The 144179-nt window shown below is 33.5% G+C and overlaps 6 protein-coding genes, 1 long non-coding RNA gene and 1 pseudogene across 11 annotated transcripts; 6 read left to right on the top strand and 2 right to left on the bottom strand.

Annotated features, from left to right (window-relative positions):
* The first annotated feature begins 2426 nt into the window (after window positions 1-2426).
* On the top strand, window positions 2427-5815 carry LOC144561678 (OTU-like cysteine protease family protein). Of its 2 annotated transcripts, none has more exons than XM_078310708.1 (9): window positions 2427-2707; window positions 2866-2948; window positions 3039-3084; window positions 3979-4087; window positions 4285-4376; window positions 4594-4656; window positions 4874-4992; window positions 5221-5296; window positions 5575-5815. In XM_078310708.1, the coding sequence occupies exons 2-9, from the start codon at window positions 2884-2886 to the stop codon at window positions 5629-5631; spliced, it is 627 nt and encodes a 208-aa protein (XP_078166834.1). In that variant the 5' UTR covers window positions 2427-2707; window positions 2866-2883; the 3' UTR covers window positions 5632-5815. The 2 variants fall into 2 exon arrangements, with proteins under 2 accessions (XP_078166834.1, XP_078166835.1); XM_078310709.1 differs by having other exon boundaries at window positions 2436-2619.
* Window positions 5816-24979: 19164 nt separating this feature from the next.
* On the bottom strand, window positions 24980-31288 carry LOC144561608 (heat shock 70 kDa protein 16-like). Its single transcript, XM_078310620.1, has 9 exons — window positions 30092-31288; window positions 29546-29758; window positions 29024-29116; window positions 28576-28689; window positions 27718-27909; window positions 27082-27228; window positions 25993-26121; window positions 25498-25628; window positions 24980-25405 (listed from the first exon to the last, which is right to left on the bottom strand). The coding sequence occupies exons 1-9, from the start codon at window positions 31184-31186 to the stop codon at window positions 25354-25356; spliced, it is 2166 nt and encodes a 721-aa protein (XP_078166746.1). The 5' UTR covers window positions 31187-31288; the 3' UTR covers window positions 24980-25353.
* Window positions 31289-42814: 11526 nt separating this feature from the next.
* On the top strand, window positions 42815-45029 carry LOC144561931 (uncharacterized protein At4g15970-like). Its single transcript, XM_078311038.1, has 3 exons — window positions 42815-42958; window positions 44004-44438; window positions 44544-45029. The coding sequence occupies exons 1-3, from the start codon at window positions 42815-42817 to the stop codon at window positions 45027-45029; spliced, it is 1065 nt and encodes a 354-aa protein (XP_078167164.1).
* Window positions 45030-59374: 14345 nt separating this feature from the next.
* Window positions 59375-61866, bottom strand: LOC144561677 (uncharacterized). Its single transcript, XR_013513912.1, has 3 exons — window positions 61677-61866; window positions 61006-61049; window positions 59375-59914 (listed from the first exon to the last, which is right to left on the bottom strand). It is a non-coding gene; the product is annotated as an uncharacterized LOC144561677 (long non-coding RNA).
* Window positions 61867-72567: 10701 nt separating this feature from the next.
* On the top strand, window positions 72568-142948 carry LOC144562236 (glutamate receptor 3.5-like). 3 transcript variants are annotated; one of them, XM_078311428.1, is made up of 8 exons: window positions 72568-72947; window positions 75104-76491; window positions 77003-77280; window positions 77496-77527; window positions 77884-78055; window positions 78712-78946; window positions 79671-79976; window positions 142891-142948. In XM_078311428.1, exons 1-7 carry the CDS (start codon window positions 72680-72682, stop codon window positions 79965-79967), a joined length of 2670 nt encoding a protein of 889 aa, XP_078167554.1. In that variant the 5' UTR covers window positions 72568-72679; the 3' UTR covers window positions 79968-79976; window positions 142891-142948. The 3 variants fall into 3 exon arrangements, with proteins under 3 accessions (XP_078167554.1, XP_078167553.1, XP_078167552.1); XM_078311427.1 differs by lacking the exon at window positions 142891-142948 and adding an exon at window positions 132155-132471; XM_078311426.1 differs by lacking the exon at window positions 142891-142948 and having other exon boundaries at window positions 79671-80244.
* On the top strand, window positions 99320-112767 carry LOC144562238 (glutamate receptor 3.5-like). Its single transcript, XM_078311429.1, has 7 exons — window positions 99320-99644; window positions 107372-108759; window positions 109287-109564; window positions 109800-109831; window positions 110188-110359; window positions 111056-111290; window positions 112310-112767. Exons 1-7 carry the CDS (start codon window positions 99377-99379, stop codon window positions 112592-112594), a joined length of 2658 nt encoding a protein of 885 aa, XP_078167555.1. The 5' UTR covers window positions 99320-99376; the 3' UTR covers window positions 112595-112767.
* Window positions 122670-132471, top strand: LOC144562234 (glutamate receptor 3.5-like). Its single transcript, XM_078311422.1, has 7 exons — window positions 122670-122990; window positions 127495-128882; window positions 129287-129564; window positions 129791-129822; window positions 130177-130348; window positions 130992-131226; window positions 131823-132471. Exons 1-7 carry the CDS (start codon window positions 122723-122725, stop codon window positions 132216-132218), a joined length of 2769 nt encoding a protein of 922 aa, XP_078167548.1. The 5' UTR covers window positions 122670-122722; the 3' UTR covers window positions 132219-132471.
* Window positions 136405-143234, top strand: LOC144561930 (glutamate receptor 3.5-like; annotated as a pseudogene). The gene is made up of 7 exons (XR_013513940.1): window positions 136405-136672; window positions 137997-139383; window positions 139866-140143; window positions 140401-140432; window positions 140783-140954; window positions 141671-141905; window positions 142556-143234. The product of XR_013513940.1 is annotated as a glutamate receptor 3.5-like (transcript).
* Window positions 143235-144179: the final 945 nt, after the last annotated feature.

The following is a 144179-nucleotide window of genomic DNA, read 5'->3' as shown; positions in this document are numbered from 1 at the left end:
CTCTGGTTAGTCCTGGTGGATAACCTATAGAGGCATCAGACGTCTGATGCTCCGAGTAGAATCATTCTCGTGATGTAGCTCTACTCGCTCGGTTTGCATTCCAACTGTGATTTGGAAACAAGGTATAAATATGTTATATTAATCTATTTAATTGGTAAGTAGATTAAAGTTTTAGAAATCAATCATGGAGTAGATCTGTAAAAGGATTAAATTGGGTTTTGATGCCAAAGGAATATTGAAGGTGGACCACCTTGGAAAGTTTCCTGACATGCCCCGTTTAATCCTTGGCTTAAGTTAGAAGTAAAAATTTTTGTTTTACGTTCTTTCCGCAGCTTAAGTCTAAACGGGTTTTGGTTACCCCGAAACCCAACAAAGTCAAGCTGTAAAAAAAGAGTTTATAAGTTATTTTAATATGTTCATTTTTCAACGATTTGGATGAACTCATTTGGATAGGGTTTGAAGTTAAGCTCATTAAAGAGATTTGTGAGCTTAAAATAACCCTACTTCAAAGTAAAGCTAGTGTGTGCTATGCTCATCAAATAACTTGGTGAGCATAACTTCGAAACCAGATTGGTTTCAAATGACGAATCCAAACTTTTGAAATCGACATACTTCACAAGGGATGTGTGTAGATGCAAAATTTTCAATTTCTCAAACTTATTTAGTACAAAGTCAATATGTAAGCAAATGATGAAAATTGAGTTTTATAAGTTATTTTGATACATTTGTTTTTAATCAATTTTGACCGCTTGACTTTATACTAATTGAATTCGAATATTTCAACAGTTTGAATTTGTCATTTGAAACAAATCCGACAAATTTTGAAGCTTATGCTCATCAACTCCTCTTGATGAGCATAGTACACGCTAGGTTTAATTGGCTTGACTTCAATCGATAAATCCAAAATGTTAAAACCGATTTACATCATGAGTAATGTGCTTACATGCAAAATTTATCAATTTTTGAATTAATTTAGTACGATAAAAAAATAAAGATTTATAAGTTAATTTGATTTATTCATTTGTGAGTTGTGACAATTTTTGATCAATTGATTTTATACTTGAATAATTTATAAATTTTGCATGTAAGTGCATTAATTGTGAAGTAGATTGGTTTAATCGGTTTGGATTTGTCGTTTAAAGTCAATCTAATAGATTTTAAAGTTAAACTTATCAGATTGGTTTAATCGGTTTGGATTTATCATTTAAAGTCAATCTACTAAATTTTAAAGTTAAGATTATCATAAGACTTGGTAAGCTTAAAAACACCATAATTCTATATAGGCAACGGAAGATATAAAAAAGGATTTAATGATATTGATAGCTAATAGATAAGTAAACATTTTAGCATGCATCTGTGGTAATGATGAATTTTGTATGTAACAAACAATTTAGATTAAATTTTAGCCAATAATATCTATGAGACATTCTATATAGTTCTTTGCATTTATATTAGGTAGATATGTATTAGGAAGCTAACTACATACAAACATATGATTAGATGATAACTTCAACAAAAAACAAATTATAACGGAGGAGGGTTTTATATATTACATAAATCAATTACGAGCATGATGTATTTTTTTTCCATTTAGACCTTTTGTATTATGTACTTCAAATTAGGGGTTATGAAAAAAAATAAGAACATTTTAACTATATGACTAAATATTTATGGTTCTTCATTGTTAATTTATGCAATTTCTCTATCAAACATTTCCCTTTTATTCCATATTGTGGATATTATGAATATAAGGTCAGTGATATTAATGATACGTTGTTAACAATAATTTTGTATATCCAATATCCTTTAAGAAGCAATAAATATAATGGTTTATTCATTTTTTTTTCAATGAAAAGCTATCATGATAAATGAACTTTTTAGCCATTTAATTTAATTCTCAACAGTTTTGGGATTATTATTTGTAGATAATTCTAATAAATTTAGTATAATATAAATATTTTTACTTATAATAATCTCAAGTATTTACTTTCAAAAATATTTATCTCAACCATGTTAATTGCAAAATTTAATCTATTTAAATAAATAAATTAACAGATTTTAAAATTAAACGTCTTTTTAAAAAATTCTAAACATAGTAATTTTATTTAAAAAATTAAAAGTACATTCAAATTTGTAAAAGTCAATAATTGAATGGTGTGTTCAGTCCTTATTTTGTATTAAGTGGCTACAGAAAGTACCACACATTACGAGATCCATTAGATCAAAGTTACACGTTACGAGTATAGATCCACTTCAGTAACTCAAATTTAGAGTTTGCATTTGGACCGTCCGATCATAATTTGGAGCAATTCTCTATCAGATGGGATGCACAGATCCGCTTTAGATTTGTGTCAAAAAAGATCTGATGGTCCATATCTAAACACAACATTTGAGGTACCTTAGTTAATATGAATTCCAGTTTATTCTCATCCGCCGCTGTTACCTGGATTCTCTCTCTTTCCTCTCAAGTCTCCCCTCAACTAATTGGTTTCCTTTTTATATGCTTTAAAATTTGCAAATTTCGAGCAGGAGGAGATTGCATTCTTCCCCTGTTATCTTCGTTTTCTTATCCTTCAAGCTAGAGCATTCTGGTCGTTTTAACAAACTTTTGCTTCTCTTGTGAGCATCTCTCTCTCTCTCTCTCTCTCTCTGCGGTGGTTGCACGCAACTATAGATCTCAGGGTTCGTTGGTTACCTTCCAAATCGGGTCTGGAATTTACATCATGTTTCATTCAAGAAGTCCTCTAAACTTTTAATTTTTTTCTATTTAGGTGCTGGTTCAGCTGGGTTCTGGTAATTCTCCAAAGATAAATTCTTGTCAACTCCAAATTGACCTTTTTCTTTTCCCGTTTCGTTGATTTGCAGATTTTAAATTGAAGTGTCATGGAAGGTGTTGTTGTAAGGAGAGTTATCCCATCTGACAATAGTTGTCTCTTTAATGCTGTTGGGTTAGTTTTGATTTTAATTTTGCTACTTTCGTTTAATTCCCGTTATTTGTGAATTTCTTGAACAATATTGTTTCTGAATAATTTGCTTAGGTATGTTATGGAGCACAATAAGAATAAGGCTCCTGAGCTTAGACAGGTTTGTACATTGTAATTACGTCTTCCTCTATATTACCGTTTCCATTTTTTTAATTATTTACATTGTTATTTCACTGAGTTTTATTTTTATCTTCGATTCAGTTAGTCTAGTTCAACTCTGGATCAAACATATTCAGTTTCTGCCTTACAAAAGTTGGAAATAAGTTATCACTTATCACACTTGAGACAATGAAGTTTGGAATATTCTAGTTTTATGTTTTCTTCATGCCATAATTGTGTGATGATTTAAGAAATTGATGTGAAATTTTGTGATTATTATATGATTATGGTCATGAGCTGAGTGTCCCAGCCAGTAACATACCATGTGGTTCATCTCAGTAGAGGTGATGTATTCTGGTTCCTAGCCTCTAGTATTGTTCCTGGTTCAGCACACTGGTTTTAACTGCCACCGGGACCTTATTCTTGGCTTATGGCACTGTAGCAGTTCATGTTGGCATAGGTTATCAGTATGCCTTTATGAGAGCTACACAAAAAAAAATACTATTATGTCATTAGGTTTTTTATTTTTCCTCTCTCGTACATTGATAATTTGCTGTTTTTGCAATTATTCCAAATTATTTTCTGAATTTTCCAATGAGAGCCAACATTCCTCGTACTTCTTTATGAGCCAGCAATCAATCCTTCAATTTTATTTATGTATTTTGATTTCAGTAACCCAACAGAAAGGAAAGGTTGGTAACTTGTCAGTATTCATGGAATAAGAAATACCTTTTCCATACAGAATTTAATGGTGGTATGTTATTTTCTGATACCAAAATTTTTAGTTGTTAGTGACAGATTGGAGAAATGTTGGGTCTCTTTTGTAGGTAGGTGTCTATAGTATTTGGTCTACTGAAAGATAAGTTTATAAATCATTATTTCTTTGGTGTTGTAGGTTATAGCAGCTGCAGTGGCAAGTGATCCAGTAAAGTACAACGAAGCATTTCTTGGCAAAAATAATGAGGAATATTGTTCTTGGATCATGGACCCTGAAAAATGGGGAGGTAGATATTTATTCTGACTTTGCATTTTGTTACAACAACCCTAGCTCTATTTTTCTATCACTAACCAATGACCATACTAGTCAATAAGAAGAAACAAGAATTAGTAAACATTAAGGTCTCTTTTGTGCTTTGATGTTTTGTATATGAGCTATAACTTCAACCATTGCTGACATAGTTTTGTTTGGTTTTACTACCAGGAGCAATTGAACTTTCCATACTATCAGAATATTACAGTCGTGAAATTGCTGCTTATGATATCCAAACTATGCGTTGCGACTTGTATGGCCAGGTCTCTCTCTCTCTCTCTTTAAAAATCTTGACTGAGGCTGTCAAGTTCTCTCTCTCTCTTTTTGGGAATCTTCTAAGGCTTGGACTTAAAAAGGCCACTGTAGATGTTTTTTACATCTTATTGGGTCATACGTGAAAGTTCTGTCTTGTAGGGAACATACCTGGATTTTTTCTGGATTTTTTTAATTTATAGTTTACTGAAATAATTATTAAAACAGGAGAAGAACTATCACGAGAGGGTTATGCTTATCTATGACGGATTACATTACGATGCCTTAGCGGTACGTTTCTCTTAATATTCCTGGTTGTGTACTTGGTTCGGCAAGTACTGGACTGAATCAGCTTATTTTGGTTTGTTAATTTTCTTTCAGCGCATATTCTTGATCCCCAATTGAACTGCAATTCATAACCAAGAAAATAAGTTGCAAAAAAAAAAAAGATTTAAGTGTCATTATGTCATCATCCTGTTTCCTTGAACTTGCAATACAAAAATGACAGCTGACGCCGTCTGATTCGGCATCTGAGGAGTTTGACCAGACGATATTTCCAGTTGACTATAAACGGTCCATTGGTCCTCCTGAAAATCTTGCTCTAAACCTGGTGAAGGATGCACATAGGTACCTCCTCATTGTTTTTTTATTTTTTGTTTGTTTGGTCTAAAGTCTAAACCTTTGCTACTTTTAAAGTCCTATTTGCCCTGAAAAAAGAAACCATGAAGTTGCAAACTGGGTCAGGATATGTTGAGTAGCCTGGTTCAATTACCAGTAGCTGGTGGACAAGTAGTTTTATGAAGACCTAAGACTATTTTTTTCTGCTCAATATCCCTGTTAATGGTTCATTTTCAGGAAAAGAAGCTTCACAGATACATCAAACTTCACCTTGCGGTGCGGTGTTTGTCAAATTGGTGTTATTGGTCAGAAGGTAATTAGCGCTCTATTTTCATGTTATTTTAGTTTGCTTAATTGTACTTGCTATCAAACAAAGTTCATGGATACTCAAATCTCTGTGAAGTTTGTATACCCCTCATATATGAGATAATTTCTGCATTTTCGTAATACGCTGTCTTATGTCTCCATAATACAAGGACTTGGTACCTGATGAATTTTTTACACTTCCAGTATATATTTAATGCTTTATCAAGGGAATGCACAAAATTCTAGTCTCTCAGAAGTTATATTTTTCTTGTATTAACTTAACAGGAGGCTGCGGAGCATGCACAAGCTACCGGTCATATTAATTTTCAAGAATATAGATAGTTTATAGCAATTTAACATTGAAATGTTATTGTGACATGTAATTTTCAATTTCTTGTGATTCCACCTTCATGATTGCCCCCACTTTGGAATATTTTTTCTACACATCCTCATTCAATTTAGAAACATCAAAATTTATTGGAGTGTGTAATAATTGAATTGTGTTGAATTTTGTAATAATAGAATATTTTCATAATGTTATTTAATGTCATTAGCACCCATTTCTAGGGAGACATAGTATAATATATATGTATATAAAAAAGGGAAATTACAATGCTCTACATTTATACAATATATTAAAGAGAAATGATGGTAATGATCAAGCAACAAGTACTTTTTGAAATTTTCCCTGTGCTAGTTGTTTCAGGTCTTCAGGTATATTTACAGCGGGAAGTTAAAAATATAATCAAAACAGCTCTGTTTCTCATTTAGTGTGTAAAATTATATTTGTACATAAGAATAAGTTTGAATTTTTTTTTTGTTTTATTAGTGAGTAATGAAAGAAAATAGTCGCTCCTGCTCTTCTAATTTTCAAATGAAAAACGCTGAGCAAAATAAACAACATTTGAGGGTTCAAATGCCTCCATTTTTTAAAACTTTAATAACTCAAAATTTAAAACTTAAAAGTCAAAATAAAACTGTTAGATGTGATTTATGTTATTTTCTCTATGTGCTCATAAAAAATTATCACATTTTAATTTTGTTTTTATAGGAATCAATAAGTTCAAAAATCAACGTCTAGAAATCATCCATATTAATGTATTTTTTACAAACTCTTGATGACAATCAAAATAAAATTGAAATGTCATAATTTTTTACAAGTGCATAAATAAAATGACGTAGATCATATCCAACGGTTTTATTTTTACTTTTAAGTTTCAAATTTTGAGTTATTAAAGTTTTAAAAAATGGAGGCATGGTGGAGGCACAAAAAATGGAGGCATGGTGGAGGCACAAAAAATGGAGGCATTTGAACCCTCCTCAATAAACAATTACATTCCTTATTTGAAAATTAATAAAAACAGAGGGTTTCTTTAGAATTTGGCGGAGAGGAAACTTACCGACCCTTCTGCAATTTCATGGGAGCATCTGCATTTCGGATTTCACTTTGATTTCTAAAGGATGCTGATTTGATTTTTAAAAGCATGTTGACACTTCTATTATAATTTTTGAGATGTAATGTAATTTCTAATTATTTTAAAAATTTATTTTCTAACTGAAGTATTGGCTCTTGTTTTTATCTAACTGTTTTTATTAATATTTGTTGACTTGGCTACTAAATATAATTACAAATTAATTGTACGAGTGTAGAGATTTAAAAATTAAAATTAACTTAATTTCTATTTGATGTTTGACAACTGCTTTTAATTTTTTGGGGGAATTTCACGTATACCCCTCAAAAACTTCAAAATTACGTATTTCCCCCTCTAAAGTTCAAAAACTCACATATTTACTCATTTCATTGTCTTTTATATTAAAACTCATTCTAAATATATAAAATACCTATTTTACCCTTCATTAAAAGTATAAAATGCCCCATCGAACTCAAATTTGAATCTGAAGGGTTTCTCTACCGTCCGATCCGCACGTATTGCAATAAGATTATTGCGTGTTCGCTTCAAGATTCGTACTAATCTAGCCCGCACGAATCTCAAAGAAATTTTGATCTGTGTGCATCGCATTAAGATCTATGTACATTGCATCAATTTCAGTGTTTATTCGCTTCAAGATTTGTGCTGATCTAGCGCGCACAGATCTCAAAGCAATTCAGACGGTAGAGGAACCTTTAGATTCAAATTTGAGTCAGATGAGTGTTTTATGCTTTTTAATAAAAGGGTAAAATAGGTATTTTATAAATTTAGAATGTGTTTTAATAGAAAAGATAATAAAATGAGTAAATATGTGAGTTTTTGAAGTTTAGAGGGGGAAATATGTAATTTCAAATTTTAGAGGGGGAAATACGTAATTTCGAAGTTTTTGAGGGGTATACGTGAAATTCCCCCTAATTTTTTTTTCTTAATTTTAGTGCTGTGAATGATGCAACGCACAACATACACTATTAAGATCAAATTGGTTTAGGTCTACCAATAATGACATTAGGCGTAGCCACGTGGGGACTACTAATTGCACACTAAACGCTCTTTATATTTTTTTAATTTAATAATAAAAATAAAAATACGAGTCTAGTCTTTTCTTTCGTTGTGATTAAAAGTATACTTGTGTGAGTGTGATAAGCGTACTAAATCATTTCTGAATTCAATACATAAGTTCACTGTTCACACAACTCCAATAAAATCGATAACTACGGCCAATGAGGGTTCCAACATGGGAATCAAAATGCAACAAAATGTACCGAGTTGCGTTGAAAGTCAATATTTCTACATAGAAATTGACCCGCTACACGAGCAGTCAAACTCAAAGAAACTGAATATGTAACTGTAGCAGACTATGAAGAGGGTAACGTGCCTATATCATTACATGAAAAGTTGAAAACATCTGGCAGCCTCTGCCCAATTTCAAAAAAAAAAACATGAAAAGTTGAAAACCAAGGTTTACAATGAGCAGATATAAATTCAAACCTTATTAATTTTCTTTTTGTATATCTCATTTTGTACAAATCCCCATTTTCTGTGAATCTTACATTCTCTCCTTCTCTGACATATTTTGATGAGTTCGTTTAAGTATGATTGCAAAAATCCATTTTTCTCTTATTCATGAAAAAATAGTTTTGAGTTATTTTCAAGTTATTTTTTTTAAAGTTAATCTGTAGTAATTTTCGGAGGGAATATTTTAAACCATTTAAACCTCTGATGTCTATCATTTAAATTACTATGTTCAACTGTTTAAATATCAAATTTAAATTAAAATATTATATATATAGATGAGCTACGCCACTCCATGAAGTAAATTCAAACGACCGATCCGATCCGATCCGAACCGATCTCCATATTGAAATGTGCTTGGAGACCAAATTTTACATTTTTTGGAATTTTTTTACTATTTATTAACCAATTTTGAAAATTGCTGATCCGATGGTCCAGAAATTTGTACTGTTTTTACTGTTCATAGCAAAATAGCAATTTTCAAAATTGCTTAATAAATAGTAAAAAAATTCCAAAAAATATAAAATTTGGTCTCCAAGCACATTTCAATATGGAGATCATATCTAACGGTTCGGATCGATCGTTTGAACTTTCAAAATGAAAATATGGCATGGAGTACAATCGCGTTTTACTCCATGGAGTAGCGTAGCTAATCTCATATATATATAACCTAAGTTATAACGAGTCAGTTTTTGAGATTTCAAAGTCCGAATAACCAATCCGAACCGCTCCACACAATCTCCATATTAATATGTGCTTAGAGACCAAATTTTACATTTTTTGAGATTTTTTTACTATTTATTAAGCCACTTTAAAAATCAATGATCCAACGATGCCTTTTGGGGGAGATCTTAACCGAAGAAGCCAATAGTCGAATCCACAAAAGTATACATGAGAGTCTCGGCATTCGCATACGAATGTCGCATTGTCTTACCTTACCATGGGGACACCCTATAGGATCAGCCGAGGGCCCTAGTCAAGTGAAGGTTGTGACTTTGGGCTAATCACAGATTCCCTTGCACTTCTCAAGTCAAGCTTTAATGGGAAGAATTGATTAGTAGCGTGGCTGAACCGTGAAAGCGCCAATCACTGGGATAGGATTAGAAACCCTCTTACAACAACTAAAAACTAACATCAATCCAAAATAAGAATCAAAGTGGATTGAAGTAACAATGGTGTGCCGAAACCCTAGAAATTAATTAACATCTCCTTTTTTACTACTCTATTTTATCTTTTGATCCAGAAATACAAAGTTGCATCTTTGATTCACCAACAACTCTCAATATCTAATTTTATCTAGCTCTTCAACGGGTTGCGATTTGATTGCTCAAGACGGATAACCTTATTCCTTGCGGATCGATACTCAATTATACTACTCGATAGGATCATACGCTTGTGATCTGATCAGAAGTATAAACGAGTTTATAAATTTAAAAGCGTGACATGAAAAACTCCATCAGGACGCGCTCGGGTATGATGACTTGGGGCCAGAACATTTCTCCTTTTAAATAACAACCATGATTTTGTTTTGTAATCAATAGCAAAAACTGTTTTCTTCAAATACATGCTAAGAAACCGTAGCAAAAGCAAAAATCCTTTAAAATTTATCCATTATTATAATTACAAAAATCTGAAAAATAAAAGAAGCTGTATAGTAACATAGCTCTTTAAGGTATACTAATTCTCTCACTATATTATTCCTTCACCTCTAGTTATTAATTTTTTGGTGGTAAGGACTGGTATATATCATTATGATGGTTCCTTTAATTTTCTATTTTTATTTTCTGGAGCAGTTGTAATATTGACTGCAAACTAATGAGACAAAACTTTCAAACGAACCGTAACAATGAGTGAGTCTATGGTACTATGCATATCACGGGTTGTTACCGTGCTACGGCTCTATATTTGAGTTTTCAAATCCTAATGGTCGATCCGAACCGTTCATCTTGTTCTCCATATTAATATGTGTTTGGAGACCAAATTTTACATTTTTTGAAAATATTTTACTATTTTTTTAGATATTTAGAAAATCACTTGATCTGAAAATTCTGGACCATCCAAAAACAGTGATTTTCAATAAATCTAAAAAAATAGTAAAAAAATTTCAAAAAATATAAAATTTGGTCTCCAAACACATATTAATATGAAAAACAAGATGAACGGTTCGGATCGACCGTTAGGATTTGAAAACTCGAATATAGAGCCGTAGCACGGTAACAAATCGTAATATGCATAGTACCATAGACTCACTCCCGTAACAATTATATAGTTCCCACTAGTAGATCGACTAAATAAAAAACCCTTATAATAAATATAGAGTGAGTCTATGGTACTATGCATATCACGGGTTGTTACCGTGTTACGGCTCTATATTTGAGTTTTCAAATCCTAGCGGTCTATCCAAAACCGTTCATCTTGTTCTCCATATTAATATGTGTTTGGAGACCAAATTTTACATTTTTTGAAAATTTTTTACTATTTTTTTAGATATTGAGAAAATCGCTTGATCTGAAAATTCTGGACCATCCAAAAACAGTGATTTTCAATAAATCTAAAAAAATAGTAAAATTTTTTTCAAAAAATGTAAAATTTGGTCTCCAAACACATATTAATATGGAGAACAAGATAAACGGTTCGGATCGACCGTTAGGATTTGAAAACTCAAATATAGAGCCGTATTACAGTAACAAATCGTAATATGCATAATATCATAGACTCACTCATAAATATATATTCAAATTATTAAAATAAAAATATCTGTTTGCTAAGCATTTCTTCCATGTGTCCTTTGTCCGGTACTTTTCACAAACCACCTGGTATAGACTATAGAGTATAGACAGATTCTTACATGGACTGCTGATCTGGCATTTCCCCCTTTTCAAATAATCCTTACCCGCAACAACCAACAACTACCAGAATTTTTGAATATATTTCTCCCTAGACCCGTTCTTGCTGGTTCCGGAGCAGTGGTAAGTATATTATTAAATATGTTCTTTTGTAGAACATGTTCATGTCAAATATTTTCTCTATGCATTATTTCTCGATTTCAACGTGCGTAAACTCTGACCCGTCATGTGACCATATTTCTTTCCATGCGCTCATGTCTCTATTTCTATATTAATTCTACTCTAGCATATATTATATGCATACGTTGCATATACCCTCTCTCTCTCTCTCTCTCCCCCCTGCTATATATATACTTTCCTACTAATACATTTATCTCTAAACATATAAAGTGATTACTTACCTTGCTTTAAGTGACAAGGAGAAGAACAAGAGAGAACACTGCAAACAAGATCCAAAGAGAGGAGAAAAGAAAGAAAGAAATGGGAAATAATTGCCTTAAACCAAGAGCTGTAACATGGATGGATGACGAAGAAGAGGAATTTGAGCAAGAAGTTGTGCAAATAAATGAAGAAAAGAGAGAGTTCAAGGAGGTATCCTCATCAAGTAGTAATATAGTAAAGATTAAGATCACAAAAAGGCAACTAGAGGAGATATTGAGATTATCAAGCAAGAAAAAATTGCCTATGTTGATTTTGAGCAGCCTTATAAATTCAAACAATACTGTACTGGTTTCTGATCAGACAAGTAAATGGCGACCGAGATTACAAACAATAGCAGAACAAGATGAAATGAATATACTTCATAGATAATTAATAATTAGTAGTTGGTTTTCCAAATTAATTTATATGTTAATGTAAATAAATTCTTTATATATTCCATTTTCTTGACAGTGCTCTTGGTAGTCTTTTAATTTTTAAATATTAATATACAGATGTAGTGTGCTGATTCATGTAAAAAAATGAGGTGGTTTTGAATCAATTTAAGCTATATTCTGAGTTATGCTGACATAATAAATTCACTAACTCAACAGAGATAATCATCTATTTGGATAATTGTATCGGTTCTCATTAAAGAAATTCTTTCTAACTGTTTCTATTGGCTCTAGTTCTCGTTACTCTCAACTATTTTTAATAATAATTGCTGATGTGACCACTACAAGTAACAAAAAGTTAATTGTAGGAGTTTAGATGTTTAGAAATTAAAATTAACTTAATTTTTATTTGGTGCTTGACAGTTATTTTTAATTTTACTAATCTAGATGCATGTCATTATTGGTGATCCATAAATCGTCGACGTTATGTTCAATCTCAATTCTCAGATATATTAACATCTGATATTGTGTTTAAGACAGTGTTTTACTGTGAACTGTGCCCATATATATGATGTGCACGTGCTCTTTCACCAGTGCAGCAAACACTCTGAGATCGTGTATTTATTCTCTGAGAGTTATATAGGAAAAATGTAAGCCATATAATTATGGGGCACTTATTGCTAGATATAGCACAGTACATAAAAACTGCACAATTACACACACACACACACACGTACGTACGTACACCACCTAAAATTTTTGCACAACAAGAAATTAATATGTCATATCATATCATGGCATTTCAAGCATGCCACTTCTTGAGCTCATGTGACATGGAGGCAGGACAAGACCCACAACACGCCACGCATGATGAGATGTTCCATGAATCTAATTAAATACGCTAAAAAAACGGAGTCAGAAAATTAAGTGTGATAGATGGAATATAATTTTCATAGTGGAGGCATAATTTTACAATTTTTTTTAACACATGCATATTTTTGTAATTGTTTCTAAAAATCATATTAAAAGAAGCATATTCTTATAATTAATAATTATAATTACTTCACCATTGTATACACTCATCCACACTAATCTAAATGCTATTTGAACGGACGGAATCAGACATCGACTTAAACTTGATATAATGTGGATGAGTACATGATATCATTCAAACATGTCACGTTTCATGCTCATAATATTTTAGAAGGTTAGACGGAGTCACAATGTTAATAGCTGGGGGCTTTCTCAGACACTCGTGGTCTAATCTTATATAACAGCTTGTTTATAACTCTTTTAGTTCAATAAAATTTATCTACGGGTTTCAACCAAAAAAAAGAAGACATGTCAGATGCATGTGTGATGCGTGTAATAATAATGATTTTTTTTATTTTGTTTCTTATATATAAAAATTGAAAATGAGCAATATATATATATTTTTTTGTTTTGAATATTAGCTCTAGAAAGTTTTTATGATTTTTTGTTTGTTCCAATTTTATGTTTTATTTAGTCCAATTTGTGACCCCAATCTAGACCAATATATTTTGAGACTTTTTTTTATTCTCAATGTTCGTTTAAATATGCATGGACCTCGAAATACGTTAGATTGTCTTGAATTTTTGGTAATATTAATCTAAAACTTGTTCTTCTTCTGACACGAGATATTTTGAAATTTTGGTAATTAATTAAGCTAATTAATGAAATTTGTTCTTCTTCTGACGCGAGATTTTGAATTTTTGGTAATCAAGCTAGAACTTTTGTTCTCTTTTATATTAAAAAAAGAAATTATTCTAGTCTGACACGAGGCGGTAGCTTGAATTTTTTTGTAATTAAGCGAGATAAAACTTGTTCAGTGACACAAGCGTGCAAGAATACAAGACCATTTAGATAAGTTTTCTGGTCTCCTATCAAATATGGTGTGCATCCTGGTCTAAACATCCAAATCTCATCACTTTTTTCTACATCTTAATTAGACCGTTTTCATTTTCATGACTTGGTCAAACTGTTAATTAAGGTCACATTCAAAAAACTTCTTCAGCTAGTTTCTGTTTAATATTTATTATTTAACTTGTCAAGTGCCTACGCATTGCAGTAACTAAATCAATTTTGCACGTGTGAGTGCTAAACGGGATCTTTCCTAGATAGGAGGTTTGTTAATTAAATATCAACATCTAAGATATTTTATTCATTAATTGTTATCAAAAGAGCTCATGTTTTTTATTTTATTGGATCATGTTATATATCTAAGATATTTTATGCACTAACAATATTTCCTTAAGATAATAAAAAGGGGAGCAGAATTTAGGATACAAATAAATAGGAGAATTTTTATTCACTGAAAATATTATAAAATAAGAAAGAAAAAATACTTTGATTTTTTTCATACATAGAAAAATCAGTACAAATTATACTGATCCAATATTTTTTTTTTTTGGGTTTGACACAGCTTAATTTCAAGGTGGAATTTTTACGGTCAACTAGGGCCGCAAACGAATCGAACCAAATAGAACTTAATTACCTCAATTTGAGTTTGGTCTGAATTAATTTCGAATCTTTTACGAACTTTTTTACGACAAGGAAGAGTGATCGTAGTCGCCGAAAGCGAGAGGTGAAAGTCAACTAGGGTTTTAGAACTGAGAGCAAGGGTTACGACTTACGAGTTATGATTTATGGCTGGACGGCCTTATGTTTTAACTTGTAAGTCATCAGCGAACCTATTTCGAATGAACCAGGTCAAGTTTGAATTTGGTTTGAATTAATTTCGAATCGAATTTTTTACAAACTTTTTCGAATCAAACTGGAATCGAATCACAAACTATGATTTTTTTGTGCAGCCCTACGGTCAACTAATGAAAATTCCAAAGTGTAAATTTTTTATTGTAATTTTGTTTTGCTTGACACGGCTTCCAAAATAAAATTTTGACCATTCATCTGTGAATTGTTTTAATACATAAAAAATTAAGATAGATTTTCTTTCTCTTTCTTATTTTATAATATTTATTATAAAAAAAAAATTTCTGAACAGATAGTAGTAAAGTAACCGCCATAACAGTATATGTCGATCACAACTTCAGAATAATATATTAGTTCTAAAATTGACCATTGTTCGGTTACTCAATAACAGGACCAAAACCGGTTATTGAGTAACCGGAAATTTTGTTTCTTTTCGCTTATTGGGTAACCGGAAACTTTTTGAAAATTTGGGTATTGGATCACCGGAAAGTAATTCTAAATCCGGTTATTTAGTAAGCGGAATGAGCATAAATCGAAATCCAACCAAAAAATGGGTAGATCCCGTAATTTGTTTTTTTTTTTGGGTATTTATAAAATTTTTGGAATATATTCAAGTGTTTATTAATACATGGGCAAATCATATTTTCAAACGGATTCACAGTAATATTAAAATGATTAAATTACCAAAAATGACAGTTATGCTTTAAACAATATATAAAAACTTGCACAAATTAATATTAGAACAATTTCGAAGGATACTTTATGCAAAAAGTACTAGCGAATTGCATATATTATATATAGTCTGGGGTAGAGTATTAATTATACCCGTTAAGGGTATACCCTACCCTACCCGCCCGTGCCCGAGCCCGGGTATGGGTCGGGTACTCGGGTACGCGGGTACGGGCAAAAAACGGACCGAACCGGTTTTTTTGGATAAATACCCGACCATACCCGTACCCGACTATATCCGTATCCGAGTACCCGACTACCCCTACCCGATACCCGTCTACTGTTCACTTTAATTCAAAATTCAAAAAACCCAAGTTCCCTCCCACCCGGTGCTGCCATCCCATCCGGACCCGACCGGCCGGACCCACCCGGACCGGACCGGACCGACCGGATGGGATGTTTTTTTTTTTGTTATTCTTTAAAAATTTAAAAATTTAAATTTTATCCCTCCAATCAAAATTTCTTTAAATACCCCTCTTCCTCCCTTCATTTTCACATCTCCATCTCAATTCTCATTCTCTTAATTTAAATTTCTATTATTCTCAAATTTTAAATTTATTGTTAAAAAAATATATAGTTGTACATTTAATTCCTTTTACAAATACGCAAACGGAATTACGAAGGTATCGAAATTACGAAGTTCGGGACCTTCCGCAAGATTTTTCCGCGAGATTTAAACGTTATATTTATTTCATGTTAGATTAATTTATTTTTGTAGAGTAAATTTAGTTTATGTAGATTTATTGGATGTTAAGTAATTAGATATTTAGATTTGTTAGATTTATTTTATGTTAGATTTGTTAGATTTGTTAAGTAATTAGATTTGTTGGATTTATTGAATATGTTAGATTTATTTAGTTTATGTTAGATTTGTTAGATGTAAAGTAATTAAATTTGTTTTGATGCTAGATTTTATTTTTGAAATTCAGATTTATTTTTCATAGGTTTAAAAAATAGGTTATATTTATTTTTGAAAATATGTGAAGTAATTAGATTTGTTTTGAATAAGTTAGATTCTTTTTTTTAAATATTAGATTTATTTTGAATAGGTTAGATTTATTTTCAGTTTTTAAAATTTTGTTTTTAAAATTCTGTTTTTTTTATTTTTGTTTTTTAATTTCTGTTTTTTAGATTTATTCTTGAAAATGTTAGATTTACTTTTAAATATGTTAGATTTATTTTCTGTTTTTTAGATTTATTTTTGTAAATGTTAGATTTATTTTGAATAGGTTAGATTTATTTTTAAAAATGTTAGATTTATTTTGAATATGTTAGATTTATTTTTGTAAATGTTAGATTTATTTTGAACAGGTTAGATTTATTTTTAAAAATGTTAGATTTATTTTGAATAGGTTAGATTTATTTTTGAAAATGTTAGATTTATTTTGAATAGGTTAGATTTAATTTCTGTTTTTTTATTTCTGTTTTTTAATTTCTGTTTTTTAATTTCTGTTTTTTAATTTCTGTTTTTTAATTTCTGTTTTTTTTATTTCTGTGTTTTAATTTCTGTTTTTTTGGTTCTGTTTTTTAATTTCTGTTTTTTTTTGTTTCTGTTTTTTATTTCTGTTTTTGTTATTTCTGTTTTTGTTATTTCTGTTTTTTAATTTCTGTTTTTAAAATTCTGTTTTTTAATTTCTGTTTTTTAATTTCTTTTTTTTTAGATTTATTTTTGTAAATGTTAGATTTATTTTGAATAGGTTAGATTTATTTTTAAAAATGTTAGATTTATTTTGAATAGGTTAGATTTATTTTTGAAAATGTTAGATTTATTTTGAATAGGTTAGATTTAATTTCTGTTTTTTAATTTCTGTTTTTTTTATTTCTGTTTTTTAATTTCTGTTTTTTTGTTTCTGTTTTTTTGATTTCTGTGTTTTAATTTCTGTTTTTTTGTTTCTGTTTTTTAATTTCTATTTTTTTGTTTCTGTTTTTTTTATGTCTGTTTTTTTATTTCTGTTTTTTTATTTCTGTTTTTTAATTTCTGTTTTTTAATTTCTTTTTTTAAATTTCTGTTTTTTTTTATTTCTGTTTTTAATTTCTGTTTTTTTTGTTTCTGTTTTTTAATTTCTTTTTTTTGTTTCTGTTTTTTTATTTCTGTTTTTTTTTATTTCTGTTTTTTTATTTCTTTTTTTTGTTTCTGTTTTTTTATTTCTGTTTTTTTTTATTTCTGTTTTTTTATTTCTTTTTTTTTAATAGGTTTAAAATATGACAACTCCTCCTCGCGACGGGGATGAAGATTTTGCCTCGAGATTGTCGGCCTCACTTTTTGGCCCCGATATGCCACGATCTCATTATCCACAAAATTATCCGCCTAATTATCTTGATAGTTCTTCCTCCCAAATGCCACCACCTAATTATCCACTAAATTATCCACTAAATTATTCACAAAATTATCCACAAAATTATCAAAGAAGGGACCAAATGCTCCAAACAAATTATCAACAACCCCCACAAATGAGTGCACCGCCACCGTATTATACTTCAAACGATCCAAACGTATTCATTCCACAAGAATCACTTCAACCGACACCACCGTATACATATGGAGGCATGGGCTCTTCTGTAGCATCGAGTCAATTCACTGACACTGCCCCTACAGGAGGTACTCCTTCGACAGCTAAACCTGAAATTCAAGAAGAAGTTGTCGCTCCTTCGACAAGTAGACCCCCAGAAGCACCAGCAGAAAAGAAGACTAAAAGAGAAAGAGCTCCTCCCGAATACAATCAACCGTGGGCGAGATTTTATGACATTACCAAAAATAACAAAGGTATTGTGCAATTTCTAGATTGTAAGGTGTAACATCGTGAAAAAAAAAAAAAAAAAAAAAAAAATTTCCTAAAACGTTATAACGTTTTAAAACGTTATGTAACGTTTTTCGCTGTAAAACTTGATGAAAAACGACGATTTTATGAAGGCTGGATTCAATTAAAACGTCATAACGTTTTCAGAAAACGTTATAACGTTTTATACACCAAATTATGCGTTTTATACACTATTTCCTGCGTTTTTCACTAGCTGAATCGTTATAACGATTTAACAAAACGTTATAACGTTTTATCCGATAAAGTGAGGGTTTATTTAGCAAAAATTCCTGTTCTCTCTCCTTCTTTCTCTTCCTCCTTTCCCCTTTTTCTCTTTGGCCGCCCCAACAGAGAGACACGAGAGAGAGATAGAGAGTGAGAGAGAGAGTCTGATTTCCCGCGGAATTGACCGAAACTTGAGAAAATCGTAGAGGAGCTCAAATCTCGCCCCTTCCTCCACTTGGTTTGGTAATCCCTCTTCTCGTTTGCTCTATTTTCTCGTCTCTTGATTTTCTAGGGTTTCGGTGAAACCCGACCAAATTGAACCAAACTCGAGAATCAATGTCTTTGTTGCTTCTTGAGCGTTATTTGATTGATTTCATGTCTCAATTCCAACTAAAACCCGAATGGTGAGATTATCCCAAATTGATTAGGGTTTTGAACCAACTTTCGAATGAATTGAATTGTAAATGACCGTGATTACGAGTTTGAGTGAATTGAGACTTCCTTATTGCTATCTATTTGATATAAACCCCAATTGAGAAGAAATGTGACTTAAACCCTAAAAAAAAGGGTGAATTGCAAGGGTAAGATGGTAAAACGTCCGAATTTGTTGAATTGACCGTTTACGAGTATTAGAATGCGATTGGGTATAGGAATTATGAAATATATTGAAATTGACTTGCTATGCCATGTAATTTAGGCCTAGACCCGATTGACCGAGGATTAGCGGATTAGACGAGGTCGTCGAGTTTAGCGATACCGGATCCTACCCAAGTGCCCTACTTGATCAGGTGCGGGGGTTCACGGGATCTGTTTTGGATTCTATTACTTAGAATTAAATAACGGTACATGTATATATATATATATATATATGTGCTTATATATATATACCGATTGAATTGTTAATTGACTTATTGTGCATGACCTCATGTTGGATCTCTATTGTTAGCATTATTTGCAGCATTGCATGAAAATAAGTAATGATATAATTGAATTGATATGATATTGTTGATCTAGCATGTTGGTATTGTTATTCGATTGATTGTTCTATCGTTTTGATAATTGAATGGAACCACAGTACTGAAATGTGAAGAGGGCAGAGGATAAGTTAATTGTGAATGAAATGAGTGAATTGTAGGGACAATGTCTAGCTAGCTACTAGACTTTGTCTCAGGGCCCATATGCGCATACGGTGAATAACCCTAATGGTGGAGGGTATCGGTAACCAAGGAGAAAGGCAGAGCTAGGTTAACTGATACCAAAAAGGTAGAGTATAGCAGGAGGATTGAAACTGTGGATAATTGATTGTTATTGGTCTCTCTTTGGAAGAGTGACAACCCGTTGCATGATCGAGAGATATGAAATCCTAAATTGGAAATTGACGAATTGATATGGATGTTTGACTATAAACCAGACCAGAGAAATGTTAAGCCAAATGAGATGGATAGTCGATATCTATCAATTGTAACCGGACTTAGCAATTGTATCTGTTATACCAAACCATTCTATGAATTCTTCGATTTCATTTGATTGTGATATGAGTTAGATTTCAATTGCTTCTATATATGTTGCATATGCATTTCTTTTATCGAATTGTTGAATTGAAACTCGTTGCGGGTTTATTTAGTTCCGGTAATGGATTTCTTACAAATCCAGTAGCCCTGACTAAATTCCGCACTGAGAAAACGGTTGACAAGTTTTCTCACCCCCTATCCCCTCGGGGAACTTTATTCTTTCGTATGTGTTTGCAGGTAAACGCGAATAGAAGGGATTCGAGTGCTCGACCAGTGAGGTTTAAGCCGCATAGCGATAGGGTATGCCTCACATTGAGTCCATTTTGATGTCGATAGGGTTTTGGTATGGTATTTGTGTATAACCTTGTTATCGGACCGTGTCGAGTGGTTTTGTAAACCTAATTGTATATTAAACGTTTACTGTGATTTAATATGAATTTTCTTTTATGTTTTAAACTGTGTATAAAATGTTAATGGGAATGGTTTATATTGATTTGGAAATATGGGGATCGATCGAGTTGAAATCGGGGAAGAGAAATGGTATAAAATGGGAATTGATTTGGGATTGTTTAATCTTTCGATTATATAGTTATTGCACGAATTTATACATATACTATTGAGTATAGTTTGATAATCTATAAATGTATTTGTATAAACATGATTTTAAATCGGATTAAATGATAAGTGGTGATGTTGTAAACCGATATTATGTTAGGTTTACACCGTAATTGCCTTGTGAATGTATAGTCATCTATATATTCACGGCGTAACTGCACGACCCCTAGTTCCGGGGTGTGACATAAGGTAAAAAATTGCAATAGACATTTTGAGTATAAACAAGGTAGTGGTATGAGCAGCTTTAAAAGACATGCCGAAATGCATGAAAAAAGCGTGAGGAACCAAGTGAAGATGCTGAACCGAAAATAATCCAAACCCTTATTAACACGGATGGTACCAGAACCAACCCAAAATTCGATGAATAAAAAATGCTTAGTGAATTGGCTCGATACATTACCCACAAAGAACAACCAATAAGTATGGGTAGTTGCATGAGTTTTTCCCGGTTATGTATTCGGGGGTTAGGCCAACCAATGTACAAGAGGATGCATCATAAAAAGATGGTTGGTGAAATAAAAAACAGTTTCTCTCTAAAAAAGATGACCTTAAAGCTCTATTTGCATACCAAGACAATAAGGTCTCAATTACATCCGATATATGGACTGCCGGTAAACATGGACTTGGGTACTCTTGTGTTACCGGGCATTGGATCGATGATCATTGGTTATTACAAAAAAAGATATTAAGTTTTGGAGTGTTAGATTCCCCGCACACTGCAAATGTAATTTTCAAATACATTATTTCAGTTTTAGAAGAATATAACCTTAAGAGGGATATGACTAACAAGGTTTTTTCTATCTCATTCGATAATGCGAGCAACAACATAGCTTCCATTGAGATTTTTAAACGGTCACTAAACCCGATCATGAATGGTGAAATGTTTCACCAAAAGTGTGCTTGCCACATACTTAACCTCGTCGTGAAGGCGGGTCTTAAAACAGAAGCCGTAAAACTATTGATAATTAAATTTAAAAATGCTTTCAACCACGTTGTTTCAAACCAAGAAAAAAAACAACGGTTTGGGTCTTTGTGTGTCAAATATGGATTGGACAAGTTGAAAGTACCTTGGGATATAGATACCCGTTGGAACTCTACCTATAGGTTGTTGAAGCGATGCATTCCTTACAAAGCTGTCGTAGGGGAGTTTTTGAGAAGCTCCACCCCCGAGGCACTACAGTTGGAACTCACCGACGGAGAATGGGAGCAACTACAAAGGCTATGCAATTTCCTTCAAACCTTTTTTACAGCAACCGTACAACTATCCTGCTCGTACTCACCGACGTCATTTCAGTTGCTCAGACATCTCTATGACATCTCCAAGGTGTATTGTCATTTGGAACAAGCTGAAATCCACGATAAATCTCTCACGCCAATCGTAGATGCCATGAAACAAAAGTTTCTCAAATATTGGGAAGATGTACCGCTAGTCGCGATTATCGCGAACTGCCTCAACCCGGCATACAAGAAGTTTTACACGATCAAAGTAGTTCAAAGGTACAAAGATAATCTACGTTTAGACAATACCAGGGTGGAGGCATACGTGGATTCGAAATTCGAAGAGATGTTTAACATATACAACTCAAGAATGAGTGCCAACCAAAACCCGTCTTCGTCCCATGCCACACCTAGGTATGAATATAAATATACATGTGTTTTTTAATATTTATTATTTATAATATATACATTATTTGTGCACTAACTTTTTTAAATTTTTTAATAGTTTCACTTCCAGGAGCACTAGCAGTGGTGGTTTGTTAGCAGATTTTCAGTCGGAGATCGAACCACAAACAACAAGCGAGCTAGTGACCTATGTATCGATGATGAACGAAAATGAACATGGACTTGACGTCATGGCATGGTGGAGGAGGCATCAAAGGGCCTTTCCAACACTGGCGATGATGGCTCGCGATGTATTTGCCGTGCCCGTGTCAACCGTCTCTTCCGAAAGTTGTTTCAGTTCGGCGAACAGGATCCTCTCCGATAAACGCAGTAAGTTGGGTCCACATGTTTTTGAAAGACTTGTGTACTTGAAAGATTGGATTCAAGCTGAAGAGCGCAGGCAACATGTGCCTGAAGCATCATCATCCGAAGTCGACACTGAAGAAAGCGGTACCGAGGCGCGGCACCAGGCTAATTCGGATTCAAACGGTACGAAAGAGAGCGAAGAATGGTATAGGAATGAGAACTTCTAGATAGGTAGTGTCGGTATAAATTTCTAACCTCTTTTAGTCTTTATCGTTATTTTTTAAATTATAAATTTCTAAATATTTCAATTAGTTTTTAAATTATTCATTTTAAAGAAGAATTACTAAAAAAAAAAAAGTTAGAACTCCGCCTATGTTATTTTACATAGCCGGTCCCAAGCCCGGAATAAATGAGAAGGGTAACTTCTATTGTTTTAAAAATTTCGAGATATAAATAAATTATGAAACTATATAATTAGAATGAGAATTTAAAAATAAAATAAAATGACTCGTGTAAAGAAATAAATAAATACATTTGTACTTAGCCGACTAAACATACAAATTTTGGCAAGAATAATTTATATATATATGTTACAAATTTTAATTATTTAGGAATTATAAAGATGTGACTTGATAATTTTATGTATATATATACACACTATTTGATATTGAATTATTCATATTTTAAAAGTCGAATTATAAACACGTAATAACATTTATATGACACTGTTAAAAAAAAACCAACAAAAAAACATAAACAAAAAAACCAGAAAAAAAACCAGCAAAAAAAAACCAACAAAAAAACCAGAAATAAAAAACAGCAAAAAAAAAAAAATACCCGTACCCGCCCTACCCGTCAAGGGTACACGGGTGCGGGTATAGGACGGGTAGGGTATGGTTTTTGAAAAAAATACCCGACATACCCGTACCCGTATACCCTAGTACCCGTCATACCCATACCCGAGACGTACCCGTACCCGCCCGCCCATTAAACCACTAGTCTGGGGTAATTTCAAGTGATTAAACCATCAAAATTAGAGCTATACCTGAAATATTATCTAATATTAGCACAAATTATCGTTAGAGCAATTTCATAAGAATACACCATTTTTTATACAAACAAAATCTATAGTAAATCTTTTACAACAAATTACATACATATTTGAAGTGATAGATAATAAAAAATGACAATGATGGTTCAAAAAAAAAAAAAAAATCTAAAATTCGCACAAATTATTTTTAGAGCAATTTTTCGTATACATCAATTTTTATCCCAAAAGCAAGTGTTGTATAGCATTACTACAAATTGCATAAATTGCATGCATAATAGATGTTTATATTAATAACAGAGGCATTTCAAGTGATTAAACCATCTAAATTGACTGTTATATCTCAAATATTACACAAACAAAATTTTGTAAGATTCGTCAATTTTTACACAAACAAAATTGATATTTACTGCAAATTAAAGGAGTAGAACTAAGGTGTTCTTAAGCTCATGAAGTGTCTTAGTGAGTTTAACTCTAAAATTAAACTGTTGAAATCGATTAACTTCACAAGTGAGACATTTACATGCACAAATTATAAATTTTCGAACTTTATTATTTTGTTTTGTTGGACAAAAATGGATTGTACCCATCAGCTTCATTAGGAAACATAATAGTTCATTTACAAAATTTGACACTAAGCATAGGACTCATACAAATAAAAAGGGAGATGCACAGCTAACAAAAGACTAAATCTACAAAATACAAGTAACATAAAAGATAGCATAGCAGAACCAAATAGTAAAACTAAAGTTATTACAGAACAGAGTTGCTATGAATACGACTAGTAACTAATGCATCATCATCAAAAGAGCTGGAAGTAGAGTCGAGGGGAGAAACAGAAGCTGGAGGAAGCAACCCAACAACTCGATCAATCTCATCATAGACAACCCGGTCAGCTAGGTAGTTCTTTACATCAGACTCTTCTAATCCATATCCGGGATCCAATTTCAGAGAGCTTTTTCGTTCCAAGGTATCAGAGTCTGAAATTTCTATTATGGTGACTGGCTGATGCAAAGGACCAACATCAAAAGACAATAATATCTTTAGTTTATATTTGCGAATTAATTTAGTATAAAATCAAGTGATAAAAAAAGAAGGTTTACAAATTAATTTTAAAACATTTTTTTTATCATTATTGACCACTTTGACTTTATAATACTAGATAAAAAATTTATAAATTTTGCATGTAAATGCATCACTCATGTAGTCAATTTTAACAATTTAAATTTGTCATTTGAAACCAATCCAATAAATTTTGAAATTAAACTCATCAATGACATCAAAACGGTTTAAATTTGTCATTTGAAACCAATCCAATAGATTTTGGAATTTAACTCATCAATGAATTCAATGACGTAGTTAACTTAAGAACACTAATTCTACTCAAATTAAAACATATTAGATATTTTCTATTAATTTTGGACACATTGCAATTGATTAAATCAACAATATCCAATGAACAAAGCTTTGGCGGAAAGACCAGTAGAGGAGCCATTGTCCCCTCTAAAATATAGATTACTTACATTTTTGCATAGTCGACGACCAAAAATTTATAATTAGAAAAGTTTCTACAAACCCGATAGAAAAACACGTCTATCAAAAATAGAGAAGGTAAACGAACAACCGAGAAAAGGCAATGGTTGAACATGATTTTGATGTTTCTCCTGTTCCTTTTTTCTTTTTCTTTTTTTGCAATAAGCTACAGAAAAATCATTAAACCTGGTGTTCAAAGCCCAGTCAATGGTTTTGCTTAGTTTATATACTTATACTGTATAATTACTAACTAAAATATTCCCAAAAATGTTATTTTTTTTTAATTTTGTTATGTTAATCTTGTCGGTTATTCTCTGTCCTCACTGGAACCACAGGTCCTCATTATATTTTTGCACATCCTGGAAAGAAATAAAACAAATGTTAGAGCATTTTATTTAAATCTTCAGAAATAAGTCAAGTAGGAAAATTTAGAGAAAACAGGAAAAATTACAAGTCTAATTCTTCGGTCTTTTTAACAACTTCATGAGACCACAAAACAGGGTCCACATTGCGGGGCAAGGCCTCCTGTTGTTGAGACCTATCTCTTAGCCACTGCTCAGCTTTGCTGCATTCACTCAAAACCTGGAAAAAAAGACCAGAAGCTTTAAGGGAATGTCTCCATTTATACATATGGAAAGGAAACATATTCATCCGTGCCCTTGCAAATCCTCAAAAATATTACCTGACACAGATGTGATAAACAAGAAATATCAATTGTACACAAGGCCTATTAAGTTCAACATTGTCTAAACTTAATAGAAGTTCTAAAACCAATCCCCAGCTAACCTTTACATGAAATAGCAGCAGTTGAAGGGTGGTTTGAGATATGCAGAAAATGAATAAAGTGCAAGGGTACATAATACCAATTTCAACATTGTCTACAGGTTTAGGATACCAAGCAATGAAAGGATGAGAAGTACATCTCTCTTTTGCAATTTAAACTTACAGCATCTCTTTCATAGCTAGTCAAAGAATCAACAGCCATCCGATGGCCGACAATGCAGTTAAGAAGCTCTCTCGCGGCCACAGCTCTTGCTTCTTCCTCTTTACACCGGTTTTCTAACGGATCCACCAGCTAATTTCAGAAAACAAGTACATTTTCAGCAAATATGATAGAATATGAAATCTAAACATAAAAAATGGACATTTAAGCAATTATTGGATTAGGTATAGATTGCTCAGTGATAATGCCAAATTTCATCAAAATAAAATCCAAATAGCACATATAAGAGACTTAAACTCTATAATAAACCAGAATGTTATCACCCATGAACCATTTTATAAATAAAAGACAGATGAAATTAACTTGATCATTGACTGCATTTATTGAAGTAAATAAATAACATCGAATACCTTGTGTATGTGTTTCATTTCTAGCCTACCCCAACATGTTTGAGACTTAAGGCTTGGTTGTTGTTGTTGAATACCTCATGTATGCAATTTACATGAATACATAAACATAATTAAATACTTCATCCTGATTAACCTTCCATGCTTTGATATTTTGCTAGCAAACATAAATTTGTTTTTCATTTCATTAATTTACTTTATTGCTCCAGTTTCTGGTTATTGAGTACTCGGGTTTCTTGCACCTGAGGATGTTTGAACTATATTGAGCATACAAAAGACTTATTGTGCTCAGTTGGAATTAATTTGAGTAAAATTCCAAGATCAAAGAAACCGCTACCTCGTGTAAAGGTACAGATATATCATCACTGCATGTGCAAACTTTAACAAGTTTAACATTAATTTTCACTTTTAAATTTGTCCTTATCTTAGCATACCACCAGCAGATTTAGCTCTGTTAAAATCTCTTTCGGATGAGGTAAATTCAAGGCTAAATCATGTAAATAAGTCTACTAGAGGACTTCAACAGAAAATGATGGCATATTTCAAGGTTAATCGAGTTAAATCAGGATGTTTTGAAACTTCGAATAATTGAGATCTTTTGGGAGCTAATCAGGGCAAAATGCAAAAAACTACTAAAAACTTGTGATGAACAGATTACAGGTTAACTAAAGTTAAGCATAATTACCTTCTTTAGTTCCTCAATTTTGCCAGCATAAACCTTTTCAGTCTCATTGTCTCCATCTTCATAAAGCCATTCTTCAGTTTGTTGCAAACTTGTAGAAATTCCCTCCTTTTCTGATTCACTTGCAAAGCTCCGGTACGTCTCAAACAACTATTCACACATAAGCTTTGTACCATTAGTACTAGTATACAGAAACTGAGAGTTCTGCAGCAAACAGGGGTCTATACCGCCATTCCATTCTGTTGGATTTGCTAATATCCATTCATTGAATCCCCATAATAGTTCAAAGGAAAAAACAAAAGAACAAAAATACGAAACCATTTTGCAACTGACCTATAGATATGGTACGCTTCTGCATGACCACTGCAGAGTTATAATGGTACTAGTACATTGCAGTACCTTTGTTCTAAGAACAAAACTGTACACCCTTGAATCAAGCCACATTATAATGGTAATAGCACATTGCAGTACCTTTCTTCTAAGAATATCATCCATTTAAGTGTCAACTCACCTCCCCTATCCCCAGTTGAACAATTAAGCTAAGATACAAGGGGAGTAAAGGCAATAGTTTTGCAATAAGTCGGTACCTATCAAAATTGAATTGCTTTAAAAGGGAGAGAAAACATAAATTAAACTTACTTTGTTGCGAATATCATATACATAGGACTCGAGCTGGTTCTTCCGATCTCTAGTTTGTTCCATGAGCAAGTCATGCTGCTGCAACTGCTTTTCGATCTCCTGTGCTTTCCCAAACAACTCTCTGCCTATTCCCCCATGTACAATCTCCTTCACTGGTAAGTCTTGTTTTCTTAACCTTCTGTCATTCTTTCCCTGAACATTTGAGAGAAAATGTTGTGTTTTTTGTTATTATTATCTATTGGGCTAGTACTGATTAGACAACAGCCAGCAAAATCAAAGTGTATAGATGAAATTAGTGTAACATAGCCACTGGTATTAACCGGAAGCACTTTTAAACCACAAATGGCATTTCTGTCCACATTGACTGCAAGTTCTTAACTATATAAACCAGGTATTTTACAAAAGAAGACACGTTTAATCCTTATTTGCATAGTGTAATACAACCATTGGTGGTTTTTGCATTTAAAAAAAAATAGAACACATTTTATAATGGACAACCAATATTCATCAAGTGTCTTTCTCCTTTTTTCTTCTTAATAGTCACATCATCATTTTATGAGGACAATTGCTTCTATTAACTTTTACTTAGGGTGTGTCAATTGAAGCAGCACAAATTTATGAGGAAAAGAAAGAACAAAAGGTCCCTTTTAATTATGTTTAGTGCAAATGCTAGTTATTAAAGGTAGCTTCTTATGTTTTATTGCAAACACTGAAGTGCAATTTCTTTTTCCATAGCAAATGTTGATCGATATGGTGCTTTTTGGAAATTACCTACAAAAACTATACAATTAGGAAAAGAGAATATAGAATTTTGCTTAACAGTAAATTTAATTGACTTGGCACTTAGAGAGAACTCACTGCAGCTTCAGTGTTATCAGGTTGGGACCTGAATTCATCATCAATATCCATATCCTCGACCTTGCAACTTCCATCTCTCATTGACGAATCAGTTATTTCATCCTCTTCAATCAACTGACATATAAATAACACACTTCATAATCAGATTGTTTTAATAGGTAATAGTATAAAAAGTATCATATTTACAATATTTCATTCTGGACTAACTATCTTCAAAATTAAGCAAAATTGCTGCCAATCATACCCACGGAGTTTTGAAATTAGTTTATTTATTTTTATTTGCAGAACTATGGTCAACTTTTGATTCAATTACTTCTAACAGTTATCATTACCAACAACAAAATCAAACATAGTTGGATGTATGAGGAATTTTTCCGTCATTTACAATAAAAAAACAACAACAATAATTTGCACAATAGAGTTATAAATAATAAATAATAATCCTTACAGTAGCAGATTCAACATAAACAATTCCATGGAGATTCAACCTGACTTTGACTTTGACTCGAGATTTCTCACTGTGTGACTCAAATGGCCCAATCTACAAAAAGTTTAACAGATATTCAAATAGTCAGAAAAAATATCATTGGGAACTTTGCACCAACACCAACAACAACGAGAAGAATGTAAAAATAGGTGGATCTGCTAGTGTAATCTATTTCCCTAGAAAGTTCCATCACTGTGCCAGGTTCGGTATGTATAAGCCAAATAAAACAACTCCAGTTTATTCCACCTAAACCTAGCTTTCCAAAAATTGCATTTGATTTGTGTTGCTATTGCACACTTAAGAGTCATCCAGTACTAATAATACCAAATAAACCAGAAGAACCATCCTCAAATTACTATCTTACCAGCTTCGTATGATTTTAAAAAATGTCAATCCATTTCCTAGAACTTCGGGACAAATCAAATATTCCAGAGCTTAGTGGATGTGTATGAAATTCAGAACACCTAACTGAATAGTTCTTACCTCAAATTTGCTAATATTAGTGGAAGCTCCAGTCGGCAATTCAGCTGGGTCAGTGTAGAATGCCTCCAAGCTGAAAGTATTCCTTTTATGGATAGTGAGAATTTTAACACTTGGAAATGGTTGGCCTCGTCTGAAAATGGCATTAGATGAAGATGTTGAAATAGGGCCTTCTTCTGTGGCCAATCCAATTGAGAAAGGATATGAATCTTGCACCTAAAAGTTATAAGAGAATTTAGGGCGCTTTGCCAGATTAAGGTACTGATTTCTATGTACCAGAATGATAACTCAGCCAGTCTTTTCATCAAATTTGCTGCTTTTTTATGCCCAACCTTGAACTACATCATCAACCCCCCACCCCGAGCCCCCCTAGGTTCAACTGTTAAGGTGTTTGATGAGACACCCTTTTCATTGCCGGCAATACTAGAAAACACGAATTTCTAGTGTCCAAAGGATCAGTTAATCCAGTTATCTGCCTTATATACAAATTTAACTAGGGAAAACAATACCTACCTATAATTAAAAAAGTTATAAGAATGAGAGACCAACCTCATAATCTCTAACTTTAAAAACTGGGCTCAGCATGGCACAATGCAAAGCACAACCCCTTGCCACACACTCACTGGCATTAATGGTGCGGCTCGTTTCTCGACCAAAGAACCCAGCCAAGACCCGTGAAATGGCTGGCACCCGGGAACCAGACCCAACAAGCTCCACTGCACTCATCCTATCCACATCCTGCAACCCAGACCACGCAAGGGCCTTTCTACATGGATCAAGCACCCGCTCTATCAACCCAGCACACATTTTCTCGAACTCCTCCCGCTTAATCAACCCTTTAACATCCTTCTCCTCCATCAAGCATTCAATACTGAGTGGTGCCTCAGCATTAGCGCTCAGCATTTTTTTCACCTTCTCACAAGCCATTAGTAACCGAACACTAGCTTTCCTATTACTCCGCACATCGATCTTATACTCAGTTTTGAATTTCTCTGCAAAATGGTCATACAACACCTGATCAAAATCCCTTCCCCCCAAAGTCGGGTCAGATGCATGCGAAAGAACCCGCATCCCACCTGAATCGAAAGCCAGGACCGAGACCTGAGTGTCACATTCCCCCACATCGATCACAGCCACATGATTCACCGATCCGAAATCGGATTTGTAAATCCCGTATCCCAAACCCGTCGCGGTTAGGTCGTGCATCAGCCTTAGCGGTTTCAAACCTGCAATCTCGGCTGCGTCTAAATACGCGCGGCGCTCGAGATCGGTGAAGTAGGAAGGGATCCCGATTACGCACGCATTGACGGCGGTTTGGAGGTTCGTCTCAGCGATAGATTTTAGGTGCGCAAGGAGCATGGCGAAGAGCTGGACTGGGTAGAAGCCGGTGTTCTCGTGGCTGGGCCGGGTATAGATGTGGTGTTTGAGGGAGGTAAAGAAGGAAGAAGGGGAGAGAGTGTGGGAAGCGACAGCGGCAGAGCCAAAGAGACGATGGTTGGAGGACGTGGAGAAGGAGAGACACGAAGGGGTCTCGCGAGAGGATTCTTCGTTTAATAACACGTCGACACCACGACCCCGCGCGGCGGCGATTACTGATGTGGCATTTCCGGCGTCGATTCCCACGGCGGAGCTCATTGTCGACATTAAATGTGGGTGGCGGAAAGGTAGAGGAGGAGAATGACGATTTTCCAACACAGCGAAGGAGAGGAGGGTGCTGGTAAGAGAGAAGAGGAAAGAGGAGGAGATTTTCTGCGTCAGTTCAGAAATGTTTAGAATTGTTGCGGGTTTATATTGATACTATGGTTATGGTCAGGTGCTATTGTGGTAGGTGAATGCTTGGTACAGCAAGTGTAGTGCAGATATTAGTGTAGGAGAACCGGTAGGGAGGACAGGTGAGGCGGGTTGTACCTTGAGTGTGTATCCTCTAAGATATCTCAACTTTTGCGTGACCGACGTGTCCGGTGCCTATTCGGTGATAGCGCAGGGGCCTGTATTATTTTTGCTTTGAGATTCGTGCAGAACTTATTTAAACAGTTCAAATGTTCCGTAAAGTCATGCAAAGTTTGAGATATCTCAGAGGATACGAATTCTTGTACTTGTGGTCCTTTCCGGAGGCAGTATGTTGAATTCATATCAAGTAAGGTAACTCAAATTTTGAGTTGATCCGGACCGTAGCGATCTGCTTAGACACGAATATTAAAGAAATCTAGTGCATTTTAGGGTGGTGATTTTAACATCAATTTTTATATTATTAACACAATATTTTCAAATATTTGATTTGAATAGACAATTTTGTCCCCTCATAAATGTTTGTCACGTACCTGTCTTTTTTCTTTTCTTTTTTCTAATGTAATTATATGCTATGATTAATTGATTATTACTTGATTGATTTCCATAATTGTCGAATTTTCTCTTTTTATTTTCTAAACCTTTCAAAAGAAGGGAAAACAATTCTAGAAGATCATAAAACTTAAACTAACTGTTGGGATTACAAACAAAATCAAATTATTTCATTTTATAAACCAATCTATTATCTTGCTATTTATTTTTTTATATAAGTTCAATAAATAACATGGTATATGTATTTTATTGATCCAGAATATCACAATTATAATGCTTGAAGTTTTTAATTATTCTTCTAGTTATGTAATTTTAAATCTACATGTGTATTTAAATATAATTGAAAGAAACATTATAATTTCTGTTTTGCAATAATTTGAATTAAATAGATGAAGAAGATAATATAATTGATTGGACGCGATTGAAGTTCAGTAATTCATGAAGAATTGAGACAATTGCTTTTGGAAAGAAAAATAAAATAAAATGGTCACATACAAAACATAAAATAGTTGTATAATTATTTTAGTTTTTAATTTTTCACTTTTGCTATGATCCTGCCATATATTATATATTAATATATCAAGATTTTCACAAAAGAAAAATAAACAGAAAAGAAAATCACAGTGGACATTAATATAAGAGAAATATTTAATTATAGAAGAAAATAATTAATGAAGGATAAATTTGTTTAAACAATTAATATATTTGAAGGTGTTGTGTTAATAAAAAAGTTAGTGTTGTTAATATCATTATTCTGCATTTTATCTATGAGTCTGACTAAATTAACTAAATTAGTTTGTGTTCTCATCGACCGATTCGAATCTAAACTCAAAATTTGAATTACCTCAGAGGATCTGAGTCAGGACTCGACCGTATGCTGGGTTGGACACGCTTTCGGAAATGGACCGTGCCATCTCGACTTCACTTCCACTGTCAAAATCCAAAGGAGGCTGTTCGGCAACATATGAGAGATTAAATATTAATCCACACTAAGGAGAAGCTATTCGGTAAGCTAAAGGAAGGGGCATGGAATTAAGATAACTAAAGAAAGTTAAAGAACAAGAAAAGATGCCTTAAAAAAGAAGTAGGGATTAAAATCGGACAAAAGAAGACTAAAAGAGATTGTTTTAATCCGCACTAATAAACCGATGTTCAGCAGAATTAAGCAACTAAAAAAGCTATAGAAAATTCTTTTAGTCTTAAGGAGACTTCCTTACCGAACAGCATCCAAGGTGATGTTATTATTATCTGATCAGAGCCCATTGTTTAATATTAGACAGGTTAGAATATAAAGAAACGAATCAGATAGCGTGATTAAAAGATAATGTCAACTTGCAACATGACACAATTTATTTAGGGAAGTTTAGAGTGCGTACGTTTGAATCGTCAAATTAAACAGAAGTATAAAAATAATATTATTTCAAGTAAGTGTATGAAAATATTTTTTATTTATAAAATGAGCAATGTATTCACGTCACCTAAATTTTTTTATTTCAATATTTGTAACAAAAAAATTTTCCAACTGAGTTTCTAACCAATGACCTATCACATAAAAAACATATGTCCTTACCATCAAACTAAAAACCAGTTCTTATTTAAAAAAAAAAATTCAAATAATATTAAAATGACAAAATTTGAGTAGAAATAGAGTGTTTTTAAGCTCACCATCAAATTTATTGTGAGCTTAACTTCAAAACGTAACGGATTAACTTTAAATGACGAATTCAAATCGTTTAAATCAATTTACTTGATAAGTAATGTGTTTATATACAATTTTTTTTAATTAATTTATTGTAAAGTCAAGCAATTAATAATAATAAAAAAAATGAATGTATTTTGATTTATCATTCAAACACACACAATATCGGTAAAGCTAACCTAATCTTTTTTGTTCATTTACCATCAATGCTTTCTTTTCCATGTGTGTTTGACCTCAAATGTATATTTGATTTCATAATTCGAAATTCTGATTCTACCTCTGAGGGAGATTAGAGATGGCAGAGACTCCTCCGATTTTTTCTTTTATTTGTAGCATTTAACAAAAATGAAATAAATATATAGCACAGTTTTTGGAGAAATTTGCTGCTAGCGTTTCAAACCGATTTTTTTAAAAATACCCATTTAATAAATAAATTAAATTAAAATATCCAAGTTTCAACAAAATTTATAAAAATACCCAAACCGCGGATTTTTTCCGCGGCCCGGAATTTTTATTCCAGGGCGCGGAAAAAATTCGCGCCCGGAAAAAAAAAAAAAAAAAAAAAAAAAAAAAATTTTTGGTCCCGACCGCGGATAATATCCGCGGGCCGAATTTAAAAATAATTTTTTTTTTTTTTTTTTCTTTTTTAAGTCTGGAGAAAATTTTTTTTTTTTTTTGTCAAACTTTGTACCTCTGGTTAACATAGCAAAACACCTTCAAATATCATGAAAATTTACCGACATTCATTCTTGACTTCATAGAATAAGACTGTAAAGTTTCATACAAAATCTCAAAACAGATCGTGAGATATCGGCTCTCAAAAATTGCCCGAACTGCTGAAGGAGTGCTTCTGACCCCAACTTTGCACCCCTGATTAACATACCAAAACACCTTCAAAAATCATGAAAATTTACCGACATGTATTCTTGACTTCATAAAATAACACTGTGAAGTTTCATACAAAAGTTCAAAACAGATCGTGAGATATCGACTCTCAAAAATTGCCCGAACTGCTGAAGAAGTGCTTCTGACCCCAACTTTGCACCCCTGATTAACATATCAAAGCACCTTCAAAAATCATGAAAATTTACCAACATGTATTCTTGATTTCATAGAACAAGACTGTGAAATTTCATACAAAATCTCAAAACAGATCGTGAGATATCGGCTCTCAAAAATTGCCCGAACTGCTGAAGGAGTGCTTCTGACCCCAACTTTGCACCCCTGATTAACATACCAAAACACCTTCAAAAATCATGAAAATTTACCGACATGTATTCTTGACTTCATAAAATAACACTGTGAAGTTTCATACAAAAGTTCAAAACAGATCGTGAGATATCGACTCTCAAAAATTGCCCGAACTGCTGAAGAAGTGCTTCTGACCCCAACTTTGCACCCCTGATTAACATATCAAAGCACCTTCAAAAATCATGAAAATTTACCAACATGTATTCTTGATTTCATAGAACAAGACTGTGAAATTTCATACAAAATCTCAAAACAGATCGTGAGATAATGAAACATAACAAAACTGAAAACTGAAACATAATAAAACATATACTAAGAAAATAATAAAACTGAACATAACAAATCAAAACTCAAACATAACAAAACTGAACTCTCTCTGAAGGAGTGCTTCTAAACCCAAATTTGCATATCTGATTAACATATCAAAACACCTTCAATCATGAAGCACTCCTTCAGCAATTTGGGCAATTTTCGAGAGCCGATATCTCACAGTCTGTTTTGAGATTTTGTATGAAACTTCACAATATTGTTCTATGAAATCAAGAATACATGTCGATAAATTTTCATGATTTTTGAAGGTGCTTTGATATGTTAATCAGGGGTGCAAAGTTGGGGTCAGAAGCACTCCTTCAGCAGTTCGGGCAATTTTTGAGAGCCGATATCTCACAATCTGTTTTGAGATTTTGTATGAAACTTTACATTCTTATTCTATGAAGTCAAGAATGCATGTCGGTAAATTTTCATGATTTTTGAAGGTGTTTTGGTATGTTAATCAGAGGTGCAAAGTTGGGGTCAGAAGCACTCCTTCAGCAGTTCGGGCAATTTTTGAGAGCCGATATCTCACGATCTGTTTTGAGATTTTGTATGAAACTTTACAGTCTTATTCTATGAAGTCAAGAATGCATGTCGGTAAATTTTCATGATATTTGAAGGTGTTTTGCTATGTTAACCAGAGGTACAAAGTTTGACAAAAAAAATAAATTTTTTTCTCCAGACTTAAAAAAAAAAAAAAAAAAAAAATTATTTTTAAATTCGGCCAGCGGATATTATCCCCGGTCGGGACCAAATATTTTTTTTTTTTTTTTTTTTTTTTTTTTTTTCGGGCGCGAATTTTTTCCGCGCCCCGGAATAAAAATTCCGGGCCGCGGAAAAAATCCGCGGTTGGGGTATTTTTATAAATTTTGTTGAAACTTGGATATTTTAATTTAATTTATTTATTAAGTGGGTATTTTTAAAAAAATCGGCGTTTCAAAACAGAGACAAAACAAGGCGAAATATTATCATTTCGAACCAGACAAAATACTAGCAATGTTAGCGTTTTGTGCATTGCCTGTGAAAATACTGATGAAATTCTATTTTAAAATTTCTAATATGAGAAATGCTTGTAGTTTTTTTTTTTAAATGCTACATATAAAAAGAGGAGGGTTCAAATGCCTCCATTTTTTGTGTCTCCACCATGCCTTCATTTTTTAAAACATTAATAACTCAAAATTTAAAACTTAAAAGTTAAAATAAAACCGTTAGATGTGATCTATGTGCTCATAAAAAATTATGACATTTTAATTTTATTTTTATTTGAATCAATAAGTTCAAAAATCAACATCTAGAAATGATTCACATTAGTAAGTTTTTAAAAAATTAAGACATAATGAAAACACAAAAAATAAAGACATTTGAATTATCCTCGTAAAACAAAGGGAAAGTCTTTCCTAGATCAGTTAATGGACTTTTGTAGCATCAAATGAATTGCTTAAATGGTTTCACTCAATGGCCCCCTCGGCCCAACAGCCCAACGGCCCAACATAACCTCTCTTGCTTTTGTAAATCCTCCACTACCAAACTTACAGATCACAATCGAAACAATTGAAATCTCAATCCATAGTGTACCTTTTACATGGAAAATAACATAGAACCACATAAAGAAAAAGTGTCAAAGAGTTAACAAAATCCATCTCATATCTTTTATGGGTACTTGTATACATGGAACCCCTGTTAATTAAACTTTTATTTTTTATATAATTTATTGCTCCTTGGTTAAATTGAAAGCAATTAATTGATATTCTAACATAGGATAACCATGCTCTGTTTTCCTACAAGTTTAGTTCGCACTGAGAAGACAAAAATTATATTCACCAATTTGAACTTCTTCTGTTTTTGCAATTTTTTGAGTTGGTTATAAAACAAATATCAATTTTAGGGAAGTATTTTATATTGGTGATTGTATCCAATGGTACTTGAATATATCTTGCGGTTAAATCCATTTCAAGCTAGGATTATAATGCTATGAAATGGATTTATCTGTAATTTTCCTATCATTTATTCCTCATAACTAAAATATAAATAATGCATTATAATCCTAGTATATATTTTGATCATCTCAGGAGTTTTAGCTTCCTTAGATAGACTTCAACCACAATTAGAGAAAAAAGATAAGTCCCTGTTGGAGGTTAGCCGAAAATTCCGACTTCATCACCGTATATGATTTTGAGAGGATTATGTTATTTTAGGGGGCTTAAATATACAATGATGATTGTTTGCAATAGGAACTTATGGGCTTTAATACAATTTCACTTAGAAATATTGTTCAAGATAACTCATTATAAAATACACTGGTGCAAGAACTAGTGGTTTGACAAAACCCGCCTAGGGCAGCCCGTGCCCACTGCCCAGGTACCGGCGGATAAACGGGTACACGAGTACGGGTATCAAACGGGCCGGACCCGGTCTTTCGGGAAAAAACCCGTGCATACCGGACCGAACTACACCCGTGCCCGTTATACCCGTGATGCTACAGTAATTTCAAATTTTTTTGAAAAAAATTGAACCCGGTTTCCCCCCCACCCTTTGTGTCCGTGCCATAACAGATTTGAGTTGACAATTTATTTTTTTTAAATTCAAATTTCATTCCCCCCAAATTTTAATTATTTGTTAATCATTTCTAGGATTACAAGTATAAGAAATAATAGGAAGCCCCAGATATTGGTTATAACAACCTGTAATGAAGCAAATTATATAATATTGAATTAATCTATATATTTGATGCATAAAAAGAGATAAAATGTGAGCAAATTCAACTTTGACCTGGAAATTGAGAAGTTTTATGAAAAGATCAATTTTCACATGGTTACAGACTTACAGAAGTAAAAGAGACATTTGAGCCAGAATAAAGTAGAGGTAACAGCTCAACTACTTCAAATAAAAAAAAAAAAAAAAAAAAAAAAAAAAAAAAAAACAGACAGACAGCGGACAAATTAGCTAAAATATCAAGTTGTTTTCAACAAAAGAGAAAATTACAAATGGTTACCATCAAAACTCTTTTAACACCAACAGAAGGGGTTTAAATAAATTGTATAGTGTGAATATGATGAAATTTTCTTACAGTTATTCAATTTTACAGACAATATGAAAGATAAATATATTTACATTTATTAGCAAATTTTGTATTAAGTTTTCATTTCTTGTCTTAATTTCATGTAATTACTTTTAATATATTTCAAAAGTAATGCATGTACAATGAATAATAACGAATAATGTGAAAAAAATTTCCAAATTGATATTTCGATATGATATTTGAAGAGAAGTTTACAAGTTATGATATATTTACAAGTCATGGTAATTGAGAGAGTAAAAAGTGAAATTAATGTCACTTGTATATTTAAAAAATAAATTGTTAGGGATGTGTAACTATTTGAGAATAAAAAATTATGCATTGTGTATATTTTGTAAGATATTTAATAATTAAGTTTATTTGTTGAAATTGAATTTATAGATGTAATAAGTATTTGTGAAAATATTTAGTGAAATTTAGTCAATTAAAATTAAAATTCGACTTTAATTTTAGAAAATATTTTGCTAAGAAAATTATATTAATGAAAGTTATGCAATAATTAATGTTGTGATTTTGTGTTATTCAAATTATACATGTCTAATATAATATATGTATATATATGTATATTATATGTATATATAATATGAGGAGGGATCAAGTTACAACATTTTTTAAGTTACAACAAGTTACAACAAGCATTATTTACATTTTCAAAGTCCAAATCGTCGATCCAAACCGTTAGATGTGATCTCTACAATAAAATGTGCTTGGAGACCAAATTTTACATTTTTTTGAATTTTTTTACTATTTATTAAGATGGGTACAAAATTCAATGGTATGAATTTGACTAGTTTTTGTACCCACCTTAATAAATAGTAAAAAAATTTCAAAAAATGTAAAATTTGGTCTCCAAGCACATTTTATTGTAGAGATCACATCTAACGGTTTGGATCAACGATTTGGACTTTGAAAATATAAATAATGCTTGTTGTAACTTGTTGTAACTCAAAAAATGTTGTAACTTGATCCCTCCTCATATAATATATGTATATATATGTATATATAATGAGGAGGGATCAAGTTACAACAAGTTACAACAAGCATTTTCTACATTTTGAAAGTCCAAATCGTCGATCCAAACCGTTAGATGTGATCTCTACAATAAAATATGCTTGGAGACCAAATTTTACATTTTTTGGAATTTTTTTACTATTTATTAAGATGGGTACAAAATTCAATGGTATGAATTTGACTAGTTTTTGTACCCATCTTAATAAATAGTAAAAAAATTCCAAGAAATGTAAAATTTAGTCTTCAAGCATATTTTATTGTAGAGATCACATCTAACAGTTTGGATCGACGATTTGGACTTTCAAAATGTAGAAAATACTTGTTGTAACTCAAAAAATGTTGTAACTTGATCCCTCCTCATATATAATATATGTGTGTGTGTGTGTGTGTGTATATATATATATATATATATATAGATGGGCTATGGTGCATTGCAATGCATGGATGGATTTGTGCATTGGACCATAAATCTAAAATTCAAAATCCAAATGGCCGATCCAAACCGTTCATCTTGTTCTCCATATTAATATGTGCTTGGAGACCAAATTTTACATTTTTCTAAATTTTTTTACTATTTATTAAGTATTTTACAAAATTGTTGATCCAACGGTGGCTGCTGATTTTATTGTTTTGTTAAGCTACCGTTGGATCAACAATTTTGTAAAATACTTAATAAATAGTAAAAAAAATTCAGAAAAATATAAAATTTGGTCTCCAAGCACATATTAATATGGAGAACAAGATGAACGGTTTGGATCGGCCATTTGGATTTTGAATTTTAGATTTATGGTCCAATGCACAAACCCCTTCATGCATTGCAATGCACCATAACCCATCTCTCTCTCTCTCTCTCTCTCTATATATATATATATATAATATAATATATGTATAATATATGTATATGTATATCAAATTTGACCGATGTTGGAAATCAGCAAGTCTGGATTGATACAGGGATCAAACTGTAAAAGTGATTACAGTAGCATGTAGAGCATTAAAAAATATACAGAATTGATACAAATTTCAATTTATTTGAATTTTTCTACAGTTAGTTATGAATTTTCAAAGTTCAGCTTTCGAAAAAACTTTAAACAGTCATAACTTTGGCTAGGAAAGTCGGATTTGCGAGTATGACCACTTTTCGGAAGGGGGTGGGGACGAGACGGATCCGAATATCACCCAGAGAATGTCCCCGGGTATCGGAAGCATCAGAATTTCAAAAAACATCATTTAGTGCCTCAAAAATTCAGTTTAATTTTTCGTTCAACGGTAGACGTTGGATTAGCAATTTTCAAAGTGGCTTAAGAAATAGTAAAAAAAAATCAGAAAAATATAAAATTTGGTCTCCAAGTACATTTCAATATAGAGATCACATCTAACGGTTCAGATTGACTTTTTGGATTTTGAAAACGAAAAAAAAGACTTATAAGCATATACCCTCATATGCTTATGTAAGTAGAGTAGCCAACCTCTATATTATATATACATATACATATACGTATGTATATTTGAATAATGCTGTAAATCTTTTTGCTGCATATAGAAATAATACTATTTGAGTATGTTAGAAATGTTATCACGTAAAATTAATTTATTGTTGGTAAATCTTTTTGCTAGTAACTAGCAAGAGAATGCGAGAGAATGCTGGTTCTAACAATATGATGAGACTTTTAACCTATTAAAAATAAATAAACGTTTAGAAAATATATTATCAATTTAAAATGTAAACTAAAAATTTCGAGATATAAATAAATTATGAAACTATATAATTAGAATGATAATTTGAAAATAAAATAAAATGACTCGTGTAAATAAATAAATAAATACATTTGTACTTAGCCGAATAAATATACAAATTTTAGCATTAATAATTTTTATATATAAGTTACAAATTTTATTTATTTATATACACTATTTGATATTGAACTATTCAGATTTTAAAAGTCGAATTATAAACACGTAATAATATTCATACGACACTGTAAAAAATAAAAAAAGAACAAAAAAAACAGAAAAAAAAATACCTGGACCGCCCTGCCCCCAAGGGTACAACGGACACAGGTATTAAACGGGCACAGGTATTAAACGGACAGGGCAGAGTTTTTGAAAAAAAAATCCGTGATGCCCAGCCCGTGATACCCGTATACCCGTGTTGCCCGTGCCCTTGCCCACCCGTGCCCGTGCCCGAGTTTGCCCGGACCGCCCGACCCGTGCCCGTGAGCAAACCACTAGTCCAGACTATGAAAATTCACTAACATGAATCATAGTTTCAATTTCCAAACATGTACCTACGTTCCTTTATCTCTTTTTACCTCAAAAGCAGCCCCAGTGACTACTAGCTGTACCAATTCTCTCCTCTTTTGTACCACTCAAGTGCTCTATTACTTTTCTTTGCTTAACCCCATCCTCTTATCTCAGCATTTTCATATTGAAATCTTCTTAAGCAATTCGGATTGACTATTTGAACTTTAAAAACGAAGATATAAATTAATAACCCAAAACGTTCTGCATTTTACAAGGTACTGTAACCTCACTCATTTATAATTAAATATTTATTTCAATATTGCGTAAAAAAATCATGAATTTTTTTTTTGGAATATGGAGTTCATAAAAATAATTACAATGGCCTTTTCTATCTAGTAGATATAGAGAATATATAACATGTTATGTTCCTATTGCCTCAAATTCTTCCATGGGCTCTCAATATCCCAACTTCCCCGGCTATACATGTTTTCAAATTTAAGGCTTACACACCCAAACTAGTTCGAAATAGCTTGCTAACCCAAACACATCCAAATAAATTTCAGTAGATTTGTTTGCTTAATATTCAATGTATCCTTCTTTAATTAACACAGATATATTTAGACTTTTTTCAATGTATCCCATGCTTCCTTGCAATCTCAAATTAACACAGATATATTTAGCCATCGGCTTTGATACCAATTTGATAACTAAGATATATATTTCGGTGAAAGGAAGAGAGACAAAGTTCTCAAATCTCTTTTATTATTCAAACTATCTTTTTTTATTTCTCTCTTCTGCCTTCTTACAAGTTAATATAACTCTATTTATAACCCTAAACAAGACTCTTAAAATTCGTATTTAAAACAGAATTAAAAAACAACTCAAAACCATAATACAAAACAGAACAGTAAATTCTGACTCTTCGTTACTAAAATTGCTATAACTTTCTCTAGATAACTCCAATCGACTTGAAATTTGTTGCATCTGAAAATAGACTTCAATAGCTTTAATTTGGGAGGTTATACGCCCATAATGGTTAACGTTTTCCCCTTCAAATTGTCATTTAAAAACAGCCTTAAGTGCAGTTACGAATTTAATAGCAAATTAAGTTTATTCATCAACATATCAAAAGCTACTGTCGCAGAGGTAATTGCCACATTAAAGATAAATTGATGTTTCATGGACCCTTTAATTAAAATGTATCAGAGTATATACACAATTGACAGGGCCCACTAACGATGTGTAGTACACCATCTATAAATGCACCTCTCATATATAGTGTATGTGTTTCTGATTTCTGAAGAACCTACATGCAAGGAAAAAAAAAAACTACTTACAAATGAGTACTGGTATCCTGCACCAAATAGAGAGCCTTCTTGTTGGGATCCTTCTCACCGTACTCTTGCTCGTTTACCTCAGGATATTAACTTCTGTGCATCTCTCCCCGTCTGACGGGAATGACATTACTGAAACCCATAATGAAGTAAGCAGCAAGCTGTGATATTAATTTTATTCTACTGATACTTAATTAGCACCCATACAATGAAATTGTTTTAACATGATTTTGATATCAGGGAATATATCATTTTCATTTTCTTCAAATATAATATATTAACACCATGGATGTCATGCATGACATTAATTTGATAAGTGCCGAGATATGATGCATTCAGCCGTACGAGAAGGCCGGTACACATTTTTGACAGAGCAGTTTTTGATTAATGTAGCACTGTTTTGACTCTATTGTTTGTACAAGAACTTCAATTTTATTTTTTTGAACATTTTAGCGTGATATGAAAAAAGTTTGAAATATTACCGTTGTGCATGCATTATATCCAAATTTGGAAGTAATTATAGTTCTCAGTTACTTCTAATTAGAATGGAAATATTATCAAGTAAACACAAATTTCTTATAACAAGATCAGAGTCTTGACCAATTAGACAAGAAGTGCAAGTCGAGCGAGCCAGCTCAAACCCACCTCCATGAGATCATTTTTTTTTTTTTTAGAAAATTAAGCCAGTGCCAACATACTTTTTTTTTTTTAAAGTCCAATGTATGTTGGCACTGGCTTAATTTTCTCAGGAAAAAAAAAAAACCCCTCGATTAATCCATAGGTCTACTAAACTAACTACAATAGGCTCGCATAATTTCCAACTCAGCTTGATTTATAGCAATTTTTACATATATAATTGCTGCAGTTGTGAGCTTTTAATTAAGAATTTAAGATTGTCCACGCCTTGTGATCAGCTCAGGCCAAAGGCAGTTGTAATATAAGAACTTAATTGGAATTAGTATTTACATTTATGATTATTGAAAGTTTGAAACTGATTAGTAATAAGCTTAAAAGAAATAGAAACTTTAATTATACTTGAGGGTTCAAGTGGCTCAAATAACTAAGTTCTCGAGCAACTTAAGTATCTCTTCATTTCCATAGCTACACTACCAGTATCAGCAAAACACGCCATTTTTTATCTGTACAATATCATTTTGATCTAACATACCAATCATAATCCAATACACCGTGCAGACAGAATTGGATGCTTCCGATGAACTACTAGGCAAAGCAGTTGAATGGAAAACAATGATGGATTGGAACATTAGAGAATTTGAAGATTTACGTGAGGTACTAGAAAAGGCAGCAATGGATGGAAAAACAATCATACTCACCGAGGTTAGCGAAGCATGGACAGCTCCAGATTCCATCATGGATACCTTTCTCGAGAGCTTTCATGCCGGTGATAAAATAGAGCATCTCCTCCAGAACCTGGTCATTGTAGCAATGGATCAGATTGCGTTCAACAAGTGCAAATCCGTACACCCTCACTGCTACCATTTTAAGATGGAAGGAGTCAATTTTACAACAGAGAAGGTGTTCATGACAAATGACTTCATTGAACTTGTCTGGACCAAGATCATGCTTCAGCAGTATATTCTACAGTTTGGATACAACTTCCTTTTCACGGTACATTTATACTTCATCAATTCCTCTTTTGTTTTCTTGAAAATATAACATGTGGGCTTCACCATTACTCTGCCACTAACTCATCCAATTTTTGTAAAATGTTAGGATATGGATGTTTTGTGGTTTCGAAATCCATTCCTGCATATAAATGTTTACTCCGACATAACACTATCAACTGATCATTTTGTCGGAGATCCAGAAGATTTCAGAAATGAACCAAATACTGGTTTTTTCTACGTCAAAGCCAGTAATAAGACTGCTGAGATACTCAAGTACTGGTATGAGGCAAGGAAAAGATTTCCACAGCTTAATGAGCAGAGAACGCTTTATGCCATAAAAGGAGAAATAATGGATAAATTTGCACCAAAAGTGAAATACATTGACACAAAATATTTTGGTGCGTTTTGTAGCTATGGGAGAGACTTGAATGAGATCTACACGATGCATTCAACCTGTTGTGAGACTATGGCCAGAAAAGTTTCTGATTTGAGAAGTTTACTCGTTGACTGGAAGAACTATACAACATTGTCTATCGAGGAGAGGAATAAAGGATTAGTTTCCTGGAGAGTGCCGGGACAATGCATCCGTTGAGAAGAACAAGATATTCTCATTTTCTAATAAACTGGAATAATTTCAAACTTCAAAGCAAAGTTTCTTGTCTATGCAGTGTATGGTTGCTTAGATGTTCTAGTGATTCTTTATGCCTTAATCTAATATAACTTTTGTTAAGTTATTTAAATATAGTAAGTTAATTAGTTAATATTGTAAGGACTTATTTGTAAAAGTGTATTAATATAAAAGAGAACCTCTTCATAAGAGAAGGTTATCTCTAATTTTAATTCAAAAAATATCATGGTATCAGAGCCTTAGCGGCTGCGATTATAATGACTAGTACTCCCGTAAATTCTTGGTATTTCGCTCCGCTTCCGATCGTGAGTAGCTCCGCTTCTGATCGTTTTTTTCTTTCTTTCCAGCGACTTCATTTCATATATCGCTCAAGTTCTCATCATTTTTTTTGATTTGGCGATTTCGCTCCCTACATGCGTTGATCTCTTCATCTTTGTTTTTTTCATTTAGGGATTTCCTTCTGATTGTTGTTTTGTTGTGATAAAAAAAAAACAGAAAAAAGGAAGAAAAACGTTTTGTTGGTTTGTACTGTGCTGGTGAAGTCCAGAAAGTGTTAGATTTTCTAGATGAGTATGAACTTGGGTTGTACAGATAGATGGAGAAAGTTGTGATCGCATGTAGGCACACGGCTTGTGGTTGAGTTGTGTTTGATCTCGTTCTTTGTTGGGTTTGAAATAAGGGCAGTCAATTGTGAAGATGGGAACACCTGTGACTAGTAAGGAACTCAAGGAGATCCTGGAGGGAGTATCCAGGATATTTCAGTCCAAACCAGAGGAGAGAAACTATCTGAGTTGGTCTAGGAGGGCATTGTTGAACCTTCGAATCGAATGACTTGAAAATTATGTAAAGAGGGGGGGGGGGGTGTGCACTGAGCCGGTGAATAAGGCGGGTGCTGAGTGGAGCACATGGAGTAACACTAATTCTCTGGTGGCTTCTTGGTTGTTGACTTCTATGTCTTCAACTATAGCTGGGATGGTGGAGTCTATCTCAAGTGCAGCTGATGTCTGGAAGACATTGGAGGGGATGTACTCTAGAGCCGGGAGTGTGACGATGATGATGGAAGTGGAGGAGAAGATTGATGCCACCACACAGGGGGGAGAAGACGGTTCATCAGTATGCAGCAGAGTTACGTCACTTATGGGCTGATTTTGACCACTATGATTTGCTATCGCTGCAGAACCCATGTTCTTCTTAGGAGGCAATATCTTGAGCGCAGGCGAGTGATTCGTTTTCTCAAGAGCCTGAATTCAAAGTTTGAGGGAAAGACAGTATCAATGTGTCACATGCCATCTCTCCCCTCATTGGATGAGGCTATTGCATCGATGGAACAAGAGGAGATCAGACAGAAAGTGATGACAAGCGAGACCTCACCTGATGTTTGCTCGGCATTGGTTCCTGATGCTCATTTCAGAGACGATAGAGAGTGCTACAATTACGGAAAGAAAGGGCATCTCAGCTACAATTGCCCTTATCCCCGTAATACTGGTGGTAGCCGAGGGGGCAGAGGACAGAGAGGTGGTCGTGCAGGTCGAGGAGGCAGGGGACGTGGAGGCCGAGGAGTTGCTCACCTAGCTGTGGCAGAGGAATCCCAGACTGCTGCTGAGATGACTGGAACTGAAATAATAGAGCTGAAGGAACTACGCCAGTTCAAGCTTGAACTACATCACCGACCCCCCACCCCGAGCCCCCCTAGGTTCAATTGTTAAGGTGTTTGATGAGACACCCTTTTCATTGTCGGCAATACTAGAAAACACGAATTTCTAGTGTCCAAAGGATCAGTTAATTCAGTTATCTGCCTTGTATACAAATTTAACTAGGGAAAACAATACCTACCTATAATTAAAAAAGTTATAACAATGAGAGACCAACCTCATAATCTCCAACTTTAAAAACTGGGCTCAGCATGGCACAATGCAAAGCACACCCCCTTAACAAGATATACTGTGAATATACTGATGAATCTATTTCAAAAGTTATAATATGAGAAATGCTTGTAGTTTTTTTTTAAATGCTACATATAAAAAAAAGAGAAATTTATAAACGGGAAAGTGTTTCCTAGATCAGTTAATTGACTTTTGTAGCATCAAATGAATTGCTTAAATGGTTCCACTCAATAGCCCCCTCGGCCCAACAGCCCAACGGCCCAACAGCCCAACGGCCCAACATAACCTCTCTTGCTTTAGTAAATCCTCCACTACCAAACTTGCATATCACAATCGAACGAATTGAAATCTCAATCCGTAGTGTACCCTTTACATGGAAAATAACATAGAATAAAGAGAAAGTGTCAAAGAGTTAACAAAATCCATCTCATATCTTATGGGTACTTGTATACATGGAACCCCTCTTAATTAAACTTTTAATTTTTATATAATTTATTGCTCCTTGGTTAAACATTGATATTCTAACAAAGGATAACCATGCTCTGTTTTCGTACAAGTTTAGTTCGCACTGAGAAGAGGAAAATTATATTCACCAATTTGAACTTCTTCTGGTTTTGCAATTTTTTGAGTTGGTAATATAGCAAGAGGAGGGAAGTATTTTATATTGGTGATTGTATCCAATGGTACTTGAATATATCTTGCGGTTAAATCCATTTCAAGCTAGGATTATAATGCTTTAAAATGGATTTATCTGTAATTTTCCTATCATTTAGCTGTATTTCCTTTTATTCTTCATAACTAAAATATAAATAATGCATTATAATCCTAGTTTATATTTTGATAATCGATCTCAGGAGTTTTAGCTTCCTTAGATAGACTTCAACCACAATTAGAGAAAAAAGATAAGTCCCTGTTGGAGGTTAGCCGAAAATTACGAGTTCATCACCGTATATAATTTTGAGAGGATTATGTTATTTTAGGGGCTTAAATATACAATGATGATGGTTTACAATAGGAAATTGTGGGCTTTAATACAATTTCATTTAGAAATATTGTTCAGGATAACTCATTATAAAATGCACTGGTACAAGAACTACGAATTTGCAATATTTAGGTTGGAAAAGAGAAGATGCATATATAATTATTAAATAGCGATGACTAAGGAGATGGAGATGAGCAAAATCAGTTCATATAATTTTACTCACACAACCTTTAGCATAATCTAGACAGAAACACAAATCATCGGATTCATAATCTCAACGTGCACCATAATAACAACACAAATCTTCTTCTCCTAATCATACTTGCAGTATCCATATCCTGGAAAACACATTAAACGAATGATTTTAACATAATAATGGGTCAATTACTGTAAATTATAAGCTAATATGTGTTATCAAGTATGCTACAAGTTCAATAAAAACTGTAGAATCCTACCCTCCACAGAGTACTCTGGGAACCAAAATTATTCAAAATTATGTATCTAAACTACTCGATAATTGACCCAATTGTTTTTCATTTCTCAATTTTTGATGTATCTTAACTACCCCATTTTTAACCCTCCTTTTATTTATCAGAAATTCAAAACTTATTTTCTCATTCTTCATAAAAAAATTGGATTTCCAAGAACACTGTGTAGATGAAAGGTTATTTTAATTAAATTTTTTGAGAAGGGGAAGGAGAGTTCAATGGCATATGGAATTATGGATATATGTACTATAACATTCTTTTATTGCATAGAATTATTATTTTCTTAAAGAAAGCAAAGACGTTTGATAAAAGCTACTAAAAATGAAATATGGAGGAGAAATTTTTTACGAACTTGGATCGGTCACAGAGATCAGGCTGACACCCTGGAAGCGACAATTCCATTCATTTTCCCCATTTGCTTGATAGTACAAGTTCATGGCCACTGATGCATGGGAAATAATGTTGTCAGGATCAAAGCACATCCCCTTTTCAATGGGCGTACAGTCAAGCTCTGCACACGCACATGCGACGATTTCTGTCAAGGCTGTCTCAGTGGTGCTTGGATTAGCAATGCACCATGTCTTGTTGCACCAAAGTATCAAATTTAGGAAATGGAAAATAAACAAAATTTAGATGCTTTTATTTCATATTGTTGGCATCATCATACTGTGAGATGGTTCATCAAGAAAAGTTAAGTAATAGCTTAAAATAAATAACTAGATATAAGTATGTACCTTGCCAGCAACTAGCCCTGTTTCCCCACCTGAAATACAAATGATATTTATAACAAAAAGGTAAGAAAGTTAAACAAATGTGGTCAAAAGTTTATAAATGAACCATCTTATTTTAGATTCACGTAAAAGAGATTTATCAGAAACATATCAAATTAATAGTGTTTTTTTTTTAGGCAACCATCATTAACCAATAACCACCATGTTATATCCAATGATAATCATGAATTAGAGATGAGAAATGCACCTGCCAGCAAGAAAAACCCATAGTGGCATGTACACTCATGAGTTATACAAGAAATATTCATGCATTTATATACTGGTATGGGTTACCTTTTAATTTCTGTCTGTAGGTTTAAGCAACATAATGGAATTTTTTTTGGATGTGGTCTTGCAATCTTATCTATATTCCAATTACAATTAACTGTACTCTTTATTATGATTTTGCTCGCACTAGTAATGCTAATAATGGATTCATGTATGAATTGATATTTTAATAGTAAGGGGCAGGGCTACTAAAATTAAGTCCCTGTTTAAGAGAAATAGTAACTAAATGGAGGAAGCTTGATCTATCATGAAAATTAATAGAATGCACTTTGCTTTGGTCTATAAGTTCAATTACCTAATCTCTATTGACTTCGCATTCAATTTGCTCATGTCAATAGATCTGAATTTTAATTATTCTAATTAAAAGATATTAGTCAAGATGCAAAATGATTTACTATTGAGAGCCTTTCTCTTAATATTTTATTTAAAGTTTGTTTATTCAAAACTATTAGTTCAGTTTATTTTTATGTAATGTTATTTATTTATCTATTTAAGTATTGGCAATTAATGGCGAAGAGAAGTTGTCTCTCCTCACTACCAATCATGGAAGGCCGTTTTTTTTTTTTAAGGAGAATGCTATTTTGAGAGTAATAATATATTATTATATTAAGTGTTTCGATCGAGAATTTGTTTTTTAATATCTAATTTATTTTTATTTGAAGTTCTTCTATTATGTGCTAAACTTGATTATGCATTATTATGTATGTGAACAGAAGTTATTAATTTATTTTTAAAAAAAAATCCCGAAATGATTTGCAATGCCTTTTTCTTATCTTCTAATGCAAATAAATAAGTAAATAACATTAATTGGCATGTACACAGTTAATAATATGAAAATTATATGTAAATTTTATTTAGAAAGAGTAATATGTTAAGAAAGCTTACATACTTATTTGTTGTTAACCAAAAATATAATTGTATATTTTTGAATTAGTGTGTATTAAATGCGCCAAGTCAAGAGTAAATTGTGCAATATAAAAAAATTCTCATTATGCTCAATAGTACAATTGTTACTCTTAATAACCCTTCTCTTTATTTATTTGATAGCTTATCTAGAAAACAAGCATTCAAGAAAAGGAGATTTTAAATTTGAACTAGATGCTGTCAGTTGCCAGCATTCATGTTTGCCAGTATTCATATAGTGCCTTCTCTGTATAGCAACTTTTTCTTAATCATTCTTTTATGATTTTTTTTTTGAAAAAAAAAATAAAAGTCAAACTATTAAACTATTTAATATCTATAAAAAATTATTCTATATGTCGAACATGTGACCTTTCACAAGAGGCATTACCTTTGCCCAGTTTTACCAAAACTAGACCGAACCGGCCGGTCGGCCCGGAAGAAACCTGAACTGAAATTAATTCTGAATTTGTTCAATTAAAAGAGCGGACATGCATTAAAACCGGTCAAAACCGGCTTAATTGACCGGCTTTTACAAAACCCAGCGAACCATTCGGTAAAAAACCGGTTTGGGTTAGATCTTTCTTTCAGTTTTCCTGATGAATGACAGATTATGCGTCCTTTCTTTCTCAGCTGACCGAAAGGTTGCCACCACCCGGTGTCAATCTACCCAATCAAGAACAAGGAAGGTGTGATACTCGACCTGGAAGTCCATATTAAAGTATGAATAAGGGCTCATTTTTTCTTAAGAAAATTAGAGTTCTTTTCAAAAACAAAAAAAATATATAAAAGTGGAGATGGAGACTAATAGAAAAGATATGTCTTTGTAGGTGAACAGGAAGGTAGTATGATGTCCTGCTACCTTGCTTTGTTCATCAAAGAATGCGGAGACAACCTTGTTGGCAATCAGGATTCAAGAAGGTTAGTAAATCAAGATTTATGAGCTTATTAAGGATTATTGGGAACTTGTGGGGTTTTAGTAATGGTGGAAACTCTGTGTGAAATTGTTGTGATTTGAGTAGGGTTGTCTTGTTATTACTTGTTAGAGCGATTAAGAGTATTTTGCTGGTATTTATATGGCTATTCGAGTGTGCCTATGAACTGTTCGACGAAATCCTCCTGAGAAGAAGATTGTTATGTTTTTGGCCAAACCATGTAAACAATCCTGATAAGTGATATTTAATAAATAAATTGAGTTATATAGTATATTAATCAATATATATGTGCGAATTTTCATCAAAAGTATATAACAGTATGATTACATTTATATGCAATCTTGATATTTACTAAACATATATGTTTAAATAATCAGCGGTTGAATCGGTTGAACCAGTTAGTCCACCAGTCGAATCAGTAAACTGTTAATTCGAAGCTTTACCGAGTTGATGTTCAGTCCGGTTCTAATAACATTGTCTTTGTCAATAGATCAAGAACTGATTTATAGACGATAATAATTGCCAACATCTAGTTTAGAATTTAAAATAGCCGTCAAATTAGCTCAAATGTGTAATTTTAGATTTTCGAAGCTTAATAAAGTATTTAGGAAGGAAGGAGTGCATGAGCTTTTAAAATAGAAATAACAACATTATATAAATAGGTTGATTAGGTAATTTGCTAAATGGTGGGCTTTCTTTTTCTTTGTCAATTCAAATTTATCTTTTGGATTGCGTGGTGTTTTGAAATTTTTTTTTTCGGTTGAGGTGGATGGTAATAATGCATAGAAAAATCATATCCGACTAGAGGTCGAACTTTTTTAGATTAAATTGGTTTAAAATTCAGGTTGAGCAGGACGTGACACCGTATTTAGTTAATTAAGGCCAAATTAAATTCAGAATTTAAATCAATTTTCGGGTGCACATCAGATAGATTTGAGGTGCGGATTGATTTTTTTTTTTTCCAGCATTAATAATAATAAGAGGAGGGATCAAGTTACAATAATTTTTGAGTTACAACAGGTTATCACAACTATTTTCTATATTTTCAAAGTTCAAATCGTCGATTCAAACCGTTCAACATGATCTCTACAATAAAATGTGCTTCCAGATCAAATTTTACATTTTTTGAATTTTTTTTACTATTTATTAAGATGGGTACAAAATTCAATGGTCTGAATTTGATATACGTGACAGACTTGGGGTAGCACCGATTGAAGAGAAGATCATCCAAAATCATTTGAGATGGTTTGGACATCTCCAAAGGAGGCCTCCTGAAGCACCGGTGCGTATTGAAATTATAAGGCGTATCAAAAATACAAGGAGAGGCAGAGGTCGGTCACGATTGACATGGGATGAAGCAGTAAAAAGCGACTTGAAGGAGTAGAATATAGCTAAGGAGTCGGCTTCGGACAGGAGCGCGTGGAAGCTAGCGATCCACGTACCAGAATCATAACCTAGTGCTGGTTAAGAATTATTTAGAGATAGTATTATAGGTCTTAGGTCATAGGAGTAGGAAGTTGAAGTCTAGGATGTAAGCTTATAACTTTGACCTCTATGATTAGGTAGAATATAGTTATTATTAGTATTAGTATTATTACTATTACTTTTACTTTTATTTTTATTACTTTTATTTTATGACTACTTTATTATTACTTATCTTTATTGTTTGATTGTGATTAGATTTCATTTCTAGTTTTATTTTATGACTACTTTTATTTTAAGACTTGGTTGTTGGTTGAATTTGACTAGTTTTTGTACCCATCTTAATAAATAGTTAAAAAATTTCTAAAGATATAAAATTTGGTCTCCAAGCACATTTTATTGTAGATATCATATCTAATGGTTTGGATCGACGATTTGGAATTTGAAAATATAGAAAATGATTGTGGTAGCTTGTTGTAACTCAAAAATTGTTGTAACTTGATAATAATAATAATAATCATCACCATCACCATCACCATCATCATTATAGTTGTTATTTTCATTAATTATTCCTTTATATCATAAACATCATCATCATCATCATCATTATTATCATTATAAATAATAAATAAGAACTTTATTATTAGTATTATTATACAATCTATTTTGATTACATGATTCGGTACACTACAATATTTTTTAAATATTATTTTCAAAAATTAAACTTGCGATCTCTCTGGAGAGAGACAAAAGTGGTATCACAGCACTCAATTATTGAAGTCGACTTGCTTTTCACTAGGAGGAGAGGTCCAATGGGTATTGAACAAATTAGTGGTGTAATCATCCACTAAACCCGGAACTTTTGCTTTTAAAAATGATATTAAAATAATGCAAAAGGGTACAATGAAAATTATGCTCCTGATTTATTGGATAATCGATTGAGGACGACATGGATGGTGACAACAAAGATATATATCGATTGCGGTCTGCTGGTCACCTTCCGCAAATCCGAACAAAAAAAGAGAGAAGATTATGGAGTATTCCACAGACCAATAGTTTTCTCGCACGTGGCAACTTGAAAACAAAATATCCACCTGATTTTCCAATTGACTGTAGATATCTATTTGATCAAAATGACACCCGAGTCGTCCGTTTCACATTGACACTAATTAAAAAAAAAACTTTTATATTTTAAATTGACAACGAATTGACAACAAATATATAAAATACGATGAGAGTTCAAATATCTCTGTTTTTATAAACGTTAAAGACTTTAAATGTTAGAAGTGATTATATTATTTTTTTTACGTGTATATTAAAATTTGAGTGAGTCTATGGTCCGATTTTTTTATATATATCCAAAACTTCAATCAAATTACAAAAAATAACCGAAGAACCGTTGAAATTTGATTTTTACCCAATCCGGTTATCCAATAACCGGATTTTATAGAAATGTCCGGTTAACCACTCCCCGGACTCAAAATGCACAAATCCGGTTAATGGTTAACCGGATTTGTGCATTTTGCCTTTTTTTTTTTTTTGAAAACAGAAATTTTTTATTTTTTGTATTAAAATATTAGAAATATTGAATATATTTCTTTGAAAACAGATATAATACAATATAATTTGATTTATTAGAAAGACTGCAACAAATAACCCGGATCAATATTTTTCAGATCCGATTTTTCGCGGTTGTAAGAAAAATTAATATATTTCTTTATGTGTTATTGAAAAAAAATAAAAATAATTAGATTCTGAGTTATTGATCCCGGTTCAAAAGTCACTTCTAAGTAATTCAGAAAATATTGTGACCTTTCTAGTACATTTAATTAATAAAAAGTTGTATCTATTTTTGAAAAAAATCAAAAACTTTAATTTATTTAATTATTATTTTTCAAAAAGAATTCTCAAAATAGATACAACTTTTTATTAATTAAATGTACTAGAAAGGTCACAATATTTTCTGGATTACCTAGAAGTGACTTTTGAACCGAGATCAATAACTCGGAATCTAATTATTTTTATTTTTTTCCAATAACACATAAAGAAATATATTAATTTTTCTTACAGCCACGAAAAATCGGATCTGAAAAATATTGATCCGGGTTATTTGTTGCAGTCTTTCTAATAAATCAAATTATATTGTATTATATCTGTTTTCAAAGAAATGTATTCAATATTTCTAATATTTTAATACAAAAAAAATAAAAAATAAAAAATTTCTGTTTTCAAAAAAAAATAAAAAATAAAAAAAAGAAGGCAAAATGCACAAATCCGGTTAACCATTAACCGGATTTGTGCATTTTGAGTCCGGGGAGTGGTTAACCGGACATTTCTATAAATTCCGGTTATTGGATAACCGGATTGGGTAAAAATCGAATTTCAACGGTACTTCGGTTATTTTTTGTAATTTGATTGAAGTTTTGGATATATATAAAAAAATCAGGTCTATGGTACTATGCATATTACGATTTGTTACTGTGTTACGGCTCTATATTCAAGTTTTCAAATCCTAACGGTCGATCCGAATCGTTCATCTTGTTCTCCATATTAATATGTGTTTGGAGATCAAATTTTACATTTTTTGAAATTTTTTTACTATTTTTTTAGATTTATTGAAAATCACTGTTTTTGGATGGTCCAGAATTTTCAGATCAAGTGATTTTCTAAATATCTAAAAAAATAGTAAAAATTTGGTCTCCAAACACATATTAAATGGAGAACAAGATGAACGGTTCGGATCGACCGTTAGGATTTGAAAACTCGAATATAGAGCCGTAGCACGGTAACAACCCGTGATATGCATAGTACCATAGACTCACTCTTAAAATTTTATAATTTTTTATTTTGTTTTGATCGATATAAAGATATTGTAAAAATATATTGATGTTAATAAATTATGGGTATTAATTTTCAACTTATTGATTTATATAAAAACAAAACTGAAAAGTGATAAATTTTGTATGTGCATATACAGAATATAATACAAGATCACATCTAACTGTTTTATTTTAATATTTGTGTTTTAAAATTTAAAGTTATTAATAATTAAAAAAATAGAATTATGATGAAGACAAAATTAAAAGCATTTGAAGGAGGTGCTGATTTTTTAATTGTAAAAACATGTATTGTAAATACGGTCAATAATAGTCAAATAATGTTATCCAGTTAGGATCCGTTGAGATATTAGGAGATTGTACCATATGAGATCTCGCGAATAATTTTTTTAAGAATTGTTTTTGTATAATTTCATATTTATGATAATACCCGTGAATAATTATGAAATTTACAAAAACAATTGTTTGGTTGTATTGGAGAAATAAATATGAAAAAAAATAAAATATGTTTTCCTCTTTCAAGCTAGATATCGACTTCGTTGACTGATGATTGTAGTACACCGTTCATTTATGTATAAATACATGACCTACTAGTCCTGAGATATTTTCATACTCGTATTCATACATGACCTACTAGTTCATTAGATACGGTATGAAGATATTTTCATATTCATATTTTATTATTACTCGTTAATTATTAGTCTTACACGTACGCTATCTTTCAATTACGAAATATGTCTCATATCGTTAATTATCTGATACAGAAGCTAACTTTTTGTTTTCTTATTATGCATACTCATACCAGTTAAGTTAACAAACAAATGTTCATATTCACTTTATCGAATATAATACAAGTTGGGTAAACAATTTTTCATTGACACCTAAGTGAGATTAATATATTGCATAAATTATTATTTTTTGCCTCTAGTAGTTAGCCAAGCAAAATTCATTGGAAATTACTTGCTTGATACATAATAAAATTAAATTGAAACTAATATCTCACCTGCAGTGCCTTTCTTTTCTCTCCATTCTTATCTTAATGGAATTCTTTCAATGTTGCTTCCCTCATGAGTTAAAAAAAAATGAAAATGACCCTCCAACAAAAGAATTCACATCCTCTCCAATACCTGATAAGGGAATCTTTTGCAATTACTAGATATGGACCATTCTTTTTAACTTGGCACGAATCTCAAAGCCCAAAAATACAGCTCCTATGGTGACTCGAATCCAAAACCGATCGAGATTTAATCTCTTTTTTTTTGAGGGAAAAGCCCGTAGGCATGATTAAGATTTAATCTCAAACCGTAAAGTGAGGTGATCCTCTGCAATACCTGAGAGGATACGGATTTCCAACAAAAAAAATGTGAATCTGAAAATGAAGCGTTAAGCGTTATAAGTTTCTCCCCAGATCGGAATCTTTGAAAAGATACAAAGGGTTGGGAAAAATGATCACAAGACCCAGCTTTACTTATTATTTTTTCCTCAATTTCATCCATCTAAATAATAATTCAATTAAGAGGAGAATTTAAATGTCAATATTTTTTTTTGCCTCCATTATGACTTTATTTTTAAATGTTTTAATTATTTAAAACTCGATAAAATGTTAAAATAAAATTGTTAGATATTATATATATTGTATTTCTATGCACACGTAAAAGATAAATGAATGTTGACTTTGTTTTGATTAGTATTAAGAGCTTGCAAAAATACACCAGTATGGATAATTTTTGGATGTTAATTTTTAATTTATTTATTCATATAAAAAAAAACAAAAAAACAATATTGTTTTGTGTACATGTAAAGATAATAATATGGATGACTTCCAATAATTGTATTTCGATTTATGAGTAAAATTTTATTATTAGAAAATTAGTAAATGGAGGTGTGATGGAGACATATTTGAACCATATCATCTTTAATAAATACGTGTATTTAAAAATATAAGAAGAAAATTACATTCTGAAGTTAACATTAATTATTTATCTAGTTCTGTGTACTTAAACAAAGCCCATCTATATATCTTGATCTAGACTTTAAGAATAATTTGATCGTAATTTTATATAACTTGTAGATCGACATGCAAATTCTTCCATCTTCATTTGGTTTGTTTGGAGTGTGAGTGAAGACGGTAAAGACTCAAATTATCTAGTCATGCATGCGCCATTAATTAGAGAGATCAGTCTCTTTCTTAATCATATATAAATTTAGAGTGATGCTTCTATGGACATAAGGATCTATTTGTAAAATGAACATATTTTTATTTTCAAAGTTCAAACAGTCGATCCGAACCATTCATCTTGTGCTCCATATTAATATGTGCTTGGAGACCAAAAGTTTACATTTTTCTGAATTTTTTTACTATTTATTAAGATGGGTACAAAATTCAATGGTCTGAATTTGATATTTTTTGTACCCATCTTAATAAATAGTAAAAAAATTCAGAAAAATGTAAAATTTGGTCTCCAAGCACATATTAATATGGAGAACAAGATGAACGGTTCGGATCGACTGTTTGAACTTTGAAAATAAAAATATGTTCATTTTACAAATAGGTCCTTATGTCCATAGAAGCCTTTGCCATAAATTTAATCTTCATTGACTCTAAAGTCATAACAAAACATATAATATAGATCGTCAAGATTATATATTAGATTAAGAGCAATAACCGGATCGATAAAAAGATGTATTATATAACATAATTTTTTTTAAAAAAAATAGCTTGATCTGCAAAATTAATTATGCCATGTCGTACATGTTAAAAAGAAGTAATATAGCACTACATCGTCCAAATTATTTCTAAGAAGGTATAAATATTTGAATAATTATATTCATCTCCACACTCTAGTTCCTCCTCTGTCCCCGTCGCTACAGAAGAGCAAGATTATTATGATCCCCCACTAATTGTATGGTTCTCCATTTTTCAGCCCCTGTACTTGTTCCCGTATCAACCTTCATAGGTATACATACTTGGGAAAGAAGAGAATAATACTTGCAAAGTAAGAAATTAATACTTACATGCGTAACTTGATATGATGATCCCCACTACTAGAATTTCCGTTTTTTTCAAGGGTAGCATCTGTATTTTCAAGGGTAAGAAGGGCCCTTGGAAATAAAATCGAGTTTACTGACACATTTAACTATTTTCAAGGGTAGGCCCTTGGAAATAGAAGCGCATGGAAATCTCTGATGCCAACCCTTGAAAATGCTTGTTATCCACTCTTGGAAATACTTTTGCACGACCCATGACCCGCTAAACAGAACGAATACTATATTTTATTGATAGCCCATATTATTTCCAAGGGACTACTCTTGAAAATGTTTTGGCAAGTTTGTTTATATTATTTTATAGTGGGGCTCATGGAAATGCTGGAGCAAAATACTCTTGGAAATATTTTGTTGATTCAGTTTATATTATTTTATGCTAAGGCCCATGAAAATGCTGGAGCACACTCTTGGAAATATTTTATTGATTCAGTTTATATTATTTTATAATTAGATATAATATTTTCATGAGGCTACCGTTGGAAAAGTTTAGCTCTTAGAGACAGAAACATTTTTGATTATTTGAGATGCCCCTTTGAATGATGAAAATAATAAATCACAACAATAAAACTAGTACAATAAACACCCACAATTCCAATTAATAATACTAAATTATATAAAAAGATTACTAAATAACACAATAATAATATCATATTATGCAAGTATCATATTTACAAAATCAAAGTATCTCATTATTCAACACAGTTTCATATATCTATGATCAGAAAAAATCCACCTACAATTTTTCTCAAAACAAGAAAAGTGTCAAAACCATTAAAAAAAACTCAACGCAAACTAATATATCCCCACTGGTTCTAACTAATACAGTGTACAGGGGGGATTTCATTGTGAATATGTCTAATAATCATGAATATCAATTACATTTTCTTTTGCTATATTAATTTTTTTCAAGATGGGATTTCATTGTAGGAGTAAGGCTAGTGACTGGTACCAAGCCGGTACCAGCACATCAGTTTTACAACTGACCATATGTCAGCATTACACAACATATATACCAGTAGCATTCTTTTACTAATATAAACTCTTTCTAATAGCTAACCATGCAAAATAAAACCTGAGTTACAACCCAAACAAAACAAGTCTGACAACAACTATTACACTTTTGCAAATAAGTCCACATAACTAAGAAAATATCAAAAACTTGAAATCAGCAGCTAACAAATAAGCAAACTGTCAATTTCCAAATGGTTCAAACAGCCGATTCAAACCGTTAGACGTGGTCTGTATATCAACAACATGTGCATGGTCATGCTCAAATGTAACCTGCTCTGCTGGCTTGAACTGCTCAGCCTGCACAAATTATCAAAAACACCAATTTAAAGCAAAAAAATAACATAAAAAGAAAAGGCATTTATTTTCTGGAGTGATTCAATGTCATAGTTATTAGGCAGACTAAACTCGATAATCAAAACTATAGGTTAGGCAAACAAAGCAAAGGAAACCACTTAAATTTTCCTAACATCAACCTTTTTAACAAAAAATTTGATTTCACTTTCAAACCCTTTCCCAATAGGTAACTATGCAAAATAATTTATGAGTTATAAGTTATAATCAAGTGTGCTCCAGAAAGGGTTAGCGGAGGGGAAAGGGTTTATATCGTAATTGATAATTTGGTTTACTTCCACCTTTGACATTTCACAAGTCATGTACCCCTTTGACATTTCACATAAGGACTGTACCAGTACACTAAGAGAGAAGTAAATCCAATCTCCACTTGATGATTGTACTTTTCAGCATTTAGAATTTGTTACCTGTCTTTCCTGCTTTTTGAGAAAAAAAAAACAACAATTATAAATACAAAATTATTAAGGAAAGCATGTACCAGAACAAGCATAATCAAGTAAATAGAAAGCAAATAGTAAATCAAAATACAACTTAAAGCATACAAGTCAAAAAGCTAACTGCAGAAGTGTATATTTGGATTTCATCATAAATTTTATTTACATATGACTATTTTACCCTTATTTTCATATGACTATAATACAAAAACATGAGGCGCACCATCATAGGAACGAAGAAAGTTGTCTTGCAGAAAAAAAAAATAGCCAAGTCTAATGCTTGTTACTTGTACCTAAAATCAAGTGAGTCAGATACCAAAAAGGATATTGCGCCATTATAAATTATAATGACATATCATCCGTCGAGCATACTTATTAAAAATAAAATCAAAAGTTTATACTTCTTGATCCATGGAAATGTTTCTTAATCTGTCTATTTGATTTTGCCTAACCTATAGTTTTGATTATCGAGTTTCATTTGTCTAATGACTGTGACATTGAATCACTTAATCGAATGGTTCAGATTTATTAGTTCTCATTAACAAATTAACAAATTTGATAGGAAGGTATTGCTGCTGCATAAGAAATGCATACCCTCTATCTCTCTCTGCCCGTCTCTTCACTTTGCTCTTCGTTACCTGTAAAGGACAAGATCAGTCCAACAAATCATAACAATATCGTACTTAAACCAAGAAAGAACACTAGCTTGTGCTATGGATGCTGGGTTCACAGTTTCTTGAGCTAGGTAAAAACAACTAAGACCAAGCAAAAACAATGTCAAGTACCGGACCAAGTGGGTACCACCACTACCATGCCAGATGGCTCCTCTACAATTATGTAACTCCATACTTTGGTGACAAACAAATTCAACATAGAAAACATAACAACTGGTTCTAAGTACAAGTTGAGTGCCTTAGCACCAAGTATTTCAAAAATCATTTTGAGGAATTTACTGGTACTTTTTAAACTTCTAAAAATCTTTAGGTCTGACATGAGTCATTACATACCAGTTGTATGGACCATTAAACCCAACAAATTAAACAAAATTATTGTAGCTGATCTGATTACATTCAATGTACATTCAGGTTCAGATTGGATTTCAATTCACATCCTTCCTGAATTATGAACCTTGATAAGGACCCATTCAAGATTAACCTATTTAGCCTATTCAGTTGAAATTGGTACAGAAACAAGGAAACAAAGAATTAAATAGAGAGAAATTTGGAACAGAAATCTCAACTTGATTTTAAGCCTAAATTATTAACCTGAAGTGAAAAGGCAGAGGTGGGGACAGGGAACAAGGAAGAGCGGAGGCGGTGGCGATGGGAGGAGGGGAACGGGGAGGAGAAGACTGGAGGCGGTGGCGACGGAGCTCAGATCTGCAGAGGTATGAGCAGGAAGGGGCGAGAGGAAATCCTCGGAGGCGAATGGATCGCCTGTGAATTTTAGCTGAGAGAGAGGATCGAAGAGGGGAGATGAAAGATACTCTGGACGGAGGAATTCGTACCTCTGAGGTAGAGAAAAAGAGAACTGAGCTTTTGAGTCCAATAAGCTCTAGCACTGTCCGATCTATATTAAGATATGGGCGCACAAAAATTGAAGCATTTACACATGGATATTTAAGCAGAGCCCACGCATCTTAATTTGGATCGGACGGTCACCGAGTACATCGAACCAAAGAACCATCCGGACCTCTCTGAATTCAGAGAAAAAAAAGTTTGGACTTTGGAGAAGAGACGATTTTTTACAGAGAGGGCTGAGATAAAATTTGGTACACCCATGTGGGTCCTCCTAGTCTGTGACACAATATTGATTAATTGGATGTATCCATTGGTAATTTGAACAGCACATCTTCTATCAAACGGTTCAGATTTACATATGTTTCTAACCATTCGATGTTTCGATATTCCGTCGACTTGATGGATAGGTAAACTAAAATAAATTTTCATCAAAATTTGCTGCAGGAATATAAATGCAGTGCTCTTTAATTTCAACGGTTCCGATCGACCAACAGAAGACGTGTTTACGTGCGCCTTCATTAACTCACAAAGCAAGAGTATATGTTTCATAAGACATATACTCTTGCTTTGTGAGTTAATGAAGGCGCACGTAAACACGTCGTCTGTTGGTCGATCGGAACCGTTGAAATTAAAGAGCACTGCATTTATATTCCTGCAGCAAATTTTGATGAAAATTTATTTTAGTTTACCTATCCATCAAGTCGACGGAATATCGAAACATTGAATGGTTATGAACACTTCACGTTAGATCGAAATTCAGACATAATAAAACTTCAAAATTTTTATGTTGGTTACGTTCAATTTTTTCTCTTGATCATTTTAAAACAAATATGGAATAATTTAATTACAGATCGACCGTTAATTTCTCACGTGAAAATGAACGGTTCGTATATATTTGTTAAATATGGAGGGGCAAATAATGATAAAAGTCTATAAGATGGACAATTATAACTATGATTTGGTTATAGAAGATATAAATTATTTTATTTTATTTTTTTGAATTTTTTTCATATTATTTGTTGCACATATATTATTTGGAAATAATTTTTTCATATTTTTTGCTGTGCAAGCATTAATTAATTTGTATATATGTAAATCTGAACTGTCCGATTGAAAATTTGTTGTTTGGATTATCAATGAATATGACCATTTATCTTATGTATTAATTCTGGATCAGAGATAGAATAGAGGATGACAAATGGATCCCACCTGACACATCAGAGATGAATAGTGATTTTTTTGTCAAACAGAGGCGCTTAGTGAAATTTTTGAAAAATAATACCCCCTTTCCTATTCTCCAAGTCCAGTTGAGCGCGAAACGAAAATTTTGCCAAATTATTTCCCCCTCTTCAATTGGGGTTCCCTTCAATTACGATCCGTAATTCTCCCAGTAAATGCAATAGGTCTCCTTTCCATCTCTTCTCTGTAGACTTAACAAAATCTCTCCTCCTCTCCTCTCCTCTCTGTACTCTCTAAGAAAAAAGAGCACTATCGCCAAAACCCTAAATCGGATCTACACACTCCTATCCAAGCCCTCCTCCTGCAATCAAACCAGCGCCTCGCTGCTGTCCACACGGCGGTCCGACAGGAGCTCCTTCAATCCCTCAAATCCTTCAGCCACGGTGTTTGCCTCTGTTGCCGTGGGGTCCACTGAACCCCTTGTTGATCTGTAAAGGTACTAATCTCTCGACGAAACCAAATTGAAACCTCTTAGGAGTCCACTTAGGCGTTTTTTTTTCCATTTTACTTCTCTTAAGTCAGATACCAAGTTGAAACCAAGTACTTCTCGACAAAAAAACCAAATTGAAATCTGCTGAACCTCTTAGGGTCCACTTAGGCATTTTTTTTAAATTAAGTCCGAAAAAACCAAATTGAAACCTCTCTTAAGTCCGATACTTGTCTATTTATTCTTTCAATCTAATAGTTTTGGCATGATTATCCATAGGAAAATTATCCATCTTAAAAGGTTGAGAGAAGGCTAAACCCCCAAAGAAGAGCTTATTTTGAATCATCACCATCATCATTATTTTGGGAAGGGCTGGGTATTTGAGGGATGGGAGGTGGGGTGGTGGGGTGGGTTTGAGGGTTGGAGGTGTTGGAAACATGGAATGAAGTCAATTTAATTCGATTTGATTCATTCTAGTATACTGGTAATTATCCATAGGAAAATTACCACTTGGGCGTTTTAATAATTTATTGTTTCCATAGGAAAATTATCCATCTTAAAAGGTTGAGTTTTGGCATGATATACAAATGTAACAAACTCTGAATTTCAGGTTGAAGGCCGTCATAGCTATTCCAAAGGTGCAGCCTAGACATGCAATAGCTATTTGGAAAAAATACCCAACCATGAGATCTTTACTGAATGTGTATATGGACCCATCTAGACCTGTGAGTTCTGTTTTAAACTTGGATGTGCAGGCCACTTGAGGATTTTGTTACCTATTTTGTGCCATAGCAGCTCAGCAATGGGCTGGGAACAGTAATACAGTAATGGAATCTGATATATAGGGTGGTCAAAGGAAGAATGTATCTAATATATCAGATATACAGTAATACAGTAACAGTTCAACAAGGGTAGCGCATGGAATCTGATATATAGTTAAATAGATGCAAGCCTTAAACCAAGTTAAATAGATAACAAGATAACAAGCCTTAACTTGTTATTGATATAAATTCAACTTGTTGAATATTGACTGACATTTAACTCTTGTAAAATAGGAATCATAAATAATTAATGTTGCTTGGTTAGTTCATAGTTTCCAATTTTAATTTTGTTGCAGAACAATATATAAATAATTAATGTTGCATGCTATATATGTGGATTGTTTCAACGAGGTAACTTCTTCATGTGATATTCAATTTTCAAGGTTTCTGTATTTTATTCCATTTTTCTTATTTTCTAAATGATTTATATTTTTCTAAGGAGAATCTTTATTTCTAATGATGCAGGCTTGCCTTATTGCAGACATAGTACACCACTTTGTAGATGCCAAGCTCGACTTTTCTATAGGAATTTGCACGTTTTGTCACCCAAAACATATCGAATCCTTTAAAGAGGTAATTATTCTTCTATTTCTTTTTCTTAGAGTGAAAATTTAGGTTTGTTAAAAATGTAAATGCTTTATCTCAGGGGCTTGAATTTTTGACACCGTATTATGTGAAAGGCTTGAATTTTTTAATAGATTTTATGTGAAAGGCTTGAATTATATGATATGTGCTGGTACCGATCAGATCAGGAACTGCTCTGAAACTTTGCAGTCCAGTCCTATTCTGTTGCAGTATTTTCAGAATCTGTCACAAACTGAAACTACTCATAACTTTTAATTGACAAATGGTTTTAGATTGATTCTTTCACCAAACGGTTGTGGTTTCAGTGTAGTTTTAATTAAGGTAATATTATTTGAGAAGTTCTGAAAAATGTGTGAAATATTAGTAAATTAAGATGAGATACAAATTCTTAATTTTAGTACCACTAGGTTGAGTTGGCAGCGGTGCAGGTACCTGTCTAAGTTAAAATTGCATTATAAACTTTTAAAGTTAAAGTATATTATCATGTTTCACTTCCTTTCTATACGGTTTATATGATTGAACTTTTCTTATTTATAAATGATTAAATAAAGCGGTGCATAGGCATGAACTTTTAACTAGTATAATTATGTACTGCTATACATATAGCAAGGATTATAGTTTCATCCCCAAAATATGCCAAGTCCCAGTTAACCCAATTGGCAATGTTGATTCATTTGACACTGATTTATTTTATAATTAAGCTTTATTTTATCCATTTCAGCTCTAGTATGTGAATTTCTGAAAATGTTGCATGCTTTGGTTGCTTAATCAAGTTTAACAATCCATTACAATTGTGCCAGCACACTGTAACTGTGTAGTTCTTTGAAGTATCATGGTAACTTTTAAATAGTTTTAACATTTATGTCTTTATATTATATAAAACAGAATGGTGCCTTCATGGTTGGTTGCATGCGCTCCCATTGGTAAGTTCTCTTTTAATGTTCAATTTTCATTAATTTTTCATTTTACTTTTAGTTGCCTCATTCTTAAAACTTCTGTTTTAATAATCTACAAGGTGCATTTTACTGTGCACATTGAAAAAAACTACAGACCTTCATACAAATAGACTTGTGATACAATACTTGGCAATTACTTCTGTCTTAATTCATAGTCTTACTAACTACTTGCACATTACAATTGAACTTTTATTTGAGCCTCGAATGGTGCATGTTTCAGTTCTGCTATACACCTTTAAAATCATGTTCTTTTGTTGTATTGGGCTTATTAGGTTTCCTTGTTAATTGAGATATCTAATTAGTGAGCTACTTGATAGTTACCGTTGTACCGATTTAGTTCTATTACTCTTCAATGTTTATATTTTCTAATAATATAACCTTATTATAAGTACGTGCAGCTAAACTTGTTATTTTTGTTAAGCTTCTATAGGATATTTTGGGAGTTCAATTGGAAGAAAAAAGCAAGGCAGAACTTGCTACTTTACCTACATGGTATTTACTTTTCCTTTTTCTCTCTAAAAGTACAAAAACCTTAATATAAATATATACTATTAATTACTGGATGTAATTTTTGAAACATGATCTGAATATAGGCATTGCATTGTGGTTAGCTGCACGAGGTGCTAGAACGTAGATGGTGAGATCTATCAACTGTTAGAAAATAGCACCAACCATCAACAAGAGTAAGCAAGCACATAATTGTTATTAACCTTGACTACTGCTCATTAATCCAACGACACAGCATTATAATTTGTTAATTTGTAGTTGGAAGGCAACACAAAAGTTCACATGGTTTAGAGTTCCATTAATTCTTGAAGGAAGAGCATAAAAACAAAGCTCTCCTGATAACCATGCATTTCATGTATTTGGAGTGATTGGTAGATAATTATTAAATGGAAATGTTTATGATGCAAAATGAGTACTAAAATGTTGGTGTGTGGCTGAAGCATAATTGGTGCATACTAACAGAGGTTTATTTTAAAATTCAAGGGGTTTAGAATATTTCTTGCATTAGTAAGTTACTGAGTTGTAAAAATAACATAGCTATACAACTTTTCATTAAAAAAAAATTATTAAATGAAAGTATCCTTTTTTTCTAAAAAGATACAGGTGGAGTAACAAGATTTGTGAGTATCAAGCTCAAACTGGATAAGAGGTTGCAAGGAGTGAAGCCGCAATGATCAAATGGTGAGGGCAAAATGTTTTCACTGGTAAAATTGTACCAGTATATATTTATAAATTCTGAAAAAGCCAGAATTTTTTTGGAAATACTGTGTTGCAAGGTGTTGAATTTTTTTTTTTGGAAATACTGTCTTTAATATTTTTGGGTGTATAGCAATGTGCAAGTACACGGTGTTGTGTTGTAATGGGTTTTCGACATTTTTTGATACAATGTGTGCTGATTATGCTATGTTAATGCTTTATTCTTATTAAAAGGTTTATGCTTATTAAATGCTTTATGATGTTTTTCTCAATGTGCTTTCTATCGATTTGTAAGATGTGTTCTCAGTTTGAATGAGAATTGGGGATTGTAAAGGAATACTGGGTTGGTACCGGGAGGATTGTCCAATGAAAGCATTCTGGTACCAAAAATAGGAGGCTAGTAATTCCAGAGGTATATCCATGGAAAAAATGCACGGGCCCATTCAAATAATAGTGCCAATTTCTGACCAAGTGGGGCCCACTTTCGCTGGTCATGGATATGCTGGGGTGGGTCCCCCGTAAACTACCCTTGAAAATACTCAAGTGGGTCCCAGGGGTGTCACCCTTGGAAATGTTCAAGTGGGACCCATGTTCCCTCCCCTTGAAAATAATCTGGTGGGCTCCACGATGCTCCCCTTGAAAATAATGTAGACAGTGGCCAAATTTGAAAGTATTTCCAACGGCCCTTTTTCCAAGGGTAGTCTCTTGAAAAAAGCTAGAAAAGAGTATTTTCAACGGTCCCCTTGAAAATACTGACTATTTCCAAGGAGGGTATTATCAACGGTAGCATTTTCAAGGGTAGCGCTTGAAAATGACGATTTTTGGGCTTTTTTCAAAGGTAATCCCTTGGAAAAAGCCATTTTTGGGAGCATGAAAAAAGAGTGAATTCTAGTAGTGCCCCTTTTTTCAGTTCTCCTATGGTCCCTGTGTCAACCTTCCTCTAATGAAGTTGTGGCGATCTCGTATCCCCGCATCAACCTTCATGTAACAAAAATAGTTGACCTCATAGGTATAAATACTTCAGTGCATAGATATCAATACTTGCAAAATAAGATTTAATACTTTGATGTGTAGCTTGATATGATCAAATGCTTGAAGATTAAACTTTGTACAATGTATATACATATAGATACTTCAGTGCATAGGTATAAATACTTTTAAGACCTGATATTAATACTTTCAGATGTCATCCAACACCATATGTAAATAAATATTAAGTATTGCAGTCACCCCAGATAGTTATGACAATATTGATATTTTTAGAAACGTGTATGACTCCCCCTAGTAGGGGTGTCAATGGGTACGATACGGGTAGGGTGGAAGCATTTTCATACCCATACCCATTAAGAATGACTCTTATCCATACCCTACCCTTACACATTAAGGTCCTGTTCGGCCGTGTTATTATATTTTACAAATAGAACATCAAAACTCATTTATTTCGCACATATGCAATGATGTTACTAATAAAAAATAAAAATAAATATGCAATCAATTTCAACTAAATTGTATTTTCTATAAAACAAGATAATTCAAAAACAAAAATATATCTTCCGACAAATTTAATTATTTAATTAAAGAACAAGACATACAAATAAAAATAATATGTTTAATATTTTTCTTACAACAAAAACAATATACTAAATAACAAAAGTACTCACTAATTATTGCTCAAACATTATCATATTATTATATTTTATATAATTATCCTATAGGGTAATGGGTACAAAATAGTCTTTATTCGTACCCTTACCTATTTAGCTAACGAAAAAAAAATTCTTATCCATACTCATACCCAATAAGCTAACGAAAACAAAATCTTACCCATATCCACCTTATCGAATACGGTACGGGTCAGGTAAACGGCTAAAAGAGTATCATTGACACCCCTAGCCCCTGGTCTCCCCCATTTAGTTTTAGTGGTCCCCCACATGTATTTATGGTGCAGACTGCAGAGACAGTTTGGGAGATTTGGTTGAGGAAACAATTATTTATGTTAAAATATTTTCGTGCATATATATAAATACTTTTGTGCATAGGTATATATACTTTCGTTCATAGATATTAATACTTCAGAAATTGTGTGGGGAAAATACATATTATATAAGGAAATTGTGCGGAGATGGTCCCCAAGTTAGTTATGGAAGTTATATGTGGAGACAGTGTGAGGAATGAGGTGCGGAAACAATTATCAACCTCCAAAATATTTATATATAACACATAAATAGAAGATAAATTATAATGTTAATGAGAGATGCATAAAATAACAATTTTTTTCTTGTGAAGAAATTAATTGTAAAAATGAGTAGTATAAAATCAGATTGGTAGTGTTGAGAGTGCACAAAAACTTTTGGATAGTAAATGTGAAACAAACAAAAAAAAAATTCAAAGCAGATCTTATCTTTCAAAATTTTAAGTTAAGTTTTTGCATCGAACAGAACAAAGGCGAAAATAATATCCCACTTATAGTGACTTTCTTTGTCTGCATTCTTATTTTAGATGAAATGAAAATGACGCTCTAAGAAAGTGTTAATATCTGATTAAGAAAGCTTTACAATTTTCTTCCCATATCGGTGCCTATAAATATATAGTGGTTTTCAGAAGATTATGAACCATCCAAAAATATATATTTTGAACCAATAGGCAAAAATAGTTTTTTTTTTTTTAAAAGATATAAAATTTAATCTGTATATAAGTCCATTTTAATATTGAGAGTATGCTTGAATTCAAATTGACAGTTTGGATTTTAAAACAGAGATAAAGATGTAAGGCATGATTGGAGCAACAAAACAATGAGCCATTTTAACTCTTCTCTTTAATATATAACAATTACTCTATAGGATAACTAATACCAAAGCTCTTATATATATATACCCTTAATAAGTTAATCAAAATTTTTTCTTATCCATACTCATGATTAAGTTAATGAAAAAAAATTCTCACTCATATCCTAAACGAATATGATACTGAGTCGAATAAAAAGTGAATTCCGAAACCATTAGGATTTTACCAAAATAAAATTACCAACAGTTCATTCCGAGTAAACAATCAGGGAATGTGTACCAACTTTCATTGACTAGTTAGGTATTGACTTTGGTTGGTCTTTTCTTCTGTCTGAAATCATTTCATGTTTTTTAGTTGCCCTTATTGATTTTCTTGATTTTGTTTCCTAATTTGCTCTAATTGTTAGACTTATGTGACTTATGTTTCCTACTTTCCTAATCACTGTACCAATGTACAAAAATTAAGACAGCAAAGTGCAGCAATGAGTCAAAATAAAATTGGTCCTGTATATTGATAATGAAACTTTGCAATTTGGTCCTATATATTGATTATTTTCAAAAGTTGCATACTTTTTTGTTTGTTTGAATCTGATTGTTGTTTAATATAGTGTCCACAACAACGGGACTGTTGGAAATGTGGATATTATATCATTTTGCTTGTGAACAAAATAATAACTCGTTTTCTCGATGTTTCTCCAAATTTAAAGGTATGCATATTACTTTTCAAAACATATGTATATTCATCTTGCTTCAAAAATTCACAATTAAAATTGTAATTGTGCTCTTTTATCATTTCAAAAATACAAGAGTTCTCCAAAAGTTACAATGAAACAAACATCGGCTACATCCGATCACTATGGGGTATATTCTTCTTGAAGGAAGTATTAGTGGAAAAAAGTAAAACAATTTAGGATTAGTGTTATTTTGTAATAATTTAGAATTACTATAATTTGATGAACTTGAACATGTTTAATTTTAAGTATGTGTTGATCTATGTGTATTTCAGATTGTTTCATTTCATATTTTGAGATTGTTTGTACATTTCATATTTCCTATATTGTTGCTTGTTTCATATAGGCCAGCAATAATACACAGTAACTGACCAAATATAAAAATTATATATATATATATATATTTTTTTTTAAAAAGAATAATTATTTCTGTACCCGCGCTACAATAACTGCATTTAGAGGAATAATGTATTATGGTCCCCACTAATTATATTGTGTCCACTAATTATTATTCTAAAAAGATATTATATAGTCTTAACTAATTATTATTCTAAAATCCTAGCAGCACCCTTTCAAAGCCTCGACACTAATTCTGCATCAACATTTCTCTAACAATACTTGGATATAAATACTTTCAATACTTAGATATTGATACTTTCAGTGTCATATGTAAAAAGAGAAGGGATCAAATTACAAGATTATGGCAGTTTAGGTCCCCACAAGCAGTTATGTAAAAATTACAACATTATTTACTATATAGATATAAATACTTGTGTTCTTTGAACTATATACTTCAAGATTTGACTATTAATATTAAAAAAAAGTTATAGATCTGGAACGATTGCGGTCTCCACAAGCAATTATGACAATTTAGGTGCGGGTACGATGTCAGAAATTTCAAAAAAAGATGCGGGTACGATTATTTAAAAATAATTATTTTATCATTTACATTGTTTACTATATAGATATAAATACTTGTGTTCTTTGAACTATATACTTCAAGATTTGACTATTAATATTTTAAAATAAAGTTACAGATCTAGAACAGTTGCGGTCCCCACAAGCAATTATGGCAATTTAGGTGCGGATACGATGTCAGAAATTTCAAAAAAAGGTGCATGTACGATTATTTAAAAATAATTAATTTATCATTTACATTGTTTACTATATAGATATAAATACTTGTGTTCTTTGAACTATATACTTCAAGATTTGACTATTAATATTTAAAAATAAAGTTACAGATCTAGAACAGTTGTGGTCACCACAAGCAATTATGGCAGTTTAGGTGCGGGTACGACATCAGAAATTTTTAAAAAAAAGTGCGGGTACGATTATTTAAAAATAATTAATTTATCATTTACATTGTTTACTATATAGATATGAATACTTGTGTTCTTTGAACTACATATTTCAAGATTTGACTATTAATATTAAGAAAAAAGTTATAGATCTAAAGTGCAGTTATGACAGTTTGGTCTCCACAAATAGTTATATATGACAATTTAGGTGTGAGTACTGTGTGGGTACTGTAGTGCGGGTACTCATATTAGCTTCCAAAAAAAAAAGCAATTCAAATAACTGCTCGATCTTGATTGTAATAATTAGGATTGGCTAAATATAAAACTCCGATCTTGATTGTACTAAATTACTAATCAGGATCAGCTATTTATTTAAAGTTCCATCTTGATAATAGTATCAAGATCAGCTATTTATTTAAAGTTCCATCTTGATAATAGTATCAAGATCGGCTGTTTATTTAAAGCCCGATCTTGATTATCAGAATCAGTATCGGCTATTTATTAACGGCCGATCTTGATATTTTTGATCGACACTGATAAGTGATAACACATAAGATATAGACTGTTAGTTACAGAACCAACATAGTGATGTGGTGTTACGTACTAGTGAATGGATTTCGTTGACGCTCCTATATAAACCCCATCTATTAAACCGAGCAGTCTATAGAGAGAACGAGAGATACCATAACCCAACAAACCCACATGGGTCGCTCTTCATGGCTGTTGCTGTTCCTAATCTCTCTTTCTCAAGCCATCATTACAAAATCCCAAACTTCAAACCAACAAAATATCACAAGCATTAACATAGGAGTTCTCTACACATACAATTCCATCATTGGTAGTGCTGCGAAAACTGCAATTGAGCTGGCACTAGAAGATGTGAACTCAGATCGAACCATACTCCCTAACACGAAGCTCAATATAATCTCACAGGATACCAATTGTAGTGGGTTTCTTGCTACAATTGAAGGTAATCAATGTATCCAAATTTTTATTTAACTTTCAATGGGATAGAATAATGTTTGACTTCCTTTTTATAAATATACTGTGGACTTGAAGAGCAGTGGACTGAAAAAAAAAAAAAAAAAAAATGTAGAGTTTAATTTTCAGTGCCTATACTCTTTGCCAGCTGACCTTAAAAAAGACGATTTTGGGGGGGGGGTACAGATGCAAATAAGGTCTAAAGTAGTACTTGCTATTCCTTTCCATCTTAACCTTCTCATCATCAGGAATTCAGTTAGTGGCTCTCCTAGCTCATCAGGATTTCAGGATATGTTCTTTGAAAAACAGTCATCAGGATATTTCAGAAATATTTGTTGTTACAAAAATTTGAGTATTGGGTAAATATGTGAGTTATTAGATTTTTAGATTGTAAATATGTAATTACAAAAATTTGAATGGTAAATACGTAATTTTACAGTTTTTGAGTGGTATATATGAAATTCTCCCTATTCAAATTGACAGTCGTTTGCTGTTTCTCGAGTACAAATTAACATTAGCAACCACTTGAGCACCGTAACGACTAGTTTGCAAGTGGCTTCGTCTGTACTTCTATGACTCTTCCTTAAAATGGCATATGTTTATTTTCATTTAACTAGTTGACTGAGTGGTCAGTTATTTTAACATGAGCTGAAGTCTATCATTTGTATTTTTTTCCTTCTACTTTTTATTTTTTGCCCAACAAATCATTCAAACTTTTTTTTCCCGGGAGAGTTCTTGCACCATTTGGAGATTCCTCTATAATTCGAACAATGATTGGAGCTCGTCTTGGCAATATCAAAGATCTGATTTTCCTGTTTCTTTACTTTCTTTTTCTTCTTCTTCTTCTTTTTTCTTAGTTTTCCCTCAAGAATATTTTGCTCGGTTACCATGTTAAAAATTTAAGATTGAATTGAAAGAAAAATGATTTCATTGATTGATTGATTTTACATTACATTAATTGCTTGCAAGGGTTTATATAGGCCACTTAGCCGTTATGATATCTCCTAATTATTCTACTGGCCGTTAGGTTTCTCTATTACACAATCTAATTTAGCAGATTGATCCTAGTTGATTGGATATTAATGTTATTGATACTATAATCTTGGTAAGATAGCATATATAGCTGTTAAGTGTCCCCATCACAAATCCTTTAAAACACACCCGAAGCTGCTTCAAATTCATGGAATGAATTGCCTACAAAAAATCACCATAGGCGAAGGAAATTAAATAGCATCCAAAATATAGCTGACAAAATCTAGCATTCTAGGAAAGCAACAAATGTCTACAATATAATTGGGCTGTAAAAGTGTAAATATCCTTGTAACGCTCAGGTAATAGATTAGAACAAATTGAACAAAAATTCATTCTTCATGTCTAAAATTGAAGGTTATTTCCGTTCGCACTGAACTTTTCGGCCGTTGAGGAAGACATTCATCAATATTTAGTGACTATGGGCTGGAGGTTTTAACCCGTTACCCATAACTTCTTAAACGTGATCTTTTATTAAGCTATGTTTGGATGTACTGAGAATAGCGAGAATAGCGCTGTTCTGATCCATCAAAACATACTCAATTGCTATTCGGAACAGCGAGAATAGCACTGTTCCGCTATTCCTACAAAAGTCGGAATAACAATTGGTTCTCTCTCAAATGTTCAATCCCTCCATCGTTATTCTAAATGTTCAATCCAAACAACATTTTCGCTATTCCGAATAGCACCACATCAACACTATTCTCACACTCTTCCAAAAATCACTATTATTATCTACTATTCTCAAATAGTAGCTATTCTAGAGTGCATCCAAATGTATATCATTTGCTCCCATATGTAGCATATTATGGTTTCAACTATTATGCTATGGGATTGTATTAACTATCTGCATATACCTACTAGGTACTAGATTAAGTTAGCCTAGAGGGCCTTGCCGATATGGTCTTATAATACTCTTTAGGATACCATGGTAATATTTTTTATTGAAATTCTGAGCATTAACCAAGCTCTGAATTTCAAATTATTACTAGGTGGTGAGTGACTAATTAAATAAAAAAACAAATACATAAACAAATAGAAATATATGTCTTTTTAAAACCTCTCTAACAAACTTATCGCTACAAAATGCTTTGTCTTGGTCATGATTCTCTCCAGCATTACAAGTACTAGAGAAAAATGTGGTGGCGATCATTGGCCCACAGTCATTAGGAGGCAGTCACATAATCTCCAATGTGGCGAACTCACTACAAGTACCATTAGTCTCCTTCTCCGCAACCGACCCGACTCTCTCCTCCCTAGAATTCCCCTACTTCCTCCGTGCCACTCAATCTGACCAGTTTCAGATGCGTGCCATAGCCGACATTGTAGACTATTTCCAGTGGCGTGAGGTCACCGCAATTTATGTTGATGATGACTATGGACGTAATGGTATTGCCGCCTTGGGCGATGAGCTGGCTCTCAGAAGGGCAAAGATTTCATACAAAGCGGGTTTTGAGCAGGCCATGGATCAGACTGATATCACTGACTTGCTTCTACGGGTCAATTTAATGGAGTCACGAGTTTATGTCTTGCATGTGAACCCAGATTCAGGTATGACAGTCTTTTCTATTGCTCAAAAGTTGGGCATGACGGGACCTGGTTACGTATGGATCGTAACTGATTGGCTGGCTGCAGTTTTGGATACTAATGGGTTCGGTTTAGGATACGGACATGAGTCAGTAGATGCCGACCCAAAAGTTCTTAATCTGATACAAGGATCAATTGTGCTGAGAGGGCATACGCCGGATTCAGATCTCAAGATGAAATTTGCATCCAGATGGAGAAACAAAACGGGCAATACAGCTACTGGGTCAAATCTCAATGCCTACAGTCTGTATGCTTATGATTCAATGTGGTTGGTGGCACATGCAATTGATCAATATATAAAAACGAATGGAAACAGAATAAATTTCTCAACTGACCCAAGATTGCGTAATGTGAATGGGAGCGCTTTAAACTTGGCAATTTTGAAAATTTTTGATGGCGGTAAGGGCTTGTTACAAAACATGCTGAGCACAAACTTCACAGGTGTTACGGGACAGTTACAGTTTGGCCCAAATCGGGACCTGATCCATCCTGCGTATGATATCATCAATGTGGTGTCTACTGGAGCACGATTGATCGGGTACTGGTCAAATTACTCGGGTCTATCCGTTGTTTCCCCTGAAATCCTATATCAAAAGCCACAAAACTTGTCAAGCCAGTCCCGCAAGCTATATGAAGTGATGTGGCCTGGTGGGATCAAGCAGCAGCCACGTGGTTGGGTTTTCCCGAACAATGGCCAGCCCTTGAGAATCGGAGTGCCGAACAAGGTCAGCTTTAAGCAGTTTGTGTCAAGAGGGTCTAATTCTGGATCAAGCAGCAATGCTAGTGGATTCTGTATTGATGTTTTCAATGCGGCAATCAAGTTATTGCCGTACCCGGTGCCGTGTTCTTTTATACTGATTGGAAACGGTACTGTTAACCCGAATTATGATAGTGTGGTCAATATGGTTGCTCAAAATGTACTCTCTTTCTCCCCCCCCCCCCCCCCACACTCCACCACCACACACACACACACGCCCTTGGTAGCTTAAGGGCAAAACTTTAATATGTATCAGGAGCTCAAACTACCATACAAGTCAAATGCTGTAGCCAGTATTGGATAAGTCCTGGTTGAAATGCCGGTCAGTCATATGTCAAAATTCCCAATACCATACAAGATTCATATTGATTCTGTGCCAATTAGACTCGGTACCAAGACATTCCAGTGGTGGTAATACCTGTATGAAGGTAGTAACTAATCACTAACTAACAAGACCAACAAGAACGTAACTGAATGAATTGGTACCATGTTGGTATGCAATTGATACAAAGACATAGAGTTGACTTATCAATCATGTTCCGGAAGTGAACTGTACATGTACGATATTAATTGTACCTGAAGTCGGTCCAGTGGGTATAGCTTATAACAGATCAAATAACATTTAACTCTATTTATTTACTTTAGATCTTTTCTACTTCTATACTTGTCAGGAATTGGACGCAGTAGTGGGGGACATAGCGATAGTGAAAAACCGAACAAGGATTGTGGATTTCACGCAACCTTATGCTGAAGCAGGTTTGGAAATAGTTGTACCAGTTAAGCATGATAGCTCAAGTGCATGGGCCTTTTTAAAACCGTTTACACTCCCAATGTGGTGTGTTACCGTTGGGTTTTTCCTATTTTTTGGTGTTGTTATTTGGATTCTAGAACACAGAACAAACAAGGAGTTTCGTGGCCACCCTAAAGAACAAGTTGCCACTGTATTTTGGTGAGCATTCAGCCACTACCTATATATATTCTTTTCTACTGTACCCCTTGCAGCAGTGGAGATTGGACATTACAATAGAACACACTACAAGTTTTATAACATTATAAGCAAATGCACTTTGTTTTTTTTTTTTTAATGTGCATAATTTGTTTAAATTATCTATTGAGATCCTTCTAAAAAAAAATATCTATTGATTTGTTTTCTTTATTCTGCAGGTTTAGTTTCTCCACTATGTTCTTTGCACACAGTATGTCCTCTTTCTTCATCTCTGACTTGAAAAAATAATAATAAGGCAGAAAGAAATGAGTATTCTTCGATGTGATACCACAAAGCATCACGCAAACCCTAAACAGCAGAGGTGAACATACAACCGAAAATAAATAAAAAATGATAGGAATAAAACTAGATAGATCCTTGCACAGTACTTTGAATAAACTATGTGATGCATAGTTTTTCCAACACTTGTCCTGGCACATAGGACCCATTTTCATGTGCATGCAAGATATATAATATTCAGTCTTGTCACACAGTATATTTTCAGAAATAAAAGAAAATTACTTAAATGTATAATATTGTTTCAGCTTTGTTGTATTGCAATTGTAGGACAGAACCTACTATCTGCGCTTGGCCGGTTTGTTCTGCTTGTGTGGTTGTTTGTGGTCCTGATTATTACCTCCAGCTACACTGCATCTCTCACCTCGATCCTAACAGTCCAACAACTTTCCTCTGGAATAAAAAGCCTTGATAGCCTCATTGCTAGCCATGACCCCATCGGGTATTATAAAACCTTTCTCATTATTATTGTTGTTATTGGCAAAAAGAACACCCAGATTGTGGTGTTTGGAAAGAATACATCCAAAACTAACAGTCTGGTCTAGTTCATAATCTGTCAATTTCATTTTAATATAACTCTTGTGGATTTAAGAATATACTGGGTGCATTTGGTTTCTTCTGTATATAATATATATAGATAATGGTGCAAATAAAAAGAAACCTTGAATATAATTGGAGCAGCTTGTTGTTGAAAAAAGTAGACAATTCCTGGTTAGCATGCAATATCAGCCATTTTGGTGGATAACTTGTAATTCGAAAATCCACCTTGTTAGCACTGTAAAAATTAAATTAATTTTTATTATATAGAGGAAAGAGTTCCTAGTAAGCATTGATGTTGAAAGATTACTTTTGTGGAATACTTTAGTCAAAGAAGCTTATTCCCATCAGCATTCTCCAATCTATGTCTATCATCTTAATTACGAAGAGGTAATGGCAGGGACGACAATCATACAACTTCAATTGTTGAGGGACCAAAATGGAAATTTATCTTCAAGGACTGTAAAGGAAAAGGGATGATGCTGACATAGTGTAGAGACTAACTCTTTTCTTTTTTCTACCATACCTACTTTATGAAAGATTCAACATTTTCTATGACAGGTACCAGGCTGGTACATTCACAAAGAATTACCTCATAGAGGAGCTGAACATACCTGAGTCAAGGCTTGTGCCGCTAAGTACCATTGAGGAGTATGCTGATGCCCTGATGCGTGGGCCCCAGGATGGTGGTGTCGCAGCAATAGTTGATCAGAGCCCATATGTTCAGATTTTCCTCACAGGTTATTGCAACTTTCGCGTTGTTGGTCAGCAGTTTACCCGACAAGGATGGGGTTTCGTAAGTCTCTTTTTAAGATTTAATATTGCAAAATATATAGTAAAATTCCAATGTAAAGGTATGTTTATAAACTATTAACTCATATACAGTTTGAAAAACCAAATAATTCAAATTTCAATGGCAAAATAGTGTACATATTTTAAGGAGGCATGACTTTCCATTTGGCAAAATAGTGCACTATGCATAGCGCGGATTGGTCCATACTACGGATCAATATTTTTGTTTTCAAAATCCTAACGGTCGATCCGAACCGTTCAACATGGTCTCAATATAAATATGTACTTATAAACTAATATTAAAAAATTCTAAAAAATATAAAATTTAGTTTACAAGTACATATTAATATGGAGACCGTGTTGAACTGTTCGGATCGACCGTTATAATTTTTAAATCAAATATTTGAGCAAATAGAACAGATCAATATGCGCTATGCATATAGTACCATAGCCTCACTCATTTTGTCTAAATTTCATAATATTGGTGATCAAATTCAACGGTTTTCATTTTGTTATTTTTTTTTGTTTTAGAATTTTTGTTCTTATGCATTAAAAAAGTAGAGACATGAAAAATGGAGGCTTCCACACACTTCTCTAAAATACAGTTTTTTTTTATGATAATAGACTAATAAAGTGCATATGCTTGAGACTAGCTACTTGTACAATCTATGGGTAATGCATGTATTTGAGACACACCATTTAATGTGGATTTTGTTTTTCCTTAATAGGCATTTCAAAGAGATTCTCCTCTAGCAGTTGACCTCTCAACTGCTATTCTGACATTGTCAGAGAATGGAGAACTCCAGCGCATTCACGACCAATGGCTGAACACCAACAGCGGGTGCAGCTCTGAGAATACAGATATCGAGTCAAATCGTCTAAGTCTAAGCAGCTTTTGGGTCCTTTTTTTAATATTTGGTGGCGTATGTTTTTCGGCAGTAATTATATATTTCATAAAGATATGTGTTCAGCCTAAAAAATACAACAATAGAGCAAGCGATACAAGAGAAAATGAAGCGATATGATAGAATAAGGTGGCTTGCTAGGTTTGCTAAAATTGTGAATGTAAATTTGATACTGAATGTGAATGTGACAGAGGTGAGGCAGTGTCGGGCTGAAATTGTGAATGTGAATTTGATCTTGAATGTAAATAGTGTTAGGGCTCTGTGGCTTAAACTTAATTTTGGTTTTTTTTTTAAGGTTAGTGGCTTGAACTCCTACTAACGATTGTATTGATAAAAAAAATATTTACAACACATTAATTGACTCTCTGTTCTAATATGTACTTTCCTATTCTAGATCTACCATTCTACCTTTTTATGAGTTTTTGGATTTTGCCTTTTTTTTTCTTCTAAATGTGAAAATTTAATAACGGTAATTAATTTGTGCAGTATAGAAGTAACATATTCTTGTTTTTGATAGAGTCAAGAGTTCAGGATTTAGGGTACAAGAGACCAAGTTATCTTGTTGTAAATTTAATACTTCTTCTCTTTTCCAATTTAATTATTGTAAATTCGTGATTCTTGTTCCTGTGCACTTTATAATAAGTTATCTTGAACAATATTACCAAGTGAAATTGTATTAAACCCATGAGTTCCTATTGCAAACAATCATCAATGTATATAAAGTATAAACCCATAAGTTCCTATTGCCAACCCCCAACGACAGGGACTTATCTTTTCTCTAGTACCCTAAATCCTGAACAGTGGGGAACGGAACAACAATAAGTTTCTGGCACCATGATTGGGGACATGGCATCATTAGCGCAACATATGCAGAGTTATTCTCATATGCCGAGGATGAAACAGAGACACTGGCACAGGTCCTCAATGCAGACACACCACACTTTGCACTAAGGCAACCTCTATCCACCACGGCTGAAGAACAACAGACGGAGCTAATGATCCACATGGCACAGACGGCTCTAACAAGGGGCCAAGATGGAACTAGTTGGAAATGGACTAACACGAGAACATTCACTGTCAGATCGGCATATGGAGCAATTAAGGATGCACCACACATCTCCAATAACCTGCATCGAATTTGGAAAACAAAAGCACCGCCACGATTCAAGGTGTTTGGGTGGATTATGATACGGAACAGAATCTTGACGATTGATAACCTACAGCGCAAAGGTATGACACTAGTGAACAGGTGTATAATGTGTAAGAAGGCGAATGAAACAGTGAGGCATTTATTTTACCAGTGTGAGCTATCGCTACAAGTATACACAGAGATGCAGACGGAATATCAAATCAGAACACCGGTTTTACAACAAAGCGAACACCCCTTAATCAACACCAAGTTCACAAGGCGCGAAAGATCACTATTTCTGATAGCATGCTTTGTCATATGGAGGGAGCGATGCGCGAGAATATTCAGGGACTCGGATAACGGAGTGATTGAACTTCTGGAACAAATTAGAAATCAGTGGAAGTATAGCTCGGGTGCCATCTGACACAACTGTTTTTAACACAGCTATGAAGCCTCAACGCAATAGACAATTACTCTTTATTGTTTTACATCTATGATTTGATGATAGGGAGAGCTCATCTTGAGCAATCCGTTTGTTTTTATTTCTGTTATTTATCTTTCAAGATATGATTGTAACATGTCTCATGTAACTCTTCATTCTTCAATCAAATAGAGGCTAGACCTCCATTTTCCTCAAAAAAAAAAAAAAAAAAAAAAATTTATTAAATAGCAATGACTAAGGAGATGGAGACAAGCATAATCAATTCATATAATTTTACTCACACAATCTTAGCATAAGAAACCTAGTTAATTAAACAAGTATTGAATCTAGAAACAAACTGATGAAATCTTCGAATTGCTAATATCGACTTCCACCATAAATAACAACAGAAGTATTCTTCTCCTAATCATACCTGTAGTATCAGTAGCTCAAAAAACACTAATAACCAATGATTCAAAAAGTATTCCTCTCCTACACAGAGTACTCTGGTAATCCAAAAGATTCAAATGTATCTGAACCACCCTAGTTAGTGTTCATTTATATTTTGTATTGTATATTATTTCTTTCTTTAACTTTCTTTATTAGTGTGCATTAAATGCGCCGAGTCAAGAGTAAATTAGGTAATACAATTTTTACTCTCAATGGCCAGAAGTGCAGAAAAAAATAAAATTCGGACTGTGATACTCCATCACAGCTAGAGGTGCGGAACAAAAAAAAAAATTCGATGTTTGATTAAAAAGAAAAAAAATATTTGCGGCCATTTTTATTAATACTCTAAAAAAAATGTCCCTGCCATCTGTTTTTTTTTTCAAAACTGTTCCGACCGCCAGGCCCACGGGCAGCCCAATAAACCCACCAAACCGCCCCATGCAGAGGCGGGTCAGTCCACTAGTGGACCGCCCCCTACAGAGGCGGTCCGGTCCTCTATTTTTTTTTTTTAGAGATATTAATATTTTGATTTAAATAATTTTGTGAAGAAAAAGTTTTATTGTTTAGAGTGTACACCAAAAAATAAGACATTTGATATATTTAAGTAATGTCGTAACTCTTTACTACGATTTATACATGATACACACATAGGAATCAAATCTACAGCTCATATGCATTGTTTTAACTTTTGTCAAATCACCACTAAAAAAAATAAAAGAACAAACCGGAACACCACACTCAAAGAATCTGTATCTTATGGGACATGAAGTGCAATTTATATAGACAGTCCAGATTAATTCTCAGCCGAAATAAATTCAATGTCTTAAGAAAATATAATAGTCTGTTTCAAGATGCGTGCCAAGTTAAAAAAACGGTTTAGATTTTATAATTGAACCTCAGGTATCTAGGATTTGAATTCCACACTCAAAGATCCTATTAGACATTTCAAACTGTCACATGTGCTACTCAAATCATTTTTGCATTTTGGTCCCTGTATCAGTCTAGACTAGCCAGGATCCTATTAGACATTTCAGACTGTCACATGTGCTACTCAAATCACTTTTGCATTTTGGTCCCTGTATCAGTCCAGACTGACTAGTTTGGACTGATTTACCAGCAGAGGTCTGGACTGATACAGGGACCAAAATGCAAAAATGATTACACCAGCATTTAGAGCATTCAAAAATACACAGAATTGACACAAATTTTAATTTATTTGGATTTTTCTATAGTTAGTTATGAATTTCCAAAGTTCAGCTTTCAAAAAAACTTTAAACAGTCGTAACTTTGGCTAGGAAAGTCGGATTTGCACGTATGACTACTTTTCGAAAAGGGGGATGAGACGAATCCGATTTTGTCTAGGGGGTGCTCTGAGCATCATCGCATCCGAAGCATCATAATTTAAAAAAAAAAACGTCGTTTAGTGTCTCAAAAATTCAGTTTAAATTTCTTAATAAACTCAAATTCGTTCTCCATTATCGATATTTATTTAATTAATTTCCTATTAATAAAAATTTCGGTGTAAAATACTCTCCTACACAGAGTACTATGGTAACCCAAAAGATTCAAAATGTATATGAACTACCCTAGATAGTGTTCATTTATATTTTGTATTGTATATTATTTATTTCTTTAACTTTCTTTATTACTGTGCATTAAATGCGCCGAGTCACGAGTAAATTAGGTAATAAAATTGTCTTATTGCGCCTAGTAATACAATTTTTAATCTCAAAATAGCACTTCCTTTTTTTTATAGCTCATATTAGAAAACAAGCATTCAAAACATGATTTTCAATTTTGAACTAGATGCTGTCAGTTGCCAGCATTCAAGTATGTAGTGCCTTCGAACTCTATTGAGCGTTCTTTTGCTTTAGTTTTTTTTTTTTTAATGAATCTCAATTTATGGATGGTGATAATTGCCAACATCTAGTTTGGAAATTAAAAGAGCCACCAAATTACCGAAATTTTTATTAATATCTAATAAAAATATTAAATTTCAGAAACTATTCAGATTTTCGCTTTTTTCGAAATCTACCCAAATCGAAATTTTTTTTGTGGTCATTCAGTCTAAAACTGCAGATTTCTTTTGATGTTTTGGAATTCCAAACTACAAAAAAAAATTGCGGTTGCAAAAAAAAGAAAAGAAATGAAAACCACTATAATTTTTAACGGTTTTGCATTTTTCAAATTTTTTTAGTTGAATAGAAATATTTATGATTTATTTATTTTTTGTATTGAAATATTAGAAATATTTTATATATTTCTTTGAAAATAGATGAAATATTATATAATTTGATTTATTAGAAAGACTACTACAAAAAATCCGGATCAATATTTTTCTTGCCATATTTTTTGTGGCTTTAAAAAAAATTAATATATTTTTTTATGTGTTATTGGAAAAGAAATAAAAATGCTTGGATTCTGAGTTATTGATCCTAGTTTAAAAGTCATTTCTATGTAAATACATAAAATATTGTCATCCTTCTAGTACATTTAATTTTTTTAAAAGTTGTATCTATTTTTGAAAAAAAATAAAAATTTGAAGTTCTTTAATGATTGTTATTCAAAAAGAATTCTCAAAATAGATACAACTTTTTAGAAATTAAATGTACAAGAAGGATTATAATATTTTATGCAAGGTTCTAAATAGCGTTTATCGCGTCATAGCGGGAAGCCGAAAAAAAAAGCTATAGCGAATAGTGTCGCTATAGCGAAAGCTATGCCACATAGCATTTTTTTATTTTTATAAAAATTATATCATATATTTGTACTAAATATCAGCATTATCTAAGTCTCATATAACAATAAATAACATCAAATTGATTAAAAAATCATAATATTCATATTGAACCAATACAAAGTCCAAATTGCGACTCAAAATATCCATAGTAATACTAATATCATAAACTGTCGATCTTTTTCTATTCAAAATATATTCAGCATTATGACATAATCTATTTTTTTTCTATTTAAATTTCAAAATAACCTAGACATCATGGCATAATTAATTATCTTAATCTATTCAAAATATTCAAACTAGCATATAGTAAGTATCATTTTGTTACTTCAAGAAATATCTTAATATATTTAATTTGAGCCTTTATTTAAAACCCATATAAATTGAAAAAAAAAAACTCATGTTGCATAACGCGCGCTATTTGCGCTATAGCGGACTGCTATTACCGCTATAGCGCCCGTAGCTCAAATAGCGCGTTTTGATACTATAGCGTAGCGTTTAGGGTCCAAAAATGCTATAGCGCGCTATTTAGAACACTGATTTTATGTATTATCTAGAAGTGACTTTTAAACCGCGATCAATAACTCAAATTCAAAACATATTTATTTTTTTTCCAATAACCCATAAAGAAATATATTAATATTTCTTACGGCCGCAAAAAATTCGGCATGAAAAATGTTGATCCGGGTTATTTGTAGCAGTCTTTCTAATAAATAAAATTATATAGTATTCCATCTATTTTCAAAGAAATATTTCTAATATTTCAATACAAAATAAATAAATTATAAATATTTCTATGTAACTAAAAAATAATTTGAAAAATGCAATAACTAGTAAAAATTATAGCAGATTTATTTTTTTTGGCAACCGCAAAAAAAAAAATTGTGGTAATTCAGTCTAAAACCGCAAAAAAAAATTGCGGTTTGGACAAATTTTGAAAAAACGCGAAAACTTGGATAGTTTTTGAAATTTAATTTTTTTTTTGTATATTAATAAAAATTTCGGGGCAAATGATTTCGAAGCTTAAATAAAGTATTTGAGAAGGAAGGAATGAATGCATGAACTATTAAATATATAGAAATAACAAGATTAATTATGGAATTAGATAGAAAGGGAAGGTTGCACAGTTGATAGGGGCAGACCCAGTGTAGTCCAGGGAAGGACAGTGCTCTCTTTGAATTTTCAAAAATAGTGAAAAAAATATGTTAATTTTGGTTTTGCCCCCCCCCCCCCCCCCTGATAATTAGGTTGCCCTCTTTGGAGAAAAACGGATCAAGCTCTTTCTCTTGATTGCTGATAAAAATAAGCCACTCTTTCTCTTGATTTTTGTTGTTCTAAAAATCCTCTTCTTTAGATCAAATTTCAGATAACAAAGGAGGGAGAAAAATCTTACAAAGGGGTCCCACATGTCATTGACTCAATATAATACTTATTGTTATATTTTAATTCTGAATAGGCTTGGTTTATGATGAGCCCATGATTTTTTCATGTTTTTCATGTATTGGTCGATGATGGTGTGGATGTACCCAAAATGAAAGGGTCCCATTAAATGATGAGTGCAAATTAATTCAAATGTTGTTTCTATGACAGTGGGCTCCACTGGTCGGATTGTCATCTAACACATCCAAATTGCAACCAAATGTGCGTTAAATCTTGTAAAATTCATATAAAATCAACTATTTTGAGGTTTTTTGCGTTCTTCATATTGAAATTTTTGGTTTAACGCGTAGAACACTATTATAGATTTTATTTCCAATAAATCCAAATCTCATTTTTGTGAATTTCAAAAAAATTAGATTTTAAGACATTGAATCGACCCAATAATAAGCTAATGGATTTAAACCCGATAAAATATTTGAATCTGATTTCTATCCATATCTTTATTCGATAAGCGAACAAACTTTTTTTATCCCATATCTGTGCATTTTATGTTCGAAAACAATGTCTTATGGAATACAATAGAAATAGACGAAAGAATTTCGTTATCATCCGTACGTACATGAGATCTCATTTTTCTCGTGTGCAAATCACGAGATGAGGATCAGCACTTAAATTTTGACTTGAAGTTTCTTGTCTGTAAACAGAATATTTTCAAAAATAATTTAAGGACCTCATGACTCCTCTGGTCAATGAAAATTTTCAGCTTCTACAAAATGCTGTTCTAAGATTATTCCCAAATAATTTTTTTAGCTTCTATAAAATTTTCAGCAAACCGGTAAAAATGGTGTATAACTAGATTTCTTTTTAAATATAGTTAGACCTTAAAATTAATGTCATGTCGTACATACAAAAAAAGTAATAGCACTAGATCACTACTAGAATTTTCAATAATAGCAACGGAACTAAGTGGTATTAGCAAGCGTAGGAAGGCCCCTTGCAATAGAAATTGAGCTTCTGAATTTTTCTGATTAAATTAATATAGTTGCAACGGCAAACCCTTGCAAATAATCACGCTTACTAATGACTCATATTGGCCTTTGCTAATGTCTCATATTCTCCCTTGCAAATAATAAGATCCACCCCAACCATGCCAGATATTGTATTTTATTAAAATCCGTTGCAATTACCAGTTCACTTGCGCTTGCAAATGAGCCCTAAACGGGTCCCACACACTAGTTGCAAGGGCCACCCTTGCAAATAATTTTAAGGATTCTGTTTATATTATTTTATTGTGAAGTCCGTTACTATTTGCAAGCGACACCATTGTAAATGTTTTTAGTGTAGTTTTTTATATTATTATATTAAAAAAGATCTTATTATTTGCAAGAGTCGTAGTTGCAAAAGGCTATAGAATGTTGTTTATTATATTTTATTGTTTAATTTCTAGACAAGGACTTTAATAGTTGAATAGTGAATATAAATTCTAGACTGCTATTTAGCAATTAATTTCAATTGCTGGATTAGATATGCTCTAATGCCTTAATTGTTGTTTAATAATTAGAAAATATTTCTTATTATTTTTAATTAGTACTATTTAATCACAATGAAATGTAATTAAGCAGCAACAACTTTTTCTCTAATTCTAACAATTTAATATATCATAAATTTTGAATTGAACATGATTTTCAGAGGTTCTATTGCAAAAATATTTCTTTTGTTTCTGCTAGTTAACCCCAGACAACGAGTATATATTCTAAACTTGCGTGCTACAAAATATAATAAAAGTGAAAGCAATATCCCACTTGTAGTGCTTTTTTTTTATCTCCCCTCTTATCTTATTGGAATCCTTTCAATGTAACTTAGCCCATTTAAAAAAAAATGAAAACGACCCTGCCATAAAAAAGTGTGAATTTGAAAAGGAAGCTTTATAACTTTATTTCTCCCCATATATATCGGAACCTATTCAATTAGAGTCAATGTTATCAGCACCGGACCGGACATCAACCCGGTGAAACTTGAGTTCAACGGTTCACTGGTTGGACTGGTTGAACAGGTGGTTCAAACAATCGGACCGCTGATTTTTTAAATACTTATATTTATGAGATATAATTATTATTATTAAAAAAATGTTTTTATAGTGAAAATTAGTAAATTACACATACATATAAAATAATTATAAATTTATAGATTAATTAAAAGTTTATCTCGAAATATAATAAAACTAATTATTTTGTCAACAAATGAAAAACATAATATTTTTTAGGAGATAAAATATAGCATCCCACCATTTAATTTTGTATGATAAGTTTACTAAAATTATAAAGATTTATAGAAATATAAATAATGAAATAATAACAATTATTATATACATATTATTACATGTATATAAATAATTGTGGTATTTACTATATTACATGTGAGTCATTAAAAAAGTAGAAATATATAGGACGTGTGGTACTCTCTCTTTCTCGTTATGCGTGAAAAAAAGACAAAACATGCTTCAACCGGTCTTTTTTCTAGATTGGTTCGCGGTTTTTGAATAAAAACCGGTTAATTAATTCGGTTTTCCGGTTCAACTACAGAGGTGCTCTTTTAAGAGAACCGAACCAGACAGGTAATCGGTTCTGGTTTTTTCCGGTCCAATCATCTGGTCCGGTCCGGTTCTGATAACACTGATTAGAGTAGAACTAGGGTGTTCTTAAGGTCACCAAATTTCTTGGTGAACTCAAGTTTAAAACCCGTCAAATCGGCTTCAAATTACGAATCCGAACAGTTGAGACCCGCCTATCTTACGAGTGATGCGTCTACATGTGAAAATTTTAAACATTCGAATTAATTTAGTATAAAGTCAAGCGGTCACAATTAGAAGCTTAATAAATTAATTTTCATACATTCATTTTTTGAACGTTTTTTGACCTCTTGACTTTATACTAAATTAATTAAAATGTTTAAAATTTTCATATGTAAACGCATCACTCGTAAGGTATGCGAATTTCAACGGCCAATTTGACGAGTTTTAAACTTGAGTTCACCAAGAGACTTGGTGAACTTAAGAACACCCAAGTTCTACTCCAATTAAAGATATATATAGTATTCGGAAAATGATACTAATTAAGACGACTCAACGTTTGTTCTATTTTTTTTTTTTTGGCAAATTAATAAAAATAAAAAATTTACTTGAAATGTGGATTAAATGCTACTATGTATTTTTTATTTCTCCATTATAACTTCATTTTAAAACTTTAATTATAACTTAAAACTCAAATGTCAAAAATATAAGTTTTAGATATGATCGATATCATTTCTCTGGTCATATGTAAAAGATTAAAGAATGTCGACTTTGTTCCAATCAGTATAAATAGATTGCAAAAGTACACTAATGTGGATAGTTTTTGAACGTTAATTGATTTAACTTATTGATTCATATGAAAATAAAGTAAAAATAATATTTTTTAGTATCCATGTAGAAGCCAAGATGTTACTATTTTGATATAGAAATCAATTATTTGATGATATACTATTAAGTTTTGTTCATATAGTGAATGTTGATTAAATAATTTGTTTCTTGAGAATTTTACTATTTATGGATTATTCAAGTTAAGAACTTGAATTGTGAAACTCTATAATAGAAATTAATAAATACTCTAAAAAAGTCCTTAATTTGATAAATTGTTGCACACTAATTCAATCAGTATAAGATTAGTATGTGGATTATATTAGTTATATTCTACTAACTATGTGATAAGAAACTATCAATTAAATCAAATATATATATACATGTCGGAGAACTTTGTATTTCACAGATGCCAAAATGAGACATTATATAAATTAATTGTGTTTTATGTCCTATATGTCTCAGTGTTGTTTTGAATTCTATAATATGTGATGTGAGTAGTTTTCCAAATATGAGATATATGTATATGCAGATATTGTTCAACGTTATTTGTAACTGACTACTTTTTAATGATGTCTCAATATGTGTATATTGTGTAGAGACAAATTATTCATCAATAATATTGATGTCTCTCGTATTTACAAGTAATAAACTATGCATGCAATTGTGCTTAATTAATCATAATTTACTCAACTTATTTTAATCGATAAAAGAATAATAATTCAAAAATGACACTTTTCTACTTTAAATTTATTCATGACATCATATGATATAATAATTACACAAGATAAATATTATTTCATGATACTATGGACGTATCATTTGTATTATTTGAGTAACCAAAAACTTTTTCAGTTACCACTTCATTATTTTAAAATTCTGACAATATTATTGTAGGACTATGCAATAATCTACTTAGTCTGCTTTATTAGATTTGCAAAATATATATTTGTTGAATTTGACGGTTTCAATTGTCTTGAGATATTATGCAGGTTCATAATGATATAAATTGATATACACATCAAGGATACAAGTGCAATTGCTATACATATCAAGAATGAGTCATGATATATAAACCAAGGAATGGACTGAGAAGCATCACCTCAAGATTAGAATTAATTAGAAATCTGTAAAATTGGTAAATTAAGCTTGATTTAGGTAATTTACATCAAGCGTTGCAACAGTTAATTAGGTATTGCAACAGAAAAAAAATCAAATACTAAATTCCACAAGACAATTGATTTATTTCGTTACAACGGTTATTTAAATGTTGTAACGGAATAAATCAATTTGGACCCCAACATCTGCAGAGAGTTTTGTTGTAGCAACCGTTGTAACGCTTAACAAGCGTTAGGATTTTCAGCGCAGTCAAACCAGTTAACTGGGGTTAACCGTTGCAATGCTTATTCTTCCATTGCAATGGTTGATGCCAGTTATCTTATTTTGTTTCTCTCTCTATAAAAAAACAAAATCTAGGTTTGATGTATCATTTCTAGCTGCCCCTAACTGCAATAATTCGATTTTTTTTTTTCAGATCTAGAAAACTCCATTGTTGCTTGTTGTCACACTCCCGCTCCAGAGGTGTGACGATTCTACCACGTCTATTTACCATTCAATATACGTAACATAAAGCATAGATCTTTTTATGCATTGCCAATACATCCATTATTTTTGTCACATCCCAATTTATTAATAATAATTATCTAATATATATGCATTGACAATAGCATCCAATTTACCAAGAGTATCGCGACAATCAAGAAAAGAACAAAAGAGAGAGGAGTCAATATGCATCTCCACCACTAGTCGTCATCTTAATTAGTCCATATCACCAACATGTATATATGCTCAACCAAGCTTTATTCCCTAGCTACTTTCTAAAATCCTAAATCGATTTAAGAGGAAAAATAACATAAAAAGAGAGGATGGAATACAATACAATGTGAAAAAGGGAGTAGATTCGGTAGGAGAAATAAATAGCATATTAATCTAGCTAGCTGCTTAGTAGCGTTGGAGGGATGAGAGATTGCCACGTAAAGAACTAGAGAGATTAGGATGTAGAAAAAGAATGTGGGTCTCACATGTAAATTTTAATTTCAACCTTTAGGTTTCTAGTGTTTGCAAATCAATCCCACTAGCTATAAGTTTCCAATAAAATAAACCCTTAAGTTTTCAATTTTTGAATATTAATACCAATACTAATTAAAAAAATATATAAACATTATTATTATTAATCTTATATATTGTATCTCATATTAGTTTCATTTCTATTCAGAATATTTAATTTCTAAATATTTTAGAACTTTCAAATTAACATCAAACAAACAAAATTTTACAAGTTGTGAATTTTATAGTAATTCACTTCAAATAACTTAATTACCTTACTAATTTGTTGAATAAAATAATATTTCACCTAAAATATTATATATATTTCACTAAAAACACATCTAGATATTTCGTATATTGCATTTAATTATTTATTTCAGAACATTATTCTACATAATGTTATACTTGTGAACAAAACTTCAATATACGTACAACAATCTCAAGCATACTCCACCATATTCAATCTATAGTAAGAACTAGAGTGATTTGTGTGAGTTCTACTCATTATTTCAAACACTTGAGCCTTTAGTGCTCGAGAGCCAATTCTGTGCTTAGGCCGTGTGACTTTTCAAGGTTTATAAGGGTTCACCGATTCCACCTTGTACTCCTCTCTCATTGGGTACAAAAAGACACGCTATCAAGAAGGTCGCAAAACCCGGAAGACGTAGGCATTAGTGCCAAACTCCGTAATTATCTCACGTGTCAAGTGTCTCTTAACTCATCTATTTATTTTACATATACTTGATTAAGTTTTCTTGTTTCCACCAAGAACAACTTTGCACATGTTAGATAATTTTTAATTATGTGAATATCAAACCATCTAGGATTAAAATATTAAAAGAACTATATTCAAACCCAACTCCCCCCTCTAGGTGCCTTTAGAGACTAACAATTATCATTGATTTCTGCAATATTAAAAACTTTCTCAATTTTAGACATCTGCAGCTTGGTGTTGCATATGAGTTTTCTCTGTTTCATCATTAATTTAAGGAGTTAGGCTGGGGTGCTATGGATAGCATAGTGGCCTCTATGCTACGGCTCAATATTCGAGTTTTCAAAATCCAAACGGTCGATCCGAACCGTTCATCTTATTCTCCATATTAATATCTGCTTGGAGACCAAATTTTACATTTTTCTGAATTTTTTTACTATTTATTAAGTATTTTACAAAATTGTTGATCCAACGGTGGCTGCACAAAACAGTAAAACCGTTGGATTAGCGATTTTCAAAGTGGCTTAATAAATAGTAAAAAAAATCAGAAAATTATAAAATTTGGTCTCCAAGCAGATATTAATATGGAGAATAAGATGAACGGTTCGGATCGACCATTTGGATTTTGAAAACTTGAATATTGAGCCGTAGCATAGAGGCCACTATGCTATCCATAGCACCCCAGCCTAACTCTTAATTTAAGACTCACATCATCATGTGCAGCACTACGGTGCACATGTAGTAACATTTGAAATTTTCAAAAATCAATTGTAGTGTCAGAATTTTGAAATATTGAGGTGATAACTAAAAAAATTTCAGTTGGTGTAATTATAATATATGCACTGCTAGGTGCCGAGATGGGCTATGGTACATTGCAATGCATAGGCATCCTTGTGCATTGGATCATAAATCACCGATTCAAAGTCCAAATGACCGATCCAAACCGTTCATCTTGTTCTCCATATTAATATGTGCTTAGAGACCAAATTTTACATTTTTTGGAATTTTTTTTACTATTTATTAAGCCACTTTGAAAATCTGAAAATCCGAGTGAACAGTAAAAACAGTAAAAATTTCTGAACCACCGGATCGGCGATTTTCAAAGTGGCTTAATAAATAGTAAAGAAATTCCAAAAAATGTAAAATTTGGTCTCCAAGTAAATATTAATATGGAGAACAAGATGAACGGTTTGGATCGGTTATTTGGACTTTGAATCGGTGATTTATAATCCAATGCACAAAAATGCCTATGCATTGTAATGAACCATAGCCCATCTCACACTTATAATTATAGAATTAAAAAAATGGTTCTATTGCCGCATGACATGATTCTCATCAGTAGGTCACATCAAAATAGGACAAGACTAGAAAAGAATTAATTTATTGTCTGCCAATATGAATAGTGTTGATTGAATTACAAGAGCTGTAATTTATTGAATTAACATACGATGTCAAAATAAATCACATGTGATTATATAAATAATCTTAAAAATAATATTTGATATGTGTGACATATCATTTAAATTTATTTTTCAACACAAGGGACATATAATTTTATAATAAAGTTATATGAGGCCAGCCTTGGCCAAGGAATATACATTTTAGGAATTTTTCTTATTAGGTGGTTGATGGACCAAATTGGTACTACTAACTTTTTTATATAAGAATATACTTAGTTATCATAATTTTACTTTCATTCGAATCACAAGCATATGATTCTACCGTGTAGTAGTGTTGGGTGCCGATCCACAGAGATAAATCTTTAAATGATTAACAACGTATACTAGTCTAGGTTCTCAGGTTTGATTGGGTTATTGGTTGTAAATAATCAGATAAGTTTGCTTTATAAAGTTTTATCTGTCTAGATTTAAGGCGGAGGTGTTAATTGTATGTAAATCACAGAAATAGGGAGCCTCTAGGGTTCATGTAATCCCTTTCTAAATCAATCAAAATATATTTATGACGTTCTTATCTACCTGCATATATCGCATGCAGTATTAAATCACCCCGCAAGGCAACCCTGACAGTACTATTATTCCATACGAACACCAAGGGTTTCAGTCTTATGCGAATTTGAAAAGTTCTCCGATCTTTCGATCGGCTTGTGGGAAACAATTCAGATTGTTACATAATATGTAATATAATTGACTTACTCACACCAACCCAGTTAATCACATTCTCATTCTAAGTAAACTCCTAAACCCTAATTATTACTAAGTAAACTCCTAAATCATAATATGTAGAATCCCTAAACCCTACTTATTACTAAGTAAACTCCTAATTATAATTCGACATGCAATATATACTCAATATCCTGCCAAGGGAGCCCACTGGGTTCTAACACTTGTCTTTGAACCGCTGCCAAGCCTCGTTAGCCGAAGTGTTTATAGTTCTTACTTGTATTTCACTCACACCGAAATACAATGACTTAACACCTACTGGTATGTGGAGGACATTAACATATAGTAGACAGAATTATGTATGCAAGAATACAATTGAATAACAATTCAAATATTAACGAAATATCAAATAGACATAAGAGAAAAATAAATATATTAAAACATAATATAGAATTTGATACACCCAAACCCTAGGGATGAGAAAATTAGCTTCTCAAAGCCATGACAAAATAAAAGAAATAAAATAAGAAAGACATAACCACAACCCTTGAAGATTGAAAATTCTTGCCTTCTTAGATGACGCCTCTTCTACCGCCTTAGACTTCGAGAGCTTCCCTTCCATTCTCCAAAATTTGCACACTTTTCTACTCTAATTTCTGGACTTACATAACTAAAACACACACACTAAATCCTATTACATTAGAGGTTTATATAATATTCCTAAAGGGTGTAGCCATGTGAAAGTAGTGGTGACCATGGAGGCTATTTTTAGCCTCTCATGCCATAAATAATCCACCACGAATAGACTTCCAATCTTAGTAAACTTGGCATTGAAGTAAGCTCGTTCTTCTAGAAGGCTGCTGCTCGAAATTTGCGTCAACGGCTGAGATTTAATGCAATCAAAACAGTCCATGGTTTTAATATGTGTGCTCATACAGCTAGGCACTGACCCTGCATACGGTATGCTCCAGCCCGCACATGACTTAGCTGATTTTTCTATGTTTTTCACCATGTTGCATGTTGTGCACTTCGTATAAGGTGTTGCATGCTCCATGTGATGCCCTATTTTGACGCTACCTTTATAAATAACCTAAATATGATATTTTTGCTCCTTTTTCGGCCTAAATACGCAACTTTCTCCAAAACCTGCCAAAATAGTCTAAAAACACTTTTACGGTAAATAATTCGGAAAAATGAGTACTTTGCATACGCTTTTTTGTCATTTTCTGTACTTAAAAGTAGTTATTTTTGCTATATAAATTGGTATTATCACACCTCCAAGTTTAAACTTTTGTTCGTCCTTGAACAAACTAAGTAAAAACTATGGTTTAGGTTTACTAAAAACATCCTCTTACAACATATTAGAAATAATTGAAAATGTCTACACAATTCCTAATATTTTTACTTGATGAAATTCATAGACAATGGAAACCTTTACATTCACAACATTTTAATTTCAATTGAAATAATTTTGAAGATGACCTTATCTTAAAATCATTATGGTAAAAGAAATCTTAAAATAAATTCTCAAATTTTCATCCCCTCTAAACTTTGTTCTCTCTTTTGAATATAATGATTTGTAGTCTAAATATGCAAATAGTAAAAATGCAACAAAAATAAAACTTCAAAAAGTAAATACACCATACTCTAATTGGCTTTACCCTTTTATCGCATAAATACAAACGAGAGGTTATGTGTTCCGAATTACCTAAGGATTTTATCGGGTGATTATTCTATTGCATAGATGCAAACGAGAGGTTATGCGTTCCGAATGCAACTAAGGATTTCATCGAATCCTAATTCGAAATATGGTGGTGGGACCTAATTTTACGTCCTCTTTTAATAATTGGTATTTTTGGATTTTTGGTAGGACTTATTTTTATGTCCTTTTTTAATAACTTAGTTGCATTTTACTAAAGTACATATGAAAACAAATATATATATATTTCAAAATTGGGATCTAGATTTAAAAAGGAATTTATTTTAAAAAATATATCAAATCTTAAGAAATTCTTATTAACATAATACATAAGAAAAGTCATATTTCAAGAATGTTTATTTTTCAATCAATTTGTTGTTAGCCTTAGTCTTTTCATGTCTAAAATTTCAAATAAGTGTCTTGGAGACTATGCTACTTTTTTATGTCGAAATTGATTCAACAAAATTTGCAAAAGCTTCATGCTTTGAAATTTTTTCAAAATTTTTGTGTGTTTTCATGTGTTGGACTATCTAAACTATATTTTATGCAATCTCAAACAATCAAGTTTTGTCATGCAAGACTCTATTTTTATAACCTAGGTACATATCCTAACAAGCTTACAATCTTAATCAATTAAGTTCAGTCATGCAAACCTTATTCATGGTTAGGTAAAAATCCTAAGCTATACCCTAAAAATGAAAAAAAAATGACCTAAAAACCTAAGATACAAGGGTCAATCCCCACCCTCAATCTTAAACCTTGTGGACCGACACCCTGATCTCTTATACACCATTCCTGTGGACTGACACCCTAATCTATACTATACGGTAGATTTATGCACTTGTAAATCGATTGCAAAGTAGACAATTAGGGTTATAAATATTACTAGCTCTGATTTTGACCTATCAGGCTGGTGTCGCATACAGCTCCTCTGTGCGGGCTGCTTCGGCTCGTATGGGTCCTATGTCTTCTTACGGCATAGACGAGGCTGCATGCGGCCTTGGCGTGGCCATATGGGGTGCTGGTTGGATAGAAACCTCATGCTTAGGTTGCTCTTGATCTCGTGTGGTCACCGTGTATACCGTCTCAGGCATGGCCAGTATCGAATTCAGCTATTCATACGGTGTACTCCTACACTTGATTCAGATTCATTGCTCCGACCTTCCTTGCCTCTCTTCTCTTGCTCTTGAGATGCTACGCGTAATGACTTGGTTGGGTTGTTGTGGATCCTCCTCCGGTTCTTTGATTGGTTCACCTTCTAACGTGGGATGGTGATCTTTCTCGAGTTCCTTTGTAGGATTCCTTTCCATGGTATTGGCGTCTTCATTTGGAGTTGGCACAATGTTTTCCGAGCATACGAACCCAAGTAACCTATCTCCCATATGGATGTACACATGGACTTCCATCCTCTTCTTGTACCAAGCCGTCAATAGTTGACGCTTCTCCATGAGATATGTTAGGTTGATGGACAGATTGCCTTGAACCTTCTCCTTGTATATGTCCGTTTTAAGTATTTGGTTGAAAGCATGACATAAGCCCCTATAGTTATAGCGAGCTCGTTATGCGTCTCTATTGCCACTTTTTTGAGATGTCTCAAAATGAAGAAACCTAAGTTTGGCTTCCACATCATGTAGACCCTTCATTTGAGCTAAGAAGAGTAAGTCGCGATCGTTCACCTCCATATTGAATTCCCCGGTCAGAAATATATAGTTCGCTAGAATAATATGGGCGAATCTTAGCAGCGTATCATAGATATATGATGATAGCCTCGGTCTACCTCCGCTTGTATCTCGAAGGGACTGCTTCTCTCAAAACTTGTCCCTATCGACTTTAGTGCCATGAGACTCGTGTCCTCCATAGTGTAGGCCTAGAGCTTCATTGACTCCTACTGTTGTGAGAGTATACGTCGAATTATTGAGGTGGAAGCTTATTTTCCCGTCTTCCTCTTGTAGAGTCGCTAGAAATTCTAAGGTCAATCGTGCATACATCGGCGTTTGCTCCAACTTGCATGCCAAGTTCCATAGATTGATCGAAGATAGGAGCTTCTTAACCTTGTTAAAGATCTTCAATCTATTGAGAGTATGACAACAAGGACCCTTAGAAACTTCTACGGTGCGCTCTTGAAAAACATGGTTGTTGTATAGCCCGATCTTGATTGTACTAATCAGGATCGGCTATGGTTGTATAAGTCCGATCTTGATTGTGCTATTCAGGAACAGCTCTTAAATAATTGTTCGATCTTGATTGTAATAGTTAGGATTGGCTAAATATAAGACACCGATCTTGATTGTACTAATCAGGATCAGCTATTTATTTAAAGTCCGATCTTGATTATAATAATCAGGATCGACTAAATATAAAACACCGATCTTGATTGTACTAATCAGGATTGACTATTTATTTAAAGTCCGATCTTGATTGTGGGTGGAGTTTTTGTCCAAACGGCTTTGCACAAAGTCTCATCCAAAGTCTTAACTAAACCATCCTATCTGCATCAAAATTCGCATAAACATTTAGATTTAAGGAGCCATTTAAATTTATTAAGTTTTAAGTATATTTGCACAAATCTCAATGTAAAACAGACGTTTAAGTTTGACTTTGAATGAGACTTTGTCCAAAGCCCTTTCAACAAAACCCAACCCCCTTAATTGTAATAATTAGGATGAGCTAAATATAAAACACCGATCTTGATTGTACTACTCAGGATCAGCGATTTATTTAAAGTCCGATCTTGATTATCAGAATCAGTATCGATTAATTTATTAACGATCGATCTTGATAATGTTATTAGGATCGGCTGTTGATTCGATCGTAATTTGTGATACTATCAGTAACACCTAAGTTAGAATCGCATGCAGAACCGATCCTGATGTTTGTTTTTGACCGATACTGATTCCTGGTTCTCCACTAGTGACTGTTAATTAGAAAGACCACTTAATTAGTGGATCTTTAACATTCACCTACGATTTTCCAAAATGAACCGTTGGTGATAAGTTCGACTTATTTATCAATTTGACACATAAGTAGGGCTGCTAATGAGTCGAGCCGGCTCACGAATCAATGAGTTGAGCGGCTCAATATTTCATAATGAATCAGACTCAAAACTAAAAAATGCCTTAACTCGACTCGGCTCACTTTTGAAAGAAAAAAACTCGGCTCGGCTCGACTCATGTAAACACTTGGCTCGACTCGGCTCGACTCGTGAGCTCGCGAGTCAGCTCATGAGCCGACTCATATTACACAGAACCAACAAATTAACAGTTAGTGATGTGGTGTTACGTACTAGTGAAAGGATTTCGTTGACACTCCTATATATACCCCATCTATTAAACCAAGCAGTCTATAGAGAGAACGAGAGATGCCATAACCCAACAAACCCAAATGAGTCGCTCTTCATGGTTCTTGCTGTTCCTAATCTCTCTTTCTCAAGCCATCATTTCAAAATCCCAAACTTCAAACGAACAAAATATCACAAGCATTAACATAGGAGTTCTCTACACATACAATTCCATCATTGGTCGTGCTGCAAGAACTGCAATTGAGCTGGCACTAGAAGATGTGAACTCGGATCGAACCATACTCGCCGACACGAAGCTCAATGTAATCTCACAGGATACCAATTGTAGTGGGTTTCTTGCTACAATTGAAGGTAATTAATGTATCCAAATTTTTATTTAACTTAATTTCAATGGGATAGAATAATGTTTTTCTTTTTTAATAAATATACTGTGGACTGGAAAAAAAAAAGGTAGAATTTGATTTTCAGTGGCTATACTCTTTGCCAGCTGACCTTAAAAAAAAACGATTTTAGGGGGTACAGATGCAAAAAAGAGGATCTAAAGTTTACATGAGGCTTTAATAAATGGAACCATGCACCGCGTCAAAAGCACTTGCTATTCCTTTCCATCTTAACCTTCTCATCATAGCTGTTAACGTTTTTCCTACAACTTTGAAATAAGTTAGTGGCTCTCCTAACTCATCAGGAATTCAGGATATGTTCTTTGAAAAACAGTCATCAGGATATTCCAGGAATATTTGTTGTTACAAAAATTTGAATATTGGGTAAATATGTGAGTTATTAAATTTTTAGATGGTAAATATGTAATTACAAAAATTTGAATGGTAAATACGTAATTTTACAATTTTTGAGTGGTATATATGAAATTCTCTCTATTCAAATTGACAATCGTTTGCTGTTGCTCAAGTACAAATTAACGTTAGCAATAGGAATGTCAATGGCACCCTTTTACCCGTTTACCCGACCCGTATCGTATCCGAAAACACGGATAAGGGTAAGATTTTTTTTCATTAGCTAATCAGGTACAGGTGAGAATAATAATTTTTTTCCGATATCTTACCCGTTTTCGTATAAGATAATTTTTAAAAATAAAATACTATATATATAGATATATATTTGTATGAAGATATAAATGACACAATAAAATTTTGTATTTTATTAAATTTTCGTAATACAAATTAGTTGTATTCATTATTTTTTTCTTATTTTGAAAAATATTTTATCGAAAGAACAAATCGAAATATTAATGACACTTTTTTTATTCGTTTACCCAATCCGTACCGTATTCGAAAAGACGAATAAGGATAAAAAAAAATTCGTTATCATAACGGGTACGGGTATGAAAATTTCTCCACCCAACCCGTATCGTACCCGTTGACACTCCTAGTTAGCAACCACCTGAGCACCGTAACGACTAGTTTGCAAGTGGCTTTGTCTGTACTTCTATCCCTAGTCTTTTTGACTCTTCCTTAAGATGGCATATGTTTATTTTCATTTAACTACTTGACTGAGTGGTCAGTTATTTTAACATGAGACTGAAGTCTATCATTTGTATTTTTTTCCTTCCACTTTTTTATTTTTTGCCCAACAAATTATTCAAACTTTTTTTCCTGGGAGAGTTCTTGCACCCTTTGGAGATTCCTCTATAACTCGAGCAATGATTGGAGCTCGTCTTGGCAATATCAAAGATCTGATTTTCCTGTTTCTTTACTTTCTTTTTTTTCTTCTTTTTTTTGTCTTAGTTTTCATTTACCATGTTAAAATTTAAGATTGAATTGAAAGAAAAATGATTTCATTGATTGATTGGTTTTACATTACATTAATTGCTTGCAAGGGTTTATATAGGCCACTTAGCCGTTATGATATCTCCTAATTATTCTACTGGCCGTTAGGTTTTTCTATTACAAAAATCTAATTTAGCAGATTGATCCTAGTTGATTGGATATTAATGTGATTGAATGGAAAATTAGAAAAATGAATTGTATTTTTTTCTTGTTTTCTTTGGACTTATATAAGCGCTAATCTTACATCTGAGTCCCTACAATTCGCTAATCTTACATTTGAGCTCCATGATTCACCTTGAGCTCTTCCAATAACCTCTTCAGCCACAACATCTCAGCAACTCCTAATGCCATAGCCCTGTACTCAGCTTCTATTGTTGATCTCGCAACAACCGGCTGCTTCTTGCTCTTCCAAGAGACCAAGTTGCCCCCTACAAACATGCAGTAGCCAAATATGGATTTCCTGTCATCGAGGCAACTAGCTCAGTCAGAGTTACAATAGCCCTCAATGTTTAAGTGCCTATTCTTCTTGAAAATCAAGCCCTTCCCTAGTGCACTCTTCAGATACCTCAGAATGTGATACACTGCGTTCATATGGCCCTTTCTAGGGTCATGCATGCAGCGACTCACTACGCTCACTGCAAATGAGATATCGGGATGAGTATGACTCAAATATAAAAATATATCAATCTGCCTACTAGTCTCTGGTACCTCTCATGATCAACCTGTTCTCCTACCTCTGCACTTATCTTGGCCTTCACGTCAATTGGAGAAACTGCAGGCCTGCACCCCAACATGCCTGTCTCTATGAGCAAGTCTAGGACATGATTCCTTTGGGTTAGAACAATCCATTCTGCTCCACGAGTCACCTTAATCCCAAAGAAGTACCTAAGCTATCCCAAATCCTTCACTTCGAATTTCTTCCCCAATTTTGCCTTCAACTATGCAATTTCCCCCTTATCATCTTCAGTAATGATCATATCATCGACATACACAGCCAATATAGTAATGTGACCACCATATTGTCGAAAGAACACCGTGTGGTTAGCATTGATCTGCTGATAGCCCATGTCTACCATAGCCTTTCTGAACCTATCAAACCAGGCTCGAGGGGTCTGCTTCAACCCATAGAGCGACTTTTTGAACCTGCACACCTTACCCACTGTCTGATTTGTGCCAAACCCTGGTGGAACCTCCATGTACACCTCCTCCAACAAATCACCATGAAGAAATGCATTCTTCACATCGAGTTGGTGTAACTGTCATCCCCCATTCGCTGCCATGGAAACCAGTGTCCTCACTGTGCTCATCTTCGCCACGGGTGCAAAGGTCTCATAATAGTCAATGCCATAGGTATGATTATACCTCTTCGCTACCAACCGAGCCTTGTAGCGTTCAATGAGACCCTCTAGATTCTGCTTCATTGTGAAGACCCACTTGCATCCAACAGCCTTTTTGCCTGGTGGTAGTGACACAAGCTCCCAGGTTTTGTTCTTGTTAAGGGCCCCGAGCTCTTCTTGCATGGCTACTTTCAATTTCGGATCTCCCTTAGCAACCTACAAACACTTAGGAATATAGACAGTATCTAATAATGTAATGAATGATCTATGTACAGGTGATATGTGTGAGTAAGAGACAAACTGGGCAATATCATGTGGGAAACCATATGGGTCATGAGGAATGCCCGCATTCTCATGAACAGTCTGCCTTACCGATAGGGGAGTGGGAGGAGTAGAGAGAGGAATCATATCACCTGTGTATTCTGGATCTGAGGTGGATGGTGAAGGTGTCTCAAGAGTCGGAGTAGGCATGGACAAGAGACTTAGAAGAGGTAGCACTGTAGGCACGCCTCCCTCATTCTGCTTTGTTCTCCTAACATACACCTCACGGTATCTCGACTCCCCCTAAACCTGAGTTCTACCACCTTCGGGCTCATTCCTCTTAACTCTCGACTCAACCATAGCTGGATCCTCCTTTTCCGGCTCAACCACAGCTGCTGAATCCTCCTTTTTTTGGCTTAACCACAACCGAATTCTCAATAATTGGGTAACTAATACCACCCACACTCACCATCCTTCTCTCACCATCACTACTACTCTCCCTCTCTCACCTCATACCTCATGTATCGAGCGAGTCTCCAAATAGTCTCCTCTCTACAAGGCTCCAACATACATACCCCTTTTGAGTACCCGAGTACCCAACAAAGATACACTTCATAACCCTTGGATCCAGTTTTTCCACATTTGGTATGTTATCCTGCACAAAGCACACACAACCAAAGGTTTTGAGAGGGAGAATATCTTCATTCTTACCTTTCAGCATCTCCATCGGGGACTTCCAATCCAACACCCGCAAGGGCATCCTGTTGATCAAGTAGGCTGCTGTTAGAACTGCTTGCCCCCACAAGTACTTTGGAACTTTCATCGAAATCATCATACTCCGAGTTACCTCAAGTGCATGCCTGTTCTTCTGTTCTGCTACCCCATTCTGCTCTAGTGTGTACAAACATGTGGTTTGATGCTGTATTCCCTGAGATGACAAGTACTCCCCAAACGCCATGTTGGTGTACTCTGTCCCGCTGTCAGACTTCAATACCTTCACAACTGCACTGTATTGATATTGAACCTCTTTGTGAAAATCTTTGAAGCAAACAAACACATCACTCTTATTTTTCATCAGATAAATTCAAGTCACACGAGAAAAACAATCAATGAAAGAAACAAAGTATCTAAATCCATTCACAGTAGTTGTGGGACAAGGTCCCCATACATCAGAGTGAATCAAATCAAAAACACAAAAACTCCTACTACTAGAGCTAGCATAAGAGCTCCTGGTATGTTTGCCTAACTCACACGCATCACACACTAGTTTTTCTTTACTGGCCTTTTCAAACAAAGGTGGATACAACCTACTCAAAACAATAAATCAAGGATGACCTAAGCACCTATGATAGAGCGGCAGTAAGTCCTCCACACTCCTCTCAACTCCTCCAACTCTCTCTACTATGGATGAAAGAGCCGAGTCCATACCCTTCTTATCCATGTACCACAGCTCGCTATGCCAAGTGTCAATCCCAAGCCACCTGCTGGTCTCCTTCTCTTAGAAGATCACCTTAAGAATATCAAACACAACAACACAGTTTAGTTGTAAATATAATGGCACTTATGGATAAGAGATTCATAGGAAAAGAAGGAGCATGCAAGACATTAGACAAAGTCAAAGTGTTGGTACATTTCACGGTACCCTTACCAACTACGGGCTGAGCCGTACCATCGATAATCTGAATGCTCTCTGGGACTGCTAGGTGAGTAAAGAAAGAAAACTCCCCAACAGCACCCCTCACATGGTAAGATGCACCAGAGTCGACTATCCAATCCAGTGATCTGGTAGTGGGCATAGAGGCTAGAGCAAGTGTATCATAGTTACCTGTGGCTGAGTGGGCAAGAGAAGCAAAGTTGCCACTGGAAGAAGATGAGGTGGATGCATCATCTATCACACTCTTCCCAAAACCTGCTGGTTTCTGCCTTGTCCTGAGTGCCTAAGAATAGGCCTCCACGAGTGCCTGATCCTCCTCTGTAAGATCCCCAATAGCTTTTTCCTCCTCCTTTGCAACCATCAGATGTGCCCGGTTGCCTTCTCTTCCACCTCTTTGACCTCCATGGGCGCGACCACAACTCCTAGACTGCCCCCTCCCACCTGTGTCTCTCTTCTATGGTGGCTTAGGGTAAGCATGTTTCAGGTGACCTACCTCACCACAGTTGTAGCACTATTGAGTCTCACTTCTGTACCCTGTGTTACCTGAGTTGGAGACAGCTAGTGTTGACTTCACTCCTGGAAGTCCTACCCCAGCTTGTATCCTCATCCGGCTCTCCTCCTGTATCATGGCTAAGACTGTCTCCTCAAGCGAGGGAATCATGTTCCCAGCCAATAACATAGCAACCATCTGCTTAAATGCTGGCGCCAGACGCTTAAGGAACATCCGAGATCTCCCTCTTGATCTGGTACCCCTTCATGATATTCCCCACACCATCATAAGTTTTTTTCAGCTTCTCCCAAACATATTTTACCTTCTTCATGCCATCCACTGTGGATGCAATAGACGAAGGAAACGAGCTCAGGAGCCAAATGTACTCCTGCATGTGAGTGGACTTCCACTCATCTCTCCCCGGTGCACCCTCAGCTGGCTCTGCCTTCTCCCCAGTCAAGTACTCCTCTAGATTCTTTCCTTCTAAAGTGTACCTCACCCGACATGACCAGCTTAGATATTTTTCTAGCCCATCGAGTTTTGTATCAATAGGTGGAAGATCTAACCTTTGTTGCCTCTGCTCAACAGGAGCTACAGGAGCTATAGGAGCTTGACACATGGCAAATTGTCGTATCATGACAGTTACCTCCTCCACAGTCAGCTTTGCACAACCCTCAGCGAACAGATTCCTCTCCTTCATCTCTTCTGACATCGATCCGATTCAAATCTACTCCTCACGTATCGATCTAAGTCCAAATCACTCCTACAAATTCGGGTTCTTGACCCGATTGGAGTTCTTGACCGGATCTAGATACACATCTCCCTCTCTTTACCCGATCTTGATCTATCGCATCAAGATTCAAGTTCAAAATACCCGATCAAACTCTGATCCAAGCCCCCTTCTCGGGTATCGTGGGGTATAGGTCCCCCCACACCAGCCAAATCACTCAACAAGGACCCAACCTACCTTGGTTCAGCCTAGAAGGAGAAAACGGCTGGTTCGGCCAAAACAGTGGCTTGAGGAAGGGGCAGAGAGAGATGGCGGAGCTGGCCGATGTTAGGCGAAGCAGTCGGTGCTAGGCGAAGGCAAGGCGGAGCAGATCTGAGTTGCAGCAGTCGGGGGGGAGCCTAGCCGGCTGGGCGGAGCTCAGGCCGTGCTCAGTGGGACCAGGCGACCCTACTGGCAGTAGGTGGTACTCAGGCGCTGGCGGGCGGAGTTGGCTGACTACTGGCTGACAGGAGGGAAAAGAGAGAGAGAAGGAAAAATGATGGCTAGGGTTTTGTTTTGCTCTGTTACCAAGTGAAAAATTAGAAAAATGAATTGTATTTCTTCCTTGTTCTCTTTGGGCTTTTATAAGCACCAATCTTACATCTGAGTCCCTACAATTCGATATATTCCTTTTCTTAAATGCATAAATATACAAATTTCAACATATTGATACTATAATCTTGATAAGATAGCATATATAGCTGTTAAGTGTCCCCATCACAAATTCTTTAAGACACCCGAAGTTGCTTCAAATTCATGGCATGAATTGCCTACTGGCTGACGGGAGGGAAAAGAGAGAAAAAAGGGAAAATGACGGTTAGGGTTTTGTTTTGCTCTGTTACCAAGTGGAAAATTAGAAAACTGAATTGTATTTCTTCCTTGTTCTCTTTGGGCTTATATAAGTACAAATCTTACATCCGAGTTCCTACAATTCGATATATTTTTTTTCTTACCAAAAAGTCCCTATAGTTTCTATAAATGCATAAACATACAAATCTCAACAAATTGATACAATCTTGATAAGATTGCATATATAGCTGTTAAGTGTCCCCATCACAAATCCTTTAAGACACACCCGAAGCTGCTTCAAATTCATGGCATGAATTGCCTAAAAAAATCACCATAGGCGAAGGAAATTAAATAGCATCCAAAATATAGCTGACAAAATCTAGCATTCTAGGAAAGCAACAAATGTCTACAATATAATTGGGCTGTAAAAGTGTAAATATCCTTGTAACGCTCAGGTAATAGATTAGAACAAATCGAACAAAAATTCATTCTTCATGTCTAAAATTGAAGGTAATTTCTGTTCGCACTGAACTTTACGGCCGTTGAGGAAGACATTCATCAATATTTAGTGACTATGGGCCGGAGGTTTTAACCCGTTACCCATAACTTCTTATGGTTATCATTTGCTCCAATGTAGCATATTATGGTTTCAACTATTATACTATGGGATTGTATTAACAATCTGCATAAACATACTAGGTACTAGATTAACAATCTGAATAAACCTACTAGGTACTAGATTAACAATCTGCATACAGCCTGGGGGGCCTTGCCGATATTATAATACTCTTTAGGATACCATGGTAGTATTTTTTATTGAAATTCTGAGCATTAACCAAGCTCTGAATTTCAAATTATTACTAGGCGGTGAGTAACTAATTAAATATAAAAAAAAATACATAAACAAATAGAAATATATGTCTTTTTGTGTTTTAAATCCTCTCTAACAAACTTGTCACTACAAAATGCCTGTCTTGGTCATGATTCTCTCCAGGATTACAAATACTAGAGAAAAATGTGGTGGCGATCATTGGCCCACAGTCATCAGGAGGCAGTCACATACTCTCCAATGTGGCGAACTCACTACAAGTACCATTAGTCTCCTTCTCCGCAACCGACCCGACTCTCTCCTCCCTAGAATTCCCCTACTTCCTCCGTGCTACTCAATCTGACCAGTTTCAGATGCGTGCCATAGCCGACATTGTAGACTACTTCCAGTGGCGTGAGGTCACCGCAATATATGTTGATGATGACTATGGACGTAATGGTATTGCTGCCTTGGGTGATGAGCTGGCGCTCAGAAGGGCAAGGATTTCATACAAAGCGGGTTTTGCGCAGGCCATGGATCAGACTGATATCAGTGACTTGCTGTTACGGGTCAATTTAATGGAGTCACGAGTTTATGTCCTGCATGTGAACCCAGATTCAGGTATGACAGTCTTTTCTGTTGCTCAAAAGTTGGGCATGATGGGACCTGGTTACGTATGGATCGTAACTGATTGGCTGGCTGCAGTTTTGGATTCTAATGGGTTCGGTTTAGGATACGGGCATGAGTCCGTAGATGCCGACCCAAAAGTTCTTAATCTGATACAAGGATCAATCGTGCTGAGAGGGCATACACCGGATTCAGATCTCAAGATGAAATTTGAGTCCAGATGGAGAAACAAAACGGGCAATACAACTACTGGGTCAAATCTCAATGCCTACAGTCTGTATGCTTATGATTCAGTGTGGTTGGTAGCACATGCAATTGATCAATATATAAAAACGAATGGAAACAGAATAAATTTCTCAACTAACCCAGGATTGCATGATGTGAATGGGAGCGCTTTAAACTTGGCAGTTTTGAAAATTTTTGATGGTGGTGAGGGCTTGTTACAAAATATGTTGAGCACAAACTTCACAGGTGTTACTGGACAGTTACAGTTTGGCCCAAATCGGGACCTGATCCGCCCTGCATATGATATCATCAATGTGGTGTCTACTGGAGCACGATTGATTGGGTACTGGTCAAATTACTTGGGTCTATCCGTTGTTTCACCTGAAATCCTATATCAAAAGCCACAAAACTTGTCAAGCCAGTCCCACAGGCTATACGAAGTGATGTGGCCTGGTGGGATCAAGCAACAGCCACGTGGTTGGGTTTTCCCGAACAATGGCCAGCCCTTGCGAATTGGAGTGCCGAACAAGGTCAGCTTTAAGCAGTTTGTGTCAAGAGGGTCTAATTCTGGATCGAACAGCAATGCTAGTGGGTTTTGTATTGATATTTTCAATGCGGCAATCAAGTTATTGCCGTACCCGGTGCCGTGTTCTTTTATACTGATTGGAAATGGTACTGTTAACCCGAATTATGATAATCTCGTCAATATGGTTGCTCAAAATGTACTCTCTTTCTCCCTCCCCCCCCCCCCCCCCCCCCCCCCCCCCCACCACACACACACACACACACACGTGCCTCTTGGTAGCTTAAGGGCACAACTTTAATACGTATCAGGAGCTCAAAGTACCATACAAGTCAAACGCTGTATCCAGTATTGGATAAGTCCTGGTTGAAATGCCGGTCAGTCATATGTCAAAATTCCCAATACCATACAAGATTCATATTGATTCCGTGCCAATTAGACTCGGTACCAAGACATTCCGGTGGTGGTAATACCTGTATGAAGGTAGTAACTAATCACTAACTTACAAGACCAACAAGAACGTAACTGAATGAATTGGTACCATGTTGGTATGCAATTGATACAAAGACATAGAGTTGACTTATCAGTCATGTTCCGGAAGTGAACTGTACATGTACGATATTAATTGTACTTGAAGTCGGTCTAGTGGGTATAGCTTATAACAGATCAAATAACATTTAACTCTATTTATTTACTTTAGATCTTTTCTACTTCTATACTTGCCAGGAATTGGACGCACTAGTGGGGGACATAGCGATAGTGAAAAACCGAACAAGGATTGTGGATTTCACGCAACCTTATGCTGAAGCAGGTTTGGAAATAGTTGTACCAGTTAAGCATGATAGCTCAAGTGCATGGGCCTTTTTAAAACCGTTTACACTCCCAATGTGGTGTGTTACCGTTGCGTTTTTCCTATTTTTTGGTGTTGTTATTTGGATTCTAGAACACAGAACAAACGAGGAGTTCCGTGGCCACCCTAAAGAACAAGTTGCCACTATATTTTGGTGAGCACTCAGTTACTACCTATATATATTCTTTTCTACTGTACACCTTGTTTTCAATGTTCTGTAGGCTGTAGCAGCAGTGGAGATTGGACATTACAATAAAACACACTACAAGTTTTATGACATTATTAGCAAATGCACTTTGTTTATTTTTTTAATGTGCATAATTTGTTTAAATTATCTATTGAGATCCTTCTAAAAAAATATCTATTGATTTGTTTTCTTTATTCTGCAGGTTTAGTTTCTCCACTATGTTCTTTGCACACAGTATGTCCTCTTCCTTCATCTCTGACTTGAAAAAATAATAATAAGGCAGAAAGAAATGAGTATTCTTCGATGTGATACCACAAAGCATCACGCAAACCCTAAACAGCAGAGGTGAACAAACAACCGAAATTAAAATAAAAATGATAGGAATAAAACTAGATAGATCCTTTCACAGTACTTTGAATAAACTATGTGATGCATAGTTTTTCCAACACTTGTCCTGGCACATAGGACCCGTTTTCAGGTGCATGCAAGATAAATAATATTTGGTCTTGTCACACAGTATATTTTCAGAAATAAAAGAATATTACTTAAATGTATAATATTGTTTTGGTTTTGTTGTATTGCAATTGTAGGAGAGAACACAGTGTCTGGCCTCGGTCGATTTGTTGTGATTGTGTGGTTGTTTGTGGTCCTGATTATTACCTCCAGCTACACTGCATCTCTCACCTCGATCCTAACAGTTCAACAACTTTCCTCTGGAATAAAAAGCCTTGATAGCCTCATTGCCAGCCATGACCCCATCGGGTATTATAAAACCTTTCTCATTATTATTGTTGTTATTGGCAAAAAAAACACCCAGATTGTGGTGCTCGGAAAGAATACATCCAAAACTAAGTTTGGTATAGTTCATAATCTGTCAATTTCATTTGAATATAACTCTTGTGGATTTTAAAAACAGTTGTGTTTCTTAGAATATACTAGGTGCATTTGGTTTCTTCTGTATATAATATATATAGATAATGGTGAAAATAAAAAGCAACCTTGAATATAATTGGAGCAGCTTGTTGTTACAAAAAGTAGACAATTCCTGGTCAGCATGCAATATCAGCCATTTTGGTGGATAACTTATAATTCGAAAAACCACCTGTTCATTGTTAGCACTGTAAAAATTAAATTAATTTTTATTATATAGAGGAAAGAGTTCCTAGTAAGCATTGATGTTGAAAGATTACTTTTGTGGAATACTTTAGTCAAAAAGAAGCTTATTTTCATTAGCATTCCCCAATCTATGTCTATCATCTTAATTACCAAGAGGGACTGGCAGGGGCGACAATCATACAACTTCAATTGTTAAGGGACCAAAATGAAAAATTTATCTTCAAGGACTGTAAAGGAAAAGGGATGATACTGACATAGTGTAGAGACTAACTCTTTTCTTTTTTCTACCATACCTACTTCATGAATCTTTAGATATAAAAGATTCAACATTTTTTGTGACAGGTACCAGGCTGGTACATTCACAAAGAATTACCTCATAGAGGAACTGAACATACCTGAGTCAAGGCTTGTGCCGCTAAGTACCATTGAGGAGTATGCTGATGCCCTGATGCGTGGGCCCCAGGATGGTGGCGTCGCAGCAATAGTTGATCAGAGCCCATATGTTCAGATTTTCCTGACAGGTTATTGCAATTTTCGCGTTGTTGGTCAGCAGTTTACCCGACAAGGATGGGGTTTCGTAAGTCTCTTTTTAAGATTCAATATTGCAAAATATATAGTAAAATTCCAATGTAAAGGTATGTTTATAAACTATTAACTCATATACAGTTTGAAAAACCAAATAATTCAAATTTCAATGGCAAAATAGTGTCCATATTTTAAGGAGGGTTCAAATGACTTTACATTCAGTGCTCCCACTATGCTTCGATTTTTTACAACTTTTAATCAAACTCTAAAGCTGGAATATTAAATAAAATGGTTAGCTCATGAATTAGATAATTTGTAGAAGTTAATTTTACAATTTCGTGGTCATCAAAATAAACTTGAGATGCCATAATTTTGTATAGAGTGAGGCTATAGTACTATGCATAGCGCAGATTGGTCCGTACTACGGATCAATATTTTTGTTTTCAAAGTCCTAATGGTCGATCTGAACCGTTCAACATGATCTCCATTTAAATATGTACTTATTAACTAAATTTTATATTTTTTTAGAATTTGTTTATTTATTTTTTAGATGGGTTGAAAATCACTGTTTTTGGATGGTCCAGACTTTTCAAATCAAGTGATTTTCTACCCATCTAAAAAAATATTAAAAAAATTCTAAAAAATATAAAATTTAGTTTACAAGTACATATTAATATGGAGACCGTGTTGAACGGTTCGGATCGACTGTTAGGACTTTCAAACCGAAGATTTGAGTACATAGAAGAGACCAATATGCACTATGCTTAGTACCATAGCCTCACTCATTTGGTATATATGTATGTCTATATTCGATAATATTGGTGATCAAATTCAACGGTTTTCATTTTGTTATTTTTTTTGTTTTAGAATTTTTGTTCTTGTGCATTAAAATAGTAGAAACATGAAAAATGGAGGCTTCCACTGTTCCACACTTCTCTAAAATACAGTTTTTTTTTATGATAATAGATTAATAAAGTGCATATGCTTGAGACTAGCTACTTGTACAATCTATGGGTAATGCATGTATTTGAGACATACCATTTAAATGTGGATTTCTTTTTTCCTTAATAGGCATTTCAAAGAGATTCTCCTCTAGCAGTTGACCTCTCAACTGCTATTCTGACATTGTCAGAGAATGGAGAACTCCAGCGCATTCACGACCAATGGCTGAACAGCAACGGCGGGTGCAGCTCTGAGAATACAGATATCGAGTCAAATCGTCTAAGTCTAAGCAGCTTTTGGGTCCTTTTTTTAATATTTGGTGGTGTCTGTTTTTTGGCAGTAATTATATATTTCATAAAGATATGTGTTCAGCCTAGAAAAGACAACAATAGAACAAGCGATACGATAGAATAAGGTGGCTTGCTAGGTTTGCTTAAATTGTGAATGTAAATTTGATACTTAATGTGAATGTGACAGAGGTGAGGCAGTGTCGGGCTGAAATTGTGAATGTAAATTTGATCCTGAATGTAAATAATGTTAGGGCTTTATGGCCTAAACTTAATTTCTTATGAGCTTTTGGTTTTTTTTTTTAAGGTTAGTGGCTTGAACGCCTACTAACGATTGTATCGATAAAAAAAATATTTACAACACATTAATTGACTCTCTCTATTCTAATATGTACTTTCCTATTCTAGATCTACCATTCTACCTTTTTATGAGTTTTTGGATTTTGCCTTTTTTTTTCTTCTAAATGTGAAAAATTAATAGCGGTAATTAATTTGTGCAGTATTGCAGTAACATATGCTTGTTTCTGATAGAGTCAAGAGTTCAGGATTTAGGGTACAATAGACCAGCATCAGGCAAAACTATGGTACAACAATCTGTAGTGGAAGCGGGGTTCGCTACTCAACAGAGAAGATGAAATTCTGCGTACTGGTTATCTAGATAGTAGTTCAGTTTAATAAATTGTAATTTTTAGTTAGCAATACTATACATAAGAATAGTCAGAGGCGATGTAAAAACTTTACCTTTTTATTAATATATCAGTTAGTACACAACTGGCCAACTCACCTAAAAAAAAAAAAGAACACATTTGCTTGTTTCTGATAGAGTCAAAACTTGGTATATCTTTTTTGAAGGGTAAACATGGTATATCTTTATAATTTATCATAAAATATTACGTGAATTCAAGAATAGAAAGCTTCTCACAGACAGATTGGGGAGACAATTCCTTTGGAAAGGGACTGAGGCGTGCAAAGGAATTATCTGTCTCGTCAACTGGGACAAAGTTTGTTCTCTGAAAATAAATGGTGGCATGGGTATAATGAACTTAGAGGTACAGAATGAAGCATTTCAAGGTGGCTCTGGATGTTAGACAGAGACCCGGAAGGACATTGGGCAAAAACTGTTAGGATGCTACATGGCATATCAGGTGCTGAACAGATCTCCACAAGGGTATTTCAGTCTTTTTTCCTTAATAGTTTGAGTAAACTTCTCCTCTTCTACAGGTGCTCTAGCCATCAACATGATGCACAATCAGATGTGATTTGGAGATGGACCGTGCGTCAGCATATCAAATTAAGCACAACAGTACTGGCATGATTTAATATCTAGGAAACTTTGGAGTCAAATGTGCAATATTCAGGAAACTTTGGAAAACAAAAGCACCAATTAAAGTGAGAGCTTTTCTCGGGGTTATGATTCAGAATAAAATCTTAACTCAACAAGTCCTTCTAGAAAGGGGATGCAAAATTGCACAGGGGTATGTCTTGTGCCAAGATATCATATACTTTGGCCGAGTACATACTCGCAAAATTTCTGGAAAGGGATACTGGCACAATTTAATCTCCCTCTACTGGGATGCTGCACTCCAACTCCATTTTACTGGTATGGCATGCTAAGGTTCCGAGCCAGATGCAGCACATCAAATGGGAGATGATATGGTCAGCATTCCTGAGAACTCTGGTGTGAAAGAAACATGAGAACGTTCTCAGCTGAATTCAAATCAGCGGAGCAGCTTAGTTATGAAGCAGTATATATGATACAACAGTGGAAATCAGCACTTTGGGATGTACTAGAGGAATAGATACATAATTTTCTTTTACTGTATTGTTGTTTATTAGCGGTCTTATTCACTATGTAATGAGCTTGGACATTTCTGTCATAGCAGTGTTGTACAGACATTTGTTCACTGACCATTAAAAAAAAAGGAACAGAAGGCTTCTCTTTTTCAATTTTTCATCAAATAGTCACTGCAACACAAATTTACAAATAAAACAATGGAGTTTTATGCTTTTATCTTTCGACTCTCTAAAAGGGCAACGGCTCCCTTTTATATATATTGGTGATTGTATCCATGAGTACTTGCATACATCTTGAGGATAAAAATTCATTTCAAAACCATACAAGGCCATATTGTCGATTTTCTTGTATTTACCTATATTTTCCCTTTTATTCCCCATAACTAAAATATGATAATGCAATTTAGTTCAAATATTTTGATTATATCGGGAGTTTTAGCTTCCTGTTGTAGACTACAAGCAGAATTAGAGAAAAGATAAGTCCCTGTCGTTGGGGGTTGGCAATAGGAACTTATGGGTTTATATACACTGATGATTGTTATTTAGAGGCTTAAATATACACTGATGATTTTTGCAATAGGAACTTATGGGTTTAATACAATTTCACTTAGTAATATTGTTCAATATAACTTATTATAAAATGCACAGGAACAAGAATCATGAATTTACAATATTTAAGTTGGAAAAGAGATGAAACATAAGCAACTTCACTAGGAATAAACCTAGTTAATTAAACAAGTATCGAATCGAGATTAAAACTGATGAAATCTTCCACCATAAATAACAACAGAAGTATTCTTCTCCTAATCATACTTGTAATATCAGTAGCTCGGAAAAGGAAAACACTAATAACCAATGATTTTGACATAATAAAGGGTCAATTACTGTAATTCTCTAAATTCTAAGCTAATATGTAATATGAAGTATGCTACAAGTTCAATACAAGAATGTAAAATACTCTCCTATACAGAGTACTCTGGTAATCCAAAAGATTCAAAATGTATCTGAACTACCCTAGTTAGTGTTCATTTATATTTTGTATTGTATATTATTTCTTTCTTTAACTTTCTTTATTAGTGTGCATTAAATGCACCGAGTCAAGAGTAAATTAGGTAATAAAAAGTTCTTATTGCGCCTAGCAATACAATTTTTACTCTCAAAATAGCACTTCCTTTTTTTTTTATAGCTCATATAGAAAACAAGCATCAAGCATTCAAAACAAAAAGAGATTTTAAATTTTGAACTAGGTGCTGTTGCCAGCATTCATGTATGTAGTACCTTCGATCTCTATTTAGCGTTCTTTTGCTTTAGTTTTTTTTTTTTTTTTTTAATGAATCTTAATTTATGGACAGTGATAATTGCCACATCTAGTTTGGAATTTAAAATAGCCGTCAAATTAGCTCACATGTGTAATTCTAGATTTTCGAAACTTAAATAAAGTATTTGAGAAGGAAGGAATGAATGCATCAACTATTAAATATATTGAAATAACAAGATTAATTACGGAATTAGATAGAAAGGGAAGGTAGCACGATTGGTTAGAAGAAAAGTTTTAGGATTATTGATTACTCAAAGATGGAGAGTTTAATTTTCCTTGATGACTTTGCAGCTTCTGCAAAAGTTTTCAATTTTTTTTATGAAATTAGGTTGATTAGGTAATTTGGTAAATGGTGGGCTTTCTTTTTCTATGTCAATTCAATTTTTCCTTTTAGATTGCGTACGGTCGAGGCGGAAGGTAATGCATAGAGAAACCATATCCGAGTAGAGGTCGAAATTTTTTTAGATTAAATTGGTTTAAAATTTAGGTTGAGTCGGGACGTGACACCGTATTAATTTGGTAATTAATTGAAGTCCAAGTAAATATTCGGGGTGCAAAACAGATAGATTTGAGGGGCGATTGATTTGGTTTCAGTCACTAGTCAGTATATTATTTCATGTTATTGACTTTTCAAAAAAGGAAAAAAATCAAATCAGGTTTAATTTTGATGCATATTTTTTGGGGTTAGCTTGGATTTGACAATCCCTAAACTTGACAACAGTGACCTTAATAATTACTTAATACAGATGGAAGACAGAGAAATTATATGAAAATTATCGGCCACTTTCTGGATATTTTTTAGAAATTAAAAAATTGAATTGTCAGATTGATTTTTTTTTCTTCAAAAATAATAATTGTTTTTTTTTTCCTTCAAAAATAGTAACGACCGAATCAAATTTTCTTCGGTCACAATATCAGAGCACCTGTTTCACAACAGATACGAAAAATATATAGAGTTATGCCGTTACAGGAACTAAATTTTCGGTCCACCTCCTAGTTGCATCGAAAACTTGATTTGGTCCACTGTCTTTTTTTGTTTTGTTTTTTAAGTTTAACATATATAAATAAATCATAAAATAAATAGTTTTAGTGAATATTTTTTATTTTTTATTATGTTTTTGTATTAGTAATTTAGTATTGTTAACAATTTAAAATTATTTGTATAGATGTGTATTGTTATAATATCAGAGAGTTTGGTCTTTTAGTTGTTGCTCGATTTCTCTTCATTTCTACTTCAAATTCTTCATTTCTTCGAATCAGCATAATTCATCCAAAACTTCGACATTAACCTAAATCTTATCGATGAACTTAACTAAATTAAGATATTTAGTTTATTTTTCAAGATAAACCCTAGTCAACTTTTATAACAAATTATCACCTATATATCACTAGGGCTTCCTCTAGTTTACGTGTCCAGTTTTCCCTTAATTACATGGATGAGGAGCAGTCCAAAACAACCAATCATAGTTAATTGGTCATTGTACATTAGAAATGGTTTAGATGGACAAAGTGACAATTCGGGGATTAAGATTTCATTTATCTAGCCATGTTTCAAATGGTTCCAATGTACCATACAATGCATTGTATGAACCAAAACATAATTATTTGTATCAGAGCATCTCCAACGGGGATTGTTTTACAATTGCTTATTCTGACGTGGCTGATGTTAATTCAATTGCTGGGCTGCAGAGAAATTGCTTATAAAACAATTTTTCTTTAAAAGAAATTGTTGCTTAATTGACACGCTGGCAAAATTATTGGCTGAAATTCTTTAGCACTCTCTCTTCCCGTCTCTATAGCGCGCTCTCTCTCTTCACAAAAACGGAACCTTTTTAATTTGATTTTCTTCAAATTTCGAATTGCTCTATTGGAGATGCTCTCAGTGTTCTAAATAGCATGCTATATCATTTTCAGATCTTAAATGCTAATAAAAGTGCATTTTTTCTGCTACGACTGCTATAGCGGTAATAGCGGTCCACTATCTGCACTACACGCTATGCTACATAGGCTTTTATATAAAGACTCAACTGAAAATTGATTTTGTTTTAAATAGAAAAAATAGATAGCAATTAGTTTTTTTTAATAGAAAAAAATATATAGTTTATGTCATGATGCTTAGATTATTTTGAATGCAAAAAGATAGATAGTTTATGATATTATTAGGGATATTTTGAATAGCAATTTGGACTTTACTGATTTAATATGAATATTCTAATTCCTTAATCAATTTTGTGTCACTTATTGCTCTATCCAACTTAGATAATGTTGATAATTAATAGAAATATAAAATTTTTTTTTTAAACAAAAAATGCAATGTAGGATAGCTTTTGCTATAGCTACGCTATTCGCGATAACTTTTTATTTATCCTTTCCGCTATGACACGATAATCGCTATTTAAAATCTTGATTTGTATTAATTTTTTGATGTACATGATGTCGCAAATAAGTTTAAGATAAGAATGTGTCATTCTTTGCAACTTTTTTTTTTATGAATTTCAAAGCGGGTTATATATTGGTGTTGTTTGATAAAGGGTTCTTTAAATTCATTACTTAGTTCCTTAATTTTATTGAACAATATCTTTCTGGTAAAGATTAAGTTTTGCTAATTTTGTCCGAATTTCTAAGGTTAAGTCCCTCTCGTTAGAATTATAAAGACATCATTTCTCTTGAATTATACCTCCTTATCTTTTCTTGGTTCCTTAACACTTTTTTTTTTAATTCAGTTCTACCAAATATCAACTCCTCAGTCATACTTTAATATAATTAATCCCTCCTCTTTTACTGAACAACATCATTATTATTAACCCTTAATTATATTGCATGCATATAATCCCACTTCATCAAGGAGATGGTGCAAAGATATTATCACTCATATGTTTAAGTACGAGAGACATTAATCGTCATGATGAACATGTTCCTTCCAAACAAGTCATGCATATAGAAATGTTATCTTTATAACTACCGATCAAGATTAGAGTTGGACAACGTTCTACAAATACACATTTTTTTTGTAGAAAAAATGAACATTTCAAACTTTAATTCAACACTTTATGAAATATTTAATGACACAAACACAATATATATAATATTTCGTTTGGAATCTGCCCAATGCCGTATTCTCTAATACACATCTATGAGATTAAATTGATAGCCTCAAATACATGATTTGTAAAACATTACCAAGATTTAATTCTCATACTAACCTTATAATTAATGGTCAATCAGTTTTTCATGCTAATTACCAAAGTTTGAGACAATTTAGAGTAATCATCATACACATTATGGAGTTGTACAATTTAAATACTCAACTCAAATGATTCATAAAATGATAAAAATTCAAGGAACAAAATGATATAAATCATCGAATGTATGCACAATACACATAAGACAATCATTCTATGATTGACTCTTGTTCAGCAAAAAATATAACAAAAAAAATAAATATATTATACACTTCATATACATAATATCATAAAAATATAAATTTCTAAATTTTTGTCTCATTATTTAAAAAATATATAAATTAAACGATAAAATATTGTGTAAATATTTTTTTGTCATAAATCACTAATTAATAAACTATATACAATATTTGATAAATATATAAAATTTGTTATATATTACAAATTAAAAAATGTATAAAAAATTTCTAGTCATAGCAATAAAAAAATTATACATACAAATAAAAAAAATATATGTCAAATAAGCTATAAGATAACAGGTACAAAATATGTCTATCTTTATTCGATATGCGAACAAACTTTTTTATCCCATATCTGTGCATTTTGTGTTAACGAAAACAATGTCTTATGGAATACAATACAAATAGGAAAAACAGACGGAAGAATTTCGTTATCATCCATACGTACATATATGAGATCTCATTTTCCTCATGTGCAAATCACGAGATGATTATCTGCACTTAAATTTTGACTTGAAGTTTCTTGTCCGTAAAACGAATGTTTTCAAAAATAATTTAAGGACCTCATGACTTCTCTAGTCAATTAAAATTTTCAGCTTCTATAAAATGCTGTTCTAAGATTATTCCCAATTAAAAATTTTAGCTTCTATAATATTTTCAGCAAACCGGCAAAAATGGTGTATAACTTGATTTCTTTTTAAATATAGTTAGACCTTAAAAATTAATGTCATGTCGTACGTAGTTACAAAAAAAAATAATAGCACTAGATCATCCAAATTATCTAGGGTAGAACATATATAACACAAATAAAAATAAAAGAGATATAATAGTGGTGGTGATTTATAACCATTTTTCATATTTAGATATTAATTGTAAAAATGAAAGGTAGTAGAAAATCAGATTGGTGGTGTTGGAATTGCACAAATAAAAAGAATGAAAGAGTAATTGTCAAAATTAAAGAATTTGAAAGCAGAGTTTGCACATGCAAATTATAAGTGAGGTTCTATTGCATAAATATTTCTTTTGTTTCTAGCAGTTAACCCCAGACAAATTCGAGTATATATTCTAAACTTGCGTGCTACAAAATATAATAAAAGTGAAAGTAATATCCCACTTGTAGTTCTTTTTTTTTTATCTCCACTCTTATGTTATTGGAATCATTTCAATGTAACTTAGCTCAATTAAAAAAAATGAAAACGACCCTGCAATAAAAAGTGTGAATTTGAAAAGGAAACTTTATAACTTTATTCCTCCCCATATCGGAACCTACTCAATTAAAGAAGTATAACTAGGGTGTTCTTAAGTTCACCAAGCTCCTTCGTGAATTCATGTCTAAAATCCATCAAATCGGCTTCAAATTACGAATTCGAACCGTTGAGACTTGCCTATCTTACGAATGATGCGTCTACATGTGTAAATTTTAAACATTCGAATTAATTTAGTATAAAGTAAAGCGGTCAAAATTAGAAACTTATAACTTCAGTTCGGGTAATTATAATATATGCACTGTTAGGTGCCACTTATAATTATAGAATTAAAAAAAAAATGATTCTATTGCTGGGATGACATGATTCTCAGTAGGTCACATCAAAATAGGACAAGACTATAAAAGAATCAAGTAGGCATATTATTTGTCAATATGAATAGTGTTGATTAAATTAATTACAAGAGCTGTAATTTATTTAATTGACATACGATGTCAAAATAAATCACATGTGATGATATACATAATCTTAAAAAAATATATTTGATATGTGTGACATATCATTTAAATATTTTTTTCAACATAAGGGACATATAATTTTATAATAAAATTATATGAGGCCGGCCTTGGCCAAGGAATATACATTCTAGGAATTTTTCTTACTAGGTGGTACTAAGAATAAATAAAAGTGAATGATGCTAATTGAATGACTAAATAGTCCATACAAATTATTTCATACTTTGAATTATACAAGATTTTTTGGGAAATTCAAAAAGCATGGCTGCTCTATTTCACTTTATAAATTTATGAGAATTTTATGAAAAACCCCTTCTAATATTATGGCCGGTTTCTACCCCATTTGAAATTCATTCAAATTTGGGCCAATTAAAGCTCAAATTGGCTCAAATTTAGAAAGCACATTTTCTCGTGTGTTAGAGATTAATTCCCACAATAAATAAATATAGTTTAATTAAGAGTGAAAATATAGGGTTGAATTTGAATCACTCTTACTAGGACTGGCAAAAAAGTTTGTGGCTCATGGCCTGCTTAGTATTTTTCCGTGATTCAATCGGTAATAGCTCGTTCGTTAGTGGATCGAGTTAAGATTAGCTTGCTCGCTACATACTCAAGCCAAAATTAATGAGTTTGAGTTTGGCTTGGCTCGGCACGAGCCAGCTCGGTCATTAATGAGCTATTTAATATACATAGTTTAATCGGATTCGTTCACTTCAGATTGGAGATATTATGGTCTATGGATCTTATAGTTAGTGTTATGACAATTGTACTTTGGACTGTGTTTAAGTTAATTGGTAATTTTATATGGAATATGTGTGAATTAATTATAAGCAATTAAGTTAATTTGTATGAATTTGTTTGATTTGGTATGCATGAATTTATTCCGTGAAAATGTTTGTATGAATTTAGGATTTTGATATATTTGTATGTATGAATTTAGCTGTAAAATTAATTTATAGTAGTTAATTTGCTTAATTACAATTGAATTAAGAGTATTTCTCAGTAATTATTCATATAAATATTATTTTGTTTTAGCCATAATTGATAAGATGTGTTAAGAAAATTTAAGATATAGCAAGAAAGAAAATATACAAATTTATAAATCTGCCAAGCTAGTAACGAGCTAGCTCGGCTCTCTCGGACAAGCCACGAGTCGGTCTTGAGCAATAGTTTGCCGAGTACGAGTGTGACCTAACTCGCTCTTTAATAGCTCGTTACCACCCCTAACTCTTACTAACCGTCTAGCAAAGGAAATATACTATGGAGAACACCGGCCTAGATCGGTGTTTCTAAAAAGGGGAGCGGTCATGGAGAGGTGTTACTTAGCAAAGGCGGAGGCAGTTTTTTTTTTATAGGGATAGACAATTGTCTATTTTTGAAAATAAAAAAATAATTATCTTTATATAGATTAATTAGTTTGTCTATTTCTATTTTTTTTTTATCTGTCTACTCGATCTTGTTTTGCAACCCAATTAATTCTGTAACAGTATGTTTAGAAATAAAATAATATGATCACGAATCCAATTTGTACAGAGAGCGCGATTTGTTGGAAGAAGAAAGAATAGAACGAGAGCGATTCCAAACGAGTAAAATAGTGATTTGTAAAATAAAAAGAAGCAGCTCAGGCGGAGGCATGAAGGGAGTTATAGAGCCATAGAGGTGATTCGAATTCAAATCCGATTTTTGCTTACTCTTGATTCAAATTCTAAATTTGATTTTTGCTCACTCCTGACTCAAATCAACATCAAGAGTAAAGCTCAAATTCAATTTCTGCTCACTCCTGGCTCAAATTCTAACTATGCCACTGGTGCTCGGTCTAGAGTAAGATGGAGGATGTTACTCTTTAAGACTGGATCAAAGACTGATTCTTCTTACAAATGGCTATAAACTTTTATAAACACGTTTTCAAATTCTAAGATATATGTAACAGTAACTTTTCATATATATATATATATATATAGAGAGAGAGAGAGAGAGAGATGTGATTACCCAACAAACCAAAATGGGTCGCTCTTCATTGCTTTTGCTGTTCCTAATCTCTGTTTCTCTAGCCATCATTACAAGATCCCAAACTTCAAACCCACAAAATATTACAAGCATTAACATAGGAGCTCTCTACACATACAATTCCATCATTGGTCGCGCTGCTAGACTTGCAATTGAGCTGGCAGTAGAAGATGTGAACTCAGATCGAACCATACTCCCTGACACTAAGCTCAATTTAATCTCACGTGATACCAATTGTAGTGCGTTTCTTGCTACAATTGAAGGTAATGCACCCAACTATTTTTATACTTCCAATGGGATATAATAATGTTTGACATTTTTTTTATTAAATGATGTGGTCTTAGAGTAGTGGATTGGAGAAAAAAAAAATGTAGAATTAATTTGATTTTCAGTGGCTGTACTCTTTGCCAGCCGACCTTAATTAATAAAACGATTTTGCGGGGTCTACATGCAAAAAAAGCTCTATAGTTTTCATGAGGTTTTGATTGGAATATGCATATATCGACTCGAGAGCACTTACTGTTCCTTCTCATCATGTGTTTTTCCTTCAACTTTGAAATCAATTAGAGGCTCTCGCCTAGCTCACCAAATTCATCTCGGATATCTCCATTCTATTATTAAGCATGTTGGGTGTCCGATCCGCCAACGGTCACGATTGAAAGATGAAACTTCGGATTTGATCTCAACCCTCCAATTACATAATTTGTCTTCTTTTGATTAAATGCATCTGTTTTATGTATAGAAGTCTAAATTTAATTAAAAACATACTCACTACATGTGCTGCCACACGATACGTTACAATTAAAATTGAACAAATTCTGAAATTTAGCGATATATTTATCTGTTTCCTTATTTCTTTGTTTTTATATATCTCTTCTTCAATTGAGAAGACTCCACCTTCCATTTTCTTATTTCTTTGTTTCCTTACTTCTTATTCATTTCTATACGGATCACAATGAAAATCTTTTTTTTTTTTTTATTTCCTTATTTCTCTTTCTTTGTTTCTATACATATTGGTGTGGGCAATTTAGAATATATTTTCAATATAGAATATATCAATGTGTGTGTGTGTGTGTATTCTAAATTGGAAACAAAGAAGAAGAATAATATAAATTGGAACGTGTGTGTGAATATATATTTCTCTTATAATATGTGTGTGTATATATATATATATTATGAGATGGGCTACGGTGAGTTGCGAAATAAAGTGACTATTTTACTTCACACTCATATTTTGCGATTTGAAAATTCAAACGACCGATCCGAACAGCTCAACATGATCTCCATATTGAAATGTGCTTGGAGACCAAATTTTACATTTTTTTGAATTTTTTACTATTTATTAAGCAATTTTGAAAATCATTGATCCGATGGTCCAGAAATTTTTACTGTTTTTTACTGTTCACTGCAAAACAACAGTTTTCAAAATTGCTTAATAAATAGTAAAAAAAATTTCAAAAAATATAAAATTTGGTCTCCAATGATATTTCAATATGGAGATCACATCTAATGGTTCAGATCAGTCGTTTGGACTTTCAAAATTAAAATACAGCGTGAAGTAGAAACGTGTTTTACTTCGCAACTCACCGTAGCTCATCTCTATATATCATATACATACACACGATAACACTTTTTATTTATGTTTTTTGATATCATATTATATGTCGATATTGAATTGTTTGTATGATATTTGATATTAGATTCGAATCGAGCTATTATTTAATATCATTGGTACTTAAAAATAAAGAATCATCACATCATCAAATTGTTATCAGATATCACGATTAAAGTTAATTAAAAATACAAAATCATATAAATTTTTTATTAACATGTGTCTTGATTTTTAGTAATTATTATTTTTTATTGATATATTTGTTTCTTATAATATGTCTCCGTTGCAACGCACGGGTATGATACTAGTATATATATATATGCATTAATTATATTCGTAGATACATATTCTCGATGGATTCGTCATTAATTCTCTATTCAGAAATTTTCAATCCTAGAGTCCAAACCCTGACCCGTTTGGTTTTCTTGGAGATTTAAAAGAGCTTCCTACATGTCATGAATATTGGTAGAATTACCAAAAATTTTAACTACTGATTTGGAAACAAAAATTAATAGCTAATTGACAGCATGCATGCTCATTTTTCTTTTAGGGGCCATTTAATTCTTCACCTAGTTTCATGTTTTCATCATATATTGGTATATATCCCTCTTATACGTACAACATGCAAAACATCAAGTAAAGTTCAATAGTTTATCATACATTTCATCAATTGAGAGAAGTTTTTAATATCTTTACCGAATATGGCAGAGGCATGCAGGAGAATGACGAGCTCTTTAGTATTAATACCTATACTGACTTTGGCAGAGGCATTGCCACAGTTATGTACTTTTAGATTTTGAAATTCTTGAAAGGGGAGGTAGCACAATTGGCTAGGAAAATGTCCTAGAGTTATTATATCCAAAGGTCGAGAATTCGATTCCCCCTCACGAATCTTGATAGCTACTATCAAGTTTTCAAAAAAAGATTTTGAAATTCTTGTTGGTAGGACGGACTCAGGATTTTCGTCAAAGGGCAAAAAAGTATAGAATCGGATTTAAACTCATTAACTAATTGAGTACTCAATTAAAAATAATAATAATATTTTGACTTATATTTTCCAATGCTCCGACTTATAATTTCTGATCTTTTAACTTATAATTTTAATTATCAATCATAATTTAAGAAATTTATTTTAATTTTATCATTTTAACATTAAATTTAACCATGAATTACAAATCAAATATCCAAAGGGGCAAAAAAAATTTCAGAGAGGAGCAAAGTTGATCGGTACCAATAGATCATCACTAAAACTCGAAATTCAGAGGAGGTGGCTCCCCCCTGGTCTACTTTGGGTCCGCCCTTGCTTGTTGGTCATATTTAGTGGATTGCTCTCGGGTAGGGTACGGGTACCTAGGTAAACCTGAGACGGGTAACGGGTAGGGCGGGTACGGGTAGGACGGGTAGTTGGGTAGAACGGGTACGGGTAGGTCAGGTAATTTTTTAAAAGGGTGTACCCTACCCGTTTCATACCCGTGCCCGTCTCGGGTAACGGGTTCGGGTACCTCGGGTAGGGTACAGGTATTTTTTTTTTTTTAGTTTTTTTCGTTTTTTAATACTGTTTTTTAGTTTTTTTTTTTTCTGTTTTTAATATTGTTTTTTTCCGGCGGCAAAATAATTTTGAATTTTGATTTAAAAAAAAACGGTAAAGTTGTTCGGGTAAATGGGTGCGGGTACGGGTACAACGGGTGCGGGTAGGCGGGTTTCGAGTACGGGTAAGACGGGTACGGGTTGGGCGGTTTTTTTTTCTCAAATATTGGTACCCTACCCGTCTCAAACCCGTACCCGTGTACCCATTTACCCGCCTATACTCGGGCACAGGTACGGGTACCTCAGGTAACGGGTATGGGCCGGGCAAAACGGGTAATACCCGTTCGGGTAAAAGCAAAGCTCTAGTCATATTTAACTGTTGTCTACAACCCATCGCCAATTCTCTCAAAAAAGTTCGTGAACACGGTTAGGGGTGCAAAAAAGGTCATGAATCAAAACTCAATTCAGAATCAGTTCGGATTCAACTAACTATAACTCGAGTTTACTAACTCAGTTGATTTATGAGTCGATTCCAAGTAACCCCAACTCGATTCAGAATCAACTTGATTGAACTCATCACACTAAACCCTAATTTATATATTTCTAATTTTTGTGCTCCCAAAACCTTATACTTGTTTTTCAGATTGCCACTTAAAACTTTAAAAAAAAAAATTCAGAGAAACGACTAAATCTAATTCCCAATTCTCCATTCTTCACTTTGTATCCACCTCGCCTTTTTCAAATTATGTACTATTTTGATATTTTTGTAATTTTTAATTATATGTTGGCCATTATCTTCTTATGTATTGCCTTTAATTGTGTATTATTTTAATAAACTATATAATTTTTTTTGTTAGAATTAAATTAAACTATCTCACTGTATACTACATTACCAATCACGAGTCGACTCGCTTCAAGTCGAGCTACTCGCAAATTAATTCCAAATCAGAATTTTTGATACAAAACTAAATTAGCGACTCAGACTCATGAGCAGCTTTACACGGCCATCGCTAATTTCCATATCTATACACACAGAAGTGCCATCATTTAATAAAAAAGCTTTCGACTATCTATGCATGTTTCTTTCTCTTTTTAAATCTTTGTGGATCTTCTCCTAAAAATCATCTGATTCTTTTCTTGGTACCCTTTCTGTTTATTGTGGTTGTTTTGTGAGAAATCATTTTCTTTTCTTGTTCACACTGAACTTTTTGGATCGTTGAGGAAGACTTCATCCATATTTAGTTCCTGTGGGATCTCAACCCATAACCTCTTAAAAGTTATCTTAGTATATCACTTGAGCTACTTGGTCATTTGACCCAATGTATTTTCATCTATTATGCTATGGGATTGTATTAACAACCTGCGTATACCTATCAGGTATACTAGATTTGTTAGGTTGCAGCCTAAGGGGCCTTGCTGATATGGTCTTAAACTTTTATGATACCATGATAGTGAAATTAGGAGCACTAACTAAGCTCTGAATTAGAATCAAATTCCTACAAGGTGGTGAGTAACTAAATAAAAAATAAAAATGCATAAGCAAATAGAAATATATGTCCTTTTGTGTTTAAAACCTTTCTAACAATTTTTTTGCTACACGTTCTTGTTCTGGTCATGATTTTCTCCAGCATTACAAGTACTAGAGAAGAATGTGGTGGCAATCATTGGCCCGCAATCATCTGGAGGCAGTCACATACTCTCCCATGTGGCGAACTCACTACAAGTACCATTAGTCTCATTCTCTGCAACCGACCCGACTCTCTCCTCCCTAGAATTCCCCTACTTCCTCCGTGCCACTCAATCTGACCAGTATCAGATGCGCGCCATAGCCGACATTGTAGACTTCTTCCAGTGGCGTGAGGTCACTGCAATTTATGTTGATGATGACTATGGACGTAATGGTATTGCCGCCTTGGGTGATGAACTGGCGCTCAGAAGGGCAAAGATTTCATACAAAGTGGGTTTTGCGCAGGCCATGGATCAGACTGATATCACTGACTTGCTTCTACGGGTCAATTTAATGGAGTCACGAGTTTATGTCCTGCATGTGAACCCAGATTCAGGTCTGACCGTCTTTTCTGTTGCTCAAAAGTTACGCATGACAGGACCTGGTTACGTTTGGATCGTAACTGATTGGCTGGCTGCAGTTTTGGATTCTAATGGGTTCGGTTTAGGATATGGATACAGGTCAGTGGATGCCGACCCAAAAGTTCTTAATCTGATACAAGGGTCAATTTTGCTGAGAGGTCATACACCAGATTCAGATCTCAAGAAGAAATTTGCATCAAGATGGAGAAACAAAACAGGCAATACAGCTACTGGGTCCAACCTCAATGCGTACGGTTTGTATGCTTATGATTCAGTGTGGTTAGTGGCACATGCAATTGATCAATATTTAAAAACGAATGGAAACGGAATAAATTTCTCAACTGACCCAAGATTGCATGATGTGAATGGAAGCGCTTTAAACCTGGCAATTTTGAAAATCTTTTATGGCGGCGAGGGCGTACTACAAAATCTGTTGAGCACAAACTTCACAGGTGTTACTGGACAGTTTCAGTTTGGCGCAAATCGGGACCTGATCCGCCCCGCGTATGATATCATCAATGTGGTGTCTACTGGGCCACGATTGATTGGTTACTGGTCAAATTACTCGGGTCTATCTGTAGTTTCACCCGAAATCCTGTATGAAAAGCCACAAAACTTGTCAGGTCAGTCCCGTAGGCTATATGATGTGATATGGCCTGGTGGGACCACGAAGCAACGACGTGGTTGGGTTTTCCCAAACAATGGCCAGCCCTTGCGAATTGGAGTGCCAAACAAGGCCAGCTTTAAGCAGTTTGTGTCAAGCGGGTCTAATTCTAAATCCAACAGCAATGTTAGTGGGTTCTGTATTGATGTTTTTAATGCAGCAATCAAGTTATTGCCGTACCCAGTGCCATGTTCTTTTGTACTGATTGGAAGTGGTACTGATAACCCGAATTATGATCATATAATTAATATGGTTGCTCAAAATGTATGCTCTCTTTCTTTCCCCCCCCCCCCCCCCCCCCCCCCCCCCTAGCACACATACGCACACACTTGCCACATGGTAACCAACTGAACAACTTTAATTGGTATTAGGAGCTAAGACTACCACACGAGTCAAATGCTGTAGCCTGTATTGGATAAGTCCTGGTTGAAATGCCGGTCAGATATATGTCGAAATTCCCAATACCATACCAGAGTGATATCAATGCCGTGCCAATTAGACTCGGTACCAAGACAGTCCATTTTTGGTACATAATACCTATATGAAGGTATTAACTGATGGCTAACTAACAAGACCAACAAGAACTGAATGAATTGGTATCATGTGGTATGCTTGATACCAAACTCTACTTATTCACTTGAGATCTTGTCTACTTTTAAACTTGACAGGAATTGGACGCCGCAGTGGGGGACATAGCGATAGTGAAAAACCGAACAAGGATAGTGGATTTCACACAACCTTATGTTGAAGCAGGTTTGGTGATAGTTGCACCAGTTAAGCACGACAGCTCAGGTGCATGGGCCTTTCTAAAACCATTTACACTCCAAATGTGGTGTGTTATTGTTGTGTTTTTCCTATTTTTTGGTGTTGTTATTTGGATTCTCGAATACAGATTCAACGACCACTTCCGTGGCCCATCTCGAAAACAAGTTTCCACTATGTTTTGGTAAGCAATTAGTTACTACCTATTTCTTTTTTCCAAGTTACCATTTTTTCAATGTCTTGTAGCAGTGGTGGAGATTAGACGTTACCATTAGAACACATTACAAATTTTATGACATTATTAGCAAATGTACTTTTTTTTAAAAATTTGTATAATTTGTTTTAATTTTCTATTGAGTTCCTTTTCAAAAAAAAAAAAAATCTATTGATTTGCTTTCTTCATTCTGCAGGTTCAGTTTCTCCACTATGTTCTTTGCACACAGTATGTCCTCTTCCTTTATCTCTGACTTGAATAAATAATACCAAGGTAGATAGAAATGAGTATTCTTTCATGTGATACCACAAAGCATGACACAAACCCTAGAAAACAGCATGGGTCAACGTACAACCGAAAATTAAAAAATGATAGAAATAAAACAAGGGAGAGGGGCTTTCTGGGTACTTTGAATAAACTATGTGATGAATATTTTTTCCAACGCTTGTGATGGCACATAGGACCTTTTTTCAGGGGCATGCTTGATAATATTTGGTATTGTCACAGAGTATATTTTTAGAAATAAAAGAAAATTACTTAAATACATAATATTGTTTTGGCTTTGTTGTATTGCAATTGTAGGACAGGACATAGTATCTGGGCTTGGCCGGTTTGTGCTGATCGTGTGGTTGTTTGTGGTCTTGATTGTTACCTCCAGCTACACTGCATCTCTCACATCGATCTTAACTGTCCAACAACTCTCCTTTGGCATCAAAGGCCTTGATAGCCTAATAGCCAGTCGTGATCCTATTGGGTATTATAAAAACTTCTCATTATTATTGTTAACTTGTGTTTGGAATGAATACATCCAAAACTAACATTCTGGTCTAGATTCTAATGTGTCCATTCCATTTGAATAGAACTCTTGTGGATTTAAAAACAGTCATGTTTCTAAGAAAGTACTAGGTACATTCAGTTTCTTCTGCATATACAGGTAATGGTGCAAATAAAAGGAAACCTTGAATTTTATTGGAGTAGCTTGTAGTTACAAAAAGTAGACAATTCCTGGTCAGCTTGTAATCAGTCATTTTGGTGGAACACTTATAATTCAAAAATCCACATATTCATTGTTAGCACTGAAAAAATAAATTAATTTTCATTATATAGAGGAAAGAGTTGCTAGTAAGCATTGATGTTGAAAGATTACTTTTGTAGAATATATCAGTCAAAAGAAGCTCATTCCCATCAGCATTCTTTAATCTATGTCTATCTTACCAAGAGGTCACGGCAGGGATCGCAATCATACAACTCCAATTATTAAGGGACTAAAATGGAAAAATTATCTTCAAGGGCTGTAAAGGAAAAAGGATGATATTTTAGAGACCGGCTCTTTTCTTTTTAGTACCATACCTACATCATGAATCTTTAGATATAAAAGATTCAACATTTTCTGACAGGTACCAGGTTGGTAAATTCACAAAGAATTACCTCATAGAGGAGCTGAACATACCTGAGTCAAGGCTTGTGCCTCTAACTACTATTGAAGAGTATGCTGATGCCCTGACACGTGGGCCCCAGGGAGGTGGTGTCGCGGCAATAGTTGATGAAAGCCCATCTATTAAGATTTTCCTCAAAAGTTATTGCAACTTTCGCATTGTTGGTCAGGAGTTCACCCGAGAAGGATGGGGTTTCGTAAGTCTCTTTTTAAGACTTATTGCAAAGTATATAGTAAAATTCCAATTTGAAGATATGTTTATAAACTCTTAAAATCATTTACAGTTTGAAAACACACAATAATTCAAATTTCAAAGGCAAAATAGTGTCAAAAATATTTTGGGGAAGGTTGAAATAACTTTACATTTGGTGCTCCCACTAATCCTCTATTTTATAAACTTTTAATCAAACTCTAAAGCTGAAATGTCAAATAAAATGGTTAAATGTGATGCATGTCATTTCTTCTATGCACGCTTAAAAATTACAAAATCTTGTGTATAAATCTAATGGTATAGATAATTTGTAGACATTAATTTTACAATTTCTTGGTCGTGACAACTAAGTTGATATGTCATAATTTTTTATGTACATCAAAGTCAATAGTATATGTCAAATTGAACAGTTTTCATGAACAGTAGAGGCATGAAAAATGGAGGCAACCACACCTACCTTTCTCGAAAATACAGTTTTTTGAGGATCGTAGATTAATAACATACATATGCTTGAGACTACTTGTGTAATCTACGAGCAATACATGTATTATACCATTTAATCATGTATTTTTCTCTTAATAGGCATTTCAAAGAGATTCTCCGCTAGCAGTTGACCTCTCAACTGCTATTCTGACGCTGTCAGAGAGTGGAGAACTCCAGCGCATTCATGACCAATGGCTGAACAGCCACGATGGGTGCAGCTCTGAGGATACAGATATCGAGTCAATTCGTCTAAGTATAAGCAGCTTTTGGGGCCTTTTTTTACTATGTGGTGGGGTTTGTTTTTCGGCATTAATTATATATTTTATAAAGATATGTGTTCAGTTTAAAAAATACAACAATAGAACAAGCCATACAAGAGAAAATGAAGCTTTGCCAGGTGAAAAAACGCTGCCATGTGTCAACCAGACAAGACGGCTTACTAGTTTGTCTAGTTTGAAAGATTTGATCAAGTTTATGGGTACCAAGGAAGCCTGATCTGAAGAAGAGATAAAAGAGCGGAGAGGTGAAAAAGTCAATTACGAGAAAATATAGTGATAATGGTCACCAAACCTCACAAATTTCTATTGATTAAATATTTTTGTGTAATATGTATGCTGCGTTCTTGTTTATTATAGTTTGGAAGTTCTTTATTGATATTGAATTTTGAAGGGGCAAAAGATTTGACGTGGGGTAAGATTTGGAAAACATAATCGCCTGTGAAGATTAGAGGGTTCATTTCATTGGCAAATAATACATTAATATCAAGATTTTGACAGAAATTTAATCTTATCCAAAGACAATGGGATAATAATACTATTGATAAATCATTTATTCCCAAAATGTTCTTATGCCTGAATTATATCAAAATACTTCAGGCAGAGGGGCAGATCTGCGGCCAAACCAAGGCCGGGTGCTTACAAAAAAAATGCATGATATATTGCTAATGAGTAATTAATAGATAACGACTTCATTAACTAGTCCTGGTTATTGTACCCCGTTCATTTCTTTAGAAATGCTGGATCCACTAAACATGCATGAGATCTCAGTTTTACGATGTGCAAATCATGAGATTAGTATATGCAAATTATTGTGCAAAAAAAAAAAAACAATGTTTTCAAAGATAATTATGAGGATCTCGAAAATCATCAGTCTTTCAAATTAAATCATATTCAAATACACATAATTACATTAGTGCAAGCTAGCTGCTATTGTTTATTGAGATACTTAAAGAAATAAATAAGAAGGCAGTTTGCATGTTCCTTATTTAATTGGCTACTTCATTCTAAGATTCTATTTATTCTATTAGTCTAATCAATACTTTTTGTATCAATGTAGACCATGTTGTCTAATTGGGGTGCATTTTCTTTTCTCTTTGGATAATATTAGCCCCTTCAGCTAGCTCCCATAAAAATAATCTCAGAATACAAAAAAAAGGAATAAATTTTAATAGTATTAAAAACTAGTTCAAAAAATATATCCCCAACAAGTATAAAACTATAAAAGAGACAATACCCAAAATACCCCTGCATCCTAATAAGTTGCATTGACCTTCACTATTGCACTTTAGTTGTTTTTAAGGTACATTCATTGTTGTATCTTATAAAATTATCAAGCACATCTTTTCTGTATCCATAGAATACGATGCCTGCTGTCATATTTTTCTATAACCAAATTTTCTAACACTTCTTCCGTATAATTGTCTTATGCCATTTGATTTGCATTGTATGATATCAATCAAATAAAGATTTATCTTCTTCTCTTTATATAATAAATTTTATGCAAAGATATGTATTTATAACTATCTCACGATCGTGACGACTGACCATTAAATTTATTCAAACTTAATTAATATGTTTTAATTGTAACAAACTTGATATATATTGTCTGTATAATTAAATCATATTAAAATATAAAATATATGTATAAATTTATTTCAATTATTTGGGTGAGATCTTTATCGGTTGTTGCAGATTTCAAATAATCTTATTATCATATAACATATCTAATAAGTTATTGCATCATGTTTCTATTAAATATGAGGAGGGTTCAAATGCCTCCATGTTTTTGTGCCTCCATCATGCCTCCATCTCTCTCCGTCATTTTCAAAGTTCAAACAGTCGATCCGAACCGCTCAACCTAACCTCCATACTAAAATATGTTTGGAGACCAAATTTTATATTTTTAGGAATTTGTTTACTATTTTTTTAGATAGGTACAAAATCAGTAAATCTGAACCATCTAAAAACAATATTTTTGTACCTATCTAAAAAAATAGTAAAAAAATTCCTAAAAATATAAAATTTGGTCTCCAAACATATTTTAGTATGGAGGTTAGGTTGAGCGGTTCGGATCGACTGTTTGAACTTTGAAAATGACGGAGAGAGATGGAGGCATGATGGAGGCACAAAAACATGGAGGCATTTGAACCCTCCTCATTAAATATATAACAAGTCAATAACAACATAAAATATGTGATCTATGTTAATTTTTCAACATGCACCTAAAATTAATGGAAATTGGCAAAGGTTTAAATAGCGTTTATCGCGTCATAGCGGACTGGTTAAAAAAACAGCACTATACTCAAATAGCGACACTATAGTGCTGATAGCGCCATATCTTTTATGGTCCAAAAACGCTATAGCGCGCTATTTAGAACATTGGAAATTGGTGTTTTCTATAGGCCATGTTTGGCTCCGTATTGGGAATGGTTATAGAAATGGGATTGAAAATTTTTTGAACTGATCTTGTACTGTTCATGTGGGAAAAAAAAAATCAGTCTGAGTGAATTTTTTTACCCATGTGAACAGTAAAATCCGAACAGGGTGTTAATGTGTGATTTTTTTTTTCTGTACCATAAAAAATAATTCAAAATTAAAGATGTATAAATGTGTGTTATGAGAGAGCCGGTTTCAGCGAATTATTCAGCGGTCAATTTTAGCGATTGAATTATTCATCGATTTCGGATATTTCGACTGCTGAATAATTAAGCAGTACATAGGTGTTATGAGAGAGTCAATTTTTCTAATGATGATAATGCAGATTTCAACCGCTAAACTATTCAGCGGTAATTCAGCGGTCGATCGTTGAATAATTATCGATTGTGGTATAAAATGAATTTTTCGAAATTGATGATATGAATGAAATTACGTTATTCTTTTATGCTACGATAAAAAATTGAAAACTGCATCATATTGTTGTATTTATTTTATTTTTAGGAAGCTGATATGAGTACCCGCGCTACAGTACCCGCATCTAAACTGCCATAACTGTTTGTGGGGACCAAACTGTCATAACTGCACTTCAGATCTGTAACTTTTTTTTTAATATTAATAGTCAAATTTTGAAGTATGTAGTCCAAAGAACACAAGTATTTATATATATATATAGTAAACAATGTAAAATGATAAATTAATTATTTTTAAATAATCGTACCCGCACTTTTTTTTTGAAATTTATGATGTCGTACCCGCACCTAAACTGCCATAATTACTTGTGGGGACCGCAACTGTTCCAGATCTGTAACTTTATTTTAAAATATTAATAGTCAAATCTTGAAGTATATAGTTCAAAGAACACAAGTATTTATATCTATATAGTAAACAATGTAAATGATAAATTAATTATTTTTAAATAATTGTACTCGCACCTTTTTTTGAAATTTCTGACGTCGTACCCGCACCTAAACTGCCATAATTGCTTGTGGGGACTGCAATCGTTCCAGATCTATAATTTTTTTTTTAATATTAATAGTCAAATCTTGAAGTATATAGTTCAAAGAACATAAGTATTTATATCTATATAGTAAATAATGTTGTAATTTTTACATAACTGCTTATGAGGACCTAAACTGCCATAATGTTGTAATTAGATCCCTCCTCTTTTTACATATGATACTGAAAGTATTAATATCTAAGTATTGAAAGTATTTATATTTATGCACTGAAGTATTTATTTTTATGAGGTCAACTATTTTTGTTAGAGAAATATTGACGCGGAATTAGTGCCGAGGCTTTGAAAGAGTGCTGCTGGAATTTTAGAATAATAATTAGTTGAGACTATATAATATCTTTTAAGAATAATAATTAGTGGGCACCATAATACATTATTCCTCTAAATGCGGGTACTGTAGCGCGAGTACTGTGTAGGTACTGTAGCGCGGGTACAGAAATAATTATTCTTATTTTTAATATAGACTTTTGTTAAGTTCAACATCAATTTTCTTTTATATGTTCTTCTTAGAAATTAAACATACTTCTCTTCATACAGAAATAAAATTTATCACCATCGATTTATAATTATTATTATCTTTTCATGTTACTTATTGATGAATGTGTGAATTAAATTTGAAGGCAAAATTTAGAAAATACCATCCACATATAAGACAGGTTTCCAAGAGAAAAGGAACAATTCTCTTACCGGTTCAATTCCAAGAGTTCATAGATATTAATTACTCAATAAAACTATGCCAAATGACCCTCCAAAAGAAAATATTTGTTTCCTTCCTCACCCATGACCACAAGCAAACTGCTCTAAATAACGGTCCGAATTTACTCATGATACAACACTACCTGGATGCGAATCCCCCCTCCTCCCGCGCGACTAATTAATATATACCTCGCCTGTTAAACCAAGCAATCTATATAGAGAAAGAAAGAGAGAAGCCATAACACAACAAACTCAAATGGGTTGCTCTCCATTGCTCTTGCTGTTCCTAATCTCTCTTTCTCTAGCCATCATTACAAGATCCCAAACTTCAAACCCACAGAAGACCACAGGTATTAACATAGGAGCTCTCTACTCATACAATTCCATCATTGGTCACGCTGCGAGAATTGCAATTGAGCTGGCACTTGAAGATGTGAACTCTGATCGCACCATACTCCCTGACACGAAGCTCACTGTAATCTCAAAGGATACCAATTGTAGTGGGTTTCTTGCTACAATTGAAGGTAATTAATGCACCCAACTTTTTATTTTAACTTTCAATTGGATAGATCATAGAACAATGTTTGACTTTTTTTTTAAAATATACTGTTGTCTTAGAGTAGTGGACTAGAACAAAAAAATGGCGAGGAAATCTGTTCTTATTCTTTTTCAAAAAAAGGGAGGAAACCTGTTTTTTCTCATTCAACCGTTGGTTTCATTGAAATTCGTGCATGAAAAAATTGAACGGTTGGATGAGGATTCCAAAAGAATAACAGCTGATTTGTACTAAAAAATTTATAACCGACACAATGCTTCTCAAAAGTTAGAAGGCTAAAATTATTAGTATGTCCGTATATTTTTGATATGTTGAATATCAAATTTGGTGCAATTTGAAAACCGATTTTGATTATCTATAAAATAGTTTTAAAAATGGTTGATTTAATTCTATTGGGAATTGATTTTTTGCCTGAACAATATTTTAGTATGTCAAATTTATAAGCAGTAATTACAACAACAACAGTCCCAAGCAAGTTAGAAGGCTATAAGCAGTAATTATTATGAATTAGTTATTGTTAATAAGAAGTAAAAGATTGTAAACTCGTGTTTATTCTTGTTAATCATTCTCAAGTCCGCTCTGTTATATAAAGAAAATACAGTTTCAAATAAAAGTTCTAGTTCTTATGATACAAGCGGATTGATTTTCTATGTTATAGAAGAGAAATATTTAGCTTTTGCAATTCATATAATACAACAGCAGAGTGACGAGCTGTTTTGTATCCGTACGGGCCGTACCTATGAATGTTTGCACATGCATCTGCTAGCTCCCATCTATTTTCTAAGAGTAAACATATAAAAACTAAAGTCCTAACAGGTATTGTTCATTTTATTGGATACAAAACATAAGGAAAAATCAGCAAAACTTTCATGTGTATGCATAGACATATGCATATATACAGAGGTGCATCATTTAATAAAATAACTTTTGTCTACGCATGTTTCTTTTACTTTTTTATATCGTTGTGGATCTCCTCTTAATGTCCCCTTAGTATATCACTTGAGCTACTAGCTCATTTGCTCCAATTTAGCTTATTATGGTTTCCAATATTATGCATATATCTGTTAGGCCTTGCCAATACTCTTATGACACCATGATATAATTTTTTATTGAAAATTGGAACACTAACCAAGCTCTGAATTAGGATCAAATTTCTACCAGGTGGTGAGTAACCAAATAAATAAAAAAAATGCATAAGCAAATAGAAATATATATGTCCTTTTGTGATTAAAACATTTCTAACAAACTTGTCGCTACAAATGCTTCTTCTGATATATCATGATTCTCTCCAGCATTGCAAGTACTAGAGAAGAATGTGGTGGCAATCATAGGCCCACAGTCATCAGGAGACAGTCACATAGTCTCCCATGTGGCGAACTCACTAAAAGTACCGTTAGTCTCCTTCTCCGCAACCGACCCGACCCTCTCCTCCCTAGAATTCCCCTACTTCCTCCGTGCCACTCAATCTGACCAATATCAGATGCGTGCCATAGCCGACATAGTAGACTTCTTCCAGTGGCGCAAGGTCACCGCAATTTATGTTGATGACGACTATGGCCGTAACGGCATTGCCGCCTTGGGGGATGAGTTGGCACTCAGAAGGGCAAAGATTTCGTACAAAGCGGGGTTTTCACAGAGCGGGGATCAGACTGAGATCACTGACTTGCTGCTACGAGTCAATTTAATGGAGTCACGAGTTTTTGTCCTGCATGTGAACCCAGATTCAGGTTTGACCGTCTTTTCTGTTGCTCAAAAGTTGGGCATGACGGGATCTGGTTACATATGGATTGTAACTGATTGGCTTGCAGCAGTTTTGGATTCTAATGGGTTTGGTTTAGGATACGGGTATGAGTCAGTGGATGCCGACCCAAAAGTTATTAATCTGATACAAGGGTCAATTGTGCTGAGAGGGCATACACCGGATTCAGATCACAAGATGAAATTTGTCTCCAGATGGAGAAACAAAACAAGCAATACAACTACTGGGTCAGGTCTCAATGCATACAGTCTGTATGCTTACGATTCAGTGTGGTTAGTGGCACATGCAATTGATCAATATTTAAAAAGGAATGGAAACGGTATAAATTTCTCAATTGACCCAAGATTGCATGATGTGAATGGGAGCAGCTTAAACTTGGCAATTTTGAAATTTTTTAATGGCGGTGAGGGCTTACTACAAAATCTGCTGAGCACAAACTTCACAGGTGTTACTGGACACTTACAGTTTGGCCCAAATCGGGACCTGATCCACCCCACGTATGATATCATCAATGTGGTGTCTACTGGGCCACGATTGATCGGGTACTGGTCAAATTACTCGGGTCTATCTGTAGTTTCACCAGAATCCTGTATGAAATGCCAAAAAACTTGTCAGGCCAGTCCCGTAGGCTAAACGATGTGATGTGGCCTGGTGGGACCATGCAACAACCACGTGGTTGGGTTTTCCCGAACAATGGCCAGCCCTTGCGAATCGGAGTGGCAAACAAGATCAGCTTTAAGCAGTTGGTGTCAAGCAAGTCTAATTCTGGATCCAACACCAATGCCAGTGGGTTCTGTATTGATGTTTTCAATGCAGCAATCAAGTTATTGCCGTACCCGGTGCCATGTGCTTTTGTACTGATAGGAAATGGTACTGTTAACCCGAATTATGATGATATGGTTAATATGATTGCTGAAAATGTACTCTCTCCCTCTCTCTCCCCAACCCCCCACCCACTCGCTTGGTAGCCAAGCGTACAACCTTAATTGATATCAGGAGCTAATACTACCATATAAGTCAAATGATGTAGCCTGTATTGGAAAAGTCCTGGTAGAAATGCCAGACAGACATATGTCGAAATTCCCAATACCATACTAGAGTCAAATTAATGCCATGCCAATTAGACTCAGTACCAAGACATTCCAGTGTAGTAATACCTGTATGAAGGTATTAACTGATGGCTAACTAACAAGACCAAAAAGAACTGAATGAATTAGTACCATGTTGGTATGCTTGATACTGAGACATATAGGTGACGATCAGTCATGTCCAGGTAGTGAATTGTACATTTACTATATGAATTGTACTTGAAATTGGTCCAGTGTGTATAGCTTATAACATATCAAATAGCATTTTATTTTATTTATTTTCTTAAGATCTTGTTTACTTCTAAACTTCTCAGGAACTGGATGCAGTAGTGGGGGACATATCAATAGTGAAAAAACGAATAAAGATAGTGGATTTCACACAACCTTTTGTTGAAGCAGGTTTGGTGATAGTTGCAGTAGTTAAGCACGACAGCTCAAGTGCGTGGGCCTTTCTCAAACCGTTTACACTCCCAATGTGGTGTGTTATTGGTGTATTTTTCCTATTTGTTGGTTTTGTTGTTTGGATTCTCGAACACAGAACCAACGACGAGTTTCGTGGCCCGCCTCGAGAACAAATTGCCACTATATTTTGGTGAGCATTCAGTTACTACTTTATTTTTTCCTATTTACCCTCTTTTCAAAGTCTTATAGCAGCAGTTGAGATTGGACTATTTTAAACCATATCATGGATTTCCTTCTTTTTATGAAACTGTAGAGCACATTACAGTTTTTTATGAACATTATTGGCATATGTACTAATTTGTTTTTTAATTGGTCTATTTTGTTTTAATTATCTATTGATTTCCTTCTAGAGAAAATGACCTATTGATTTGTTTGTTCATTCTGCAGGTTTAGTTTCTCCACTATGTTCTTTTCACACAGTATGTCCTCTTACTTGACTTGAAAAAATAAAAATAAGACAGAAAGAAATATGAATATTCTTCAATATGCACAAAGCATCACACAAACACTAGAAACCGCAGATGTCCATATGCAACCAAAAATGAAAAAAAATGATAGATATAAAACAAGGGAGACGGGGTTTCTGGGTACGTACTTTGAACAAACTCTCTGATGAATAGTTTTTTCCAACACCTGTGCTGGCACACAAGACCCATTTTCAGATACATGCTGATAATATAAGGTATTGTCACACAGTATATGTCCATAAATGAAAGAAAACTATCTAAAAGATATAATATTGTTTGGCTTTGCTGTATTGGAATTGTAGGAGAGAACACAGTGTCTGGCCTTGGCCGATTTGTTGTGCTTGTGTGGTTGTTTGTGGTCCTGATTATTACCTCCAGCTACACTGCATCTCTCACCTCGATCCTAACTGTCCAACAACTCTCCTCTGGCATCAAAGGCCTCGATAGCCTCATAGCTAGCCGTGACCCCATCGGGTATTATAAACATACATATCTTATTGTTAAACAAATAGTTTCGCAAAATGCAACTTCTCATCATCATTATTATTGGCAAAAAAAAAAAACCTAACTTGTGGTGTTTGGAAAGAATACATCCAAAACTAACATTCTGATATATATCCTAATCTGTCTGTTCCATTTGAATATAACTCTTGTGGATTTAAAAACAGTTGTTTTTTCTTAGCAAATACTGGATACATTTGGTTGCTTCTGCATATAAAGATAATGCTGCAAATCAAAAGAAACCTTAAGTATAATTGTAGCAGCTTGTAATTACCAAAAGGAGACAATTCCTGGTCGGCAATGTAATCAGCCATTTTGGTGGAACACTTACTAATCCAAAAATCCACCTGTTGATTGTCAGCACTGAAAAAATTAAATTAATTTGAAGTTATGTAGAGGAAAGAGTTTCCGGTAAGCATTGATGTTGAAAGATTACTTTTGTGGTACTTTAGGCAAATACAATCTTATTCCCATCAGCATTCTCCAATCTATGTCTATCTATCTTACCAATAAGTAAGGCAGGGACCAGCATCATACAACTCTAATTGTTAAAGGACCAAAATGGAAAATTTATCTTCAAAGATTGTAGTGGGGAAGGGATGATACTTTAGAGACCGGCTCTTATCTTTTTTAGTACCATACCTACATCATGCATCTTTAGATATAAAAGATTCAACATTTTCTGACAGGTACCAGGTTGGTAAATTCACAAAGAATTACCTCATAGAGGAGCTGAACATACCTGAGTCAAGGCTTGTGCCTCTAAATACTATTGAAGAGTATGCTGATGCCCTGACACGTGGGCCCCAGGGAGGTGGTGTCGCGGCAATAGTTGATGAAAGCCCATATATTAAGATTTTCCTCTCAAAATATTGCAACTTTCGCATTGTTGGTCAGGAGTTCACCCGAGAAGGATGGGGTTTCGTAAGTCTCTTTACAAGATTTATGGCCGTATATAACATTGTTCCAATTTGAAGATATGTTTATAAACTATTAACTCATATACAGTTTGAAAAAAAATCCAATAATTCAAATTTCAATGGCAAAAAAGTGTCCATAATTTAAGGAGGGTTCAAATGCCTTTACATTTGTTGCTCCCACAATGCCTATTTTTTCTAAGCTTTTAATTAAACTCTCAAGCTGAAATGTCAAATTAAAATGGTTAGATGTGATCTATGTTATTTCTTCTACGCATGCATGAAAAATTACAAAATTTTGTAATAAAATCCAAAGGTATAATAATTTCTAGATGTTAATTTTACAAGTTGGTCATCAAAACAAAGTTGAGATGCCATAATTATTTATGTGTGTCTAGAGTACATAATATAGGTCAAATACTCAAATCCAATGGTTTCATTATGTTATTTGTTGTTTTAGATTTTTTGTTATAATGCATTGAAAATGTAGAGGCATGAAAAATGAAGGCATCCACACTTAACTTTTTATTCTAAAATATAGTTTTTTTTAGAATCATAGATTAATAACAGCATCTGCTTGAGACTACTTGTATAATCTATGGGCAATGTATATGTATTTGGAGCATACCATTTAATCATGTATTTTTCTCTTAATAGGCACTTCAAAAAGATTCTCCTCTAGCAGCTGACCTATCAACTGCTATTCTGACATTGTCAGAGAGTGGACAACTCCAGCGCATTCACGACCTATGGCTGAACAGCCACGACAGGTGCAGCTATGAGAATACAGTTATCGAGTCAAATCGTCTAAGTCTAAGCAGCTTTTGGGGCCTTTTTTCAATATGTGGTGTTGTTTGTGTTTTGGCATTAATTATATATTTCATAAATATATGTCTTCAGTTTAAACAATACAACATTAATAGAATAAGCGACACAAGAGAAAATGAAGCTTTGCCAGGTGAAAAGACGCTGCCATGTGTCAAGCAGCAAAGACGGCTTACTAGTTTGTCTAGTTTCAAAGATTTAATTGAGTTTGTGGATAACAAGGAAGCAGATCTGAAGAAGAAGAGAGAAAAGAGCAGAGAGGTGAAAAGGTCCATTACGAGAATATATAGCGATAATGGTAACCAAACATCACAAATTTCTATGGATTAAACATTTGTGTAATATGCAGGGTTCTTGTTTATAAAATTTAGTTTGGAAGTCCTTTATTGAAATTGAATTGTGAAGCGGCAAAAGATTTGATGCGGGTTAAGATTTGGAAAATATAATCGCCTCAAAAGATTAGAGGATTCATTTCTTTGGTAAATAATATCATAATATTGACACAAATTAATCTTATTCAAAGAGGATGGGAGGACACCTCATGTTGCTTTTGATCAGATAATAATACTATTGATAAATCATTTATTCCACAAATGTCCTTATGCCTGAATTATCTCAAAATACTTTGCAAATTACAAACAACATGATTTCAATTTTTGAGAAACATGGTTTGTTGTTTGGTTGGAGAGGAATAAATTATGTTTAAACCAAACTAACCTTAAAAGTGTGATATTATTACCAGGTATGATTAATTCTATAATTAGAATTTGGATGACTGCCCTAGGTTTCTTTTTGGATGCAATTTGTTGATCTCCTCTCCAGTAGCTATTAACCCCTTGACCACATCAAAGCACATCAATTTAATGCTGTTAAAGAGAAGTAAAAATTAGGTATTAAAGCAGAAACATTTAAAGAAAAGTATCAAAGCAACAGCTAAAAAATGATGAGGGAGAGAGAGAGAGAGAGAGACCGACCTGCTATTAGGAAGGATTTTTCCCAATGTATTTAGCACAAAACCTATGTATAAGCCAATCAATCCATCCCGGTCTACAATGCCTGAATTTCATTTTAAATATATTCATCTTCCAAAATTTATCTTATGACCAACAATATACAGGATGACTCGTTAATTTGGTCAAACATGTAAATTTGTTCAAATCAGACAAGCATAAATGCTATTTCTAATCAATTTGGATGAGATTCCAGCAAGATTCCTGCTAAACTACTTGGATAAACACAAGTAATAAGAAACAACACCAACCGTGAAAACAAGTCAAGATCATTCTGCACAGTGTCCCTTAAGCACATTTATTAGCTTTTTAAGGTTTGAGCACCACGTGTCAGAGACTTGTAAATTCAAGGAAATTCAGAAACTCAAATCATATCAATGTCATCAGTATCTTAATTAAACAATCAAACTTGATATCAGAAATTCAAGGAAATGATATCAGAAACT

Source organism: Carex rostrata, chromosome 11 (genome assembly GCF_964058835.1).
Source record: "Carex rostrata chromosome 11, lpCarRost1.2, whole genome shotgun sequence".
Taxonomy (NCBI): domain Eukaryota; kingdom Viridiplantae; phylum Streptophyta; class Magnoliopsida; order Poales; family Cyperaceae; genus Carex; species Carex rostrata.
Note: the sequence above shows the minus strand (reverse complement) of the source record. Positions and strands in the feature narration are given on the sequence as shown.

What these genes read in the sequence shown, in the direction of transcription:
- LOC144561678 (XM_078310708.1), top strand. Translation starts at nt 2,884, where the DNA reads ATGGAAGGTGTTGTTGTAAGGAGAGTTATCCCATCTGACAATAGTTGT. An exon ending in TACATTACGATGCCTTAGCG is followed by an intron (nt 4,657 to 4,873) that starts GTACGTTTCTCT and finishes CAAAAATGACAG; the next exon opens with CTGACGCCGTCTGATTCGGC. An exon ending in TTGGTGTTATTGGTCAGAAG is followed by an intron (nt 5,297 to 5,574) that starts GTAATTAGCGCT and finishes TTAACTTAACAG; the next exon opens with GAGGCTGCGGAGCATGCACA.
- LOC144561608 (XM_078310620.1), bottom strand. Translation starts at nt 31,186, where the DNA reads ATGTCGACAATGAGCTCCGCCGTGGGAATCGACGCCGGAAATGCCACA. An exon ending in TTTATGTTGAATCTGCTACT is followed by an intron (nt 28,690 to 29,023) that starts GTAAGGATTATT and finishes TTTATATGTCAG; the next exon opens with TTGATTGAAGAGGATGAAAT. An exon ending in AAATTGAGGAACTAAAGAAG is followed by an intron (nt 26,122 to 27,081) that starts GTAATTATGCTT and finishes TTCTGAAATTAG; the next exon opens with CTGGTGGATCCGTTAGAAAA.
- LOC144561931 (XM_078311038.1), top strand. Translation starts at nt 42,815, where the DNA reads ATGAGTACTGGTATCCTGCACCAAATAGAGAGCCTTCTTGTTGGGATC. An exon ending in TTACTGAAACCCATAATGAA is followed by an intron (nt 42,959 to 44,003) that starts GTAAGCAGCAAG and finishes TACACCGTGCAG; the next exon opens with ACAGAATTGGATGCTTCCGA. An exon ending in GATACAACTTCCTTTTCACG is followed by an intron (nt 44,439 to 44,543) that starts GTACATTTATAC and finishes GTAAAATGTTAG; the next exon opens with GATATGGATGTTTTGTGGTT.
- LOC144562236 (XM_078311428.1), top strand. Translation starts at nt 72,680, where the DNA reads ATGGGTCGCTCTTCATGGCTGTTGCTGTTCCTAATCTCTCTTTCTCAA. An exon ending in CAAGTTGCCACTGTATTTTG is followed by an intron (nt 77,281 to 77,495) that starts GTGAGCATTCAG and finishes TTTATTCTGCAG; the next exon opens with GTTTAGTTTCTCCACTATGT. An exon ending in CCCGACAAGGATGGGGTTTC is followed by an intron (nt 78,947 to 79,670) that starts GTAAGTCTCTTT and finishes TTTCCTTAATAG; the next exon opens with GCATTTCAAAGAGATTCTCC.
- LOC144562238 (XM_078311429.1), top strand. Translation starts at nt 99,377, where the DNA reads ATGAGTCGCTCTTCATGGTTCTTGCTGTTCCTAATCTCTCTTTCTCAA. An exon ending in CAAGTTGCCACTATATTTTG is followed by an intron (nt 109,565 to 109,799) that starts GTGAGCACTCAG and finishes TTTATTCTGCAG; the next exon opens with GTTTAGTTTCTCCACTATGT. An exon ending in GCCAGCCATGACCCCATCGG is followed by an intron (nt 110,360 to 111,055) that starts GTATTATAAAAC and finishes TTTTTGTGACAG; the next exon opens with GTACCAGGCTGGTACATTCA.
- LOC144562234 (XM_078311422.1), top strand. Translation starts at nt 122,723, where the DNA reads ATGGGTCGCTCTTCATTGCTTTTGCTGTTCCTAATCTCTGTTTCTCTA. An exon ending in CACTATGTTCTTTGCACACA is followed by an intron (nt 129,823 to 130,176) that starts GTATGTCCTCTT and finishes TTGCAATTGTAG; the next exon opens with GACAGGACATAGTATCTGGG. An exon ending in GCCAGTCGTGATCCTATTGG is followed by an intron (nt 130,349 to 130,991) that starts GTATTATAAAAA and finishes ATTTTCTGACAG; the next exon opens with GTACCAGGTTGGTAAATTCA.